At 41.7% G+C, this 117,405-nt stretch overlaps 2 protein-coding genes and 1 pseudogene across 14 annotated transcripts; 2 read left to right on the forward strand and 1 right to left on the reverse strand.

Annotated features, from left to right (window-relative positions):
* Positions 1-8,340: 8,340 nt before the first annotated feature.
* Positions 8,341-44,230, forward strand: ERICH2 (glutamate rich 2). 12 transcript variants are annotated; one of them, XM_074363861.1, is made up of 10 exons: positions 8,341-8,513; positions 8,638-8,683; positions 18,508-18,556; positions 18,786-18,822; positions 20,957-21,052; positions 23,738-23,886; positions 26,792-26,988; positions 37,282-37,339; positions 43,324-43,395; positions 44,031-44,230. In XM_074363861.1, exons 1-10 carry the CDS (start codon positions 8,494-8,496, stop codon positions 44,150-44,152), a joined length of 846 nt encoding a protein of 281 aa, XP_074219962.1. In that variant the 5' UTR covers positions 8,341-8,493; the 3' UTR covers positions 44,153-44,230. The 12 variants fall into 12 exon arrangements, with proteins under 12 accessions (XP_074219962.1, XP_074219964.1, XP_074219965.1 ...); XM_074363863.1 differs by having other exon boundaries at positions 26,828-26,988; XM_074363862.1 differs by having other exon boundaries at positions 8,357-8,513; positions 20,972-21,052.
* Positions 44,231-53,845: 9,615 nt separating this feature from the next.
* On the forward strand, positions 53,846-92,688 carry GAD1 (glutamate decarboxylase 1). Of its 2 annotated transcripts, XM_074363874.1 has the most exons (17): positions 53,846-54,194; positions 55,653-55,797; positions 59,081-59,143; positions 64,685-64,843; positions 66,567-66,809; positions 71,352-71,442; positions 78,100-78,212; positions 79,357-79,472; positions 79,556-79,635; positions 79,859-79,913; positions 81,181-81,297; positions 82,576-82,640; positions 85,490-85,568; positions 86,659-86,808; positions 88,861-88,968; positions 90,396-90,485; positions 91,316-92,688. In XM_074363874.1, the coding sequence occupies exons 2-17, from the start codon at positions 55,716-55,718 to the stop codon at positions 91,487-91,489; spliced, it is 1,785 nt and encodes a 594-aa protein (XP_074219975.1). In that variant the 5' UTR covers positions 53,846-54,194; positions 55,653-55,715; the 3' UTR covers positions 91,490-92,688. The 2 variants fall into 2 exon arrangements, with proteins under 2 accessions (XP_074219975.1, XP_074219976.1); XM_074363875.1 differs by lacking the exon at positions 90,396-90,485.
* A 2,712-nt stretch (positions 92,689-95,400) lies between these two features.
* Positions 95,401-108,290, reverse strand: LOC105065123 (MKI67 FHA domain-interacting nucleolar phosphoprotein pseudogene; annotated as a pseudogene).
* Positions 108,291-117,405: the final 9,115 nt, after the last annotated feature.

A 117,405-nucleotide genomic window follows, 5' to 3' on the forward strand; every position in this document is an offset into this window, starting at 1 on the left:
TTAGATCTTTCAACAAAAATTGTCATTCTTCTACCACTCCACTCTATGATGTATCACAACTGAAAATGTTTCAGTGTGGGTCAGAATACCCTATTTCTAATGCTGGTTTCACTCTAACTGAAATATACTTAGAGCAGAGGAAGATCGGCAATCCAGTATGTTTATGATGACTTGATCCATCACGAAAAGTCACTGCCCTTTGGCTTGGTCCAAGAGGTTTATACAGCACGGGGGCCACCTTTGAGATGGGAGATGTGTGAGAGGTATGCTTTTCGTTTGTAAAGCAAGGGGAGAAGCAGAAAAAATTTAGGAAAGGGTCCGTACAGATATAGAGGATCCAGGAGCCAACCGATTCCCTTAAACTATTTTCTTCTTAGAAAGTAACGACAGTTTGAAGACCACTGGTGCAGGAGAGAGGGAGAGCAGATGGACTGAGGACACGTGGTGTGATGGTAGGGCAGCATGGAGGACCCCCTTGAGGTTCACTGTAATGAACAGAAAATGAAACTAATCATGTGTTTTCCATTAGCCACAGTCTGCTGGGCTGATACAGGCATAAAGAAGGTAGAGAAATGGCTTTAACCAGGGTTGTGGATTTAACCAAGCAAGTGGTTTTGAGGATTTAAAGATGTGATACAGGCAAACAATGAACAACAGGGAAAAAAAAAAAAAAAAAAAGACTGTTCATAAAAGAAATATAATCACGGTACACTACTGAATTCTGCAGTAATATATTTTTATATAGATTTTGACTCATCATACTCTCTACGACCAGTCTATCTTATGGTTACTCCTCCACCCCCATTTTCTTTGTTGTGGATTTAACCATTTCTTATTCTAATATGATCTTAATACGAATATTGACAGGAAGAGGATATAAACATGTGCAGAGTTTGTCATCGTGAGCAAAAAGTTCTCAAACTACATTTTAAAAGATCACTCTGCCTCTGTTGAGAGTTATTCAGGATGTAAAATTGACATGACTGGGTTATGGAATGGAAATGGGGAATAAAACAGGGGTGTTTGTCCAGGCTTTCTGCTATGGTTATACTCACTAAGACAGGGAACACTGAAAGAGGACAACATTTCTGGAGGAAGATCATACTATATTTTGAGAGCTACTAAGCTTGAATTATCATTGAGCTACCCAAATGAAGAGGCAGGTCAAGGAGGCAGCTGCTGTATGAATTTGCAGTAAGGTCTGAGAAGGACACATATATTAGGGAATTGTTGATAGTATATTCATGAACAATGAGCCAAATGAATGGGTAGATTCTGTTAGGAAATGAACACAGAGTAAGATGGGAAGAGGGTTGTAGTATATTGTTAAAAAAAAAAAAAAAGGCCACATTTTCCTCTCATCCTGTTTTGCATGACCCTTTACAGTGTGATTTTGTCTCCCATTAAGAGGTGGAGTTTATTGCTCCAGATCTCTTAAGTCTGGACGAGCCTTGTGACTTGCTATGACCAACAGAGAGCAGGGAAATTATGTTGTGGGACTCTGAGCCTAGATGTCAAGAGGCCTGCAGCTCCCACTCTTGACCTTGGGACCGCCATGCTAAGAAGCCTAGATGAAGGACCTACTGTATAGCACAGGGAACTGTATTCAATATCTTGGAATAACCTATAATGGAAAAGAATCTGAGAAAAAGAAATATACATATATTCTGAATCACTTTGCTGTATACTCAAAACTAACACTATATTGTAAGTCTACTATACTTCAATTAAAAAAAATAAATAAAAGATACCTAGATGAGCCTCCTTGAGGATAAGTGACAATGAGAGGGGCTCAGCCAACAGCCATCACTAACACACACAGGTGCGTAAGTCATGTTCGATCATCCAGGCCTCAGTCTGCCATCAGATGGCTATAGTGAGTGACCATAGGCAAGAGCAGCAGAACCCTTCAGCCCAGCCAAACCCAATTTGCTGACCCACTGAATCATGAACAAATAAAATATTTGCTATGTTTAAGCCACTAAATTTTGAGGTGGTTTGTTATGAAGCAACAGACCACTCATTGATGCAGGAACCCAGGAAAGAGTCTTGGGAAACTCTAATATTTAAATATTGGGTAGAGAAGCAAAATCTGGCAAAAAGAAAAGAAAGCAGTAACTAGAGAGATGGGACGAAAATCAGGAAGGTGTGGTGTCAGCAACAAGAAATAGACCCACAGAAGCCAAGAGGTGTTTGGTGAATAAGGGAAAACCAATAGTGTCAAATATGGCTGAAAGGTCAAATAAGATGAAAAATTCCTATTGGGTTTAATGTCATGCAGGTTGTGATTACTCAGTGACATTTAGGACAGAGGGAAAATTGGTAAGTTCAGTTTTAGACAGAGTCTGAGATGCCTATTTTAGTACCTCTGTCCATCATGTAGTTAGACAGGATAAGCCTGAAGCTCAGTGGAAAGTTTAGGACTAGGCAGCATGGAGGTGATAAAGCCATTAGTGCAGACAAGCTCCCCAGGAAGATGATGTGGAGAGGGAGGGGATATGGGGCACACCAAGGTTTTTAGAAGGTCTACACTGGCAGAAAACACCACAAAGAAGCCCATGAATTAGAACCGGGAGAAAGCTGTGCACAAAAGCACAAAGATTAGTGTTTCAAAAGTGTGTCAGATGCAGCCTCTGCTCTAGTCAGGAGAGGACCAGAAGGTCCCCTGCTGAATCTGGCACTGTTTGCTAGAGCATTTCAGCAAAGCTGGGCAATGACTGAACATTAGGAGATGGATGTAGAGGGGTAAAGAGAATCTCACAGAGAGACAAGGGAAAGAGGGCACTTTCAAGGCCCAAGTGTTCTGTTTTTTTATTCATTTTGTTTTAAGGCCCTTTGACTTAAGCTTGTTTATTAATTGAGAAGAAAGAAGTAGTAGGGGAAAAAAATGGAGGGTTACGGTCTAACGGGATATGTTTTCCAACATTTGTTTTTCCAGCTTTCATGAAAAATCCTTATACTTGTATTTAGTCTTTACAATATCACCCTTCCTCTCAATATAGAGTTGGTTAAATTCCCAGATATACTTGCTGTTTCTATTAGAATTTTAGGTTAGCTGATTCCTGATTAAGTTGGGGAGGGACAGGGCATTTTTCTCACTTGGAGCTATTTTTGAATCACAGAGGAAGTATGTAGTATTTCAAGAGTTCCCAAATGACGCTACAAAAAGAAATGAAATTCCCTGGTCAAACTTGAGAAAGGCTATAGGTTGAATATCTCTCTTGGAAACTGACATAGTATATCAGCATATTAAAGCCTCTGAGACGTCCTACCTTAAGCAAAAAACAAAAACAAAAAACCAAACAACAACAAAAACCCCTGCTTAACAAACAAATTTTCCCAGTGTATTGACTTTGGTTTTTATCTCTTTTTCTCTGGATGTTATTAACATACCAAAAGAATTTCCCCTTAACACCAGTTTAGGAAACCCTGCCACAGCAAATTGCTTCTACCTAGGTTCTGTGACTTCCTCTAAGATTTTACAATAGAGATGGTCTTCATCTTATCTCTAGATTTAGGGACTCATGTTACCTTGGGGGCTTGGAGACCTCCCTAGACTACCTACAGTGACAAATAGTGGTGACACCCCTTTGTAACACCAGGGTAGGGGGTGGAATTAGCAAAAGACTGGACTGAGGATAAAGGTGGTCAATGAGAGGTCAGCAAGAGACAATGTCTTTAATTAAAGCAAAAGAAGTTTCCCTGCTCTGTGAAAGGACTGGTAATTTACTAGAAGCCTTCCCAGAAGGATGTGAGTTGAAGACAGGATCAAAGTGCCTCCTTACTCTGTGTCTGGAGGAAACAATCAACTAAACTACAATCACTTTAAATTAAGACACACAGTTGGTGATGGTTGTATTTTGGAAGTTCTGCTTGAATAAAGAAGAATCAGGATGTAATGCCCATGGAAATGAGGTGATCTACATTATGGCTGAAAGAAGGAAATCTGTGGAGCATAGATTTGTCAGCCTGGCAGTGGGCTGTCTCCAGCGTGACTCAGAGAAGTGCAGAGAACAATGGGATCCAGGTTGGTTCCACTGTGGACTCTGATGGGGTCTAACCTGAACTGACAGCCAGCCTTCCCGGTCCCATCTTATTAAAGTGATTAAGTACAACCAACTTTTATCAGGAAAGAGAAAAAGAAAAAAAAGGTTGCTATTTCACACATATTTAAATTCATCCACACACCCAGAATTGGAAGAAAATCATCATTTACGCAAGACCTAAAATAACAATGTTTTGGCTCCAGGCTCCCTCTACTGTCTCTGCAATAATAAACAAACATTTTACAGCGCTCTCCTGACTAGATTCCAACATTTATGACAGTCAAAGCAGACATAATCGTGTGCAATGATAAAGGATATCCTTAGTATGATAATCAGGAAGTTCACTATTCAGAGAAAGTTGAAAAATTATAAACTAGTTAATGAAATATTTATATAGGCAGAACCATATGAAGCTGTCATTAACTGACCACTTGTAATCCATAATTGGCAGTTTTATATGGTTCAACCTTGTATGTGAACATTTAATTGTCAAAGAATAGCAGGGTATATGTGTGTGTTTGGGGAGCTGATTATTACTTTTAATAATCTCTATTATGAAATTCCCTAAATACATTGGTTAACTTAAATGATGTTTCTTGGCCAAAATTAACTACAGAATATGTTAAATTCAGTGTCTTATAGAAATGTATACATTATAACTTGGGTTTAGAAGAAAAAAAAATCTGCCTTCAGGTTAAAAAGTGTGAAGACACAAAATGTTTCACACAGGAAGGCAAATGAAAGAACTGTAGAAAAGCCTTATGTTTACAAGAGGAAAGCTTGGAAATAAAATAGTTAACATTTTAACTGAGCAAAGAGGAAGTAGGGCAATTTGCATAGACTTCAAACAATCTCACACTATTGAGAAAATCTGCAAATCCTGGAAAGAATTAGAGGTAAAAACCAAAGTCAATACACTTCAAATACCCTTGATGTTTCACAGTCACTAACGAGAAAGCATCTTCTGGGTAAGTTCACACTTTGCACAAAATAAATATTAATTCTTTTGTTGGTAATTTTCCAGAAAGTTAATATTTCACAGTTTTATTCCTTAAGTTTGTCTTTGAAGCTGGAAAAAAATGCTTTTTGAAGCTCCGTTTTCATAATCCTAGGAATTCAGTCTAAGAATGAAAAATGCCATTCAAGACTTATTTACAAAGATGTTCATCAAAACCTTACTTTTATAGTGACTGTTCACTACTTAAATCTTATGCCTAGCATAGTGTCTAATATATAGTAAACACTCAATAAATACTCTTGAAAGAAGGAGAAGAGTTGGAAATTTCCAAATTGGAGACTGGTAGAATAAATTATGGACAAATTGTGGTTTATACATATTATATAACATATAGCCATTTAAAATGTTTTTGAAGATTTATCAAAGACACTGGGGAAACAGTAAGACATTGGAGAGAATGGTAAGTGAAGAGGGATGCTAACAATGTGTACACTATCTAATACAAGCTTTATAAATTAAATACATACATGCACACAAAAAAGCTAGTAGGAAAAATAAAATTATTGACTGAGGTGTTTTTTTTCTTTGTGCTTCTCTGTATGTTGCAAATTATCTTTCATGAGCATGTATTACTTTTATAATCAGAAAAACACTTTGTTAAACATTTTTCCACGATGCTCTGCTAACAATTAGATCTGTGATGAAAATTCAGCCATTAAAAACTGTGGAGTTTAATAAAAGATCGTTGTTGTGGGGCAATTAGATAGTTGTATAAGTGTGTTTGGCTTTTCCCTTTCACTTTGTTAGGATAAACTCACTAGATAGATACTTTTGGTAATTTATTCAGTGGCCTGAATGTACCAGCCAGAGCTAAACTGTGTTCTCCCTTCGAGAATTTCACCAAAAATAACTTCTATTCAAAAGTTATAGAGGTAGATGAACTAATGGACATTTTTTTTTTTTTTGGCTTACCATCCTTTTATTTACTATAAAATATACTGCTTATTTTGTACTTCATTGCTTGGTCCTTTGCTTGCAAGTGTGAAGTTCTACAAAGCATCAAAGGTCTAGGGCCCCAGAAATGGCTAGATTCACTCAGTGTTTGAGGAATGGTGACAGAGAACCCATAACTGGTAGAAATTTTACACCACTGGTGACATCTAATCACAGGACATTGAAGGGCAGGGCCTCTGTCTCTCTATCTGTCTCTCTCATAATTTCTTTTTTTTTTTCTTCCAGTTTTATTGAGATACAGTTGACGTACAGCACTGTGTAAGTTTAAGGTGTACAGCATAATGATTTGGCTTATCTACATCATGAAATGTCTACTACAATAAGTTTAGTGAACATCCATCATCTCATGTAGATATAAAATTTTTTATAAAGAAAAAAATATTTTAGATTAATTAATTTCTAAAGTTATACACACAAAGATGAAATGGAATGTTTTTTTATCAGAAATAAAATAACCAACATGGGTTCAGATAAGCCCTGCACCAGGCACTCTACCTAATGATCTTTAATCCTTACAACTACCCTGGAAGCAGGTGCTTTTATTCACATACATAATATTGTAGTAAGAGTAATAATAATAGCTAAGCATTATTGACCAGTTATCTTGTGCCAGGCTCTGTGCCAGGGGCTCGTTTTCTCTCCATTCATGTTCTGAACAAACAGCGTTATCATCCCAACTTTGCACTTGAAGACCCTGAGGCCCAAAGTGGAAGCCTTATCTGCTTAACTACCCCTCCATGTGGAGAAAATATTTTTATTCTCCAAGGTCACTAAACCATTTTTGTCCCTCTTTCAAGAAAAATAAATAAACGTGGAACACAATGCATTCTACAAATGGACTTGAGCTCTTCTGTTGCAGGGAAGAGAGGTAGGAAGAGGAAATTTAATCAGATCAGATTTGGGGCTTTCTTACGTTTCCTTGAAGTAGGACAACGGGAATGGCCAGTCAGACATTACCCCATTTATCAGTACAAAGCAAATCCATCAAAACTAATGTTTTAAAAGGTATTGATCAAGAAAATAATGAATTTCCCTTTGCCTTTATTGAACAAAATGTCTTCAGTCAAACTTAAGACATCAGGGTATGCGTGTCATAGAGGAGATAGTGGTTTGCTACGTCCTTATCAGGCTAGGGATGTGTTCTTCAATGACTTCATTGAGCTCTTTTAAAAACTTCCGTTCTGAAACTTCCATTCTGGCTTTTTTCCTTTGCCTCTTTCCTGCCATCCAGGGCTCCAAGGAGATTTAGAGTGAATGTGAAGAGATGATTAAGAGAATTTTAAAGTAACAGAATCTCTATATACTCTTGGTTCCTGAAATGGTCCACCTGGTTCCATTTTAATAATAATTATAAAATTTACCATTTTTAAGCATCTCTATATGTCAGAATTTTATATACTTTATGTCATTCGAAGCTCCCAACCATCTACAAAGGCACATATCCCCTTAGAGAGCGCCTAAGAGGTTAAATAGCAATTATATCTCATATCAGGTGAAATTTGAATCCAGATCTTGTTCCAATAAATGCGCCTCCCTCCTTCAAAACACGTTGCCTGGTGCCTGACCGCATCCCAAGTGGAGAAAAACAACCAATTCTTTCCTAGAAGCCAAGCTTGAGGGACCCTTAGAATTTTCTAATAGAAATGCTCCCTATGCTCTTCTGTGACCAAAGCAGTTTTTAAAGCAGTAAAACCTTCCACGGTCCAATGTCAATTTCACATCCCAGGACTTGGGCCCTGCTAGTGGGAGAAGAGGGTCCCTGGTTCTAATCATTCAAATCTGATCTCTGGAGAAACGAGTCCGAAGATCCCCCTCACCCCCGGAAACCCATAATCTTCTTGAGGTGACCTAAGGTTGGGGGACCAAGTCCTGCAGGGGACATTTGTTCATCCAAATCCAGGGACAATCCTCTCTCCCAATTCAAGACATCGTTTACTCCATAGGTTTAAAGCACTAATGAGGCCACCCGACTTTTTCCTCTCTTCCCGCCAAGAACAGAAGCAGCTCTGGACATCGAAATTCCATCTCCCCTCATTTTGCCCTTCTCAAAGTGACCAGTGCACGTGCAGACGAGGGTCCGAAGGTGTATGCACTCAATTCTCTGCCTGGTAGGATCCCTCTAACCTTCGGCCTCTGCAGGACCTGGGTCACTGGCTTCCGAGACTCGCGGAAAGTAATCAGCCCCTGGCCCCGCCCCCTCGCGGCTCCCGCCCCCTCGCGGCTCCCGCCCCCTCGCGGCCCCCGCCCCCTCGCGGCCCCCGCCCCCTCGCGGCCCCCGCCCCCTCGCGGCCCCCGCCCCCTCGCGGCCCCCGCCCCCTGCCCCGGGAGCGCCCCGCCCCTTCCTCTTCTCTTTTCCTCAGCGGCGGGGCTCCTGTTGTGCGCGGTCTGGCCTCCTTGGCAACGCGGCGTCTACCGCTCCACGTTCCCAACACGGAGCCGACCAGGAGCTGCTCTGACTTTCTGTCTACTCTTCCTATGGTCGGCGTGAGAGGCGGGTAAGAGGCGCCGCGTCGACCACGGTCGCACTCTCCCCTTCCCCGCGAGCAGCTTGACCCAGCCCTCTCCTCAGACTCCCCCAGGCCCGGCGCCTGAACCCGCAAACTTCTCTGCCCACTCCAGGTTCGGGCTCTGGCGCCCCACGGCAGCCGAGGCGGCGCGCGAGAAGGTAGGATCCGGTACACCTCGTACTTGGCGTCCTCCTCTGGCTGTAGTCGGGCACTGAGGAAGGGATACTTGAGTCTCTGTGGGTGTGCTAACTGGGCAGTTCTGACAGGCGTGTCTACACCATCATTCTCTGATCTGCCGATTCGCACGCGCCAATTCCTCCACCCCCACCCCCCCACACCCCCACCCCCCAAAAAACAATGAAAATGGCCAATTTCCATCCCAGGGCTTCCGGCAGCTTCCCTTGAGCCTCAGGTACCCCCTTCCCGTTTTTTTCTTAACTTTTTTTTTTTTTTTTTTGGAAACGGCTTAATGGCCAATAGGAGCGAGCCAATGGCTGTAGCTACTACGTCATTACTCGCTAGACGACTTGCTCGACCATAAAAAATTTCTGAGAAATTTGAACAAATCTTTAAACTTCCCGGGGCCTTCTTTTCATCTTATGTAAAATGAGGGGCTTGGACAACGGATCACTTCTGAGGTCAGTTTTCAGCCTTCTATGAGAGAACGAATTGACTTGAGATTTCCAAAATCAAGATACTGTGGTCTTTTGACTGAAACTACGCTACACTGTGCCTCTGTAGCATCTAAATTAACACGTGGCATAATTACAGATTTATCGTCTGGCTTCCCAGAGGGCACAGGTGAACTGGATGAATCTGTTCTTTACCCCAAGAGACCCCTGGAAGTTGCTTTTTTTTTTTTAAATAAATCTGAAAAAGACACTGAAAGTGTCTTTTGATTTGTTACAGTCCCCTAAAAACCGGATATAATGATTCCCCAAATCCACCTTGTTAATTTTTTTTTCCAGTTGAAGCTTTGGTTTTTTTAATCTCAGGAAAGCAACAGCACTGCTTTTTCAATGTTAAGAGTTTACCAGAGCTGAGTTCCAACACATTTGTAGGGATTCCACTACATCACTCTATAGAATTCCAGTGCTTCCTACCCCCACCCCTCACTACCACCATTTGAGCTCAGTCTCCAATGTTTTCTCACCCTTCATTGCCCCATCCAGACTCAATTGTGCACGTAGAACTGGCTTCCTTAGAATTCAATTTCAGCACTGTCCTTGCTAGGCTGTGAGGAAGAGGAGGAGTTGTAATTATAATTGTATTAGGAGATAGATACTATTATTTATTATCAGCTATTTATATTAACCCTCACAGTAACTCTCTGAGATAGTGTTTTTAACCTCATTTTACAGTTGAGGAGAGTGAATCATGGAGAGATTAATGCTAAAGATCACACAGTTTGCTGGGATTTGAACATAGGCAATCTGACTCCAGAGCTGGGCTGCTAGCACTACATTATGCTGTAAAGGAAATATATAAAACTTATAGGTAGTCATTTTTAAATATGAATGTAAGTGATAGTCTCTGAAACCATTTTTATACATGTTTCAGACTATGCAGTGAAATATTGCCCGCTGTCCTGTTTCCCCACTAAGCTTCTCTGAGATGGACAATGGTGCTTAATCAGCTCTGTCGCTCCTTCTCACAACAATTTCAGGCCCTGAGCATGTAACTATTTATAAAATCATTCTTTGCCTATTAGAATAAAAGGTAGCTTATAAAAACAGTACAACAGGATAAAATAATTGCACATATGGGATGAAGAAAAAATATATTTTTCAGTATTAGAAGAGAAACCTAAAATGAGAATTTTGTGAAATTTGAATTTTAAATATGGGTAACTCATTTTATAAAAGTTTTTTTTTTGAAGCTTTGTAGAATCCAGATAGAACCTATTTGGCACTATTGGCTGCTAGTTAGTGAGTACTTAATCCGAGAGGAGTGGGGTATGAGATGGTTTACATTCTTTTTTGGTACTAAGTCTTTATAATCTGGTGTGTATATCTCAAGTGAACGAACCACGTTTCAAGTGCTCAGTTGCCACATACGGCAAGTGGCTACCATACTGGACAGCAAAGCTCTAGTTTAGTATGTTCTTTTCCTTTGCTTTCTTGTTTTCTTCTTTCCTGTTCCATTTGTTTAACAAATATTTATTGAGCACCAATTTGTATGACATGGAGTGCACTAGGTACTAGAGATTTTTTTTTTTTTTTAAGTGGCTTGAATTTATCTGTTCTTTGAGGCCAAAAAACTAGCTGAACTAATTGGGCTGTTGACTGGGGTTTTGGTTGTTGAGAGAGAAAGTCAAGTTTCCCTTGAAGGCTAGAGCTGTATCACCTAAAACTTAAGAATTGCTGGGAGCCTCATGTTTTACACCATGTGTAGAAAATCTGTCTGCAGTGAAAAAGAAGAATGAGGCCCACCTGCAGGGAAAAGCTGAGGTGAACAAGGGAAAGCCCCCGTGCAAGCCCCACCCCACTCCCTGACCACACCTGTAGCCACTGTGTCCTGATTTCCACAGAGATAAGTATTCAACTCTTGGGTTCTATGAGCCAGCGCTTCCTTTTTTTGTGCTTACGCTACCTTGAGCATGGTTTCTGTAACTTGCAACCAAGAGTCCAGGCTCATACAGCCAAGAAGCCAAAACCTATGACCTTTCTTTTAGAAATGAGCCCATGATGTCCCCCACCCTGCTGTGCCCTGAACCCCAAAGTACGTGTTTATTACATAATACACAGAATATTTTCAAACATATGTAATCATATAATTATGCCTTTTCAGTCATTTTGTCATGAACATTTTATATACTTAACCTAAGTAGATACATTCATGTTCTGATTAATACTATCCCATCTTTCTATATAATTCTTTCAGTACTTTTTTCCTTAATAAAAATAAATTTATATCTGCTTTTCCCCCCTCTTAGAATCATCCCTCCCTATTCTATGGGCCTTTCTTTTTCACTATAAGAGCATTCTAAGCCAGTTAAATTGCTTTATATCATTCCAATGGTTTTATTCAATCAGTATCTGCATACCTTTAAAGTGGTGCAGCACCCACACTCATGAGTAAGAGCCAGTCTCTGCTCTCCAGAAACTTATATCCTGGTGGTACAGTCATTCTACCATAAGCTATATGTGCATTTTCTTGATGGATTCTTTTCCTGTACCTTCTTTTTTTTTTTTTTCATCCTGCTTCTTAATTCTTAAATGTTAGTATTTCCCAGGATTCCATCCTTGGCCTTTTCTTATTCTGCATGGCCCATGCCATCCATCTCCACTCTTTCACAGCTATCTCATACATCATCTTCTCTCTTGAGTTCTAACTCTCTTTTCAGTAGACTAGAACACTTGATTTCAGATGACTACAGGTATCTCCAACTCAGAGTTTCCAAAACCAAATTTATTATCCCCCAGAATGTACTCCTTTCTTGGTACTCATCCTGGCCATCCAATCTAGAACCATCAAAATCTTTTGTTCTCCCTCACTTCTATGCCCATGGACTCTCAGTTTCACCTCACTTTTTGTTCCGAGTGTACCTTCCTGGCTTTGGACATCATTTTTTCCTTGGAGTAGGGTTTGACAGACTTTTTCTGTAACAGGCCAGATAATAAGTATTTTAGGCTTTGTAGGCATTACAGTCTTTGTTGGAACTTTTCAACTCTGCCATTGTATCTTGAAAGCACCCACTGACAATGTACAAAGAAATGAACATGTCTGAGTTCACATAAAATTTTATTTATAAAGATAGGCAGTGAGTCATATTTGGTCCATGGATGGTAGTTTGCCAAGCCCTGCTTTGGGCTGTTGTTTGGACCAGCCTCTTAACTGGTCTCTCCACCTTCCATTCCCTCACAGGTGGAGGAAAATATCTGTTAAGGAAATGCACATAAGCAAAATGTAGACAGATAAGCACAGAGTGATGGAATGACTGTACCACCAGGATAGGCTTCATCTGTTGCCATTCTCTAACACTCTGCGGGACTACCTTCCTTCCTGTTGACTGACCACTTGACCCTGACTTGGTTAAGTAAATGCCACCTTCAAAGCCTGACTCAGTCTGGCTTCCCACTGCAGGTAGAGTTGGTCACTTCTTACTCTGTGCTGCCACGGCCTATGTTAACTCTAGTGTCCTGGCTCTTATTACGTGATAGCAGGTGTGTTAGCCTCTTGTGGTTTCAAAGAGTAGGAGCCACATTAGTCAAGGTCTCTTGGTTTCAAATGACAAAACAACTCCAGCTTGTTTTGGCAAAAAGGGAAATCAGTTGGCCCGTGGTAAAGGCAGAGGTTGAGCTGGAAACAGGGGCTCAGATATCAGGGATGTCTGTCTCTCCCTCCCACTCCACCCCCCGTCCCTGTCCCTCTCTCTCTTCTTCATCTCTCATCCCTGATTCTTTTGTATATTCTGCTACACTCTCAGGCTGCTTTTCCCCTGAAACCTAGAACCATGGCTGCTGGGAACTCTGCACTCATATTCTCTTCCCTTTGTGACAGTTCCACTTGGAAAAATCTCTGAGGAAGATTGTGATGAGCTTAGCTCAGATCACAGGCTCAGCCCTTGGTCCAGTCCCTGTGTTAGCTTCTGAATTACCATGATTGGTCTGTCTTAGGGTAGTACTGCTCTTGTGTTTGGGGAAGGCTGAATCTGTCAACCACATAAGGGGGAATGGGCTATAGGCAGACAAAATTTTATTCTAGGGATATTTGCAGAAATTAAAATACTTGGGGGAGGATGGCAAACCCAGAGAAAAGGCCTCAGAACTGGATTCTGGAACTGGAAGGATGTTCAGGGACAGCTCTTTTGACTGGACTGTCTCTCCATCTATCTTTCCAATTCTGCCTCCTCTGCCTTCTGACTCGCCTTGGATATCTCCAGTCCATGAGCTCCAAGAAGAAGGGATTTGACTGATCCTGTTTGGGCAGTATGGAAATTACATTGGAGCCCCTAGAAGGAAGCATTTAGTATAGTACTTTGAGGCTCGGTCTGTTCCACATACATAGGAAGTTAGTACGTGTGTCCCCAGAGCTTATTAAAGACATATCTGATACATAGTAGGTGCTCATCAAAGGTTTGTTTTAAATAGACATTGAATATTACATGAAACTTGGGAGTTAGCCTGTGTTCCTGTTACCACCAGGATTTTTGAAAGACATCAGGAGAGTCTGCCCATGTACCAAAAGCCAGAGGGCGCACTTGGTAGAGACTCAAAGTGCTGATGAAATGAATGTTGTGATGTTAACATTAACTGTAATCAGTGGTTATGAATCTACAGGGTGTGCACTTACATACTGTTCTTTCTGAATACCATGACCCCAATTTGAATAGGCACCACTGGGTAGAGAAGAGAATTGAAGTAGCACAAAGCCAACAGGAAAGCTCACATGTGTGTAAGAGGTGAATAAACAAAGAGGTGGGCACAAATAGTATTGCAAATTTTAAGTTGTGTTTTTTTTTAAATAGATGATACATTTATTTTATTCCAATTTCAAGAGGAACAACAGATGTAAAGTAAAAAGCTCCCTCCCACCTTAGTCCTGCAGCCATCCCTTTTTCCTCCCCAAGAGTCAACCAATACTATGTTTCTTTTCTGAAAGCATTTCTTTTCAGAAATATTTTTTGCATATTAATAGTCATTTGAAAAAATACATATTATCTGTGCAATGGCTGTACCTTATTCAGATCGATTATCAGTCTCTGCTTTAACTTTACCTGTGTTCTTGATTACTCTTTTTCCCTGGAGTCAGTGGTCGTTCTAAGCAAGTATCATTACTTTGATTTATGTGATTAATTAATTAATTAAAAGTCCTTAGAGCCAGTCTGCTTGTCTCAGTAACAATACAGCCCCCTTTTTGTTTCCCTAAGCAATCTTAGCCCCATAGGACATCTTTCCAGTTCTTTTTTAGATAAACCATCTAGTTGTTTCTACTGGGCCCCTCCTATATGCTAGGCACTATGCTAAACACTTTACTCAGATCATCCTATTTAATCCTTAAAATGAGCCAATGAAGTTGGCACCATTGTGATCCCTGTTTTACAAATGAAGGAACGGAGGCCCACAGAACTTGAATAACTTACCCAGGTTTGCAAGGGAAGTGGCAGAACTGAGATGTGAACCAATGTCTTTCACTCAAGAGCCTCAACTCTTTTTTTTTTATTATTAAAGTATAGTTGATTTACAATATTGTGTTAGTTTTAGGTGTACAGCAAAGTGATTCAGTTATATATATATATTTTTCAGATTATTTTCCATTGTAGTTTATTACAAGATATTGAGTATAATTTCCCGTGTTGTACAGTAAATCCTTGTTGCTTATCTTTTTTATGTATAGTAGTGTATATCTGTTAATCCCATCCTCCTAATTTATCCCTCCTGCACCCTGGTTGGTAACCATTGATTTATTTTCTCTGTCTGTGGGTCTGTTTCTAAGATATATAGATTCAATTCTATTATTTTTTAGATTCCACATGTAAGTGATACGGTATTTGTCTTTGACTTCACTTCGTATGATATTATCCAAGTCCCTCTGTGTTGCTGTAAATGGCAGTATTTCATTCTTTATTATGGCTGAGTAATATTACATTGTATATATTGTATTCCACTGTGTGTGTGTGTGTGTGTGTGTGTATACACACCCCATTTTAAACCATTTGTCTGTTGATGGGCACTTGGGTTGTTTCCATGTTTTGGCTATTGTAAATAGTACTGCTATGAACACTGGGGTGCATGTATCTTTTCAAATTAGAGTTTTCATCTTTTCTGGATATTTATCCAGGAGTGGAGTTGCTGGATCATATGGTAGCTCTGTTTTTAGTTTTTTCCATAGTGGCTGCACCAATTTACATTCCTACCAACAGAATACGAGGGTTCCTTTTTCTCCACATCCTCTCCGACATTTATTATTTGTAGACTTTTTAATGACAGCCATTCTGACTGGTGTGAGTTGATACTTCATTGTGGTTTTGATTTGCATCTCTCTAATAATTAGCAACGTTGAACATTTTTTATATGCATCCTGGCCATCTATATGTCTTTGGAGAAATGTCTGTTTAGGTCTTCTGCCCATTTTTGATTGAGATGTTTTTTTTTTTTTTTTTTTTTTTTTGATATTGAGTTATATAAGCTATTTGTGTTTTGGATATCAACCTCTTGTCATCACATCATTTGCAAACATTTTCTCTCATTCCCTAGGTTGTCTTTTCATTTTGTTGATGGTTTCCTTTGCTGTGCAAAAGCTTTTAAGTTTGATTAGGTCCCCTTTGTTTATTTTTGCTTCTATTTCTTTTGCCTTTAGGAAATTGATCTAAGAAAATATTGCTATGGTTTATGTTCGAGAATGTTTTGTCTTTTAGGAGTTTTATGGTGTTGTGTCTTACATTTAAGTCTTTAAATCATTTTAAGTTTATTTTTGTACATGGTGAAAGGGAGTGTTCCAGTTTCATTAATTTACATGTAGCTATCCAGCTTTCCTAACAGCACTTACTGAAAAGACTGTCTTTTCTCCATTGTATATTCTTTCCTCCTTTGTGGTAAATTAATTGACCGTAGGTGTGTGGGTTTATTTCTGAAGAGCTCCAACTCTTGAGTATTACTCTATACTGCAGGCCCCGCCCCACCAAGAATTCAATTTTATGAGAGGAGATTAAATGAACATTTTCCTAGGCCAGAGCTAGCAGAGACTGGGTTTCCACCAAGGATTGGGATCTGCACATCCTAGGTTTTTCTTTATCAGGTGAAAATGAGAGGAGAATTATATGCATTGACGTTTCATCCAGGTAAAGGGTAGAATGTAGCAATCCATAAAGATCCTAGGGCTGGAAAGAGAAGAAAGCTCTAAATATAAAGAGGATGTCTAACCAGACATATGGGTACCCACAGGATTGTGGAAATTTGTAGCATGAAAGTATCTCTCATGAGAGGCCACCTCAGATATCTTTTGTTAAGGCCTTCTTTGGTTCATTTATTGGATTGTTTCAGCTCCTGAGCTCTACTGCCCTAGAGAATCAGGAGTAAAATTTTTCATTTATCCTAGAGTTTGGTCTTCTACAACAGTTTTTCCCAGAAAGAGGCCTTGCTTTTCTGAAGGACTTTAGCTCTCTCTCTGAGCTTCTCATAGGGATAATCAAATTAATAACATATATAATATCTGGCTAGATCAGAAAACAAAGCTTGAGGCAAAAGTTTATGTATACTGCTTTACTCCAGAGTGCAAATTGTTACCAAAGGCAAGTTCATGTGCCCAACACACCTTGAGGCCAAACAAACTGGAACATGAGTTTGGAGCAAAGAAAGGTTTATTGAAGGGCCAAGCAAGGAGGATGGGGTGGCTCCCCGAAGGTTTTCAGCAAAGCATGTTTAAAGGCCAGGTAAGGGAGAGGGTCATAGGGTACGTGATCAGCTCATGCACAGTTCTCTGATTGGTTGATGTTGAGGTAACAGGGAGGTCAACACTATCAACCCCTAGGTGCCAGAGGTCTGGGGACCAAGTGCTTTCGATCATCAAGTAGTTAGTTTCTTCCCTTGGGTGGTGGTTTTTAGCATATATCTGAAATATACATAAGATACTATGCTCTGGGTACTTCAGAGAGGAGCTACAGCAGAGGGTATGGTTACAAAATCAGTGTGAGGGAGATTTAAAAAGAGAAAAACTTAATGCAAAATAGTGAAGCTTCTCCTTTATTGTCTATAGTTTTGGCCCTGAATTTTGTATTCCAGAAATCCCTAGGTGTGTACTACTAATAATTTTTAAAGCCTGGCTTGGGATCTGGGGACAAATGTTAGGGGAGGAGAGGGCAAGTGAATTATTACTTACGAAAACTTTAAGTGTGGCATCTCTCACACATTAAAAAAAAAAGCCCAACACCTTGAGAGTTTATTTTTGATCTTTACAATTAGAATGGAATTGATTCAGATATATAAAGAACTAAATTGTAGGCAATTCAGTCTATATAGGCCAACTTTAAAAAGGTAAACCTTCACAGAGAAAACATTGTAACTTGAAAATATTAATAAACCCATGACGGAATGTATAAGGTAAGAATTGTATTTTAAAATGTATCTTTGGATAAAATCAAAGGTTAATTTTTAAATGCGTTTGTTGAAATAATATTTTATTGAAAATACTGTTTCTTGAAATATCATGGAAAAATATCTTGTTCTGGCTAATACACACTCTTCAAAGGTGTTTTTCATAACATGGATGAACTGGGGTGTGGCAGGTGGTTTGGGTTACATGTTGTTTTGCTTTGTTAAAGTGGGAGGAGAAAAGCGGTGTTAGAAACATACACCACGCTCAATTTATGGTTTCTGGGGTCAGCTCTGTAGGAAAGGGGAGCCCTCAACCTGCCATTGGTTGTATTTGGATCTACATCTAGGGTCCAAGTTACGTAAAACCAAAAAGGTAATGGAGAATTAGAGGCTAATTTAATATATCACTTTCCTAACATATAAAATTATTCCTATACTCTTTTTACATAAACTCCAAGGTGAATGGGAAGAAGAGGAAGGGTTGATTCCTCTAGAATTTTTTTTAAACTAATTTCATTATCCAGACAAATGATGGTTTGTTTTTTTTTTTTTCACTTAGGATGAAAATAATGCTGCTAAATACAAAAGGAAAATATGTGTTTACTACCATGCCAACAGACTGAATACTGCATTTTTTTTACTAGTATTTATAATAATAAATTTATACTAGTGTTTAAAGACTTGTGAAGTAAATAGTTTGGTTTTTGTAGGAATTATCTAGACAAGACAGATGCTGTGAAGGTAAACATATAAACTATTTTTTAGGATGCTTCACTTCTAATTTACCATCAGTTTATATAGTTTTTGAATAATTGGCTTAAGTATAAAATTACATTTTAGCCTAGATAATAGAAATGTTTATATAAAGGCTATGAATGAATTATTTCAAATACTGCAAACTAAAATAATATTGATAATACTAGTTTTTATTTCTGCTTCTATTTTAGGCACCAAAATATCAACAGAATGGCAGATTGCCAGTGCTTGATCCAAAGGGTAAATGATTTATTACTGAAAAAGAATATATTTGACCACCCTTTTGTCCTGAATATTAAGAAGACAGTCTACTGGGATGGTTGAGTGTGGTTGAAAGACTTAGCAATTAAATCCTTTATTATATTGCCTGTCATTCAAACAGTGCCTAAATATTTGCCAGTCAGGAATTTCTATTAAGAATATCATTATTGGTAAAATACTGAGTTGATTTTTTTTTCTTCTCTTTCAGAAAAAGTGGTGATTGAACCAAATGAGGCAATATCAGAGTAAGATGTCTCTGGCTGTGCATCTGATCTATCACATGCCTTTCAAGCAATTAGAACTAGATAATGCAATCATTTGTCACCCAATTAAATTTGAAAGGCCAGAAATGCATGGATTAGCACTGAGCTTTTGCTTCAGTCAAAGCAATTGTTACTTAGATAAAAGGACATCTAAAATGAAAAAGGAATTTTTATAAAAGTGTAGAGGTGTGGATAATATTCAAATCTGCTTTTAAAATCCTTAAACATCAAGTATTCTGTATTTTACTTATATAATTTTCATTGCTTATTCCTTTTTCCCTTTGATACTTGCTCATTTCTTTGAGAATATAATTTTAAATGAATATTTACCTTAAAATCAAACAGATTCTTAATTTACTATGAGAAGAACCATTACTATCAAGTAAGGAAAATAATCACACCAACTAGTTGAACAGATTGGTGTTAAAAAGAATTATAGTCCATTTTTAATTTGATAGCTAAATATTAACTACCTGCTTTGTTCAAGGCACTGATTCTGATAATTTATGAAAGCCTTTCCTGATATGATCATCTCCAACCCCCTGAAAAAAAACTTCAATTATTTATTCCATGAAAAATTACACTTTGAAAAGTTGATCGTAAAAATATATTCATGGGGATCAACTATTGACAGATTGGTAGGTGCCATTCTGGTGGGATTCTATTCAAATTGATACTGTTTTGACTTATTCTGAATATTATTGGCTAGGGAACATTCTACCTTATGCAGCATATATTTTAATTTTCATATTGTCAAGGGTAAAAATTAAAGTTATGGCCCACCTTGGCTTTTGTTGTAAATTGTATATTAAATATATATTTTTATGTTAAAGAGAAAGTAATGTATTACAGATCAGTGATGGAGAATCTGTGTTTATTACAGATTAAATGATATAGACAACCAGAAAAAATTTAATGCCCCATTAAGTATATTAATCTAGATGTAATTATGTATTATATATCCTATTACATGGTTGAAAACATTTAAATTAAAAGTCTAAGAAAATTTTAGTAGTCTTTGAGGGAAATATGATATAACTTTCAATAATAATAATGGGAGTTAGTAGTCGTTAATGAAAATAAATTACTGTTGTGTCTGTGAACCCCAGTGTTCTAGACTGTGATGAGCACTGCTGGAATTGGAGCAAGGGGGAATCCACATCCTGAGGATAAACCAGATGCAGTCTGGGCCAGAATAGGAAAGCAGACTGGCTCCTTGTTCTCTTGACCTCATTAATAATTGTATCTGCTTATCAGACTACTTTTTGCAAGGGCAGCATGATCATGTTCCCGCCACGTTACTGGCAGAGAAGAGTTTGAGTTTGGTTGGGTTTGGTTGTTTGGAGTGGGGGAGCTGGAGGGGTGGGTAGGGAGCCAATAAACTTCATAGGTGTGTGACTTTGTCACCTCAGGTACCTCACCCAGACTTGAAGGTAAACAGAGCCAATCCTGGGGAAAAAAAAAAAGATTAAATAGGAAAACAGAAAATCACGGGGGGAACTTTACTTGGGGAACAGTGTGATTAACCTGCAAAGCTGATGTATTTTCTCTATGTAACTTACATTCCACTCTCCACCTGCCTTCTGGCTCCACAGTGTGACTGGCAAGTGAAATTTCCTACCAGGTCCTGGCCAGGTTAGGGTGGGGAAAACGAGAAGTTTTCTTTCCCCACAAGTTCTTTGCCTTAATCTTCTGATTGGTTCTTCATTCTAATCTGCGTCACAAGGACTATGTGGACTTTATAAACTAGGAGTTCAAACTTCCCTGCACACAAAGCCCAAATCTCTCATTTCCTTTTTTCCTCCTGGATCCCATCAAAGAGTTTATCTACCCAACAGATTGCACTTAATTAGCAAACTATTTTCAACAGTAAAAGTAGCATATGTCTTTAATGCTGGACAAAGTTTTCTAGGTCTTAGACCTTTGATCTGTTGGTTTTTTGGTCAAGCTTTCAAGTACACTTAAAGATGGGAGGGGAAAATTGCTAAAGCAAACCCACAGCACTCAACCCTTTGAGGTTGAAAACCTACATCTAAAGGTTATTCCATAATCATATGTTTTATGTCTTCTAAAATGTATGACATGTTATTTTTTATTCCCATTTTTATACTTTAAGTAAATGCCTCTTTAGACGCAGACCAAGATTGGCAAGCAAACTTTCTATGTCACCAACACAGGTCTCTCTAACTGTATCTAAGACAGCCTCAAAAAAGTAAGTTTTAATTAATTTTGTTTCAGGCTTATGTTTGATAAATATAAATCATTTGAAAACAAAGTTTAAAATATAAACTTCTTTTAAAAATTATTAACTCCAATAGAAGTTTGGGGACATTTCATAAACATGTCCAATGTGTTCAACATACTAAGAAATAATTTTTTAATATATATTTTATTTATTTGTTGTTGTATTATCTAATTATTCTATTTTGGTGGAGGTGAGGGGTAATTAGATTTATTTATTTTTAGAGGAGGTACTGGGGATTGAAGTCATGATCTCGGGCATGCTAAGCATGCGCTCTACCACTTGAGCTATCCCCTCCCCAACTAAGAAATAATTCCAAAGTCTAGGTTATCTGCTCTCTAGCATAAATATGTTCCAGTGGGATATCTAACTTGACTGACTCTCTAACCTTAGTAGATACTAAATTAAATGCCTTTCATCTTCAAAGTAAAAATTTGAATCTTTCCTCAATTAAAACTGTATTTAAAGAAAACAGATCTTTTAGAGTCTACTGGTTATCTGTTTTTCTTAAATGGTTAGAGGTACTGTTACCATAAATAATGTCACATTCTCAAGTGAAGTCATCAGTTGAAGAGGAGATTGGAGTTTGGGCCTCTACTACTTTGAAACTATATACAAGAAAAGACTGTCAGAAAGTGAGCAGAAAAGGAGTTCATATTTTACTGTTAAAATGATGATTTTGTCACTTCTCATATGTATTTTTATGGCATATTCACTGCTTCCAAATAGTAATATCCTATCTGTCTTCAGGCCGTTGAGTATGTTGTGTCATTAAGATTATTAAAGGTATTTTAAATTATTCACATACCAAGAACTAGACTAGCTAAATTTCCCTCCTTAGAGATATAACTTAGTGAATATATAATTACCATATTTCGTAGATTCTGAAGCACACACATTTTGTTTGTATTTTAACATCCCTTACAATTGATGGGATCTTAGAGCTTTTTCTTTCTTAAATATCTTGTAAGTATGTCTTGTAATAAGTCAGTATGTCTTGTAATGTGGTATCTTTGCATGGACTTAGAGATTATTATACTAAGTGAACTAAGTTAGGCAGAGAAAGACAAATATATGATATGATTTATATGTGGAGTCTAAAAAAATAATACAAAGGAACTTATTTATAAAACAGAAATAGACTCACAGACATAGAAAACAAACTTATGGTTACCAAAGGTGAAAGGGTTGGGGGAGGGAGAAATTAGGAGTTTGGGATTAACAGATACAGACTACCATGTATAAAATAGATAAATAACAAGGATTTGCTGTATAGCGCAGGGAACAATATTCAATATCTTATAATAACCTATAATGGAAAAGAATATGAAAAGTATATATGTGTGTGTGTGTGTGTGTGTGTATATGTATGTAGAACTGAATCACTTTGCTATTGCTATACACTAGAAACTAACACAATATTGTAAATTAACTATAGTTCAATTTTTTAAAAAGAGAGAAACAAATAGATGGTAACTTAGATTCAATGAAATACTGTAATTTGTGGCCGGGGTTGGGGGATGGTGGGAAAGGCAGTAAAGTCTCCTATATAGATTAGGTATTAGAGCATATGAATTCTAGTAATCACTGTGGTGACCTTTGGCTTAATAGGACTCCCACCATGCTAGAAATTGAGTACTAAAATGACTTCTCAACTTTTCATATGTGGGGTTTCTTCTCGGATTCTTTCTTTCACAATTAGAAAATCGGGGAGGGTAGAGGCAGAACAAATGCAAATCATCTTTGCTGTGCATTTTTCATTACCAGAGAGGGATTTTGCTTTAGCAGCACATACTGGGGAAGTGAAGATTCCATTCCCTCTCATAGTATTAAAAATATAACAAGCTGTTCAGCGTATTTGCTAACTCACTGTACAAAACCACTAATTTAACTACTAATGTTCTAGATTCACATTTCAATGGACATAAAACATAGTCATCATAACTTTGGGGGAAAATATACTTTACGTCTTTTTATATCTTTCCATGCAAACTAGAAATTGAATTTTTTAAACTCAGTAAAGGAGACACAGTAAAAGAATATTAAGATGAACTTGAGGTTCTTTTTCCACCAGGGTGGATGCCTGTCTTTGTAAAAAGAGTGGACCACACAAGAATCCTCTGTGTCAATGCATTATCTATTGATGTGAGAATTCAGGCTTAAAGGCTAAAAGGGAAAATTAACCCATTTAAATTTTAGCCATTCAACGAAAAAGCAGGCTGCTTTATAATACGTCCAGGGATTAATATTAGGGTTGGACTCTCCCAATAAACCTAGCATTTCGTAATGGTAAGAACTGACTTACAGACTTAAAGAAAAAAAACCCAGAAGGCATGTATTCCTTAAATAATTTTATTCCGTCATATCACAATGATGTGCCAGAGATATTCATATAATAGATCGCTTAAATGCTCTATGTTAACTCTGAAAAGATTCTAAAATCATTACGCAGTGACAAATGCCTAGTAGAAATAGAATTTTAATCATTAGTAAAAATTATTTTTAATGCTTCTCCACAAAGATAATTGCATTTTAGTTATTTATTGTTGGTGTATTATATTGTGTTTATATTAAATGTATGTGTGTGTATGAATCCATATAAAACCTTAAACATAATTGTGACTTAGAAAAGTATTTTTCCACTCTAACATTTAGGAAGGGCATCTCTTCAAGAAATATTGAAAATAAAGTCTCTTTAAAGAATGCTGAAAACAGAGTATCTTCAAAGAGGATTGAAAATAAAGCTATAGAAACAAATCTACAGTCTAAGCTATGGTCATCTTCCTTCGTAAAAGAAAACACAGGTAATAACATGCTGAAATAATTTGTTTTATTTAAGTAACTGTAGCTTCTAATTCAGCCCTCCTGCTCTAGGACCTTTGAGCTATTGACAGCTTATAGGTCTGGGATAAGTCATGGGAATGAGGAATTTTTCAACCTCGTATACCAGATGATTCCAATACTCAGGTGGGAATCCATGGGTATACATTACATAAAATGATAAGGATAGGTACTAGATTTTTAAAAAAATTCTCCCTTTTTTAATTCAAGTCTAAGTTTACAGTGTTGTGTTAATTGCTGGTGTACAGCATAATGTTTCAGTCATACATATACATACATTTCAGAATGAATTGAAATACCTGTGAAAGCATTAACGAATTCTATTTATTCAACATGGTTTACTGAGTGCCAGGCACTTGTTTAGAAGCTGTGGATACAATAGTTAGTAAATTGGCAGTGTTCTTCCCCTTATGAAGTTCAAAAGATAGCCAACTATTAAATAATAATGATAAACAATCACAAACAAGCAAGACAATGACAGGTTGGGATGGGTGCTGTAATGTAAATAAACAGCCCCTAGGAGAGGGAAGACACCTTAGATCTAGGAATCAGGAAAGCTATCTTATGATCCTGAGTGTTTGTTAATTGAATGAGTCCCTGTGACATCACATAAAGTTCTTAATCCCCTATTATGACCATCCCTGGTGATGTCATTGTGATAAGTCGGTGAACAGGCTGGGTGCACATTGGAAGAGTCGGGTGGTTGTGAGCCGATGGCAACTGTAAAGGAAACAGGTAGATGGCCTGACTAGCCCCACCATCCCCCTCATGGAAGGACTTTGTATCCCTTTTGAGGATAGCACTTTTGCTTAGAGTCAACAGTTTGCCCAACTTTTTTTGGTCTGCATTTTCTTAACATTGTCTTCTCTCACACTTTCCTACATTTCCTTATTTTCTTCTTTCTAACCCTAGTGTTTCTACATTATTTAGACTAGCTCATGGCCACACTCCCATCAAAGAAGGCATCTCACAAGACTTCCAGACACTCAGACTCTTACAAGAAGGCGATGATGATAACACAAGTGCAGGTTGCAACTGTGAAGTTCATCTGTAGAGCCAAAGGAGTTGGCAAGCTCAGTAGTGCTTCCCAAAGAGATAATTTTAGGAAACACAGGGTAAACTGTTTAAGCAATTGCTTTAAAAGTGGTATATTTTAATGTGTATTAGAAAAAAATAATACAAGTCTTGGTTAAGAGTATTGACTGTGAAACCAAACTGACTCCCAGATCTACCTTAACTAGTGGTGTGAAGATAGGTGAGTTGTTTAATCTCTCTGTCCCTCAGTTTCAACTATAAATGGGACAAAAATTGTACATACTTCATTGGGATATTGAATTAATGAGTTTATATATGTAGTATTCAGAAGAGTAATGACATAATATTTGCTATGATTATATGTTATTTTATTTAAAAAATACTTCCATCAGTTTCATGGATGATAATATGATCTGGCAAAATTTCTAAGTTAAAAAAGTAGATTCAAAGAAAAGTATTAAGTAAATAGTATAGGTGATACTCTCAGGTGGCAAAATGGATGAAGATAGTATAAGAATTACTGAAATTTGGAAAATGTTCCAGTCGCTTATGCCAGGGAGATTTTACCTCTTAAATATTTCTCTAATATATCTCTTCCTCTCCATCCTTATTTTAACAGTGCTCTATCAACCGTCTATCTCATCTGGATTTTTAAAGAGACTTCTAACCTCTCTCCTTGCTCTTTTTGTTTTTGGTTTCCCCTCAAAGACATTTTCCAGCCTGGTATCCATGGGTTCCTTCAGAAATGCAGAATTGACCATACTTGTTTCCCTACTTAAATCTTTCATGACTAGCCCCTTCATTCTTAGGATAAAGTTCTGACTCCAAGGCTGCTGGGCCACAAGACTCCATTATTAGCTTGCCCCTGCCTGCTCATCTGGTCACATTGGTCACCATTTCAGCCTCAAATTTGACCCGTAAGCAGTATCAAAGTGTTGCTCCACACACATTCTCTCTGCCCTGGTTCATGCTGTCCCCTCTCCTTGGGAAAACTGGTCCTCTCAGGCCAGGATGGGTCTCTCCTTTGATACAAGTCTGTATCACTTGTATGTACTCCCATACAGTGTTACCATTATCCATTGTTTCTGATTCCACAGTTAGAATGTGAGCGAGTGCCCTGAGGTCAGTGATGGTTTATTTTTGTGTTCCTGGGCACTGAATGAGTAATCAGTAGTGCTTATTTTTTATTTTTCAGTCATATATGTTTGGTCATAGGTACTGTGACTTGACATTAATAAAAATTATCAATAATGTTATGTAACATCTGGTTGTATCTAGAACATTTCACATGTATCTTTTCCTATTCTGTGTGTGTGTGTGTGTGTAGAGAAAGGGAGAAAACTTTATTTTCAAGGATCAAAGGAGTGACATACATGCCTAATAATTATTCACTTTTCAACCTCTCCAGTCTTACTTCTACTTTGTAAGCTCTTTATTTCTTTATTTACATTCTTATTAGGGCAATTTAAGAAATTAATTTCTGTGGATAGAATAGCATTGATTTCTTTTTTCTTGAAAGTATTATATTCTTTTCAAACAAAACTGTTCTCCATTAATTACCATTTCAAGCACCAAACAATTAACACTAACATCCACTCAGTGTTATTGTCTGGCTTTTTCCTCTTTGACTTAGCAGGTTTAATACCTTTTTTTGGAAATGGAAGTCAGGTATGTTTACTGCAGTGCTGTTTAGTCATGAAAAAAAAAACAAAACCCTCCAGATCAGGAAGACATATAGTAAACATGTACACTAGCTACATTATAATTTAGGAGTAACCATTTTTAATGTTTGAATATTTTTCAATATTTAGTGATTAAATTACATATATTCAGCTTTAGGTGAAATGAACAAAGATGTAATCATTGCAGAGCGGAAGGAAAAGAATGGATATTGCCCTCAGGAGATTGATGATATCCAGTTGTCTGAATCAACAGATGATGATGATGAAGATGATACCGTTGATGAAGATAATGAGGAAGACGGGAACACTAATAAGGATACTCATGCCCCGTTAGAGTTAATGACAGAAGTAAGTTTTACTTGTACGTTATAACTTAAGAAACTTAAAAATACTAAAATAGCTAAATAATGTATAGCCTTAAAGATTGAAAAATAGTAAAAAGACCCTTGCCCACATACAGATGCTTACATGGCTACTCATTTCTCTTACTTTAACCAGGGTAGAGGTGAGAGAAGTTTCTGGAACTGACTTACAGTATTCTGGTAAGGGCAAAAACAAGAACAAGGGAAGTCTGGTCATAAAATTCTTCAAAGACTGCTTTAAGAAAAACTTTCTACTTATTGGGCACATGCCAGTTACCGGGGATATTTAGAAATAAATAAGAAAAGTGTGCCCTTACCCTTGAGAACTAACAGGCACATATTTATATAATGCAATTTTTAATAGAATATGTGCTAGTAGAGGTGTTTGTAAAGTTCTCTGGGAACAGGGAGGATTTAGTGATTAATTGAGAAAAGAAGCAGGAGAAATGGGGTACAGGAAGGATTTTTAGAGGAAATGACATGAATGGAGCTTTAGAAACATAAAGGAAGAGGGACGTGTGGGAACAAATTGAGAAGGCATTCCTAGCATAGGAAACAGCATTGGCAAAAGCACTGAAGCCTGGAATGTCACTCCAAAATTGTACATAAACATTTACTGATAATTCTATGGAGAAAATAGTTTCACCTCGCTTGTTGTGATATCACAGTCTGCCTTTGATGTTACACAACTTCATGTGTATTATGATAAAGAACTTCATAATAGTACATTTACATTTCCCCCTTCTCATCCTTTGTATTATTGTTGTCATATATTTTACTTGTACATTTGCTATAAACCCCACAATACATTGTTCTTTTTGTTTTAAGATGGTCAATTATCTTTTAAAAAGTTTTTTTATTGGAAAATTTAAATTAAAATTTAAAAATTAATTTTTTGAAAGACATTTCTAGTTTTTATTCATAGCTTGTATAGATTCAAATTTCCACCTGGTACTGTTTTCCTTTTACCAGAAAAACTTTCTTTACTATTTCTCATAATGTAGTTCTGCTGGAAATGAATTCTCTCCACTTTTGTTTATCTGAAAAAAAGTCTTAATTTCATTTTCAGTTTTAAAGGACTCATTAGCTGGAGGTTATAGGGGGCCAGATTTTTTTTTTTCAGTACTTGGAAATGTTGCTCCGTTGTCTATTATTTTTGCTTAGTTTCAGACAAAATGTCTGCTGTTATTCTTATCTTTATTTACATGTATGTGTCTTTTTTTTACCATCTGTCACATTTTTTTCATCTGTATCATTATTTTTGGCAATTTGATTATGATGTACTTTGATGTGGCACATTTCTTCTATTCATTGAGATTCTCAGATCTATGAGTTTGTAGTTATCACCAGATTTGGAAAATGTTTGGTTATTAAGTCTTCAGATATTTTTTTTCGAACCTATACCCACCCTCTCTTCAGCTGGACTATAGTTATGCAATGTTAGACCACCCAGTATTGTCCCAAAGGTCACTGATGTTCCTCTTTTTTCCTGTTTTTTCTATGTATTTTATTTTAGAAATTTCTAATGCTATGTATTCAAGTTCATATTTTCTCTGCTGTTATAATCTGCTATTAAGTCTATCTCTGTTCTTCCCTCCCTCTGCCTCCCTACCCACCTGTCTCTCCCTCTCTTTCTTTCTCTCTCTCTCTCTATATATATATTCATTTAAGATATCCTGTTTATCATCTCTAGAAGTTTTCTTTAAATATTTTTGTAACTATCATTTCTCTTCTTACCATGTTTGTATTTTCTCTACATTTGAGCATATGGCATGGATTTTTTTTTAACATTTTTTTATTGATTTATAATCATTTTACAATGTTGTGTCAAATTCCAATGTTTAGCACAATTTTTCAGTTATTCATGGACATATACACACTCATTGTCACATTTTTTTCTCTGTGAGTTATCATAACATTTTGTGTTTATTTCCCTGTGCTATACAGTGTAGTCTATTCTACACTTTTGAAATCCCAGTCTATCCCTTCCCACCCTCCACCCCCCTGGTAACCACAAGTCTGTATTCTCTGTCTGTGAGTCTATTTCTGTCCTTTATTTACGCTTTGTTTTTGTTTGTTTGTTTTTGTTTTTGTTTTTTAGATTCCACATATGAGCCATCTCATATGGTATTTTTCTTTCTCTTTCTGGCTTACTTCACTTAGAATGACATTCTCCAGGAGCATCCATGTTGCTGCAAATGGCATTATGTTGTCGGTTTTTATGGCTGAGTAGTATTCCATTGTATAAATATACCACCTCTTCTTTATCCAGTCACCTGTTGATGGACATTTAGGCTGTTTCCATGTTTTGGCTATTGTAAATAGTGCTGCTATGAACATTGGGGTGCAGGTGTCATCCTGAAGTAGATTTCCTTCTGGATACAAGCCCAGGAGTGGGATTCCTGGGTCATATGGTAAGTCTATTCCTAGTCTTTTGAGGAATCTCCACACTGTTTTCCATAGTGGCTGCACCAAACTGCATTCCCACCAGCAGTGTAGGAAGGTTCCCCTTTCTCCACAGCCTCTCCAGCATTTGTCATTTGTGGACTTTTGAATGACGGCCATTCTGACTGGTGTGAAGTGATACCTCATTGTAGTTTTGATTTGCATTTCTCTGATAATTAGTGATACTGAGCATTTTTTCATGTGCCTATTGATCATTTGTATTTCTTCCTTGGAGAATTGCTTGTTTAGGTCTTCTGCCCATTTTTGGATTGGGTTGTTTGTTTCTTTCTTAGTAAGTCGTATGAGCTGCTTACATATTCTGGAGATCAAGCCTTTGTTGGTTTCATTTGCAAAAATTTTCTCCCATTCTGTAGGTTGTCTTTTTGTTTTGCTTCTGGTTTCCTTTGCTGTGCAGAAGCTTGTAAGTTTAATTAGGTCACATTTGTTTATTCTTGCTTTTATTTCTATTGCTTGGATAGACTGTCCTAGGAGAACATTTTTGGGATTTATGTCAGATAATGTTTTGCCTATATTTTCTTCTAGGAGGTTTATTGTATCTTGTCTTATGTTTAAGTCTTTGATCCATTTTGAGTTGATTTTTGTGTATGGTGTAAGGAGTGTTCTAGTTTCATTGATTTACATGCTGCTGTCCAGTTTTCCCAACATCATTTGCTGAAGAGACTGTCTTTATTCCATTGTATATTCTTGCCTCCTTTGTCAAAGATGAGTTGACCAAAAGTTTGTGGGTTCATTTCTGGGCTCTCTGTTCTGTTCCATTGGTCTATATGTCTGTTTTGGTACCAATACCATGCTGTCTTGATGACTGTAGCTCTATAGTATTGTCTGAAGTCTGCGAGAGTTATTCCTCCAGCCTTTTTCTTTCTCTTCAGTAATGCTTTGGCAATTCTAGGTCTTTGATGGTTCCATATGAATTTTATTATGATTTTTTCTAGTTCTGTGAAATATGTCCTGGGTAATTGGATAGGGATTGCATTAAATCTGTAGATTGCCTTGGGCAGTGTGACCATTTTAACAATATTGATTCTTCCAATCCAAGAGCATGGAATATCTTTCCATTTTTTAAAGTCTTCTTTAATTTCCTTCGTCAATGGTTTATAGTTTTCTGTGTATAATTCTTTCACCTCCTTGGTTAGATTTATTCCCAGATATTTTATTACTTTGGGTGCTATTTTAAAGGGGATTGTTTCTTTACTTTCTTCTTCTGTTGATTTATCGTTAGTGTAAAGAAATGCAATTGATTTTTGAACGTTAATTTTGTAACCTGCTACCTTGCTGAATTCTTCAATCAGCTCTAGTAGCTTTTGTGTGGACCTTTTAGGGTTTTCTATATATAGTAACATGTCATCAGCATATAATGACACTTTTACCTCTTCTTTTCCAATTTGGATCCCTTTTATTTCTTTCTCTTGCCTGACTGCTGTGGCTAGGACTTCCAGGACTATGTTGAATAGGAGTGGTGATAGTGGGCATCCTTGTGTTGTCCCACATTTTAGTGGGAAGCTTTTGAGTTTTTCACCGTTGAGTACTATGCTGGCTGTAGGTTTGTCATATATAGCTTTTATTATCTTGAGATATGTTCCCTCTATACCCACTTTGGCGAGAGTTTTTGTCATAAATGGGTGTTGAATTTTATCAAATGCTTTTTCTGCATCGATTGAGATGATCATGTGGTTTTTGTCCTTTCTCTTGTTGATGTGATGTATTACACTGATTGATTTGCGTATGTTGAACCAGCCTTGTGTCCCTGGGATGAACCCCACTTGGTCATGATGTATAATCTTTTTTATGTGTTGTTGGATTCTATTTGCTAAAATTTTGGTGAGGATTTTGGCGTCTATGTTCATCAGTGATATTGGCCTATAATTCTCTTTTTTTGTAGTGTCTTTGCCTGGTTTTGGTATCAGGGTGATGGTGGCTTCATAGAATGAGTTTGGGAGTATTCCCTCCTTTTCGATCGTCTGGAAGAGTTTGAGAAGGACTGGTATGAGTTCTTCTTTGTATGTTTGGTAGAATTCCCCGGTGAAGCCGTCCGGTCCTGGACTTTTATTTGTAGGGAGGTTTTTAATTGCTATTTCTATTTCCTTTCTAGTGATCGGATTGTTCAAGTGTTCAGATTCTTCTTGATTCAGTTTTGGTGGACAGTATGTTTCCAGAAACTTGTCCATCTCCTCTAGGTTATCCAGTTTGGTTCCATATAGTTTTTCATAATATACTCATATGATATTCTGTATTTCTATTTTGTTTGTTGTAATTTCTCCATTTTCCTTTCTTATTTTGCTAGTTTGTGCTCTCTTTTTTTTCTTCTTTGTGAGTTTGGCCAGAAGTTTGTCGATTTTATTTACTTTTTCAAAAAACCAGCTTTTGGTTTGGTTGATTTTTTCTATGGTCTTGTTAATCTCTATTGTTTTTAATTCCTCTCTGATCTTTATTATTTCCTTCCTTCTGCTGCTTTTTGGGGCTTTTTGTTCTTCTTTTTCTAATTCATTCAGGTGGTGGGTTAAATTGTTAATTTGAGATTGTTCTTCTTTTTTGAGGAAGGCCTGTATTGCTATAAACTTCTTTCTTAGCACTGCCTTTGCTGTGTCCCATAGGTTTTGAGTGGTTGTGCTTTCATTATCATTTGTCTCAAGGTATTTTTTAATTTCAGCTTTGATTTCCTCATTGATCCATTGTTTTTTCAATAACATATTGATTAATCTCCATGCTTTCCTTTTTTTCTCCTTTGTTTCTCTGTTGTTGATTTCCAGTTTCATGGCATTGTGGTCAGTAAAGATGCTTGAGATAATTTCTATCTTCTTAAAATTGTTGAGGTTTCTTTTGTGCCCAAGTACATGATCGATCCTGGAAAATGTTCCATGTGCACTTGAAAAGAATGTATATCCTATTTTTGGGGGGTGTAATGCTCTGAAAATATCCACCAAATCTAGTTTTTCTATTGTAGTATTTAATTTCTCTGTTGCCTTGTTTATTTTCTGTCTGGAAGATCTGTCTAGTGATGTTAATGCAGTGTTAAAATCTCCAACTATGATTGTATTCCCATCAATATCCCCCTTTATCTCTGTTAGTAATTCTTGTATGTACTTAGGTGCTCCTATATTGGGTGCATATATATTAACGAGTGTAATATCCTCATCTCGTATCACTCCTTTAATCATTATAAAATGTCCTTCTTTATCTTTCTTTATGGCCTTTGTTTTAAAGTCTATTTTGTCTGAAATCAGTACTGCAACACCTGCTTTTTTGGCTTTTCCATTTGCATGGAATATCCTTTTCCATCCTTTCACTCTCAATCTATATGTGTCCTTCTCCCTAAAGTGGGTCTCTTGTATGCAGCATATTGAAGGTTCTTGCTTTATTATCCAGTCTGCCACTCTGTGTCTTTTGACTGGAGCATTTAGTCCATTAACATTTACAGTAATTAATGATAGATGTGTGTTTATTGCCATTTTGAACTTATCTTTGCGGTTGAATTGGTATATCCTCTTTGTTCCTCTCTTCTTCCTTTTGTGATTTGATAATTTTCCTTTGTATTATCATGGATTTTATTTAATTTTTGTGACTCCTTTGTAAATTTTTGGCTTGTGGTTACCCTTTTTTGTAAATCTGTCAACCCATTACTATAACTGTTTCTATTAAACTGATAGTAACATGATCTCAAACCCATCCTACTGTTAAAAAAATTTTAAAAAGAAAGAAAAAAATATTCTATATTTCCCTGCCTCCCTCTCCCACTTTCAGTGATTTGTATGTCTTCTTTTATAATTTCATGTTTACTTTATTTGTAGTTCATGAGTTATCACCTTTCCAGTTGTGTGTTTCTCATTTCTGTAGCATCCTGCTGCTTTTCTATTTAGAATAGCCCTTTCAATATTTCTTTTAGCATGGGTTTAGTGTTGCTAAACTCCTGCAGCTTTTTTTTGTCTGTGAAACTCTTTATTTCTCCTTCTATCCTCAAGGATAGCCTTGCTGGATAAAGGATCCTAGGCTGCATCTTTTTTTCATTCAGGGCTTTGAATATATCTTGCCACTCCCTTCTGGTCTGTAGTGTTTGTGTAGAGAAATCAGCTGAGAGCCTTATGGGGGTTCCCTTGTAACTTACTCTTTGCTTTTCTCTTGCTGCCTTTAGAATCATTTTTTTATCCTTGACTCTGGCCATCTTGATTATGATATGTCTTGGTGTGGGTCTATTTGGGTTCTTCCTGTTTGGGACCCTCTGAGCTTCCTGTACTTGGATATCTGATTCCTTCTTTAAGTTTGGGAAGTTTTCAGTCATGATTTCTTCAAAAACCTTTTCGATCCCCTTTGATCTTTCTTCTCCTTCTGGGACCCCTATTATGCGAAGATTGGGACGCTTTATATTATCCCATAGGTCCCTCATGCTATTTTCATTATTTTTTATTTGCTTCTCTTGTAGTTCTTCTGAATGGGTGCTTTCTATTGCCCTGTCTTCTAGATCACTAATTCGTTCCTCTGCATTATCTAGTCAGCTTTGCACAGCTATTAGATCATTCCTCATCTCTGTCAATGAGTTTACCCATTCTACTTGGCTCTTCTTTATAGCTTCAATTTCATTTTTGACATATTTTATATCTCTAAACACTATCTCTTTTAATTCCTTCAGCAATTCGATCACTCCTTTTTTGAAATCTTGATCTAGTAGGCTATCGATGTCTATTTCGTTGATCTTTCTTTCAGGGGATTTCTCTTGTTCTTTTAATTGGGAAAGGTTTTTCTGCTTCTTCATCTTGCTCATAGCTCTTTGTCACGGTGGTTTATGGAGTATCAGTTGTTTATTTTGGTCCTTAAGGATTTTATCTATCTGATGCCTATTTAGGAATAGAACTTAGGAAAAAAAGAAAAAAAAAAATAAGAGAGAGAGAAAGAATTTTAAAAGAAGGGAGAAAGAGGGTTTGAAAACAGTGTATAATAAATAATAGAAGAGTGAGTTGAAGCAGAGTATTAATCGGGTTGAGACGTCCTTTTAAAACCTTTACAAAAAAGGGGGGGGGGGGATGAATAGATGTATTTGAAACCTGTGTCTAATCAATAGCAGGACATCAAAACCCAAGAGAAATAGAAATGAATTAAGAAGTAAAGATTAAGAGAGTGATAGAAAATAGAACAGGTAAAAACAGATTTAAATAAAAAAAGGGGGGGCGGTTTGTCGGTGTTCTCCTGGAGTCTGTGTGCTTTTAATGTGAAGTCTTTCTGTCTTCGTCCTGTTTTGGAAGCTCAGCTTGCTGTTTTCAGAGGCCCTCCGTTGGCACCCTCTTCTGTGCTGCTCCCAGCACCTGTGGGCAAACAGATCGCCCTCCTCCTAACACTGGGTCAGGTGCAGCTCTCTGCTGTGGGCGGGCGGGTCGCTGCCCCTCCAGATGCCGCAGTCAGATGTTGCAGACTGGCCAGGTAGGAGGGCGGGTCGTGCCCCCTCCCAGCGCCTCGGTCAGGGGCTGTGTTCCTGCCCGAAAGGCGGGGGCCGCTCTCCCTCTACCTGCACCGCAGGTAGTTCCGCTCTCTGTGCGGCTGCGCGCTCCGCCCTGGTCGGCGCTCCGCGGGTGGGCTCGGGGAAGACCGAGGGACAGCCCTGTCCCTGCTCCGAGCCAAAATCCAGCTCCTTGTTTGTCTTTGTGGAGCAAGTTCTCTGAGGGACCAGGATGGAAGGATCCTATCTGCCCCAGGCTGCAGGCCAGTCTCAGTCTGGCCTTTGAGGCTGCTAAGCCCTTCCGTGCGGATGCAGGTTTCGTGCCCGCCCCCGCCTGAGTGCTAAGCGCGGAGGATACGGCGGCTGTGCCTGAGCCCCGCCTCTCTTCCCCCGAAAACTTTCCGCGGGTTTTCAGAGATGGGGGTGTGCACCCTTCCCCCGAGAGCACATCAACCTTGCTGCTTTATGGAGGGCCCAGGTTGTTCTGCCCTGTGCACCCACAGCCAGGGCGCGCAGCCCCTTGCGTTCCCCCGGGGCTGCCTCCGTGCAGCCACTTCCGTCCTCCGCCCGGCTTGTGCAGCCTGGCCCTGCCCGCCGCTGCCGGCCCGCGTCTCAGGCTGGGTGTCGGGGGGACGCTCTGTGCCCGTTTAACTTAGTTCTGTTAGTCAAGGGCTGCTCTGTACAGATCCGAGCCTCGGAGGCTCCCCCTCCGTCCCGCTGGCCTCTCAGTTGGAGAGGGGAGACCCAGCGAGCGAGCACCAGTCCTCCTTTGCCGCTCCCTCCCCGCGGGACCCGTCCCGCGCTGCTTTGCCTTTTGTTCTTTCTTTTTTCCTTTTCTCCTACCAGATTTTTGGCGTCTTTATCTTTTGAAGAGGGCGATGTTCTGTCGGAGTTCCGCAGGTGCTCTGGTTGGCTGAGTGGGTCTGTAGTTGTGGGTCTTGGTGTATTTGTGGGAGAGGGTGACCTGCGAGCGTCCTTCTACTCCGCCATCTTCTCCGTCTCTCGGCATGGATTTATAATAGCTATTTTAACATGTTTGTCTGTTATGCTATCATCTTTCTCAATTCTAGATCAATTTCTACTGATTATGTTTTCTCCTGCATCTTTGCCTGCCTGGTAACTTTTTTTTTTTTTTTTTTTACCAAATCCTAGATATTATAAATTTTATATTCTTGGATACAAACTTTTGTTTTTCTTTTCATTTTGTTGAACTTTGGTCTGGGACAGTTGCATTACTTGGAAATAGGCTTTTCTATTTGAGTCTTGCTTTTAAACTTTGCTGGAAGGATCCAGGGCAACCTTTATAGTGTAGGGACACTAACTCATACCCTTATGAGAACTCTTCCCAGTGTTCTGTGTATTAAGAGGACCTTCCACTTTGGCTGGGGAGAACATGAGCTCTTCTCAGCCTTGTGTGAGGGCCAGTGAGTGTTCCATCTGCTCATTCTAGTGATTCTTTTTCCAACTTCAGTTTCTTAATACTCATATGTAGATCAATACCAAGACTCTCACATTATTACATGTCCCTATCTCTTACATAGTAAACCTAGTGTACTGTGCATGTGGTTCAGAATATGTCACACACAAGTAGGGACAATCATCCAAGTAAAGGGTTATTTTTTAATGGAAACAGTCTAAAATAGTTTAGTAAATTGTAGAGCCTAAGTAAGTAAAAATACATAAGAATATTAATTCCATGGGGAGAAAATGATTATGGTATGTGGTATATTTTTTAAAAGCTACTGAATAATCCTCGCTTTTGTAAATGTATGTGTTCATTTACAGAAAAAATATTAAGCAATATACATGGAGACGTTAAAAGTAAACATCTCTAGATGGTAGAAATATAGATGCTTTTTAATTGCGAGCAGTTTAGCATTTAAATTTCCTACATATGAAAGTATATATTACTTTGTAACAGAAAATGTAATAAAAATAGTAAAAAGCAAAACTATATAGTACAAGAGCAATACTGGAAAATACTGAATATATGTAATTGTCAATCTACATTTTTTCTTAAGTGTTGTTGTGTAATTATGGACTAAGTTTGCAAATAAAAGCTGTATCTGAACCAAAGGGATGTTAAAGTGTTTAATGTCTTCCCTGCCTCTGCCAGTGGAATCAACCTGTGTCTTCCCAAATTGTTCAGTAGCACATACACAGTGTGGCCACAGCAAAGCAGAGGAATCATACTTATTCTGGGTTGCCCTGCCTTTAGAAGTCCTTAATATTCTTCATTAACTAATTGATTACAGACTCACTCGTGGAAAAACATATGTAAATGTTAAAAGCAAAATAGTTAATCATTAATGGAATATTTTCTAGGGAGTTTATAATGGACGTTTATCTTTGTGAAACTACATACCTGAAGCATTTCTTCCTGTTTTCCAGTTCCTGAGAGCAGAAATGGGCCAAGACTACCATTTGGCAAAAAAATTATGTCAGATGAGTAAGTTCAAAATACTTTTCCATTTTCTGATCTTCTCTTTGTTTCAAAATACATTGCATCATCTGTAAAATAGTTTGATTATCATACATCTAGTGAATTCCCTGATAGTGTCTCAGTGATTCCTTGATAGTAAAAATTGGTATACAGATTAATGAGACTTCTAGAGTAACTTTGAGTGGAATAACCTAACAGCAACTAATTACACTATTAGAAAATAAGTCAAAATCTTTACCTTCATAATAATGGGTTAGTAACGTTATGCCTTTAGTTTCAGAGAGGTATCATATAGTGCAGTAAACCTTACATAACATACAGTTATTTCACAAGTATTTGAGTATCTACATGTGCAGGCACTGTTCTAACACTGAAGACACAGCAGTCAATAAGACAGATAACAATTCCACATTTATATTTAGCGTGAGACAGATAATAAACATATATAACTAGGGTATCATAAATGATGGGTGCTATGGAGGAAAATAAGCGAGGAAAAAGAAATAGAAAGTTCTAGGAGGAGGCAAAACAGTTTTAAATAGGATGGTCCAGGAAGGCCTCCCTGGAAGACCCGAGAAAATGCTTGGAGAAGCTGAGGGAATGAGTCATGTCATCTGGAGGAAGTGCATTCCAGGCAGGACTAATAGCAGACGTGCTGAGACACGAGTGTGCCTGGCCAGGAACAGCAAGGAAGCCAGAGTGCCCGGAGCAGACTAAGCCAGGGGAAGTGTGATAGGAGGTGAGGTCGGAGAGGTTAAGGTCAGGGGTTGTGCACGTTGCATGGCACTTTTTCACAGTTTGAGGGTGGTGGCCTTTTCTCTAAGGGAGGAGACAAACCACTGGACACTTGAGTAGAGGAATGAGATGAAGTATTTAACTTTTCTATCCTTGGGTTCTTGTAGTTTGATTTGGTGTTCAAAATAGTTGTGGTTTTCTTTGTATTTAAGCAAAGAGAGGTTTGGGCAATTTGCTAAGTTTCTTAACTCCGTGGGTTGATGTTTTCATCAACATTGAAGATTTCTTGGCCATTACCTTTTCAAAGATCACTTCTGCCCCATTCTCTGTCTCTCTTCTCTTCCTGGGTCTCCAATTACACAGAAATTAGACTTTTTTCATGGTGCCCCACATGTATCTTATACTCAGCTCTGTTTTTTCCATCTCTTTTTATTTCTGTGCTTCAGTTTGGGCATTTTCTACTGACCTATTTTTGAATTAGTTCATTCTGTCTTTCTCTGTGTCCAATCTACTGTTAAAACCACCCAGTGAAATCTTAATTTCAAGGATTGTATTTTCCAATTTTAGAAAGTCTATTTAATGATTTTGAAAGATTCCAGCTCTCTGTCAAAATCCATAATCCTTTCAACTATTTTACCATCTTTTTCTCTTAACTCATTAGTCTTCGTTATTTTAAAGGAGAAAATGGCAACTCTACAATTAAACTTTGTTGATAATAGAACTTAAAATACTAACTTTTGTAGAATTAAGTCTTATGGTTAAAATCCTTCAGTGAAATTGTGGCATAGGGACATGAAGGTCTAACCCTCACTTGCCTCACAAAGTCCCCACTGTGGATACAGGACCTCTTAAATCACTGGCTGATTTTTAAAATGGATTTCTTGAATGCTCTAACACTACCGATTTTATATCCAAAATAACTTGCCTTGTTTAATCCTTTCCAGCACTTCTGACCTTTAGAACCATTGAGTAAAATATTTTGATCAAAACTATTTTGGGTAGCCCAGAAACATAGAATTTCCAATCAGAGGGAACCCTTAGAGAATCATCTCCAATGCTCTCTTTTTATAAATAATGAAAAGGAAGCAGAGAGGGGTTGAGCGGCTTGCTCAGCCCCACTAAGGGAGCAAGACACAACCAGAACTGGAAACCAAGCCTCCTTTCTCACAACAGCTTTTTTTTCTCTGTAGTGGCTGGTGGAGAAGTGAGTGATTCTGTAGCTCTGGCTCCCAAATCTCTTGAGTTTCTGGTCAAGCCTAATTATGGGGAAATTAATATATTATATTCCCATATTCATCTGTCATTTTAGAAAGCCTCTGGCTCAAGCTTACAAAATACAGACATTGATAGCACCACCTCTGTCTGCCAGTTTTGGCCATTAGCCCTCCATAAACACCAGGTGCTCAATAAAATGCTTATTGACCTGACTTGAACCAGTGCATGTGAATTAAGTGTCAGGCCAGTAGGATGAAAAAGTTCAAACTGATCTATCTTAACAGGGTTCTGTTCCTTTAAAAACTTCCTTCCTTTCTTCCTTTCAGGAAATCCATGTTGAGCACTAACTCTATAACAGACATTATGCCAGGGGCTGGAGAGAAGGCAGAAATCAGAGCACACATGCTCTAAACCCTTTTGCGGTTGACATCAGACATGGTTTGGCGTGGTTTGCACTCTTACTGATCATTCTTTTCTGTCCGGTAAATAGTGGTGTCTCTAAAACTAAGGATTAGACTCTTGGAAAGGAAGCTAAGACAGGCACCATGATCCAGGGAGCCAGGCGGGAAAGAGCTGCTCCCAAGAGGAAGAAGAGGCTGATGGGAAGAGTGAACAAAAAGGCTCAGAGATGGGGGTAGTGAGCAGGGGTGTGCATAGTATGATTGGCTACCCCTGATGCAGATTGCCAGCCAAGGATGTGAAATTAGGGAGGCCCAGGTCTGGCAATGCCAGGCATGTTCAAGGAAGACAGAGAGTTGGAGACAGACTCTGTCTCAGGGAAAAGGAATTGCTAGTTCTTTGATGCCAGTAGGAACTCTTGGCTGAGGGCTGGCCAAAGTTCCTTTTTCAGTTCAGAGCAATGGACAAAATGAATTTTTTGCATCTAGTATGGAGCCCAAAATATTATATGTAAATTCTTACAGCATAGATACTCTTTTGTCTCTTTTTTCCATCTTCTAGCGCTTCTACAGAACACTCCTCCTTCCTCTACATGTATATTTTTATGTATTTATAAATTTATGCATGTAAACATAGATTATGTATTTACATATTTATAACTATGTTTTGAGCACCTACTATGGGAACTTTCGGGAATACATTGTTTAATTCTTACATCAATTCCTTGAGGCAGATTTGATTAACCCTATTTTATAGATGAGGAAACTGAGGCTAACAAGGAGAGCTAATTCACCCAAAGTCACACAGCTACCCAGTTGTAAAGCTAACATTAGATCCCAGGACTGGTTTAAAAGCCTTTGACTTCTTACTGTATTTCCATTTCTTCATTCAATTAATAAGCTTATGTTTCTGGTCAAGCAGGCATAGATTTGGAAAAGAGATGTGTTTGTGGATCAATCAGGTTGAAAGTGCTCCTGTAAGTTGACTAATGTATTTTTATTTGTATCTAAGGCAATTAATTTATATGAAATAATGCATCCTTGTCCCTTCAGAAATGTTTTACCAATTGATCTTCTTGAATAAAGCCTCTGATTCCTAGTATGTTTTCTTTTTATCCTGCCTTCTAAAAAAATTTTTTTAGTGAAGGCTTGGAAAAGTGATTTTTTAAATGGGACTGAAAGTCAAGAGTCTCAAGTACTTTTCTTAGTTTATCTCATAATCCACTGTGAGATTTCATACCAGTCTTCCCATTTCTTAGTCTCTTCACATGCGGCTCAGTCATCGCAGGGTGCCAACACTTCTGCTCACAGGCAGCCTGAGATTCTACAAAAATAACATTTAGGCCTAGAAGACCTACTTCATCAATTATAATAATTGTAAATGTTTAAGAATAATGGCCTGAAAACCACAATGGTTCTCATCATTATGGGCCTAACACAAATACAGATGTATCTTCAGAAAAGATAGTTCCTAGAAAGTTTTCTATTTCTTTTTGAGTAAAATAAGTCACCCTTTCTTAATAACCTAGAGGCTAATTTCGTCTAGGCATAGAAGGACTGCTTCCCATTTAGTTGTCTATATTCACTTATTCCATTTTTTTGATGTTTTGAGGGCTCCAGCTCTGTGTCAGTTACTCTCTAAGGGCTGCAACAGTGAACAAGACCAGTGTTCTGCCCACCCTGGAGTAGCCTCCAGTCTGAGGCCCTTAAAGGCCCCATGGGCAGCAGAACACCACCCCCGCCCCATGCTCCCAGGTCCCTGTCCCAGCCATTCGGCTGGAAGAAAGCATCCACTCATCCACTGCATGCTTAGGAATGAACCAAGCCTTTCTCTGCGCCCAGAGCCATTCTGGGAAAACTAATCATCAGCATTTCTTCAGCATTCACCATGCACCAAGGACTGAACTAAGTACTTTATCTACATTATCTCATTGATTCAGATCGGCCTGATGTGGCCAATGGTATTATTACAGGTAAGGGAAGTAAGGTGCAGAGATATCCCTTTCCCCATGGTGACCCAGCTAGACAGTGGCAGGACCATGATTTGCATCTGACAGTCTTTCTTCAGGGTCCATGCCAGCCTCTGTTTATGGGCCCAGGTTGGGAAACAACTCCCAGAATGTTACCTGCACATACTAAGGGCTTCTCTGTAGGGTTTGTAAAAAGGTAAGAGAATAAGAACTTTTTATTTATCGCCTAGGATGGATGTTGCTGGGCTAAGTTTCAAAGCAGATACCTTTCCCTCACTCTGAAAATTGACATTGGCCAGCAAATAAACCATGAGAATAAATCATGAGAGAGCTGAGCCCATACTCCAGTCTCATGGAATCATCCCAGTTCCAATGTAAAATTGTATAAGCTATGTTCCAAAGAATGTTGGTCCAAGATTTCTTAGTAAGAGTCCTGCCAGAAAGGATTCCATGGGAATAACAAATTGGGGAAACCACATTCTCCTCTCTGTAAGATTCATAATAGTTATGAGCATATTATATAAAATCCTGCAGTTGCCCCTTACTGTCAGCTCTACCCGAATAACTTCATTTAATCTAGTTTCCCAAATACGTGTTATCATCTTAAGAAACCGGTATCTCCAGCAGCAAGTTGGAGAAACTCTGCTCTAGAAAGAGGCTTAGCTTCAGAGGAAGATTTAGACTGCTAATGATAAGCATATTTTAGTCCAAGTTAAAATGTATAAAAAGTCACTTTTATTAGAAGCCTTAAAAGATGTGTAAATACCTATAGGACCCTTGAAAGTAGCTTCTAAGCAGGCACACATGCTAACCCAGTTTGATGGTAAATTGTTATCTTAGTGGGATTAGGAAATAAAGGCATTGGTTTGGGGTGTCAGGATGAAAGCCATATGGAGTGAGATCCTCTGAGCCAATGGGGCCTAGTTGAACCATCCATAGTTCTCTCTTAGCCAGGCGAATAGCACACTTGATGTTTCAGTGCCCCCTGGGGGCCATCAAGATATCATGCAGGAGTCACAACATTAAATGGATGGTGCAGGATTATGAATACTGAAGGCAAATAGGAAGAAGGCAGCGAGAGATCTATAGAGTGAGATCTAAAAAAACTAAATAAAATAGTCTAGAAAACTCTGAAACAAAAAGTGTATATCTTTCTGGCCTCATATTACATTGGTAATATGCCAAGAAGCCTAAAAAAATCTATCAATATGGTCCAAAAGAAAGATGACACATTCACTTAAAGGATCACACATAGAAATAAATAGTGCTAAAAACAATGGGTCTGATGAAGCAGTGAGAGGGCTGTTAAGTAGTTGATGACTGGGGTATCATTAGCAAAGTCTCCATGTTTTTTGGGATTTGTACTTTGGGGAATGATTATAGTCAAGAAACGCTTTGGCTCCAGGCCTGTGAGGGATGCCTCATAGTGATGGAGGCTGCATTCTTTGGACAGGAGGTAGAAAAATATAATGAGGATTATTTCCCTTACAAAGCGCCTAAGATAAGCAGAGCATTTTCTCTATTCATGTTAAGATATACCCGTGGTATAATTGTTGGTGTTTTCACTCTGTGTTTTCACTTACTCTGATTGACAGTTTCAATCTCATTCTGAGGAGCTGTTTGCTGAAACACTTTGAACATTAATAACACACATTCTGTTGTCCATTTTCAGTCCTAATCTATGAACCAGAAAATCCTGAGGCCAAGGAGTTTTTGTCACTTATTGAAGAATTGTTGCGGATGGGTAAATTTAAAGATTGGTATTTCTTATTTTTTATAGAACTATGAGTAGTTACTATTTAAAAATCCATTATCCCAAGAGATTGGTAAAGTACATCCTCAGGAAGTGGTTAAGAAAAGGCTAAATGGCTGTCTGGATGGTTTAGTGAAACCATCTCATCCTCCTGTGGATGGTCAAGATGACTCCCTTTTCTCTGTGGAGTGGAACTGCCCAAGCAAAGCAGGTTCCCCGGGCACAAGGTGTGGGGCACCAACAGAGTCTTCAGAGGGGACAAAATGTGCTTCTTGTCCCAGATACTAAAGGGATTATCCCACAGTCCCAAGCAAAGCCAGTAACCTCTAAATTACCCTAAATCTCACTTACTCTAACTCTGTTTAAGTAAGAATTAAGTTGACAATAGTAAAAAGTATTTTTATAGGCCTATGTTTTAAATTTACTTTAAACATCTTTGTGCCAGTAAGAATATGTTCTTCTTTGCACTACAGCTTTGACCCTACGTATAGTTAGCAAAATTCAGCTCAGTTCTCACATTCCAAAAATATATATTTCATAGTGGAGAGGGAAACAAGAGAATTGTGATTTTTCAGGGTGGAAATATTAAGCAACATTTTAAGCAATTCTCTTCCTTTCTGTGACAGAGAAAGCTCAGAATCTTGAGGAAGATGATGAAGAGAGCGAAGAAAACAGTAGTGCTGCGAGTGAAGGAGAGAGCAGTGAGGAGCCAAGTGAAGAAAGCTCTGATGAATGTGAAGATGGGTGATGATAGTTGCTTACTAGAGTTTAACCTTCATGTATGTTCATTACCGTATACTTTGGAAATATAAAGAGAAGAGCTGCATTGCAGTCTAATTGTTCTTTATTTGGTACAGAGTTCTTTTAATTTATCCATATTGGCTTGAGCTCCTTCTTAATATTTAGATTTTAGCTCAGTGTGAGCTACTCAGAGAGGGAAATAGTCATTGGAAACACTTACACAGCACTGTGTGCCAGGTGCTGTTCTCTACACATAAATTTATTGAATCCAACAAACACATGAGGTAAGCACTATTATTTTCATTAGACAGATGAGAAAACTGAGGCACAGAGAGTGTAAACATTTTAACCAGTATCATATACCTCTTGCTTGGTAGAGCCTGGATTTATATACACATTATGTTTCCCAAATCCATCCTCTCAGCCCCTCCCACATGCACCATGTTAGGCACTTTTGTATCATTTGTTTCATGTTCTCTATAGTATGTATCAGTACCAGAAGTTCTTATTTAACTATCTGTTCTTTTTTTTTTTTTTTTTCATCTTTACAGCCTAGACTTTATTTGTCAACATTTAAAACTTTTTTAATTTTTATTTTATTTTTATTTATTATTTTTAAACTTAACACGTTTATTATTAAATATCTGTTCTTTTTATCTTCCCCCTTCTTATCAGAAAATGTAACCTCCATGAAGCAGGGCTTTGTCATTTTCACAGTTGTGTCCCTAGCAACTGGACAAGGGCCTGGCACATGATGGGCTGTGTAGACCAAGTGAATGAATGAAGGGAAAGTCCATGACAATGTTTATGACTTTTCATAAAACATTTATAGGACTTTATCACACTTTTACGTATTATTCTACATTATCTTGCTGATTCTGTATCTATGATGAATTTCTGCCACCTTCAAATCAGATTGTAAGCCAACTGAGGTAAAAATGAGAAAACTATTCCTAAGGAATTTGTTTGATTGCACCCATCTGGTTTGGGGGTAGGCATTTTGAATTTTAATTCGTCTGTCAGCACAGTGTCATGTCACATCCAGAACGCTTGCCAGCGCAGTTTATTCTTTGGGTATTTTGTAGCCTGCTCACATTCAGAGGAAGAAATTCTGCTGCACCGTATTACAGGAGTGTCTGAAAGAAATGGAGACAAGTATGTATAATCATCTCGCTTACATAAACAGTCAGATAGCACTGAGGGCTGGGCTGGCAGAGACCACAGGAACTGCTTGTTCTTTTCATTTGTGGGATGTTTGGTACGCCTCCCCATCAAAGGAAAACCACCATGTGTCAATCTGATGACACTGACCTGATTTTGGAGCCTGTCCCCCTCCCATAAGAAATTCATTAAATACCTTGAAACTGATACTGCAAACTAAATTAGTTACACTCATGAGATTTTAGTTTTCTTTTAAAGGAACAGGAAAGTTCTGAGGAAGAAACTCTCTGAGTAAAAAGCCACGAGATCACAGGCCATGTTACAGCTAAATCTAAGAATTTTCAAGGTTTGATCATACAGGATAATCCATGTCTATGGATAAGTACCCCTTTGTTCATATTGTTCGTCCTACTTGCACTCCTTAATGTAATTTAGGATGTTGGCATAACCTGACATAGCATGTGTATCTGTATAGAGTAGCTAAATATAATAATCTAATAACTAAACATAATCTGCAAAGTATTTTTATATTATTTAACTCACTAGCTTCTCACAGTAGTCCTAAGAGCATGCTATTATATTATCCCCATCAGTTACACAAATTAAATTTGGGATGCTCGGCATATCCAAAGGTAAATTTTAATTGGGGTGAATTCAGATGAGGAAATTAAGACTATGAGATGCAAGTTATGTCCCTGTATGAGAGATCTAGTGAATCTTGAACCCAGTGTTCCATGCTGTTTCACACATAGCTAAACTCTAGAAACTATTTAATAAATCAGCAAATAAGTTGTATCTATGTGGACAGTTCAGTTCCAGACCTGTGTCTTCTTCAGAGCTTTATAGCACGTTACAGTGAAAGAATCCAAATATTTAACAACATGTGAATCTGTGAGAATGTCCACTTAGTGGACTTAAGATGGGAACCCAATGAAATACTTTCACTTACTTATTCAATCAATATTTACTGAAGTCCTTCTTTGTATACTGTGGGGAACAAATCCCAGTCAGCACTGGCATAGTTGAAACTCAGGCTGATAAACTCTGCCATTGTGGAAGTCCAGGGTGCTGGAGGGACACCTAACTTGAGCCAGGCATCCAGGGAAAGCATTCAGAGGGAAGTGAAGTCTCAGCTGGGAAGGCAGAATGAGTGGGAATTAGCTACAAGGAGAAACAGTGAGGGTGAGCGTTCTATCAGTAGATACATTCTGAGTCCAGAAAGTAAGTAAAAGTGGATTGAAAAATGAAAATGAACCAGTTGGAGCAGAGACAGATGAAGCTGTGGTGATCAAGGGGCTGGGGAATGGAGGGCCTTACAAGCCACACGAAAGCCTGAACTTTATCCTTAAAAGTAATAGGAGACCACTGAGGGATTTTAAGAAAAATGATGGTATTTTAGAAAGAGCATTCTAACAGCCAGGTAGAAAAATGTGTTCTCAAACTACAGGTCATGATCCATTGGTCAGTTATGAGATCACTGTAGTGAGTCACAGATAGCTAGAGTTTTTCTTTTATTATTATTAAATGCATAGAATAGAAAATAGCATGCATTGCGGAAGAGTATATGGGAATTACGGTTTTGTGAAACTTTTGGTTCAAGAGTGTACGTGTGTCCTAGATATTGATGTGAAATGTATCTGTCCCAATGGATCTCCATTTAAAAATATGTAAATGAAAGTGTAGTGGACAGACTGTAGTGGAATACAAAACTCCACTGTTACATTATTCTAGCAGTTCACAGCTGTAGCCTAAAAGAGGGGTGAGGAGAGAGATGCAGTGGGATGGAGGAGTTATTTTAGAGGTAGGAAGAACTGACAGGAATTGGTGATGCATTAAATGTCAGGGAGAGATAGAGGTCAAGGATGACTTCCAGTTGGGTGTATGATGGTAGTGCTATCCCCTGAAAGAAAAGGAACATAGAAAAGCAGATTTGCTGGAGAAGCTGGCTGTTCACTTACACAGGTTGAACATAGGAAGTATATTATTTTCTACACTGTAACAAATTACAGCAAACTTAGTGACTTAAAACAGTACAAATTATCTTACAATTCTAGAAGTCCAAAATCCAAAATGGGTCTCGCTTGGGAAAGATCAAGGTATCAGCAAGGCTACATTCTTTCTGGAGGCCCTGGGTGAGAATCCGTTTCTTTGCCTTTTCCAAATTCTAGAACCCGCTCGCATTCCTTGGCTCAGGAACTCATTTCTCCATCTTCAAAACCAACAGTGTCTGAGACCTTCTCACATCACCATCTCTCTAGTTCTCTGTCCCTTGTGATTTTTGTTAAATTAGCATTTGTTAAGTAGACCACAAGGGAAATTGAAATAGAAAAGTTTATTACTTCACAGGTCCTGGAGGAGGTACATGGTGCACCTTTGAGGGGCCATATGCAGTTGGCGGCAGGGGAAGGTCAAGATGCAGGCAGAGACCTTGGGTGCAAGTCTTTATTAGGGCCTGCAAGTGGAGTGCTTTTGGAGTTCCTAGGCTAAGACCAGATTGGTCAATTCAAATCAAAAAGCAGAGTTTTGGTAACCTCCATGGGGGTCTTATCTAAGGGGTGCACAGTGGAAGGAGTTGGGAAGGAGGAGAGACTGTTTATCACTGGGGCAATGGGAAAGTCATATCAGAAATTCACAGTTGTGAATCTGTGCGGGCTGCTGTCTAGTACATGGGTTGTTAATCTAGGCATGTACTTGAGGGAGAGGCTAGTGGCAGTTCGATGCTCAACTGCTTTTGTGCTAAACAGCGCCCAACCTCTCCTTCACAGTCTCTACTCCCTATACATTCTTTACTCAGAATAGCTTGTCCTTTAACCAGAAGCTGTATTCTAGGGAGGTGGTCATTGGCTGATAGCCTCAGGAGAATGAACAGACCCTCTGGAGTTTCTGTGTGATGTTAGGTGGATTCATCAAGATTCAGAAGAATACAGCACCTCAGAAAACACCCTGATTGTTGTCCCCTTTTCTGTTCCATTGGTTATTCTATAAAACCTCAGGACACCAATCCCAAGATGGATTCACAATCTCTAAGGCATTAGCCTGCTGTGACCCCCCACCCCTTGCCTGGCAAAGCTTTATGCTGTCCTTTTCTAATTCTCCCAAAACTCTATCCCCAAGATTCAATTTGGCTATTGGGGTTCAGAGGCCAGTTTTTTGGCAACAATCCTGGGCAGCGAATGCCAAGAGCTTCTGGGTCCCTTCTTGGTTCTTCCCAACCGCCTTGGTGTGAGAGGGTGTATTTGTCAGCCACTACCACAAAAAAGATGCATCACACGTTACCTCAAAATTCATGGGTTTGCAGTTTAGTTCCCTTCCTGTGTCCAAAAGCACATCACTTGCCCGAGCCAAGTATCAAGGTTAGTGTGTGGGGTGGGGGCTTGGGGAGGGGGAGTATAGAGTATACATTTCTGATCTAGAGAAGAAAAAGAATAAAGATTTACCAATTCATCTCTCCATGCTCTGATGCTTGTTCGTGGCTTATCCCTGGCTATGTAGTTGAGACAATGTGCTGGTAGCCCCAGTGAAAAGATATCAATAATCATTTAATATTTAGGGACTTCTTGAGATTACAGGTTGTTGCAGATCTAAAGGATCCCTGACTCACCCAAAGGCAGAGAAAACAGGACCGCAGCCTCACAAGTGAGAGTAAGATAGAACGAGCTCCAGATAACTAGTTGCTTTGAGAAAACACAGCACTGATTAGCCGCTGACACAGGTGAGAAACTTGGGTATGAATACGTTCCAGTGAGCTCTTCTACATTTTAGATAAGAAGGAAACTGAGCTAGAGCAGCAATGATGAATCCCTTCTGTTAAGGTTCTGCTTTCTCCCCTGAGTAACTGGCCAGGATTAGGGAAGGAATCTGATCTGAAATAGAAGTTTAAGTTATCAGATTCTCCACAACTAAGTCAGAACCTTCCAGAATATCTCACAAACAGCAGTCCCAGTCACCTACATCTGAAAGCAAGGACTAAATACCTTTCATTCTAAATAGTTCAAGAGATTTTACACTGAAAGAAATAGATAAAATACATTTGAGCCTTGTACAACACAGGTTTGATCTGTGAGGGTGCACTTAGACCCAGACTTTTTTCAACAGTAAATACTACAGTACTACACGATTCCAGGTGGATTGAAACTGTGAATGCAGAACCTAGGATGCAAAGGAACCGTGGATGTTGAGGGACCCTGTATATGGAAGGTGGACTAGGTTATACGGGGATTTTTTTACTCTGGGGAGGGCTGCTTCCCCTAACCCCTGCCAGTTGTCCAAGGCTCAACTGTATCACTATTCCATATTCTATTTCACTAAAAAGCATCTCATATAGGAAATCATCTTTCTTGCATCCCACTCTTTTGGGAAAGCACTGATTTTGTCTTAGTTTTTGTTGAGAGAAGAATTGAAAACATAGAAGCTCTCTGTCAGAATTGCAAGCCAGATCTGTTATTTTCTCGGTGTCCAGCTTTGCAGTTAAACACCTTGCCTAATGCTGGAGTTCCTGTCCTGAGGCTAGCATTAAAAAGCAGCTCTGTGGGAAAGAAATGGATATTCTGCATCCCCCTGCCTTTTTTTTTTTTTTTTTTTTTTTTTTTTTTTTACCAGAGGGACAGAAATCCTGAGCTGCCACTTCTGGCAGCATCTGTCAGCATTAAAAAAGAAGCAGAAGCAGCAGCAGCAGCCCTGCATTGTGAAATATGGCAGAGTGTGAACTGGAAAGGGCCTGCCTGCAGTTTGCCTTCAAGAACTGCTTCTTTGTGGGGTCCGTTGTTTCCTCTCAGAAATTGTAATCTATCGCCACCTGGTGGCCCCTCCGTCGTCTTGTTTGAAATAGCGAGAATTGGGCGTCTTAACGTGTGCACCAAGATTTGCCCAAATACAAATTACTCTATCCCTTTTGATTAATTTCTTTAATATCAGAATTTTTTCATCTGCTGAATAGCAAGGGGGAAGGGACCATTTGACGATTATCTGAGGAACTCAGCTCTCTTTTTTTAGGAGAAAAGGAAATTTCCGGAGTTCTCTCCAGCATCATTCTGGCTGGAATTCTCCCTCCCTCGCCACACTTTTAACTCTTTCCTGTCTTCCAGGAGTGAGTGTGATATCTGTTAGGGGATAAGAGTGTCGATTTAGCTACGGTTCCCAAAGAAAGTCCAGAATGACTGGGGAACTATCTTTAAAGTATAGAAACACACCGAATAGACCTTCGCTCCTACTTAAGAAAGGCCGAGTGTAAGGTTAACAACGCTTCCACAGTCCTCATCTCGGGAGACAGACTTAAACGGTGAGCACTGCCATTTTTTTCCTCTTTTTTGGTCATAAATTATATACTTAAAATAGATTTCAACGAGCAGTCTGGAATGAACCAACACTGGTTCTAAATTACCTTTCTTTCCTGGAGGCTAAAAACGCTAAATGCGACACACACACACACACACACACACACAGATTGACGTTTCTGATTTATTCACCTTGACGTAGATCGTATTTTATGCATGAAAATCTCCCCGGCAGCCCATGTGAGCGCCCCTTCCACTCCTTACTCCACCCACTCCCTTTTTCCCTTTGCTGAAAGGCTCGGCTCCAAATCCGGTTGGAGTAATCTTTAAACCTCCTGGGGTAAGGGCACTGTGGGCGGAGGGTCGTGTTCCCAAGTTCCAGTCATCCTTGACCTAAAGGAAGGTTGTCCTCAGAGGACATAATCGAGTAGGCCAGGCTGCAGGCTCACAAAACCTCCACGCCCAGAAGAGACCGGAGGGGTCGCACTCGCCTCCCTCCTCCTCCTGCCTCTGGGTCGTCTTGTTCCCATTTCTTCAAAGCGCTAAATCTTAGATCAAATGCAAACGAAACAGCTGGGCGGATGCCACTCCCTTCCGGGCCACCCCTCACCACCGGTTCGAGTCCCCAGAGAGGATATCTTTTTTTCCACCCCATTATCCAAAGCATTTTCCCCTCCGGGAGTAATAAAAGATAAAAAGAAGAGTGAAAAACGCAAACAAAAATATAGATCCCAAGTGTTCTGAAAAGCCGAAAGACAACCACAACCACCTCCGTGCAAATTCTTGCCTGAGAGGAGAGAAAGGGGGGTGAAATACTCCATTACTACCACCCCCTCGCAAGGGAAGACAAGAATAGCGGTTACTGCCGGGTGGTGGATGGGGCGAGCGGGGCTGGTTGGCTAAATGCTGGAAACTCAAGCGGACAAAAGAGAGGCTTAAGCAACCAAACCGTGGGCTCTGTCCTTGGTACTGACAGAGCCGTGCCCTGTGTCCTAAGTCCTTGTGCTGAAACTGGAATTCCAGGCCCTCAGTTCCTTACCATCTCCACTGAGCCCTGAAGTCTGGGTTGGAATGGGATATAATTGGAAATTAAATCAAAACCATGAAGTCCCCAAGTCTGTTACTCTCCCCGCCTAACTGGATCATCTGTGAGTGCAAGGATAAGTTGCCAGGACAGTGTGAACTCCATGAGAGCAGCACCTGGCACAGAGTAGGTGATTAATAAATAGCCGTTTAATTACTAATATTTAAACATTTTAAGTTAAGAGTGCGCAGGATCCTTCATTCCTGCCCCCCCCCCCCATAGAGGAGAAAGTGAGGGAAGTCCTCGCAGGTGGACGAACTCAGCTTTAGTTTGCGATACACAGTCTTGTAGGTGATTTCATTCTCCAGCGGGATTATATTATTTACTGGCTAAAACGTTAGGGGTGAGCGTTTTGGACACCGGGGTCAGAAGAGGGAGTGGTTGGAAATTTCTCAGTCTTATGCCACAGGTGAAGGTAAACGAATCTTCCTTTCCAGGGAATCTCGGGTCTTGGGAAAAGGTGGAGGAGACAGGTTGAGCAGGCGTCTTCCTGTCACAGCAGACCCTGAGGGGCTCCGAGATTTGTTGCCTCCTCCAGCTAGCCTCCTTGCCCGCGCGTGTCTCGAATGATTTAGCACTAGCACCGGGCTCCCTGATTGGTGCAAACATTTCTTTCAGGGAAGTTCGAGGAGGGGGTGTGGGTGGAATTCCGAGCCTCATTTCCGAATAAAACGAGCATTTCAATCTTTGCAGAGAAGCTGCGTGGTTCAGGGATGTTGCCTGCGCGGAGTGGGCACGCCCACCCTGCCCAGTCCTGAGCTCTGGCACCCAGAGCTGCGGTTACCACACGCCTACTGTTCGGGATGCTCTTCCATCCTTAAAAAGTGTCCGAGCTTTCATTGTAAGGTGGAGAGAAGGCAGGAGTATTGTATCAAGGGCAACGCGGTTATTTCAAACCTCACAGCGAGATCCCTCTTACTGATTGGGCTGGATCTTCCCGGGGTGGAATCTTCGCTCTCCCTTATGAAATTTGCAGTGATTTGTAAGATTTTCGGCATTCTCATTGTGTCGTGGTGAAAGGCAATAAGACATTCAGAGAGAAGGAACGGGCCTCTGGTGGACCCGCAAGGCCGCATACGTGTCCATAAATAACTCCTGCCTGCTGCACCAAAACGGTGGGGAAAATCACTGTGAAAACGAGTAAAGGAATCACTAGTCACATGGTATCACCCAAACACAAAGTTCAACTTTGTTTTGCCCTAAAGAAAAAGAGCTGAGGTAGAGGAAAGAGGAGAACATAAATTAGAAACGAGGGTGCCTGAGGGATGGCTTGAAAACCCGGCCAGCCCTCCAGGTGTTGGCTCTGGAGCGCGAGGAAGGACCCGGCTAGCACTGGGCCTCTCCCGTCTCTGGGCGCCTGGCGCCATCTGGTGGAAAATTTTCCGTGAACGCCTTTTCCCAGTGAGGGGCTTTCTGAACCTGGCAGTTTGTTAAATACGCTTAAATATTGCAAAAGGAGAAAACTTAAAAAGCGTGAAATCGAAGGGGGAAGGGAGGGGAGTGGGCCTGGGCAGAGAGGGCGGGTCCTCTCTCTTTACCCCACCCCCACCCAGGCCACCTCTGTGCACGAGTTCCCCTTGTGTGTGCAGCGGCGCTCGTGCGTGTTATTAACCTTCAGATGTGATCAATCAGGAGGATTCCTCTCCCTATTGCCAAGGGGACCAAAACTAGGAGGGAGCGCACAGTGGGTTGGAAACCGGACCCTTTTGCAGGTGGCACTGGGTAGCTGCGCTCAGGTGAAATAATTGGGGAGGCTCCAAGCTGGATGAGGAAACTAAAGTGAAAAGGAGATGGAGAGACCTCTTAGAGTCTGAGTTTTCGCCCCTTATCTCTGCCTTCTTTGCTTTTACAACAATCCTGGCTCAGTAGAGAGCCAGCAAGGACACGACTCGGAGCGCGCTTTACCTCAAGGAAGCGTTATGGGGTCTCAGAGCTGGGCGAACTGCGGGGAGAGAGACTGAGGCTAAGCTACTGCTCTTGATATCCCGAAGACACGGGAATGGGAGAAGGGAAAGGCGGGGGAGATGCACTTAGCGAGGCAGAATTCTTCGTAGGAATTATCTGTTCCCTCGCCTTACCCGACACTGCCTATTTAAAAAAGCGGAGCGTGTTGAGTACGTTCTGGATTACTCATAGTCTTTTTCTTTCCTTTTTTTCCCGGGCGCAGACCCGTGATCTGGATTTATAATCGTCCTATAAAGCTCCAGAGGCGGTAAGGCACCTGCAAGGAGCCCCGCCGCTCTGCCGACGAGCTGCCCCCGCGAGCAAAGGCCTCGTGATTCCCCCGCCGAGCCGGTCCCCGCCTCCCCACTCCGCCCCCGCCTCCCCCAAAGCCAAGCAGCCGCCTCTCTGGATCGCTCTCTTCTCTTCCTGGCGCTCGCGTGCGGGACGGTGCTAGCGGGAGCGAGGCGGCTGCTGGAGGTGACTCCGGGGAGATTACGCCTGTGGCAGGGCCGGGCCGAGCGGGTCAGATCGCAGGACGCTACGCAGAAGAGCGACCGGAGCGCGGGTCTTGCGGTCACCCAGCCTAGGTGGGTAAGTGCGCGGCCGCCCGGACCTTCCCAGAGCCCAGCCGCGACTGTTCAGCAGGGTCCTCTTCTCCCGCGGTTTCTTGACCACCCCACCCCCTGCCCCCCGGTGTCTGCCTACGGAACGAGTGCGTCCCGCTGGCCCAAGTCCTGGCTCTCTGTTCTTGCGCGGCGCAAAGACCCCAGCCCTCTCAATCATCCTATCCGCACCAGTGAGATTCATGCCCCGGGGATGCACAGAGGCTAAGTCTCCTGCAGAAGTGCAGCAAGAGCGATCCCCCCCACCCGACCCCGCTTCCCGGCTGCGAGCACCGGTCCCATCAATGGGCCTTTGGCCAGCAGCCGCCGAAGGCGTGACTCGGAACGGTAACCTGTTACTTCCCCAGAAGCCACCGTCTACCCGCTGCCTGCGTTGACGTGCAAGTGCGCGCTCCGGGCTAGGTATGGGGTCCTATGGAGGGTGTGGAGGCGGTGGCCAGCGGGCGCTACTCTGCAGGCGCTTAGATGTACCCAGATTTGCCCGCACTCCTTCTGTCCTCCGGCCTTCGGAAGCCATCGCACCAGCGCCAAGCGCGGAGCAGGGGCGCTGCGCACGTATCCTTGTCTGCCGCCTCCCGCGCGCTGGGTGCAAGTTCCTTTCCCCGGTGACGTTCACCTTTCTTGCCTCCCTCACCCTCTCTGGGTCTGTGCATCGAGAAACCCAGGGACCTCAGAGAGTTGGATGGAGGAGAAATACAGGAACGCAGACCCAGCCCCGTCCTTGGCTTTGAGGTGGCTCAAAATGGGGTGGGGCAAGAGGGAGACAAGCGAGGTTCCGACTCGCTGCTTTCTGGCTGTCTGGAGTACAACGTGACGGTATTTCTTCCCCGGCCAACTCCGAGGGAGAACATAAAGATATGGGCCTTTTTTCCTCTCACCTTGTCTCACCAAAGTCCCGGGTCCCCGGAGCAGTTAGCCTTCTTTCCAAGGAATTAGCCAGACACAACAGCGGGAACCAGACACCGAACCAGACGTGCCCGCCCAGTGCCCCCCCCTTTCCTCCCGCCTGCCCTCCCGCCGGCTGCCGAGAGCCTAATAGGGCTTGTCGCGGCTAGACTGGAAAATCGTGCACTGAGCCACCCTAGCCCTCGCGTAGCCCAGTCCCCTGCACCCCCAAGACCTGCACTGGCCTTGGGCTCCCCTGGTCTCAGCGCTGCGCTCCCTCTCGCCCCCACCGTGTTGCCAGAGAGTCGCCCGGGCTACGTTGCCGGCGCCCAAGTCCCAGAGCTCGCGAGCACGTTTCCTCCTCTCCCAGTCCTCCGCCCCGCACACCCGGACCCAACCCGCTAGCTGCCCTTCCTCTCGCCTTTCTCTCCGGAGCCCAGACTTCAGCGCGATCGTTCGCGCTCGCGTCCACTCAGTCTCCTCCCGCGTGCCGGACCCCGGAAGCCCTCCCCGCACAGCTCTCGTTTCTCTTTGCAGCCTATTCCTGCGCCCAACCGGCCGAGGACCCCGGACATCAAAGGCCCCGGGACAACTGAGCTGATGGCGTCTTCGACCCCTTCCTCGTCCGCAACCTCCTCGAACGCGGGGGCGGACCCCAATACTACCAACCTGCGCCCCACAAGTAGGTCCTGCCCCAGTTTCCTATCAAATGGACTGCGGGGAAGATGGGGGCGCTGGGACGTGAGGCGGCAGCACTGGCGGAAAGGGAAGGGGGAGAGCCGCCCAGATGATGGAGGTTGGAAAGAAATGGGGCCCTGACCCAGGTTCCGACCAGAGGTCGTTCAACTGCCAGGGATGCTAGGCGATTCCAGGGCACTAAGAAAAAGGGAATCACGCAGGATCAGAGCGGCGGCGATCCTCCGAGGCTTAGCTGCAGGCGAAGGACGCTTGGCGAGAGTGTTGTTTTTGTTGTGTATGGTTTCTTTGCTTGGAGGGACGACAGGGGTCAGGGCACCGGGCGGTGTGAGGAGCCGGGAGTCTCAGCTGGAATAGAGAATTTTCTGTCTTCAGCTTTCGTTGAGCCGAGATCTGACTGCCCCCTCCTTTCTTCCTGCCTTGTGCTCGAAGTCTATAATCAGCGAAAATTTCGACGTTAATTGCAGCTTTTAGAAAACTCGGGTTCCCTAATTGCTTCAAATTTGCGTTGAGCTATTGATGAGTGAGGGAGAAGCCAGGGGTAAGAAAGGTGCATAAAACGGTTTGAAATCAAGCCTCGACATTTTAGACAATTACATTTCAGAGACAAAAAAAAAAAAAAAAAAAAAAAAGCGGGCAGCATCCTGAGTGGCAAGAAGTAGGGAACCAGGAGGAGGCCAGAGCTTTGCCAGGGCTAGAGAGCAGCCCTCTCTTTCCTCCAGCGCCCAAGACCTGTCAGCAATTGACAAGTCCGGAAGAGAGAGGAAGAAAAGGGAAACCAGATGAAAGGTGGAGAGGTTAATGTTTCCCCACCTCTAGCTCCACGCGGCTCCGCAACCCATTTCCAGAATCTGTCTTTAATTCAGATTGATTTCCTACCTCTTTGTAGACGCGTGGTGATGAAGGAATTGTTTTCCTTTTTTCCGATTTGGTTTGAAATGTGCTCCCTCAAAATCTGTCAGCTCCAGATAGTAACAGCCCCAGAATTTCTGTGTAAAAGGGGCTTAGGGATGGTAGTGTGGTTAGAAAAATGGCTTATTGCTTTGCTTTTATGGCTCTTTATATAAGCTTGAGAAAACGTCAATTGTTCTCACCAGCGAAGACGGGGCGGGGGAGGGATGTTATCGGGTAAGCCCTCTATCCAACTCCTAGGTGTTGCCCTTGGCTTCCGGGCCAGAGGCCTTCTCTTAAATTCTTAGGCTACGTTCCAGTTCCCTTTGCAGCTCCCTCTCCCCGCTCCCCATGCAAGCTACAATTACCCACACAACAAAGAGGGGCTCGGGAGAGCCTCCAGCCTTGGTGGCACGTGAGCTGGGCACTGGCCACCAGAGCTGGCCAGAACAGACCAAGAGAAACAGGAGGCCTGCGCGCCTTTGTCTGATGCTCTGGCCTTGATAGATTTCTTTTCCAGTCCTCTGCATGTTTCCCATCCCCTTTTTGATATCTGGCAGGGCTGGGCAGCCGTTTTGTTCACCCACCCTTGAGACCCACACCCCACAGCCACCCGCGCACCTACTTTCCAGAGGCAGCAAGCCCTTTGGAGCGCATGCGCCGAACCCTGGGTCTGAGACCCAGCAGAGGTGCTGACCTGAGTTCGCACACGACCTGCCGCACCTGGAAGCCGCCAAGGGGGAGGGAAGATAGCCAAGGACTCGGCCAGGGAAGAGCATGAAGCACCTGTACTGAGAACACCATCGCCTGCCCTCCAGCCCAGCCGGGGTGTGAGCATCTCCTAGGCTGCACACGCATGTCTGGCTGTCTACCCATTCTCGCCCTTCCTTGCAGACACATCCTCACCCGCCCAGCTGGCTCTGCTTCTCTGCCGCTCTAGGTCTCCTTGCTCAGTCCTCACAACCTTACTCCACCTTTTGCTCCAGCAATCCCCTCCTTCTTGCCCTTGGCCGCTCAATCTTTCCTACTCTCACTACCTCAAAGGGGGTCTCTCACTTCCTCTCCCTACCTCTCCCTTTCTTTCACTATAATCCTCAACTCTAAAAGGCAGTGCAGTGGATCTGAACTCTAATGCCATGGCTGAGTGACCTTGGAAGACTCCCAGCATCTCTGAGCCTCAATGTTTTTATTTGTAAAATGAGTCTCAGATGATGACTCCTCTTGTTTCATAGGGTTGTTATGAGGATTAGGTGAGACATTGTTTAAAATAAAAGCACTCTATGGGGTGGAAATAACTATTTAACTGCCAGGTATCATTATTAGGGTTTAGCTTTCACACCAATTTACTGTCTGTTGCAGGAACTCCATATGTGGCATGCTGTCTCACTGATGTCGGGCTATTTCTTCTCCCCGCTGTGGCTCTGTTGTGCCTCGGGTTTAATGGATGTCACTGTCCTTATCGCAGCCAACATCCGCGCCCTGCTGAAGGCACGGGCCAGGATGGGGTGGGGGATGGGAGTGATTGGAGGAGCCTTGTCTAAGGAATCCTAGGGTAATTTCACACTAGATCCACCACGCTGGAAGTTGAACCCCGGAGGCAGGATAGATGCCGAGGAGTCTGAGAATATGGCAGCGCCTGGGTCCGCGATTCAGACGCAGAGGATAAGTGTCCGGTTCCCTTCGCCTTCGCCAGCTCCAGATCCGAGATGTCTGAGGGAAGGGTTAATGAGGGGCAGGTTGGGAAGAGAGGGCAGGCGATGAGGACTGGAGGCATACTGTTGTCTTACCGACTCCCCAGTCCCACTGAAGAGCAGCCATGCGAGCCCGATCATCTAGTCAAATACTATTTTTCACCCAATTAATTTCTGAACTCTTCCGCGACCCCATTTCATGCCAGTTTATTTTAAGCTGCCACTCGGCTGGAGACCCGCCAAGAAATTATGAGATGTGTTGATCCCAGATGTCTCTGTGTTCCCTTTCCGGGCCGCTGTGGTCGCCCTTCGAGTCTTCGGGGTGGAAACCAAGGGACAGAGCCCGAGGGTCGGCGCTGAGTAACTCGAGGGTCCCGGCCTGGCCCTTTGCATGTGGGGTTAGCCCTTGGCTGCTACTCCACAGGGGCCGCTCAGAGGCAAGTCCGGGTCTCTGGGTTCGCGGCTCTCAGAGACATTGTTCTGTACCCAAGGTGGGAGCAGGAAGGGCGTGTGGTAGGGCCTTGGAGGGCACAAGTCTGTCCATCGGCCCGAAGATCTGGGTCTTCGTTCCTTTTGGGAAAGAGCTTCTCAATGAGGCGCACTGGCGAAGACCTGCCCTCATCCTCCCCAGAAAACCTTTGCCCCGACGGTCCGACCCTCACTGATGGCACCTCTCTTGCCTTCTAGCGTATGACACCTGGTGCGGCGTGGCCCACGGATGCACCAGAAAACTGGGGCTGAAGATTTGTGGTAAGTGAAAGGGCCCGCTGGGGCCCCGCAGCGAGGCGAGGCGAGCGGGCTTTGTTGGTGAAGAAGAGTGGGACTTAAGCGGAAGGGGATCCTGGCTTTTGGGTCTGGTTTCCTATAAGGTGTCTACAGCCCGGAAGCCCGGCAGAGACGCTCGTCTACTGGCCTTGACCCTCCTCTGCCCTCTCCTGAAGCGCCCGCGAGGGACCTTTCCCGCTGGAGTCCTGCGCTTCCGTGGGGCTTCCTGGCTGGGCGCGAGCACAGCGCTCCCGCGTGACAACCCCGCTCTGGGGCCGTACCGACCCATGCGTTCCGCCTGCGCTTCCCGAAGGTGGTGTAAAACGGCCTGGCTTTCCTGGAGAGCAGGCCCAAGGCAAGATATCCGCCTAAGACCGTGGCTGACACGTTGTCCCCCTTCCCTCTCCACCATCGCGCGTTGCAAGTGGCCTTCTCGGCTGGAGGTTTTTGACGTCCGTCGAAATGCGTTCAAATTTCGTTCTTTGGGGCCTTGGCGGCTAAGAGAAACGATTGCCTGCAGCCCTCGTGGCCTGCCTGGAGGAAGTGCGGGCGGCACAAGCTCGAAGGTTTGCCGAGCTTGCCTTTGAAGGAGAGGAAGGAAGGGAAAGAGGGCAGGCGAGGGTGTGAGGCCGCAAGAGGGAAAGGGGGTATCAGGCACGACTTACCAGAGAGGAAGGAAAATAGATCTGGGAGCTGGAGAAGAAAAAGAACTGCTTTCTGGAGACGTGAGGGTCAAAATGAAAACGCCCAAGGGGTGCATTTTTTTTAAAGGAAAAAAAGGAGATTTGTTCGAAGGGATACAGCTGAGTGGCTCCGGCTGAACAATGAGGACCCGATTTCCTTGCTACATTTCACCGTCTAAAATCTCTAGCCTTATCGGGCCAGAAAATACGGACGTCCCTGGGCAGGGGGTGGAGAGGCGGAGGAAGATTAACGAGGGGCTTATTAAAAGGCCATCCGTCAGCTGCTGCGCGCCGGAGATAGCGGCGGAGCAGGCGCTGGGCACGCCTGCCCAGCCCGGGAGCGTCCGAGAGGGCGGGCGAGCCGGTGGTCTCTGGGCCAGATCGTCCCAGCTGCCCCGCTTCCCGGGGCCCCAGGGCGGAGGCAGTTTGTGGCTGGAGCGAGAGGGGTTCTTTAGCAGCTTTCGGGGGTCATCCTTCCTCCTCCGCTTTGTCACGCGACGCCCTCCCCGCGTTTCTGGGGCTCGGTCCCCTCGATCCCGGAAGCAGCATTTACGGTGAGAAAGGGCTGCTCAACTCCTAGTCCGAGCTGTTTTACAGGGAAAGCCCAGCCCCGCGGCGGGGTGGCCCCGAGCTTCGACCCTCTCCCCAGCACGCGAGGTTCGTGGGGCCAGGCTGGGGCCGCGTCCCCGCGCGGGGGCAGCTGGCTGCAGCCGAGCTTTGTTCTATAAATAGCCCCCTCCCCCAGCCGCCATTCCCAGCTTAATGGACCGTTTAGCGCCAGGTCCCTTTGGCGGCCGCGGCGCTCGGCTTCAGCAGCCGTCATTGTCTTGCAGCCGGGCAAGCAGAACTGAGCGAGCCCCGGGCGCCCGACGCGGTCGAGGACAGGGTGGAGGAGGCTCGGGGTGAGGGCTGCTTTCCCCGCGGTCCTAGCCCTGCCTGGCAGGCAGCCTTCATCCATCCGCATCCCCGCCTCCTGACCTCGGCCCAGGGAGGTGCCTCCTGCCTCCCCTACTGCAGGTCCTGGAGTCCCAGAGAAGAAAAGGTCTAAACGTCCCAAAGAGAGACACACCCAAAGTATCCCTAAAGGGTAAAGGGGCAGGAGCTTCCCCTGGGCCCCGGAATAGGGGAACAGAAGTTTGCATCAGCTTCCCCTGAGGGTGAGTTCTTGGGCATTTGGGGGCTACCACCCTGGGGGAGTTTCTTCTGCTTCTACCCTACTCCCCGACACTACTTTCAGGAAAGTTGCGACACCTGTGACAGGTAGTGTGTTAAGGGGAAGTTGTCTTCTGCTAAAGGCAGGTTAGGAGGCTCCACATTAGCGTTTATTTTCCATACTTTGGGCCAACTCAGGCTTTCTCCGTTAATTTAGTTCCCAAGACAAAGTGCAGTCTTTGGTTTTGACCTGAATCCACAGGCCCCTCCCCTCGTCCACACAGATACCTTCATCCCTTAATCCCAGACCTTCATGACCCTCTTGACCTGACACTATCCAGATTGGTTTGACCTTTCACCTTAAGGTAGCTGAGGGACTAATGGTCATCTCACTTCCAAATTCATTGCCCCGAGTGACCCCCACTAAGCATCTTCAGTGCCTTGAATTTTGATTCAACCGCTACCCACTCTCCTATCCCCTCTCCTGGATTGCCCCCTCCCCTAGGAGAATAAAGCTGCAAGGAAGGCCCCAGGTCTCACCAGTGGAACTCTTTGCTCTGGGAGCAGAATCCCCTGGGAGAGCAGTCGGCCAGAAGAAACCCAGGGTCTTGCCAAGAGGTAGAATGGGATGGCTACAGGCATGATGGCATGACCTAAATAGAAGAGATGTAGGGAGCCCTCAGTTCTGTCTCTGGGCTCTGCTAACTTCCCAGTGTGTCCTTTGGCCTCAGTCACTTTTTTATGCAGAGGTCCCAAACTGGCTGCCAGTTACAGCCCTTGAGCAGTTTTATTTAGCCTAGGCAGTGTGTGTATGTGTTTGTATGTGTGTGTTTAATTTTGTATCAGTTGCCAACTTTTTAACAGAGAAAGACTTCAAATACTCTATATCTATGGCTTCTTGTGAAGTTTAAAAAAAAAAAAAAGGTTTGGGGAGAGGAGATCTGGCAGGGTACTTTTAGCCCAGAAAAATCAGGCAAATAGCCCCTTCCTCTAGGGAGATGCAACTCCATCCTACAGCTTGGTGAGCCAGAGCAGGGGGGTTGCACTTCGGTCCTCACTTGCCCCCTTGGGCATGTGCCCTTACACCAGGCACAGCTCCAAGCCTCACTTGGAAACAACTGGCTTGAGCTGGTGCTCTCCAGTTCTTCACACTTACGGCCACTCACTGGTCTGATTAGGCCTTTAAGTTGGGGGCAGCAGTGAGGAACCAGCAGCAGGATCCTCCCTTGGCCCAGAGGTTAAGTCATGACGGCCTTGCCTCCTATTCATCCCTGGAAGCTAGTCAGGGCTACAACTTGACCAAAGCCAACTGAGGCTTCAGCTCTCCTCTGCTTGCCTCTTTGCCTCCTAAGAATGTTGAGCTAAGTTCCCAGTTAATCACAGGCTTAAACCAGGTCCTCATAGCTGAGATGAAGAGCCAGAAGGGAGTACAATCAGCTTCAGTCTCAGGGACCTCTGTTTCCAGGACCCCTTGTTTGCCAGGGAAGTTGTCAAAGTACAGACCTCAGTATCATCCACTATCCCATCATCCTTGGGTGAAGCATCCAATTCCTTCCAGAGCCTCTCAGAGCCCAGAGAGGACTGGGTCATTTCCCTTTTATTGAGGCTCCCAATATTTTGGAAAACAGATACCTTCTGAAAAAGTTATTCCAATAATAATATCCATTTAGTGTTTATATTAGCTAATTAATGGTTTTTAACACAAATTATAATTTAATGTAAGTATGTTATTCATAAGACAATTACAAGATGTAAAAACACTGATTCCTAGAGCATTTCAGGAAGTGTGTCCAGGAATGGGATTCAGGTTTAAAGTTGTGTCATAATTGTCATTTCCGTTCCTATCAGGACACCTCTGGGAACGCCTGTGTCAAAACCTCCTTTGGAGATTAATATCCAAAGCCCAAATGGAAGTCCTTTCTCAGAGGAAAGGAGTTGCTAAGGGCTTTCAAGGCAGAGAGACTTAAAACTTTGCCAGAAGTGAGTCCAAGCCTACCAGAGATCAGAGATCGAAAGAGCAGGCATTCAGCTAGGCAGGACCTCACCTCCATCAGAGCACATGGATTTGATCTTTTTAGTGTGGCAGCATTCCACAGCTCCCTGTTCTGGGCACAGGGGAGCAATCTCACTCAGGAGCCAGGGAATCCTGCATCCATCCCTCTGGTTAATGAGTGCAGACTCCTGGTTTTGGACTCTGGGGATTTGGAGGAGGAATTCAGAATGTAGGAGAAGAGGCGAGGGAGAGGATAGACCACCCCAATCTTTATATCCAAGTATGGAGCTCTATTATGTCCCCCTCCTGATATCCTTTAGGGCTTTTGTGGTAAGTTTAAAAGGTGCTGGGAACAATGAAAGGCCTGATGTCTCTGCCTTCCTATTCTTCCCTCCAAAAATAGACCCTGCTCCTGTGTGTGTGGGAGGATTCTAATCGCCGCAGTCTTCCCCTGCAGCCCTCCTTCCTCCACCCCTCACCACTGAACTGCAATCCTGGGGAAGTAAAGCCAAATTCCCCAGATTAACTTGTCTCTCCTCCAACCTCTGGGACTTTCCTCCAAGCCTGCCTTGTGATGTGCATGACTCCCCAAGGACCTTGGCATCTACAAAGACAGCTTTAGGGTCACTGAGGAGTTTAGAACTTTCTTTTTTTTCAGGGTGTTGCATTTCAGGCTAAGATCAAGGCTGAATTGGAGAAGATGCTGAGGGAAGGAGTGGGTCCAGAGGGGACGGGTGGGTGGAGGAACTGAGGCAGGGAATGTACTCCTAGTTGGCAGTCTCCAGCCCTTTTGGGTTTGCTGCTGGTGGTGTTTGCAGCTCGTCTCAAGCTGGAGAGATTTCCACTCCTTCTGAGGGCCAGAGTGGAGGTGCTTTAAAGCCTACTCTGGGCTCAGAGGTCAACTCCGTGGAGTTCTTGGATGGCTTTCTAGCTTCACTATGTTGTTGGTCACCATCTACCAAGCTATAAGCTCCCAGAGAAGAGGGGATCAGTCTCATTTATCTTCATCTGCCCCATCCTAAATGCTTAGCAAAGTCCTTTTCCACAGTAGGTGCTCAATCAGTATTTCTAGAATTAAATGTCACCACACATAAAATTTTAGGCTTTCTTGTCTCTTTCCCCAATACCTTTATTCAAGGAGAAAGGGTGGTATAGGGAAAACCGCACTTTAGGTTTGGGTCCGAAAAATTAAACTTACATTCAACCCTGGTAGCATTTATGTGGTGCCCAAGGAAAGAAACTTCCCCAGTCCTCAGTGCTGGTCCTCACTCCCTCCCTCCCTCTGCTGGTCCTCACCCCCTCCTCCCTCTGGTTGCACAGCCCATAAACCCAGTGCTGGCAGCATCCTCTCCGTTTTGCGTCCCTTCCCTTAAAACCCCATCCTGGGGCTGGTTACTGGAGTGGAAGCTGTCCAATTGACTTAATTCTGCATTCACTGTCATGTTCAGAGAGGAGAATGGGCTTCGCTTACTGTTTTTCTCTCTTGCATGACTGGGTCTGTGCCACTGATGACACTTGGCACTGCCCCCTCCCCGCCTGAAGGCGAGCAGTGCCAGAGCCCTTGTATATAAAACAGACACTCAGTGGCTTCTCAGGAGATGCGAGAACCCTGTTTGGAGAGCTGACCTGGGCCAGCAGCTGACCCTCCAAGGATGGGAGTTTGGTGCACTCCCTCTGACCCAGCTTCTTGTGCTACAGGCTTCTTACAGAGGACCAACAGCCTGGAAGAGAAGAGTAGGCTTGTGAGTGCCTTCAAGGAGAGGCAGTCCTCCAAGAACCTGCTTTCCTGTGAAAACAGCGACAGGGATGGCCGCTTCCGGCGCACAGAGACCGACTTCTCCAACCTGTTTGCTCGAGGTAGTCCCCAGCCCCAGCCCCATCCCTATCCAGTAGGTTCCTTATTTGAATTTCTTGACTTTTTCCTGAAATTTTGCTTCTTTGACCAAAAATATCATTACTCTCTTTGAACCATCACAAAACTGCTTTTCCCATATTTGAATAGAATATACTCCCTCCTTCCTTACTTCCCATGTCTCCAACATTTGAGAGCTGAATGAGGGCAATCAGAACAGTCAACTCTAAAGACACTTGCAAAGACAAACATAGATTCATAGCATCTCAGAATCCAAAGAACTTTCATAGAAAAAAATCCAATGATCCGTTAACATTTATCCTCCAAGGTGGTGGCAACAACCACCACAGAATCACCCTGTGGGAAGCTGTGTAACTGGGCTTCATAACAAAGCACTATCCTAAAACTCGATTTCTTTTTGGAAATCTTTCACTCATTACTGCTGCCCCTGCAACGTGGTCTCAGGCAGTGCTTTCCCGGGCTTTCCCAACCAGCTCAAAGGTAAACCCACCCCCACTCCTTCCCATGAACTCCCCATAAGTCATGGAGGCCAGACCAGAACAGTCAACAAGACTCACTAAACCTTGGAGAGATAATCCAAGAAATAGACACAGAGCCTCCTATACAGACAGTCTGTTTTTGAGTAATGGCTTACAACTTCATTTTGGGGCCCCCTACAGCTTTCCTCCCCAAGCCTGATTCTGCCTAACAGAGGCTGGAACCCAAAGTCCCCTCCAGGCATCCCAAAGTCCAAGCCCAAAAGGATAAGGTCAAGAGAGAGGCAGGAGCTCCCTCTCCCACCTTCCTGAGCCCCATCTTCTGGTTCTAGTTTTCTGTCTAAAGACACCATAAAGAACCATCCTCTTTAGGGGGACCTCAGCCTCTACTCACAGAGGCCTTACCCTCCACCAGCAGCAGATCAAGCACATCATAACATCAAACCAAAAGCCCAGTACCTGAACCAGATGTAGAGGCACTCACCTGGAATTGGGGGAGGCAAGACAGAAGCCCTGTCCATCACATGCCTCACAGGTACCCTGTCAGCCTGCAAATGGACAACAGCATTGACAGGCTACTCATGGATTCTTGAAGCACTTTTTTTTTTATTGAAGTATAGTCAGCTTACAATGCTGTGTCAAATTCTGGTGTACAGCATAATACTTCAGTCATACATATGCATATGTATATTCATTTTCATATTAGGTTACTACAAGATATTGAACATAGTTCCCTGTGCTACACAGTATGAACTTGTTTATCTATTTTATATATAGTAGTTAGTACCTACAAATCTCAAATTCCTAATTTATCCCTTCCCACCCACTTCCTGCCCTGGTAACCATAAGTTTGTTTTCTGTATCTATGAGAGTCTGCTTCTGTTTTGTAAATAAGTTCTTTTGTGTCTTTTAGATTCCACATATAAGTGGTATCATATGGTATTTTTCTTTCTCCTTCTGGCTCACTTCATCAAAGCACTTTTTTAATGATCATTTCTGAGCAGCCTAACTATTAGAAACAACTTTCTATGTATGCAATATATGCAAAGCTGCCATGCATATGCATACGTGCATTTTTCTGGGGAGATGGTACATCAGATTCTCAACGTGCATACGTTTCCTGAAAGAAAATTAGGCCTATAAAGATATTATGGCTATTGGGGATTTCTAAGCCGAAGAAATCCAGGTAGGAGTCATGTTATAACCACTCATTGGCTATTCCCCCCTTCAGATCTGCTTCCAGCTAAGAATGGGGAGGAGCAAACTGTGCAATTCTTACTGGAGGTGGTGGACATACTCCTCAACTATGTCCGCAAGACGTTTGATCGCTCCACCAAGGTGCTGGACTTTCATCACCCCCACCAGCTGCTGGAAGGCATGGAGGGCTTCAACCTGGAACTCTCTGACCACCCCGAGTCCCTGGAGCAGATCCTGGTTGACTGCAGAGACACTTTGAAATATGGGGTCCGCACAGGTAAGGGTGAGAGCCAAGTGGACATGCAGTGGCAACCTTGCCCCATGTCGGACCTTTGCCAGTTGTGAGGATGGCAAAGTCATGTTGAAGGAGAAACACAAGCCCTGTTAAGGGAAGGCAGCAGAGCGCTCCTTGACCACAGGCCAAGCAGAGGCAGTGGCATCTGGGGGAAGGCCCAACCCAGGCAAAAACCCGTCATCATTTATTGTTGTAAAAATAGATTTTAAAGATACAGCTCCATGGTGCCATGTCAAGTCTGTATAAAGAGTTTTCATTCTTGGTTTTAGGTTGTTCACAACCTAAAGAGAGCAGAATGACCCATCACTACTTCTTTTCTCTCTTCCATTTTCATATCTCCTTCATTCGGATAAATCCTACCCTTGCCTGTCCCTGAAACTGGGGAGAATTGGGCCCATTTCCTTCCCTTTCTATATTAGCTTCCTAGGGCTGCTATACAAATTACCACAAACTGGGTGACTGAAAACAACAGAAATGTATTCTCTCACAGTCCTGGAGGCTAGAAGTTCAAAATCAAGGTGTCTGCAGGGCCACGCTTTCTCTGAAGCCTCCTGGGAAGGGTCCATCCTTGCCTCTCACAGCTTCTGGTGGTGGCAGGAATTCCTTGGCTTTCCTTGGCTTGTAGATGCATCACTCCAATCTTTGTCTTCACTTTCATATGACATTTTCCACATGTGTGCCCAAATCCGTCTCTTCTTTGGATTAGGGCCAGTCCTTATCCAGTATGGCCTCATCTTAGCTTGAATACGTCTGCAAAGACCCTGTTTCCAAATAAAGTTACTCAGATGAACACTTGAACCTATCTTTTACAGGACACAATTCAACCCACAAAACCTGCTATTGGTGAGGCCCAAAAGTTACACACGTCCACACCCTTTTCATTCTATTCCGTCCTCTGGAGTTTAGACACACTGAGGTACCAAATCATATCTCCAATGGGGGGGATTGCTCTGGAGAATGCCCTCTTGCCTCCCTGTCATGTTATAGGAACCCTCTCTACTCAGCAATCCTGGCCAAAGAGGTTACTTTCCAATTGCCTCAAGTTCAAGGACTTTGGGGATCTCTGTCTGGCTCTTTCTAAGCCTAGGGATAAGAGGTGGGTTGTTTTTGTTGTTGTTTTTTTTTTCGATCTCCCTGCTGTCTTTCCCCACTGCAACCTGGCTTTCCTGAGCTCTAGGGTAGACTGATCTGCAGAAATTGGCAGGCCATGGCATAGTTGTCACCACAGGGGAGGCCCTGAGGCCATGACCAGGAGCCCCTTGTGCTTTTTGCTTTCTCCCTCCTTTATTATCCCACTCACTCTTCCTAGTCATTTGGTAATATGACAGGGGAGATTGTGGTAATAGAGCTGAGCAAGGCTATTGGATGTCAAAAACAAGTGTTATAATGAAATAATGAGGCTAGCCAAAAAGACATTTTTAAATAAGGAATCCCAAACAGCTTTTGAGGTCTGCCAACACCACTGAAATAAGTGTGGCTTCCTTGAATAACTGCAGGATGGACAAGGCACAATTATCTTACAAAGCCTGTGTTGGATTTTGAAAGAAAAGCATTCTCATCAATTTAGTTACATCTCATCTTGTAACTCACCTACATCTGATGGCTAACCTGTTCTGATGGAGATCAAGTAGTGTTATTTACTGGGGGGAAAAAAGAGAATTCTCCATGTGTGCTTTAGCTTAACTAGCTTTGGTCCAGTATTTTTTATTTTGTCAGTTCTCAGAGAGATGAGACCATGTAGTTTTATCATTAAAGCTCAGAATACTGTTGCCCTACAAAAAAAAACAAACATGGATTTGTCATAAAAGCAACCCATATTGCCTACAAAGCTGAAGTATCACATGGTGAGAGAAGCATGGACTCTTAGAGCACAGTGTGTAAATGCACTTAGATATTTAGCCTGCAGACATTCATCCCTGTTCTTCAAAGCAGCTTCTGGAAGCAAATAATTGCATTTACAGAGTTCGTAATCTTCAGGCATTGTGAAACCTGCATCTTTGCATGTTGACCCTGGCAAAGTGTACTGTTGCTGCCCACGTGAAAACACAGTTCCTGGTTACTGGTCTGTAGTTTAGATGTAGTTACTGGAGGAACAGAGTAAACCCACATGTATTCCACATGGTGGAAAAAAACCTTTTAATGGTATTAATGCTCAGCAAAAATAATGAATCGGGTTTTAGTATGAAAACCTACTGATCTGGGTACAGTCTGTGGAGGGATGATGATAGCATTTGGAAATTTCCTTAAAAACTAACAAAGACTTCTGACAAAGGAACCAGTGTATATAGATTCTCCATGAACTTAGACAGCAGTCAGCCCTCAGTCACAGTAGATATGCCAGCTTCCTTATTTTCCTTTTTATCATCAAAATTTTAAGCTTGTACAGGAGTAAAATAGTAGAATGAATCCCATACACTCAACGCCGAGCTTCAACTGTTATCAGCTCTTGCCAATTTTGCTGCACCTGTCCCCCCACCTGCTTCCCTCTCTTCTACATTATATGGAAGCAGATCTCCAATATAATATTATTTCAATCATAAATATTCTTCACCCTCAAGGACTCTTTAAAAAATACACTATCATTGGTACATCTGAAAAAAACACAAAATTTATAGTTCCTTAATATCAAATTGTCAGTGTTCAAATTTCCAGTTGTCTCAGAAATGTCATAAATGTTTTATTTTGTTATGGCTTGAGTCACAATCCAAATGAGTCCCCCACATTGCGGTTGCTTAATAGTCTCTTAATCAAGAGTTTTCCTTCTCCATGTCTCTCGCTCTTTTTTTTTTTTTTTTGAAGTTTATTCAAAAACTTAAAAAAAATTTCTTTCTCCCTCTACCTGACTCTAAGCCATGTGCTGCTCAGTACCACATGTGTCATCTGTTACTATTTTCATTGACTATAGAGAGTTGAAATTGAAACTAGGTCATTTTGTTACTTGGTAGAAATTCTGGTATAAGATTTGGGGTATTAGGCTGAAGCCATAAGAAAAAAATAAGAAAAGTAAGGGGGGACTTTGTCCTTTATATTTTAATAGACAATGAGATCTGTTTGACTTTTGTTTGAGGGTATCTATGTCAGTCTATCTTTGTCCATCTTTTGCCTCTGCCATGCAGCCTGGTTTTGATACATTGTCAAATAGTGATTGCATTTATTTATGATTTTCTTAAAACAATGTTATTGAAAGTTTTCAAATGGGTATTGCATATATAATAGTAAACAGATTTCAAGAAAATTAGTCATGTTGTAGGAGATCTCATAGATTTTATTGGCAATGAGCAGAGTAGAGTGAACAAACTAAGCTATTTGAGTCATCTATATGAATGTCTGGAATCTGGCCTTGTGCTTACACTAAGCTACTGTTTATGCTTCTTTTATTTTTTCTAAAGATCAGTATTATTTCTGGGCAACTCTTGAGGTGCAGGGATTGGTATATTCTGATAGAAGAAATCATCAGCCAGGTGTTCTGAATGAGTTCCCATCATATGTAGAGAAAGACAGACTTCCTCAGAGAGGAGACTGAGATCAGGAACATTCAAACATCAGCTCTCTGACAGTTTTTTTCAGAGGCAAAAGCAATTTCCACTGGAAACACAGCAGTCAGCATATCTTTCTAACACCAGTTCTCTGTCACACACCCCTAGATAATCTATTGCGTTGACTCCTTCATGACAGTCAAGCCAAGGCGGCTAATGTGAGGTTGAGTCTTCTGTGAACGCCAAGTTGGCCAAAACTTGGCAATAACCCTGAATTTGCTGAGAACAAAGACTGATAAAGCATAGAGTAGATTGAAAGGGCTTAGAGTTACATAATAATAACAATTATTCTACCAACAACTCAGCGAGTGAATGAGGCTGTGTCTGCCCCTGTTTCACAGAGCAGATGCCAGGTCATCTCAGCAATAAATTTAGCTTGTCAGCCACCTTATCATACATGGGCAGGGCACACCAATGCTTGATGTTGCATTTGACTGACACGGAGACCCAGAGAGTGATGGCAGGCCCTCCGCATCAGCCTCAGGGCTGGCACTTTCCCTGGGCTTGGTTTGGTCCACAGAGCCACCAACCCACTCTGAGGCCTGCAGCCTCTCCTCCTCCATCAATAAACCTTGACTTGGGGATTAACTCCTTGAGATGTTAAATTAAAACTGGAAACATTATGGAGAAAATCAGGATCACCATATCCTGATCTATAATTTAAAAAATAAATACAACAGAGGAGTTCATATGGAAATCAATAAAAAAAGATACCAGATTATTTGTTTTATAACATTGGATTTTGTTTTTAATTTCAAAGTATTATGCTGTAGAAACATACAAGTGGGGAGGGGGACACCCTCAATGCTAAAGGTTGGTGTAGGGTGGGTCAACCTGCCCTTCCTTCTCCAATATTCTTGGGCAGTCCTATTAGACCATTGGGATGGAGGTCCCATCATTGTGGCCTAATGGAGTGGACATTCTGCTTTGAAGATAGCTTCAAAAATCTGGGTTTGCCTTGATGCTTGCCTGTTACTCACCTCTCTAGGTCATCCTCGATTTTTCAACCAGCTCTCCACTGGACTGGATATCATTGGTTTAGCTGGTGAATGGCTGACATCAACTGCCAATACCAATATGTAAGTCCCCCATATTATTTTCACATAAGCAACCATGGTGTATGAGTATGGCTTATTGCACTAGAAGTCCAATTCCAATGGTTCTATAATAATTTTATTACAGGTTCCCTAGTCATCTTTTCCTATAAAATATTTTAGGTTTATCATAGTTCTGAGTTAATCATAGATACTTGATAAAATATTTTTTAATTGAATAATACAATTTTATAAGAGCATCATCATGAGAAGTAATAACTCTAGCTTTCAAAATTTAGTGTGCAGCTTCATGTTAAAAGACTCCATATTTCTTAATGATATAGTTAAAGAGGTCATCTTTCAGGGTATGATCTTGGTCCATTTTCCCATCCAAGCATATCGGTCCTTATCATTTAGGTCCTATTTTCTTCATGATTAAAGCTGCCAGAAAGCCACAAATCAGTGTGATCAACCTATTGCTTAACTAAAAATTCCAAAACAAAATTCATGTTTTGACACATTATATATTCCTTTCAAAATACGTGATTTTTTTTTCTGAATTTGACATTTTTCCCCATACTTATTTGAGTAGGCAAAGCCTTTGTTTCTATGTTCTTGTAAATTTACATGAAACTGACTCTAAGGTCCTGGGAATGGGAGGGGTGGGTGTACAGGTACTACCTGGGTAGTCTTCCGGCAGTCATCCCAGTTTCTTCTACATACACGTGCCATCTTTGGAGATAGGACAGGTTACAGGCTGATGGAGGGTCATCATAGCCTACTGAGTACTGTCTTTTTTTCAACAGTATGATAATGTCTTATCACTATACAGCCAGAGATGGTACCACATTCTATGAAAGTTCCAGGGGGAAATAATAAATTAAGTTATTTTGCAATAATTTAAAAACAACTACATAAGAATTATATGAGTTTTAGTCACTGTGGAAATATTTAGAAAATAACCATCCACATTTTAAGTTTATGGTAAAGCAGATTTGAAAAATGAATTTAGGTGAAAGGGTGGTATTGTTTGAAATGAGAAATTCCGTTTGACTGCAAGATAGAATGTAAGTTATTAAAGTAGAAGTATTCTGTTTTTCTTAAAGAATCTACTACCGGTCACAAAACCTGAAAGGGCATTTAAAAATTATATATTGATTTGTGTGTGTCCCAAAGCTGTTTAATGCTGTGACTCAAATACTTAACTACATTCAGAGGAGTTTCTATTAATTAAGGAGTCCTGCTTTGCTAATTTAAAACAACAATGGCAAAATTTAAAAAGCAAATGTGACAAGTGAAGCCATTAGTGCTAAAGGCATAAAAAATTAAACTGGTTGAAAAACAAAATGATTTTCCTGCTCCCTGCTTGCAAGTCAAGATTAACTTCACAGTGTGTCCAGGTTGGGTCACCAAGGCTCTGAAGGGCCAGGAGGAATTGGGTCAAAGGTACAATTGCCTGTATGATCTCCTTGGATAAAAAACTCTTCTTTGCAAATCTTTACTGTATTACAGTTTGTGAAATAAAAATATATCAGTAAGCACAGACATTGTAATATACTAATTATAACTTGAAAAAAGACACTAATGTTTAATTGGAACATCTCACACTAAGAAACCATTTTAATTAAATAAAATAAAGCTTTATTAAAAAAAAAACTTAACTATTTAGAAAATAAATGAGAAAAATAGAGTAGGACGTATATGCCCATTAATGCCCAAGTACCATTATTAATACAGGAACCGAACTCACCCAGTATCCTTAAGTGTGTATTCTGTAGGCCTCTTAGCTGATTTCCTAATACATAGAGCTCAATCTCAAGGTTAATAGAAGGAACTCACCCTGTTGAACCATTTATGACCACATATTTCCCTAAAAGGCTGTTCTTTAACCAGCAAGATCTCACAAATTGTCCTTTATCTGGTATGTGTTCATAAAATCAAGGTCCCTCACTCTTCACTTACCTCAGCTCAGCCATGAAACGCTAAAATATATTCCAGCCATCCGAGGTCAAGGCCGGCCCAACTAAATGGCACATCGTAATTGCAGCTGTCCCGACCAGTAGATATTTATGAAATACGATCCGATTCCAACAGATCGATCGTGAAGGTTATTTAAAATAGTGAAATAGTTTCTGTCAGTTCTAGAGACAAGGCATTGTCTGAAGAAGTAATAACTATTATGCAGAAATTGTTCTAAGCCACTTCCCCTGGAAGATCATGAAATGTGGCAGCACTGTCAAGTGCTTATGCAGAAATTTGCTCTCTTGTGACAGTTCCTCCTCCAACTGGGAACAGTGTTCAAAACAAGCCTGGGAAAGAATGGCGAAAGGATCTTTTCTGGCAGAGGATTTAATTAGTGATACATTCATTTTTTTTGACCTGCACAAATAATTGAGTTTGGGTGGTACTAGTAGTAGGGAATAACAACTATATGCCTCAGAACAGTCTTTTAAAAGAGCTGTCCAGTATCTTAATCTGAGTGGCAAAGTGGGAAGTGTCTGACTGTTACAATAGAAAGAACATTCATGTTCATGCTCTCACTCCTGCCTGGGCATGTAGCTTTGAGATAAACTCTTCCAAGCAAGGACTTAGTGATGATCCAAAGAAAACATCACCAATATATAGTTAGCCGTGGCATGTGCAGCTCTTTTCTTCCAAAATGGGGCCACCAAGCACAACTGTGCAGGTTGAGCAGTCCCCAGGTGTGAGCAACAGCCTACCCTCAAGCACCTGACGACAACACATAATCTTAGTGGCAAGGTCTATTACAGCTATTTGTTATCAGGTTATGATTTCAAGTATCTAGCCTTTTTTTTCATAGAATTACCCAAGAGAGATTTTCTATGGGTTATCTGTCATTTTATACTACTAGGTAGGTTGTTAAGAGGAGAACCTGCAGGAAATAGTTCTCCTTTGTCATAGAAAAGCAGCTGTGATGTAAAGGACTTAGAATTTTGGCTCTCAAAACATCCTAAATGTGAGATCTTCAAACAATTCAGTGAATTTCTCTGAACCTCAATCTATTCTTCAGAAAAATGGGTAATTATATCTACCTTACAGGGTGGTTCTGAAGACTAAAAAGGCACCCATCTTAAGTACCTAGTGTATTTGAGGTGTAGTGCACGCACCTAGGAAAGGCAGTCACCCCACAGGTCACTGTTGCCATTTGCTATCCCTCTCTTCAACTTCCCAACCCTTTTGTTTCCATCTCTCATCATCTCTGGACACCAGAGGGGCTCACTGAGCTCCCCCCTCAGGTGTGTTATCTTTTAAGGTAAAGATGGGCTACCCACCACATCTATAAGGAGGGAAAATCTAAGAGGAGCATCGAATTTGAGAGTCAACATAGAAAATTATTTCTTTTTCTCATTAAAGATGTTCCCGGTTTCGCAAGATCCTTGTGCTGTTTGGATCCATATTATGGCATGCGGCTCTTGTCTTCAAAGTGACCTCATGGTGCAGGCTGGCTGCTGGAGTTCTAGCCATCATTTATGAGTTCCAGAACTCAGGAAGGAGGGAGGGAGGAGGTAGGAAGGAAAAAGGAAGGAAAGAAAGAAAAGGAGGAAGGCAGAAGAACAAAAGGGGAATACACTCTTTCCTTCTAAGAAACTGCCTCAGAAGCTCCACACAGCATTTCTCATAGCACCTCTTTAGCCAGAACTTAATCCCATGGCCATACCTAGGAAGACGAGAAAATACAGTTTTGATCTGGATGAATTGCAACCCCAAATAAAGCTGAATGAAGGAAGGGAAAAATCATTGTTAGCAATCAGCAGATTCTGCCACAAAAAAAATTATAGCTTAACAACCAATTTGCCTTGATTTGGAGTGAATCCCTCTGGGAAGGTGAGTTGAACTACTAAAACAGGGCTGACTCACTGCCCTACTCAGAACATAGAAACTCTCCTTCAGTGTCACTCCATGAACATCCCTAACCTACTGTTTTTAAACCCTTATTTTCAATTCCATGTTCTTATGCTTCAACCTAGAGCTTTTGGCAGGTTTAGTTTCTTATCCTCTGACTCTGAAATGTCATCTTGTATGTACCATGACGTTGGCATCTGATCAGCTTCTTCTGAATCCATATTTGACCTTTGATCTCTTGACTTTATCCACTGTCATCTGTCACTTAGGGAAGGGGTACCTAACCTGGAGTCCCAGTTGCAAGAGGAGAATCTCCTGCAAGTATATACAAAATGAGATGCATATATCCTCATATTCTTCCTTGAGAGAGGGACCGTAGCTTTCTTTGGAGTTCCAAAGTTATCAGCGACCTCAATTAATTTAAGAACCACTGCTCTAGAGTGAACTGCAAGGCCTTCCCTAAGGCTTTGGGTGCAGGCAGACTCCCAGGATGAGAAGGCTAGGTCAGAGGAAGTATCGGGAACAGGGAACACCAGGTTAGCCCGTTTGTCAGGCCCGGCTGAGGATCAGCAGCCATGGAGCCACCTACCATCTTCCAAGAGAGGTTGCCAGGACTAAAGTTACGAATCGGGATAAGCTTGTTGTTTGCTATGGGATAACTGGTCCTTCAGACCCAGGCATGGACTGTCAGATAGGATGCAGCTAAGGCCAAGAACCAGATGCTGGATTCATTCTAGTAAGCTTCCTCCTCAAGGTTGGAAACGGTGTCTTATAACATCCAGAAGCCACCTGGCAGAGAATAGTCATTCATTAAGTTTTGTTGAACAGAATTGAAAGAAAGGTTTAGGACTCAGGAATCTGACATAAATAAGGAACCTGAAATCGATGAGATCAGAGAGTCTTATGACAGAGCTCTCTAGACTCTTCCTCCTGATCCTGAGAGTAATGGCCACGTTCCTGGTCCTTAGGTAGGAGACTAATTCATGCAAACCTGGGACTGATGGATTCAAATCATGAAGTGGCCCAGCCCCCTGGCTTTCAACCCCATCCTTTCTCCCTTCCCCATGTGGTTCCTGCACTGACTTGACTCCAGTCCAGCTTCCATCCTGTCCTTGATAAGGTTCTGATATTATGGTATGTGATTCTGTTTGTTCCTTGCCTTACCCTAGAGACCCTTCTCACCTTGTACTGTGAGCCTCCAGCACACACACTGCCACCAGTACCTCTTCACCACGCAAACACTTTTGCCATTCCAACATTTCCAACAATCAGGGGCACTGTTGATAACACATTTGTTCAAGAGTGGTTAGAACCACATCGTGAGTTTGCCCCCTTGGTACCCTCAGCAGCACAGGCTAAACCAGGAATCCTTCTCTTCTTCTTCCTTTATCAGGCCATCAGACATGAGGGAATGTTGGTTGCTACGGTGATGGGGCTCAGAGCAGAACCAAAGCATGATTGTGACCTCCAGAGGTGATGGTAACTGAACATATGATTTCCAAGGGTCTTCCTCCTAAATTTCAAGGGTCCTCCCAAGGAAAATGGATATATTCTTTTTTGGAAAACAGAACTCTTCTGCCAAAAGATACACCCCGAGGATCCGTCAGAATCTTTTTGTCCTCTTTTACCACCATGTGATTAATTTGAATGCTATATTTTTCTCCATGGTTAAAACTTAGGACCTTCACCTGTGTCTTAGGTACAAGTATTATCTCATCTTGCAAATAACTTTTCTAAGTCATTAAGCCAGCAAAAATTCCTGTGAGTCCTCAGCATTGGCATTCAGCCCAAACACCCTGACCAGTGATAAAGTCTCTCCATACCACTAGGCTGAGTCAATCCAGGAATCTCTCTTTAGCAAGCATGGTCTGAGGCGAGCCCACGGACTCTAATACTTAAGAAGGTCAAGCAAAAAGAAGAAAGACAAACAGCCTCATAGTCAGTAAATATCTTTTTGTTTTCTGGCTTAATTTTCTGAAGATAGACTTTCTTTGATTTCTCTGAAGCCCTATGCTTGGTACCATGGTCTTGTTTCAATGACTAGTCACCAGACTGTGCTTCTGTTTTGAATTGTTTTGAGAAGAGGATGGCTTGCTACTTTTGAATCAGAAGACAAAGCTAACCTACCAGTGTATCTGATGCCCACAGTTAACTGTGTATGCCAGTTGACATTCTTCTTGAGTTTTTTTAATTGGTAATTAGAAAATCATCACTTATAATTATTCTTGACAGATATTGACTTCAGCGAATTATAGAAACATAGCTGTCCTGGGGGATTATCAGTAGAAAAACCATGTAGATAATTATATTGAGATCTTTAAAACCTGGGTCAATATTTCCAATTATCTTCACAGTTTACATTGTTTTTAAAAGATAGACTTTGGCTCTGGGTTTTATAGATTCTACACGTGTGAAATTGGTAGTCAGTTTTTTTTTTTTTATTTTGCAAACCAATTTTATACAGAGCTTAGAATACATTTTTTTGATTAGCATTTGCATCATCCTATAATCTTAGAGGTGAAAGGGACCCAGAAGGGCATTTTCTTTCCTTCTATTTCTCTGGGTGGACCACATCTAAGACGTTCCATTCAGATAAGAGTTTATTTTGTTGGTGAAGGATCACAGAGCCAGGTACTTCCACCACCTCTCTCGGTAACCCAGGCTGGTTTCTGATATTTTATGGATGGTGACTTAATGCATTTCCAGGAAATGAATTGCTTCAGTGGTTTTGAGCATCTCTTTTTAGAACCCAAGTACAAATACTAAACCAGTTATCTGTGTTCCTCCATAAGCGATTCGAGTGCTTTATTTTCATTCTTTTTCTTACCACCTTTCCAGGTTTACATATGAAATTGCACCAGTGTTTGTCCTCATGGAGCAAATAACACTTAAGAAGATGAGAGAGATAGTTGGATGGTCAAGTAAAGATGGTGATGGGATATTTTCTCCTGGTAGGTTTCTGTTCTCTTTCCCTGACTCTCCTCAAGGTTTGCAGCATGGATCTTTAAGAACACTAAACACAAAACGAGTTTGTGGAAGAATGATGACCTTAAAAATATGTGTTTTCAATAGCCCTGCCTTCCCATCTTTGTCAGAATGAAGGCTAGGAAGACCGCTATGTTCTGTGTGGACTAACCAACAAAGGCTGTGCCCAAACCCACACAAACTGACAAAGGCTGTGTCTAAATCATGCTCAACAGCTCTGGTCTGTCAACAGCATTTGATGAACCTGGGGATCAGGGAATCAAGATCATCAATTGACTAATCCATGTCAGCCAAAATGGTGTATCTACCTTAAGTCTCTAGTTCAATATGGATACAATAAGAATCTCTAAAACAAGGGCAGATAATCTTTGAGGTAGGAAGGAGTTTGGGGTGGTGTCAGAGACAACGTGGTTGTGTACAAGGGGAAGAGAAAAAATAGGAATTGCAAGTAGGCAATTTAAGCTGTCCATGAATTTGCCTGCTTTAATGTCAGGTAATTGACACAAACATGGCTCGTTTGTGTTGGCCAGACATACCTGCTCACCTCAGTTCTCCTTGCATCTTTATTTAAGTAAACATGCATTTGGTTTTAATTTAATATACTTAGAGCTCTCCCAAATGACTCAATAACTCAGTTGGGCTGTTCTTTGACGAGAGTATCCAAGCAATGTCACTGTTTCCTTCCACAGGCTCTATTACTCTCTGTTTCTCTGTCTTTCTGACTCAGAGAAAAGATTCATCTTTGTTCAGTAAATAGATTGTGCAGAAAGTGGAAGCAGGAAGGTTGTAACTCACCTGTGTCTTTGCAGCCACTGCTGCTGCCATCTCTTATATTTCTGCCTAGACTTCAGGTGGAACAGGCACTGACGTATGTGAATCACCTCTACCTAAATTGCCTAGATGGCTTGGTAATGAGTGTGATTATTTGTATTTCCAAGGCAAAGGGGCCAGAGGGAAGCCCTGGCAACAGGGAGGCCAGCAAAACCTATCAGGATATTTTCCTTCCCTTTTCTGACCTCCCTTGTCTCTTGAGACACCACCTAAGCCTTTGTTGTTAGAAACAACAAGGAGGGAGTCCCAACACCTCCCCGTGTGTCTGCTTGCTGATAGGGGGAGCCATATCCAACATGTACAGCATCATGGCTGCTCGCTACAAGTACTTCCCAGAAGTCAAGACCAAGGGCATGGCAGCTGTGCCCAAGCTGGTCCTCTTCACCTCAGAACACGTGAGTTGGTGCTCTTGCTCATGGATTGCGGTGTTTTCCAAGGGACTCTCTCACATCTAACCTCAAGCCTATGTTTGTTGCAGAGTCACTATTCCATAAAGAAGGCTGGAGCTGCACTTGGCTTTGGAACCGACAATGTGATTTTGATAAAGTGCAATGAAAGGTAGGCAGGAGAGTGAATATTAGGTTCTTGATGTATTAAATGTGCTCATCTGTTAAATTTGTTTTATTGTGCTTAAGGACTGACTCAGTACAGTGTGCCAAGCTGCTAATGGTCTGTTGAAAATATCCGATTAAATTACTTTTTTGCTGCTGCTGAAGTTTTTTTCCATGTGCAATCTCATTGATTCTTCACTTTAATTTCTCTCCTTTTATAATAATTACAGGGGGAAGATAATTCCAGCTGATTTAGAGGCAAAAATTCTTGAAGCCAAGCAAAAGGTATGTCCCCTAGGGTGCATCTAAACTCTGGTGAATACAAATTTTAAAAAATTCCTTTTTTTCTGCCCTAGACAATAAGTCTTTAATAATACAAGAGATAATTTTATTGCATTACTAAAATTCTTTTCTTCTGTGTTTGCTTATTTCCAGCTTGTGTGATGACTTGGCTTTAAAGCTCTGTTTATACAATATCATTTTTTTAATCAAAAATTCAGTCATTAAACCCCTTCTGTCTTCATCGTGCCAAGTGATTAATTTGATGTAGGTCAATAAATCCAGTCTCTAAGCATCATGAAGACACAGCCTAATTGAGGTTTTCACTTGCTACTTGTTAAGTGAAATTTCATTGTAACAAATATCATTCTAGGTTAGGATTCTATTTAGCAAAGTGCTTCCATGCCCTGGCAGGTCGCCCATGATACTTGGTGAATCCAGCCTCAATAAATTCTATTAAACAGAAAAATCACATACAACAGATGTATCCACAGGGCACTGCCAGGTAACTGTCAGGCCATTTACCAACTCATCATTGTTTTGGTTACATTCTTGTACCTCCTTCTCTAACTGTGGTTATTTGCCTGGGTCTCAGCAGAGGAGATGGATAGAAATGTCACTGGGACTGAGCAAAGGGTTGAAGGGGCAGCTTCTAGGAGTCAGAGATTTCCCCAAGCCTGTCTGAGCTCTGTTACTCCACCTTATCATGTATTTCTTGTTCACATTGAAATTTTATCGTATCCACTATTAGGGAAATGGTGTATAGACTTGTTTTCAGTAACCAAACCGTGCTTCAGTATTACTATGGCATTAATACACTTAGAACGGCACAGCTTCTAAAACATATGTCCAGATAACATCCAGAGCTACTTTCCCATCGTTCCAAACACTTATTATCACTCTTTACTGCTTTACTGTTTGCTATGTAACTTGCCGCTACTAAACATACTATTTATTTGGCTTATTTAATTTTGTTGATTGTCAATCACCCCCCACTAGAATGCAAACTCCCTGAGAACAGAAATCTTCTTTTGTGCTCGCTGCTGGATTCCCTGCATCCACAACAGAGCCTGGCACGTAAACGTCATTCAAAAAGTATTTGTTGAATACATGAAGGAATGAAGGAATGAACCAACAGAGGATCTTCCAGGAGTGTCTGATAGAACACCAGCTTAGCTGATCGCTGTTAGAAGTCAGTGCTACTGCAGATCTTCTTCATGTGGAAAGGAGGGAGGTTGGAAAGACTAATCAGCCTGTCTGTCTTACCTTATAGGGATATGTTCCTCTGTATGTCAATGCAACTGCCGGCACGACTGTTTATGGCGCTTTTGATCCGATACAGGAGATTGCAGATATATGTGAGAAATATAACCTTTGGCTGCATGTCGATGTAAGTGCTATAATTCAGAGTGGCCTGGTCCATTCAGGATGGGTGAGGTGGGGTAGGGGGGAGCAGCTCTGCTTTATGATTTGCCTCAAGCTCCTCCTGTCGCCTCTCTCCACACCACGTTTCTCTGCCCCCTGCCCCTCGGTGGGCCATTCACAGCAGGTGCATACCCCAGGCCTGTCTGTCCTCTGGGATTCATCCAGTCCTTACTGGCCAACTGCTGTCTTCTGTGGTTCATCCTAGAATTCCATCTCTGTCACTTTCCCAGAAAGCTTTTGTCTGAACAAATGGCTACAGAGTGAAATACAGAGGGGAAAAATATAAGGTATAACGTATAGAAAGTGGCCGTGAATCTGAATCTGGACACTCAGCAGTATTCCTTTAGTCCAGCCATCTATGAGACTTTCTTTATAAAAGAAAGGAAGAGAAGGTGGAAAGGAAGAAAGAAACAAAGGGAGGGAGGGAGGAAGGAAAGAAGGAAGAAAAGGAGGAAGGGAGGAAGAAATGAATGAAACACATTTTCTGGTACATATAGGAAAAAGAAGGCAATATCTGGAAGGTGTTATCAATTAAGAGATTTATTTCCAGATTTTCCCAGGAACACAAGAAGTACATTTTCACATATGTGACTCGGTGGGGTTTTTTTTTTTTTTTTTTTCCTTTTTCTCTCTCCATTCTCTTATGGGTTTAACTTCTCACAACTAGACAAGGGGGTGATCCACCCTTCTAGTGAACAGATGATGACATAGGCTTTTCCTGTGTCACATGGGGTCCCAAGCCATTCGGTAGACATGCATCAGGGGACCCACAAAAATGTCTTGCTGTTGCAGGAGCTGTTGTGGGACCTCCAGGTCTACCAGGGCTGCTACTTTCTGAGTTTTTCAGGAGCCCTTAGAGCTCTACTGTAGGCAGAATCAGACAGCAGCCTCCAGTCCTTTGTGTTGCTTCTGGAGCTCCCCAGGGGGCCCACCGAGTGTCTCTGGCTTTCCAGAGCACTTTGGGACTTGGGTCTTAGCACCACAGGCTCAGCCCCAGTTGACCTGAATCACTTGTGCAGATGCCCGACGTTAAGCTGGAGGAGCACTTGAAGGAGAAGTGATCAAAGATGAATAACTACAAATGCCCTCAGCTGAACAATCAGTGAGGGTTCCTCTTGTTAGAGAAGCTTCTGTTTCTCACTGTTTACATTCTCTCTCATGCTTTGCTGGGGGTGTTGAGGGGGCCAGGTTTGGGTTTCTCAGTGTCACAGCCCCTTTCCCTCTCTTTTCTCTGTCCTCACAGGCCGCCTGGGGCGGTGGGCTGCTCATGTCCAGGAAGCACCGTCATAAACTCAGCGGCATCGAAAGGTAAGGGCTGAGCCAGGGTCCCCTTCCGCTCAGGCCATCAAACCTGCTGTGCCACTGAGTCCGCCGATGTCCCTGCCCTGACTCCCAGAATCATATTCAATCTAAGCTCATTTTCATTCAGTGGGAACTTACTGAGCACCTGTTATACGCTAGGTACTGGGAAATCAGTCATCTTTGAGCTTTCCCCACAATGAATTCATGGTTTAGAAAGAGAGAAAAACAAGTAAACAAAGAGTGACCACACCTCGTGATAAGCTCACTGGCAGATGTGATTGCAAGGTGCCCAGGCAGGAGAGAAGGGAGACTTACTGTGTGGGAATTTGGAGGCTAAATGGGAGTTTGTCAAGGGCACGGGAAGGGGCACTGATTCATTTCATTCTTCTTTCTCCCTAAGCTTACACCTGGGGGAGGGGTAGGACACTCAGCTTACCTAACTTACTTATTTTCTTGTTCACTATTCAAGTTCAGAGGGTGCTCTAAGCCAAATATGATTTTGACCTGACTTCTAAGTATTGATCCAAAATGAATTCATATTGAGTCATGGATTCACTCAGCAGGTATTTACTGAGTGCCTGTCACAGGACAGGCAGGCATGGACGTGAATGCTCAGGTACCCGTATTATGTCCAGCCACCTCTGACACTTTTCTAAAAAGGTGTACCTGGTACATATAGGAAAAATAAGGCAACATGTAGAAGGTGGTATCAACTGAAAGATTTACTCTCCTGAAGCTTACTGTCTATGAATTAGATGTTCATAAACAAAGAGATATTTAATCTGCCAAGACATGCTATTTTAGACAGGGTCATCAGAGGCCTTTCTGAAGAGGTGACATTTCAGCAGACACTAGGATAAAGGGAGACAGGAAGCACAGATACAAGGAAGAGTATTCTAAGAGGGGGGAGGGCAAGTGCAAAGGCCCTGTGGTAGGACTATTCTTGGTATGTTGGAGGAAAGCCCATCAAAGAGGCCAGTGTGGCTGGAGCAAAGTGAGAGAGTTCAGAGCGGACTGAGGTTGGAGAGGTGGAAGGGAGCAGGCATCAGGGACGGCACTCAAGTTGTTTGAGTCTTTGTTGCCTCTCCTATACTTCTTCCCCTGCATTTCCATTTTGAAAGGCCAGTATTAAAGTGAGTGGGACTCACGGAAGCCTAGTTATGTGACCCTTAACTTGGAGGACAATATCTTAAATGTAGATGGGCCAGTCTAGCTGTGCTTTAGCTCTCTTAAAATGTTTTGCCCTAGACTTTCTCTTTTCTACCATTTTAAAGCATATATATCTTCTGAAGGAAATTGAATCCATATCATGTCTTATTACTTTCCGTTTGTAGCACTGAAGAATCATTGACCTTTAGGACATTAAAAAAAAAAAACGTTTAATTTAAGACATTTTGTGTGATCTATATATAGTTTTTTTTAATTGAAGTATAGTCAATTACTATCTATAGTTTTTAAATGGTTCACTAAATGATGGCTATGAGAAAATTGGGTAAATTCACTGCCTTGTAAGTATGGCTTGACACTGATGCTTTCTGATGAGATACATATTATAGTGAACTTTTCCCAAGTCTCTTTCATAAAGGCTTTCTTTATTATGCACGTGGCAGAAGGTACTTCAGGCCTCTCTCTCTTCTCCTTGAAATACAGTGTACACCTTATAGTCACATATACACTAAATTATTTTCCCTGTAAAGGACCGAAGCAAGAGGAAGAGGTTAAAAATTCACAGCAGGAATTTAGCTCCAGGGAGAGCAGAGGCAGTATAATTCCAAGCCAATTGATACGTCTGGGGAAAACATCCTTCACAGGTATTAAAGCACAGAGCCCAGCTGTGGGCTAGGCCATTGGGAAGGAGTTATCCAAGTTTTAATCATCATACATTACACTTAGTTGTTTCCGTAATGTCCTAGCTAGTGTGCTCCTTAACCATTTAATTGTGTCTGACAGAGTGATGCGGTTGCTAGGAGACCATGCTTGTTAAAGCTATCACTGCAGCCTAAACTGGCAAGATCATGTTTATTTAGCATTTAAACAATGCTGCTAAGTAGTCAAAGTCTAGAATTGTCTCACTGATCCTTGCTTTAAAATGCCAGCCTTCATAGTACCTTACAAGCAGCATCCCCAGCCTATAAGTAAGAACAGGAAGGCAGAAAAGCCAGTCTGTTGCCTAGAGGGAGGTAGTCTAACGGAACCGTTATGAGCACTGGCTCTGCGGTTAGACTCCCTGAACTTGAATCTTGGCTCCAACACTTCCCAGTTATGTGACTCTGGGTGATGTATTGAACCCTTTTGTGCCTCAGTCTCTCCATCTAAAGTAAAGGTGATACTCATCCTTATGTCATAAGGTTGTTGTGAGAATTAAGTATTCCAAGCATAGTTATTAGTATTATATATTTAGTGATTCATTTTATCCTTTATTCAGTTCCTTGAGGTAGACACTATTCTCCACATTTTAAAGACAGGAAAACTGAGCCACAAAGGAGTTATGTCATTTGCCCAAACTAGCAAATGTCAGAGCCGGGATTCAGACTTGGGTAATCTGGCTCCAAGCTTGAGTTCCTAACCATGACACCATACTGATAAAATGCTTGTGATACTCTTAGGACAACAGGACACATAATAAATGTTCTTCATAAAAGTTAGCTATTATTAATAAAAGAGACAGTCTGCTGCTTAGTATTCTGAGACTGCCAGCAGAGTATTTGCTTACTACCTGATTAGTCAACTTAGGGGACTGGACACTGAAAACTTGTATTGACTGGAGTTGCAGTGGGCAGTGCTTTTCTCAAGAGGACAGTTGCCTCTTGCCGCCTCCTGCGCCTTCTCCTCTGAGCATCGTGTGTTTCTTTCAGGGCCAGCTCAGTCACCTGGAACCCTCACAAGATGATGGGTGTGCTGTTGCAGTGCTCCGCCATTCTTGTCAAGGAAAAGGTCTGTACTCCCCTCAAAGATGAACTGGTGGTCTGCACCCCGTTTAGAAGGACCGAGAAGAGAAGAGCATGGGGTCTTTTTACAGTACTTGTAGAGGAACTCACAAGACTGATAGCTCTGTCCGGACTGCCCGTGTCTGTGAGGCTCCAGCTAACCTCGCACCCGCTCTGGGCTCCTGCTCTGTCTGCCCTCCTTCCTGGTTCAGGGCTCAGGGCCCCATCAGTGATAGAAATGACAAGGGCGTTATTCCATTTCACGTTCCTTCATGTTTGTTCAAATGAAAGTGAGAATTATAGGGTGAGCCGCTAACCCTCACCTCACCGACGACAAAAAGGGGTCGCTGGAACATACTTCAAGTCCTTAGCATGAATTTGTGGTCCCAAGAGCTGAAACAAATTAGGCAGAACCAGAACTACAAATGTCAGCTTAGGGCAAACAGGGAGGTTGAGGAAGAAGCTTCTGCAAATGAGTTAGTAGTGTATTGTCTCCTTTAAGCACCTGATAATAGGACCCTGCCCTCGAGAGCACTGTTCCTCCAACAAAACTTTTGCACACTGAGGCACTCGCAAAAGTCTGTCACCAACTTGTAGGATCCGGAACCTGCACAAGCTCCTTAGTCCACTCCTAAGTAGAGTGCCTGTTAACTCCACAGGAGATCCTGGGAAAGATTGGAACACTTTTTAGGGGATGCTTTGGGGGAAGAAATTTCTTCCATGCTTGAGACTGTCCCACCTTCTACAGGAAGTTTATATCCCTAACCACTGCCAACTGAATGCTACAGCTCTCCCCAGCTGTCGAAGTAACCCAAAACACCCGCACAAATTTCCAGATGCCCCTCAGGGGGACAGTAGGGGGACACTTGCTGGCATCTGAGATAAAAGATCATTTTCAAATCAGAGTGATAGAGGAAAAGGGGCAAAGGTTTTTCTAAGGATGGTTTAAGAGAAGGACATCAGAATAAGGGCAAGGCCTCATGAGACATGAGAAGGTTGTATGTACATGAACCCCAGTCCAGCCTGCCCTGTTTCAAAGCCATCCATGCCTCTGACCTGTGACTGCAGTTACACACCTGCCTTGATTCCCCTGACAGGGTATCCTCCAAGGATGCAACCAGATGTGTGCAGGGTACCTCTTCCAGCCAGATAAGCAGTATGATGTCTCCTACGACACTGGGGACAAGGCCATTCAGTGTGGCCGCCATGTGGACATCTTCAAGTTCTGGCTGATGTGGAAAGCAAAGGTACGGAGGAGGGCGTCTGGGAAACAGAGCAGAAATGTAATTTTCACAGGCTGGCTGGTGAAAGCGAGGCAAAGATATATTACAGACAATTCATTATGTGCATAATCAGTATCTAGATAATTGAGTTAAAGGTATTTTCTTTGTTTGCGAATGAATCGTTTTATCCTTTATGTCAAAGTCTCTCTCCTTCCGTTCAATCTCCTCAGTGTGAATTAGCATGATGTTTTCTTATAACTTTCTCTGATGAGCACTAAAAATTTTGCCAAGATAAGGACGTCCCCAGCAATCCTTAGGGATGCTGAAATTATTTAGTACAGATGTAGAGAAAGAGATAAAGAGAAAATTACTGCATTATTCTGTGCAGATCCCTGAGTTCCTTTATGAGGCCTCGAGTCATGGGCTGTATCTGACAGTTTTAAGTTCTTTTTAAATAATGGCTTTCCCATTATTTGTACTTTTATACTCTCTTCTAGAAAATGCATACTTTATCCTGAGAAATCCTAGACTGAGAATCTTTCAGGTTCTATTTCTGGGTCTAGGAAAAAAAAAGCAACCTGTTTGAATTTCCCCCAAAATAAGGGTAAGGGAAAGGAATACCATGTGACTGTTTCGAAAGTATTTTTATGCAATCAAGTAAAGGCAATGTGAGTTCACAGCTTTCAGTTGCAACCATTGTTTTTATTTATCTACTGTAAATTAATTTTAATACATTTCCAAGTTTAAGATTGGGGCTACTGATACCCAAACAACAAGGTTTTCCAGCCAAACATCTAGTCAAATGTTTCTTCTGTAGGAAGAATTTGACAGATTATTTTTTTTCATCATTACATCATTTTGTCTTAATATAGAAATAGTCTGAATTTGATTTTTACCACAAAGCAATCATAGGTATTTGAAGCCTATATAGACCGAGAAATGGCAACAAGAGAAAGAGCCCTATCATACATAAACCTAATAACCACATGGCCTGTCTCAGGAATCTGCCTTCGCTTTACCTAATAATTACCGCTGGAACCTGGGCTCCCAGTGAATTGATTCCTGAGGTGGGACTCTGGGGTGGGCTTCATTCCCAAGTGGAAAATGGACTGGCTGGGCTGTCCACTCAGCAGTGACTGCTGCTTGGCCAGGACTGGACTTCACCCAGACACGTTAGCAATCCACCAGCCTCGTGCATCTGCTCTCCCTGTGAACATCGACCCACTCCACAACCCCCGTGCTGCTGTGACTAATCAGCCATGCTGGCTTTTGAAACTCATGCTCAACCAGTTTGTCAATAGTTGGAGCGATGGCAATCTCAGGGTACACATGCCGAGACCAGTGGCTTCCCCATCTGTCTGCCTGCCTGTCACCAAAAAGGGATAATAGCATGTTGTGTGGAAGTAAACCTGCCTGGGTATAAGGGGAATGGCTTTGGCCAGGATTTCCGGTTGGGGCAGGTGGATTCTGAAGTAGTATTTCTCCACCTGTCTATGGTGCAGAACCAATTGTTTTGTTGTTGGTTTTTTTTTTAACCTATCATCGACCAATACAATAAAGATAACTTGCTGGAAAAGTGAAATAAAAAACCATACAAAATACATACAAAGATCAATTTTAAAATTGAGATTCAGTAGACATAAAGTTACTGTCAGATAGATATACAGATTTCTTATTGCTTAATCTAAATTTCTCTGCTCATCTTATCATGGACTGGTTACAGTTTGTGGACTGGCCTCAGTCCATAGAGGAGGATTTGGGTGACACTATCCTAAAGCAAACCAGAAATGGGTTTCAGGTTCAGGCTATGAATTACTAGCAAGAAGCAAAAAGCCCTTTTGAGAATAACTGCCCAGAGACCAGCGTGTCTTCAAGAGAGATTAGGCACACTTCATTTTATTGCATGCAGGGCTGTGAGAAAGCTGTACACATTTAATGAGATGCTTCCTGCTAACCATCTCCAAGAATACTCCTATGTATACTTCCAAGAGACACAAACAGAACAGCCCTTGCAAATGCCATCGCAGGGAAATGCAACCTCTCACCAATAAACATGACTTTTCTTGTTTAAAACAGGGCACAGTGGGCTTTGAAAATCAGATCAACAAATGCTTGGAGCTGGCTGAATACCTCTACGCCAAGATTAAAAACAGAGAAGAATTTGAGATGGTTTTCGATGGTGAGGTACGTTGACATCCTGGACTTCTGGAAAATCTATGAGTGATGCTCCTGAAGCCATATTGTCCCCCATTGCCTATTTTCTGCTGAATTTTCTGAATTTTCGTTCTATGCATCCTTCATTTAATTCCCTCTGTGCCCACAAATGTTTATTCCAGTAGCATTGGGATGACTTTTCCCCTTTGCCTCTTCTAAAATGGTATACTCTCAGCCAGCCATTTGCAAACAAGAGGTCTTTCCTCAGCGGATCTGAATCCTTTATCATTCTCAGGTCTGATTATTGTGTTGTACCTCCATGATAAAGTATTCCTCAGTCTCAAGAAGCTTATAGGATGGGTATATCCTTGTCTCCCAAGACTGGTTCTAAAGTGAAGTTCTCCTTTATGTAGATTCATTGTGAAGAGAGCAAGATAAAATTGCCTCTGCCCTGAGTTCAGATCCACACTGCACACAATAAGGTACTTGTCATTCCAGTGTTGACTGAGGGCCTGCTGGGTGCCCTCCTCTAGGCCAGGCGCTGGGACATACACTAGTGACCAAAGCAATTGCTGTCTCTGCCTTCCTGGAGCCCACAGCTGGATAAAGAAAGTTGGAATAGGAGCCAGTGTTGAACAAAAGGAAATCTACTCATAACCCAGTGTCATGGACCACCACCCACATTCAACTTAGTCTACTTAGCAGGCTCCTAGCCTGCCAGGAACACCCTGGAGAGTCACCAGATGAGCAAGGAGCCCTGAGCAGTTCAGACCGGTCATATGGTGCTTGTGCATTTCACCTCTGTGGCCTGCTCTCATCATTTGCACTGTTTTAAACATTCTACTAGCAGGTTAAAACAAATGTGATGTCTCAAGCCTGTGAAAGTGATGGCAAACAGTAACTAGGAAGAAAATTGAAAAACAATAGTGAGAATACAGAAGGACTCAAAAAGCATGAGAGTCTTTGGGATGGGAACACCAAACTGTTCTAGACACTCAACAAGCCTGGTCTTAGCGTTGAGAACCGGTATTAATGTTCATTATGATAATCCTGAATCGTTAAGAGAAGGTTCAATAGCAATAAAATTAACTATGTTTCAAGCATCCTCTGTATATGAGGCACTGCAAAATGGCAAGGTAGATAATACTTTTCTTTTAAAACTCCCCATATGTAATTTTTTTAACATTTCAATGTTTAAAGTTGGGTAACTTTAGTCATCTAGAATCGGTTATGGGAAATAGCTCTCTTGCCAGATATGATGGGATAAACCAAGCTTTGTTCTCCCAAGTGTAGAATTAACATGAAGCCTTTTTTTTTTTTTTTCTTTCTTTTCTTTTCTTTTCTGATCTGAGGGACTTCCACTAGGGGTACTTAGGGGTTTTGGAACAGCTTTCTCTCAAGTTCTCATAATTTTCTGTTTTGTTCGTATGTGTGCTTGTTTGTGAAAATCTCTGCAGCCTGAGCATACGAATGTCTGTTTCTGGTATATTCCACAAAGCCTCAGGGGCGTTCCAGACAGCCCTGAGCGACGGGAAAAACTGCACAGGGTATGGAATCTCTCCTTGTCTCATCTAACTCGCTGTGATTTCTCTGGCTGGTCAGAACATCCTCGCTCTAATGTGTCTTTCTAATAGGGGAGAAAAAAAGCTAAAGGCTTGGAGTGGTAGGGAATATCTCGTTACAGTCTTCTTCTTGGGTCTGGATGTCCCCTTGCTGTGGTTCAGATGCAGCGGGAACTCTGGGGGAATGCATCCCTGTCTTGGGGTGTTGTTTGTCATCATAGGGGCCATATGCAGGACAATTGAATAATATACATATCCCTAGGACCTTTCATATTAAACTATGTCTGTTAAGATAGCTTCTAAGTTGTAGTCTTCTCTAATCCTGACTCATTCTAGTTGTTGATTTCTGTGTCTAGTTTATATATTGTGTATAGTTGTTTGTATTATATTTAATTTATGTAATATTTCCTTGATCTAACTATTCAACACATATTTGTTGAGCGCAGTCTATGTGCCAGACAGTATCCTAGGTGCTGAACAAGCAGAAGCCCTAATTTGTGTTGCTGGCCATGTGAACTTCTCAGTTTTGTTTTTGATTTTAATTTTATTATCATCGTTCTAAGTCTGACTGTCAAAATTCAGTTGCACAGTGCTTTCTGTGGGAATTTATGATTGGGTAGACTTAATCAGTCATTAGCTATTAGCCACTGAAGAAACCTGGATATAAAATATTTCTTTGCCTTTATGTCAGTATAAACACAAATCACAAAAGTCAAATAGCTCTTTTTTTTCCAACTAAGAAATGAATTGCATTGTTAAGAAGAGCATGGTGTTAATATCAGTCTTGAGTTTTGTTTTGTATTTTCCCTCACAAGGTGGCCCCCAAAATCAAAGCCCTGATGATGGAGTCTGGCACGACCATGGTGGGCTACCAGCCTCAGGGGGACAAGGCCAACTTCTTCCGGATGGTCATCTCGAACCCAGCCGCGACCCAGTCTGATATCGACTTCCTCATTGAGGAGATAGAAAGACTGGGCCAGGACCTGTGATTGCGTCCGTAGACCATGAGTTTCTGGGAATTCCCTTTCCCCTGGCACTCTAGAACAACCTCTCTATGTTGCTGAAACACATAGGCCATCTCATTGGGTGAAAACTTCATCTCTTGAGGAATATTGTTCAAACCTTACTTAAGCTTGTTAGAGTTAGCAGGAAATAATGTTCTTTTTAAAAAGTTGTACCTTAGGAACCCAGTATATATGTACAGTTATATATACCTCTCTCTATAAATATATGTGTGTTTAGTGAGCGTGGCTTAGTAATAGATCGCAGCATGTCTCCCACTCCAAGAGAATGAACTTCACCATCAGCAGTTACTGAGGGGCCAAACGTGCTGCAAACCAGCTTGCCCAACCACCTCAGGAAAGATGTTTTTCAAAATGTCATGTGTTTGAGACCAAGGGAAACACTGTTGGTGGGAGTTGACCTCATTGTCAGGGTTTCTCCCACCTGAAGTGATGATGGATGAGAAAAAGTGCCACAGGATGACAAGAGTCCCACCCTCCCCTTTAGTACCCTGTTAGGGGGAAATAGTAGCAGCGTCATTGTTACAGGTGTACTATTGCTGTATTTTTAGAGATTAATTTGTGTAGATTGTGTATATTTCTGTTGTCTGACCTTGGGGAGGGGGGACGGAGGAACACATATAATGATTTTAATGACTGTTTAATTGTAGGTAAATGAAATACTTGCTTATTTATATTCAGAGATTTACCATGTTAAAGAGTTGTCTTGTATTTTCTTCCCAATTGTAATGTATGATGTTTATATATTGATGCAGTAAGTTCTGAAAACTGTTTATGGTCTTTCTGTGCATTTGTGAGCCAAAGAGAAAAGATGAAAATTAGTGAGACTTGTGTTTATATTAGAGTGCCCTTAAAATAGTGATTTAAGCATAAGTTTACCATCTGCAAGAGAATCTGATACTGTATGTAACGTGGTATCCATGGCAATCCCATCACTCACGTGGCATCTGCTCTGCTCTTACCCTCTCTGTCTGGCTGTATGTTTGGTGTTCTCTACGCCTTTCTAGTAACTGTTGGATAATAACGAGACCTCCTGTAATGTTGTAGTAGTTCATGACCAATCTCTGTGACTCGCTTAGCTCAAACCTAAGGCAATGTTTCCCAAGACCTTCCGAAGAGCTCAGATAAATTGACCAGGCTCACAACTGTTTTTGAAGAAAAGGGAAATTCACACTGTGCGTTTTAGAGTATGCAAGAAGAATCTAAGTAAATAAAAATATTCTCCATGGAGAATTTGAACTAAAGTTTCTTCCAGTTTCTGTTTTGTGTAGGAAGAGAGGTTTCCAGTGACAGGTATTGGGATCACCACCAGCCATTCACTCTCCACTGACTTCAGGTGATGCTCAGTACCTTTATTCAACTAAGAATCAACCCATGGTCTTAGGTTCCCAAGCCCTTTATCTAAAAATCAGTGGGATTCTAATTAAATAGAATTTGCTGTTCACACCTAGAAAAAAAAAAAGCTCTTTCTCTTTTTCATTTTCTTATCTTCATCTTGGAGTTCTGTTCATTCAGTCATTCAACAAACATTTGCTTCCACTAGAGCAGGCACTGCTCTAGCACTGGGGTTACAGAGGTGTTCATGGCAGACAAACTTTCCATCTAGTGGGGAATCTTTCATCATTTGGCATCTGTGGTTCTGAAAGCCTCTAAGATTACAGAATTGTTCCTTCCTGCTGCTTAACCCTTGTGCAGTGGGCCCAATTCACTTCCTTGGGAAGTACATTTTGATGCTGGATCATTAACGAACAGGATCCATTTTCTATGATATCCTATTAAGCTCTGATAATTAATTATCCTATTAAGCACTATAAACTTTAGTGTGCAAATTTTCGTGTGAACATAGGTTTTCATTTAACTTGGGTAAGTAACTAGTTGTAGGATTCCTTGATTGTACGGTAAGAGTACATTTAACTTTATAAGAAACTTGCTAAAACTCAAAAAAAATTTTGTTTTCCAGAAATATACCATCTATGGGTGACAGCTGTGTTTATTCCTTTCTGATCCTTATACATTTTCCACCCTTTTCCTTGATATACTGTGCAGGCCAAGATACCCAGTGCGATGAGGAAACGAAGTGTTAGTAGCAGGCATCTTGCTTTATTCCTGATATTAGAGGAAATGTTTTCACCAGATACCATTTAGTTTTATGTTTCCTTTAGGTTTTTCTGTAGATATCCTTTATTGAGTTAAAGAAGTTTCTTTTTATTTCTAGTTTGCTAAGAATTTCAATAATAAATGAGTATTTAATATTTAGTTAAACATAAAGTATTTAAGTTTTCCAAGTTTTCTTGAGTCAGTTTTTGTAAGTTGCATTTTTTTCCAGAAATTTAATACATATTTTTGAGTTTGCAGATAATTATGAAGTTGTCCATAATATTTTTTTCAATCTGTTGCATCTGTATCTATATTCTCCATTTTTTCCCCTAATACAGTAATTTGTTTCTTTGTTCCTTTTTTGTTCATTAATCTTAAACAGAAATTTTTCAGTTTCATTAAGCTGTTCAGAAAATATTTGTCTTGGTCAATACTCTCAATTGTATGATGGCTTTTTACCACATTAATTTCTGCTTCTGTGTTTATTATTTCCTTCCTTCAACTTTTTTTAGGCTTAATTGCTGTTCTTTTTTCTAACTTCTCAAGTTCTATGCTTAGGTCATTAATTTTGAGCTTTTCTTCTTTTCTAATAGAATCACCTAAAGACATATACTTCTCTGCAAACATCCCTTTAGCTATATACTACAAGTTTGGACACATGATAATTTAGTATCATTCAATTCTAAGTAAGATGTATTTGTCTATTTTTCCTTGTAGTTTAATTTTTGCTGTTATTACATATAAACAAGTTTTGTCATATTTTTTCTGGCAATCTAAAACTTTTATCATTATGTAGTGACCCAATTATTTTTGCCTTCTTGTCAATTTCATCTGATATTAATATAGTTATATAACATTCTTTAGTCTTTGCCTAATACATATGTTCTCATTTGAACTATAATATTTCTGTATCTTTATGTTTTAGTTGAGTATCATATAACTAGCTGGATTTTATCATCTTTTCCGTCTGACCATCTATGTCTTTTAGCTGAAGGATTTCATTTACTGTGATTACTGATATATTTGGACTTAATTCTATCATCTTATTGAGTGCTATCCATTTGTTCCACCTTTTATGCTCTTCTTTTCTCCTTTCTTGTAAAAGATTCAGATTAATTGAGGGTTTTTTTATGTTTGTTTGTTTTTTTACAAAAAAATATAAAGTTTATTTGGTGGTCACCACCTGAATCTGGAAATACAGCTCCAGGTTGATGATACTGACACAAAACAGTCGTTATTAATAATCCATGCCAGCCCACCCCAAACTAACTGAACATCAATAAAAGTGGTCATATATACATAAATGATCTCTGTTAACATCTGCACTGCCTTCTCACTTTCCATATCACTTAATTTCCAGTTCCAGCCATCTGATGGGTTAAATGTTCTTGGCCTAACAGAGAACCAGGTAGATGGTCAAGCAAGATTTCATTTTCTTTATTTGGTGGTAACAAAGGCTACAGTTTAGTTCTTAAACCTACAGCTACTAGTGACCTTCTATCCAGGCAGAGTAACCAAAGATAGCTATGAAAGATGCAGAGAAGACTAGAGGAGACCAGGACAAAGCAGCACAGGCCTGGCTCTAAGCTGGCAGGCACCCTGTCCTTCAGCAAGGGCAGGTAAATTAGCCAAAATTAGATAGTCTTTTCTTGTCGACTTGAACCGACAGTTTTTTTCCTCCAAAAATCTTGTTACTGACTGCATTCCATTTATCTAGTTAAATACAAATATAATCACATGTTTCAGAAGAACTACATTCAGAATCACCGATTGTCTTTTCTTCATCTTTTTTTCCTTGAACTTGTAGATGTTTGAGTTGCCTGGGTTTCTTCTTTTACACTAGATATGGGTTGTTTGAAAACAATTTCGTTATCCTTATCATCATCATTCATTGCAGCCACTTCGGATTTTCATTTCTCCAAAAATGTTAGTGTACAAACTGGTGTGGGGCCCTGGCTATCCAGAGACTTCCCAAGAGGGTTAGGAGTGACTGAAGCCTCTTTCTTCTTCTTCCCACGTAAAGCCTGGCACTTTCTGGAATTTCAAAGACTCGTGTTTGAAGCACTTTCCTCATTTTTATGTAAAATTAATGAAGGGAAATCATAATTAATTCCCTTTTTAGCTGATTTCCTCCTGAGTAATTTTTCCTTCCTTTTAAATCACTCCTCCATCCACAGCTTTTAAAGAAGTGTCCGTATCTATCCATTTCACCGCTGGATACGTCGGCCTTTTAAATGGCATATGCCACTCTCTAAAAAGTTCTTCGTGTACTTTTTCAGGTGGTATAACATGACACTTCAAGAGTCTTTCACCAAAAAGTTAGTTGTTCATTGTTTCAGCAACTATTTTGGCAACATCTTCAGACTCAAACTCCAAGAAGCCATAGCCTTTGCTGTTTCGTCTTTTTACTCCTAGATAGCCTGAGTCCCGTAACAGTGCCAAACTGAGAGAAATACGCTCGGATCTGGGATTCCTAAAGCCATGGAGGTAAGTGGCCCACATACATTACTCCAGGAGTAGGTTTTTCTTTCTCCTGTTGCTTGGTTGCATGCTGGCAAACCTGCGCCAGCTTCTTCTGGAATTTGTCGTCCTCCTGAGGGTTCAGGGACAGGAGCAGCTTGGCCGGGCCAGAGGAGACCCCCAGGCTGCAAGCTCCCAGGATGGAAGTGCCCTCCCTGAGGTTTGTTTTTTGTTTCTGTTGTTTTTCAGTTTCAACTTAGGAAAGTATAACTGCTCATAAATTATACTTTCTATGTCTACCCTAAAGATATTTTTCCATTTCAAACGTTAATAATTTTACCCTCCTCCTGAACCACAAAAGAACCCTAGGATACTCTTATTCTGGTCATCTTCCTCCCATTGTGTATGCCATTGTTATCCAGCATTTTAGGTCTGTCTTTTTTAACCCTACAATGTGTACATTATTAATAGTTTTATTCAATTGATTTTTGCTTAGCTATACCCACATAGTTACAACTCCTTTGTGCATGAGTCCTTCTTACATCTCAGACCTTCCATTTGGGCCATTTTCTTTTTCCTTGATCTGCGTGTGTTTGAACTTTTCTTTATGAAAGCCTATTAATAGTCCCTCTCTGAGAAGGACTCTTTAACTTTGCTTCTCAGGCATAATTTGTGAGGCTGGATTGAAAGCACAGTGATTCAGGCGATTTGCTGCCTTGAAGCTGGAAAAGGTAACTATTAGATAAGTCAGACTTTTTAAAGAAGGAAATGTTCCAGCCATATCCAGGGCCTTGCTTCTGAGCATTATGGGGATTCTGTTATCTCTTACATATAAAAGAAACCAGATACATGCATCAAATTTACTTGCAAGAATCTTAAAATCCTTTAATCTGACCAAATGATGTAAAGCAATTTAATAAAGGGAATCTCGCTTTATTTAAGGTTGAAGAGTGGAATTTTTTAATGATACAAGGTTGCTTTAATATTCCAGTAAAACTACTTCAGAACTCCTGATTCCCTCAGCCTCCATAATGGACAACTGTGGGGGTTTTTTCCCCCTGTCTGGCATCTATACTCTCTTCTTCTGATCATACCACTCTACTTTGCCTTTGAGAGAATATCCTTTCTTCATTCTTGCCCCGTGTAATGGAAGGGATCAGAGCCTACGCTCAGATTCCAGAGATGGTCATCTGACTCAAGAAGGGGTGCCTATGGGTAGGATCCACTAAATTAAATGTGAAGTGGGGCCAAGGTACTTCCTGACAAAAACCTTATCTGAGGAAAAGAGACAGTTGATGGTCCAAAGACAATGAATTGGTATAAAGAGGAATCTGTTATGTTCATCAGGGGATGACTTATTGAGATTAGGTTTTTGAAGAGGGAGACCTTGGGTTATTCCTAAGAACTAACACCAGAAATCTGTGAAGAAGAGGTGATAAGAAAAGAAGTCATTTCACCACAAACTGTGAGAAATTTAGTGCACAAGCTGACATGGCTTTGTAGCCACATAACAGAGTGGAATCCACATGGGGGAGCTTAGGGACTAGAGTCCAGTGGCTCTGTGGAAAGGGTCATGCCTTCTGCCTGGACCTCAAGCTATTGGATTAAGTTTGGCTAGAACGAAGAGTCCAATGACATGGCTTCAGAGTAGCTAACTTTTGGGAGTATTTTTCCCCACTCATAAAAATATTTCAAGTCCTCAAGGGAAGAGAAAAAGGTGAAAAGGAAACAGGTATCCTGTTGCCAGGGCTGCAGGTGTTTCTGCTTAAACGCCAGGACCACTTGGCCATTATAGCGCCCTTCAGCTCACTCCAGCAGGTATGAGCAGAGAAACAACAGGCAGACCAAGTGGCAAGAGGAGGTGTGCTGTTTCAGAGTCTGCCTGTGCTCCTGGTCCTCAAAGCATGTGGAGGAGGAAGGGAAGAAGGTGTGCGGGAGGGTTTTGTACTCTGTAGCAGGTTACTGGGTGGGGTTTGCCCCCAAACTGGTACTTAGGATCCCAATGTACAGACAAAAAGCGTGAAGTACTTCACATTCTAAACAGCAGCCGTAGCCTCAGACCAGCCCTTCAACCCCACCACCTTCCCAGAGAGGAGAGAGGGGATCTTTCGGGGTTGCCAGTGGGGACCCAACACCCCAGAGCAGTTGGAGCCTGGAGATTAAAGGGGAGGAGTCCTCCCAGAGGGGATGCAAACCTCTCCCTACCCTCAGGTGAGTGCTGAAGGAAGAGGAACCAGCGGTCCCTGGCCCTGCCTCTCCCGCTCAGATCCGTGAGCTGTAAGCTCGTCAAGATGGGGGAGTGGACAGCTTTGAAAAGCTGGAGCGTCTTTTAATAATCTAGAATGAAGTAGAAGTTACAGAATCTAAGCTATTGACAATGAATCTCCCTATAGAGTGAGAAAGAAAGGTTTACCAGTTGGGGCCAGAGATTGAAGACACATAAAACAGGTTCATGTTTTACCCCACTGAGTTAGGATTGTTCATAAATGTTTACAACAAATTTACAGTAATGGTAGAAAAAGCACCAAGAATCTCATTTTCTTCTGACAATGGGCAAGCTGTCCTATCCTTTCCTAGAAGGGAAAAAATGCCTGGAGAGAAGGGAAAAGAAAGAGGAGGGGAGAAGACTAACACCTGTGGCTGAACTCAATTGTAGGCCTTGGAGAAAATCAGCTGAAAGGAAGGAATGGAATGAAATGAGGTTGCTCAGTGGGCTCCAATTACAGCCTAACAGCAAATGAAACTGGTTGGGCAGTGGTTTCAGACTTAAGATAAAAGTACAGCCTTCTTGCCTTACTCTAGTCAGGGGAGTCGGAGTTGCTGGAATCCTCCCCGGAGGGAGAAGTAGAAAGGTGCCTTGTTTTAATGTTATTTTTAGGGTTGGAGGTGGTGGGGGTGATGATGGTGGTGGGTGGAATAAGTAGAAAGGAAAAAGAAAAGCAAAGCAAAAGAACACTTCCTTTGTGCTGTTTTAACAAGAAAGTTTTCATTCTCTCCTTAGGCTCAATAGACGCCACCTAGTGGGCCAACAGCGGACTCACACTCAGCCAGCAGCTGTGGCCGGCCCAGGTTTGACATTTCATACTTACTTGCTTTGCCTGCCAAAGGCAAGGGTGTAAATGGTGTTTTAGCTCCTCGAAGGCTGCCCGTCACATTGGGGTAGAGGCAGCAGCTGATTCAAGCTGGTGGAAAGGGGCCCAGGAGCGCCAGGGAACCCCAAGAGCTGGGGTAAACAAAGGGGACTCAGCAGCTGCCAGACTCCAGGTGAGAGTTGAGAACCAGAGAGGCTGAAGGCTGGCTGGGGCTCACAGCTGGCTGTGCTCAGCAGCAAGCCAAGGCTCTGGAACCTGGGCACCTGATGAGGCCGGCTGGAACTCACTGGTCCTCAAGACAGAAATCTGACATTTAGAAGGTCATTTTTATTCAAGACAGTGGCACCACCAGCAGAAATACAGCAGAGAGATTCACTCGAGGCAGGGACCATCTGTCCTCTGACCCAATCGTATTTTATACCATTTCGTGTGCATTCTGGGCCTGGAGAAGACTCCTGGGGCTGGTGGGAGCCAGAACGTAAGGAATATTTCAACCAATGTAAAATGAGGTGGTTTTTTTTCTCCTGAGATATAGTTGACATGAAATATTACATTGATTTCAAGTGTACAACATAATGATTCCGTATTTGGGTATATTCTGAAACGATCACCACAGTAAGTCTAGTTAACATGCATCACCATACATAGTTACAAAAAATGTTTTTTCTTGTGATGAGGACTTTTAGGATCTACTCACTTAGCAACTTTCCAATATACAATACAGTATTATTAACTACAGTGCTGTACATTACATTCCCATGGCTTACTTATTTTAGAACTGCAAGTTTGTACATTTGACCCTCTTTACCCATTTTTCCCACTTCCCAACCCCCAACTCTGATTCCCACTTCCCACACCCTAACTCTGGCAACCACCAATCTGTTCTCTGCATCTCTAAGCTTAGAGATTTCTTTAATGTCGTTTAGATTCCACATACAAGTCAGATAATATGGTATTTGTCTTTCTCTGACTTATTTCACTTAGCATAATGCCCTCAAGATCCATCCATGCTGTGGCAAATGGCAAGATTTCTTTCTTTTTTGAAATTGCTGAATAGTAGTCCATTATATATAATATATCACATTTTCTTTATCCATTCATCCATCAGTGGACATGTAAGTTGCTTCCATGTCTTGGCTATTGTAATGCTGCAGTGAACATGCGGGGGGGGGTGCATTTATCTTTTTGAATTAGTTTTTTCTTTTCTTCAGATTAAATACCCAGTAATGGAATTGCTGGATCATATGATAGTTGTATTTTTAAATTTTTAAGGAACCTCCATACTGTGTTCCATAGTGGCTGCACCAATTTATACTCCCACCAACAGCGCACAAAGTTCTCTTTTTGACATATCCTCACCAACACTTGTTACTTCTCGTCTTTTTGATGAAAGCCATTCTAACGGGTATGAAGTGATATCTCATTGTGGTTTTGATTTGCATTTTCCTGATGATGCATGGTGTTAAACATCTTTTCATATGTCTTTTGGTCATCTGTATATCTTTTTTGGAAAAATGTCATTCAGATTTGCCCATTTTTTAATTGAATTGCTTGGGTTTTTTGCTGTTGAGTTATAACTTATTTATGTATTTTTGGATATTAATTCCTTATCAGATATATGATTTGCAAATATTTTCTCCCATTCAGTAGGTTGCTTTTTCACTTTGTTGATGGTTTCCTTTGCAGTGCAGAAGCTTTCTAGTTTGATATAGTCCCTCTTGTTTATTTTTGCTTTTGTTGCCTTTGTTTTTGGTGTCAGATCCAAAAGAATTCTCATTGAGACCAATGTCAAGGAGCTTACTACCTATATTTTCATTTAGGAGTTTTATGGTTTGGGGGCTTATATTCAAGTATTTAATCCATTTTGAGTTAACTTTTGTGTATGATATAAGATAGAGGTCTAGTTTCATTTGAATTGATTTTACGATACTCACAATCAAAAGAATCCTAAATAATACAGCTGCTCAGTCCTACTGCAAAGCACTTTGGAGAGTGCCTGTGGTCAGATATAAAGTGGCAGTAAGGCAACAAATATGATCACAGTACCTACCTGCCAATATCCTCTTCTAAGAGACTGTCCTGCCTAGAATATCTTTATGAAGGTGCGGGTCTAAGCATGTTATTCCAACCCAGCACTTGCTCAGGAGCAGGTACTCAACCCTGGGACAGTCAGGATAAACCTTAAGGTTATGCTATCTTAAGAAATAGCACCCATGTTATTAGTGGCTTAAAAGATCATGGGCAAATAACGTTATTAATCAACAATAGTTCAATTTTTAAAAAAAAGAACATTGGAGGAGGGAAGAACATGGGTTTATTTCCTGATCTCACTCTCTGTCCGTAACATGTCAGGTAGCGGTCCCTCTCCTAATTGTCCTCAATCCAGGAGATGTTGAAGGGGCAACCACCTTCTGGAGCATTGCTGTCACTACAAAACAAAACAAAACAAGAAAATGGCTGAGATAATACAAAAGGTTGAATTGTCAAACTCACAGGGATCATAGAGCCTACCTGACACTAAAATGTATTAATAATTCAAAGGATATAGGCAACTCCAAGATACCAGTGAACGGGGAGAAATTTGGGACTGTCAGTGCTGTTTGTTTGTTTTCTTTCTTTTTTTCTATCTTTCTTTCGTCCTTTCTTTCAGATATTCTTGTTTAGATTTAAAATCTAAATCTAGGTTCTGAGGAGGGTTTCACTTGGAAAAAGGGGGCCTTTCAGTTACCAAACATCTCCAGTTTATGCTCTAGTCATGACGTAGCTGATTGACAGTTTCCCAGCGGGTCATGCCCCATGAATGCAAAAATTGCAGATTTGTTGACCATAGCAACCTAGACAGACCAAGCACCTCCTGCTAATAACATTCCATAGGCAAAGACTCTCCATTATCTGCCATCAGGAGATGTGCTTAGCACATTTACAGGAATAATTTTTCTTTGAATCCCCCCTACTACCTGTCTATATTCCCAGGAGCAGAAGGAGAATGAGTTGCAGGCCAGCTGCTAACCTCTTCCTTTCTGATGATGAATCATGCTTTGGCTCTTAAAGGTTTCCTTCTGGAAATTAAGCATATCACTTCTATTCACGTTTCACTGGCCAAAGCAGGTCACATGGCCAAGCCTGGAATCAAGAAGGTGGGAAGTAGAATCCTTCCTTGGGGAAGGAAACCAGATATTGTTGGGCTGTTATACAATTTATCACAGGCAGCCAATTCATAGTCAGGAAGGGGGACCCTGATATACAGATTTGCATAGTGCTAGGGTAATGCTAACTGCTATAACAGATAAGCCTCTCAATTTATGTTGCTTAATGCAAAGAATGCTTAGTTTTCTTTCATATTACAATTCAATGTAATATTTATTTTTGGTTTTGTTTATTTTTTATTGAAGTATAGTTGATTTTCAATATTGTGTTGGTTTCTGGTGTATAGCATAGTGATTTAGTGACACATATATCTGTGATGTTCCCTGTGCTATACAGTAGGGCCTTATTGTTTATTTAATATATAGTAGTTTCTATCTGCTAATCCCAAACTCCCAATTTATTCCTCCCCATCCTCTTTCCCCTTTGATAACTGTAAGTTTGTTTTCTATGTCTGTGATAAATAAGTTCATTTGTGTAATTTTTTTTAGATTCTACATATAAGTGATATCATATGATGTTTGTCTTTCTCTGACTTACTTCACTTAGTATGATAATCTCCAGGTCCATCCATGTTGCTGCAAATGGCATTATTTTATTCTTTTTTATAGCTGAGTAGTATTCCATTGTATATACATGCCACAACTTCTTTATCCAGTCATCTGCCAATGGACATTTAGGTTGCTTCCATGTCTTAGCTACTGTAAATAGTGCTACTATGAACATTGGGGTAATAGCAGCTTAAAAAATTTTTTCATTTCTTATATGTAGAAGTCCCAAAATGAGCAGCCCAGGGATAGTATTTGGTTCTGCTCCTTCAAGTCTTCAGGGATCCAGGTTCCTTCTATTTTGTTTTAAAAGGCACGGTCTCCATTCCCAAGGAACAGTTTCCTCCTGGTCCCCAGTGATGATTCCATGTCCATCCATCTGTCTATAGTCTAACCAATAAGAAGGAAGACAGGACAAAGAAGGGTAGAGGGCTCATACTTCCTGTTATTTTCCATGAAAAGTTCCTGGAAGCTATCACAGGACACTTCTGTTTATATTCCACTGCCCAGGACATATGGCCAAATCTAGGTACAAGAGAGGTCTTTATTCTTGTAGGAAGAAAACTGCTCTTTTGTTTTAGAAAAACAGCCTGATGATTGGAGTTGGTTTTGAATAACTAGGATCCTTGCAGATTAACCTAGACGGGAAAGCTTTAGTTAAAGAGAATTCAATTGCTTTTCACAATAAAAATCACAGAAAATTAGATTCTTTCTCAGTTGTGCAAAAGAGCAAGATTGCAGGAATATAGGAGAGAAAGAGAACGGTGTTGGTGGAGGGGGGATCTCGGTACAATGGTGTATTGGTTTCCTAGGGCTGCCTTCACAAAGTACTACAAACTGAGTAGTTTAAACAACAGAAATTGATTGTCTAACAGTTCCAGAAGCTAGAAGTCCAAGATCAAGGCATTGGTAGAGTTGGTTCCTGCCAGATTCAGGGAAGGATCTGTTCCAAGCTTATCTCCTTAACTTGTAGATGGTCACCTTCTGCCTGTATCTCTTCTTATCTTCTCTCTATGTGCTTCTGTCTCTGTGGCCAAATGTCCTCTTCTTATAATGACCTGGTCATTTTGGATTAGGACCCACCCTGGTGACCTCATTTTAACTTGAATTCTTCTGTAAAATCATTATCTCCAAATAAAGTTACATTCTGAGGTACTGGGGATTAGAACTCTGACATATCTTTTGAGGGGACACAATTCAACCTACAACAAACTGTAAAGAAAAGGATGGTTGGTGAGAATTCTCTGGGAAGGAGAGGCAAGGGCCTTTAAGAATAGCAATGTTTAGTATTCAGTTTAAATGTTCTGCTTATTCAGAATAAGTATATTCAAATTTAGATGTAAATCCTCTCTGTTACCCCAAAACGTCAGTACAAAGTCTGCTGCATATGAATGACATTCAGCTTAGGGGTGCTGTGGAGAATGGGATTCTCTGTCTGAGGAAGCAGTCTCTCCTGCTTGTCCTGCTCTGCCCTGCCTCAAAGCAAGCCTGGAAGGTTAGTGCCCGGGAAGCATCCCCCAGCCGCTTCCAGATGAGGAGTTAGTGAGTAAATACCCCAACTTCCTCACCCCTGTTGGGGACAACTCTGAGGTTCCTTCCTCATCATCTCCAGATGCCCCAGGGGCACTGACACCCAACTGCCCACAGGGGTAGTGCACACTTTATTCACTTCCTTCTGCTCCTGACCACACACCCTACTCCCTTACTGGCATTTCCTGGGATCACCTCACAAATAAACTAACCCCAATCCCGGCCTTGCTACCAGATGATCCTAAACTTAAACAATGACCAAAAATCTGAAAACTTAAACTGGAATTCAAGAACTTTTTTATCTTAGTAAGCTTAGGAAAAAGTCCTACTATTCTTAATAAATGTCTACTGATGTCTTTGCTAATCCCCTGCCATGGAAAACAACACTGGATCAATATCCCTTGTTTCATCCATGAGATTTCAGCATTAGATTTGAAAAGGCTGGAAACACAAATAATTGTATTTTCAAAGTTTATTTTGACTTTGCTCCCTGCTCGCACCTTGAAACAGATGGTATCCATTCAAATGAAAATGAGGTATAAAAGTGATTTTTATTAAAATTAACATACAATTTAAGTTTTGTTTTATTCATACTACAAATAGTGATGTGAGTTCCCAGTAAATAGGTTGTATATATGACATAATTCTTAGTTATTTGTGCTCTACCAATTATATTAAAGTTATGACTGACGTTACCACAGAACCTCAATAATCATTAGTATATAATTTGCAGTTTTCCAGATTTGGGAGCTCTCTGGAAGCTGCAAGTAACTAGCCAACTGTTTTTAGAGAGTACAGTAATGACTGTTATTACTGAGGAGTTAAGTGAAGCTCCTTTTTATGCTCTGAAGATTACTTGATATTATACTTGATGCTATCATTAAAAAAAAAAAGGAACCAACAGACAGACAGACAGCAAACTAACTATAACAGTCCAATAACCTGGGCCAATATTGTTGGCTGTGAAAATTAACAGTCTCCCATTGTTCCTGATTTCTCTAATGAGAACACCTGCCTATACAAGTATGCTTAATTAGATGGATTGCCCTGACTCGTGAGTGGCATTAGATGAACAATAAGTGAAATTAAAGGGAAGGGAACATTTCTGAGATTTTGTTTATTGTGTGAAAGCATAATCGGCCACAGAGATGACTCAGGCTCAGTCAGCTCCCCTCACCTCACCCAAAACAAACCTTGCTCTATCCTCCCTTCAGGGCTCCTAGAATGTGGCGTCTAGACCCACTACCGCCATCTCCTTTCAGCCATCTGGCCCTAGCTTCTTTCCCTTTTAAACTAGATCATGGTAGACTTTCTCCAGACATTTTTTTTTTTAATGTAGGGAAACATGCTTCTCATTTAGAACTGACCCTAGGTTAAAATGTTAGAAATTCAAGTTTGCTTTCAGTCCCATTAACCTCCTTTTCTGCCTTCCTCCTCTTCTCACCTTTATACGTTCAGGGCACATCTGAGCAAACTTGCTTTTGTAATGGTAACTCCTGCCATCCCCTGAGCTATCTTTACTGGTGATGATTACTCTGTAAAATTTACCTCCAGGGAGTGAATAAAAGATTTTCTCCCCATCCTAAAGTACCTCAACCAGGGGGAGGTCAAGTGGCTTCTGAAATCTGATGTTAAGTTCCCTTCCTGCAAACTGTGTACAACCAGTGAAACTGCCTGCCGTCCTAACTTCCCTGCTGGAAGAATGGAAGTCCCTGCCTGAAAACAGCCACAAGGACCGCATAGAGACTGAGTCTTTGGTGTCCTCATTTCCTGCAGCAGCTATTCCAAAATAAAAGCTCCTGCCTTTCACTAGTACTAGTACTCACTAGTACTCCTGCCCTGGGAACCACTTTTAGAAGTCTATTAAGATGTTTGTTCATGCACCATCTCGCTACTACTATTGGCTTCCAGTTCTAATTTTAATAAGACTTACACTGGCTAGCTCCCTGAAATAGCCCTCTTATATTTTTATTCAACTGACTAATTCCAACTGTTTTATGACTAAACCATTTTATTTAACGGTCTCCAAAAGCACCCCATAAAATGCTTTGTGAGTCCTTTCTTGGGGCCATTGTATCGAGGAAGACCTACTACACTTTCACAATTCTTGTGATCAAGTCTCAATCACTTCTGAAAGACTCCAATTGATGGAAATACCACCTGCAGAAGATCTACTGGCTGTGTGGAATATAAACACAGCCTGTCCAGACAGATAGGAAGGCTGGAGTGAGACACTGCTGGGGCGCTGCCCAGCAATCCCGCTCTCAGGAAACCTCGTCCCCTCCTCCCAGAGTTGGGCACTGGCAGCCATGTTTACACTACAAGTGCCCGCTGTCTGGTCACAGCTGATTGGACCTGAGGGGAACATCTAACAGTCAGGCCATCCAGGTCTCCGGCCCCAGGATTTGGAAGTCAGACTGAGAACTTAGTTGGTCTGTGTATGTTTTGCATTCTCAGACGCAGGGGTTGGAGGTGGGAGGGGCTTGTGACAGCCCACCATGTAGACAGGGGAAGCAAGAAAGAGAAAGGAGAGTGAGGTGAGGGGAGGAGAGGACTAGGATGGAGGCGCAGTGTTCTGACAGCATTCCAGTGCTGGCTGGTGCTCAGCTTCATTTCCGCCTTCCCTAGGGCTTCATGAGCCCCACAGCCTTTTAACAAAGCCCCAAGTTCTGCTTCAGCTGGCCTCTTTCTCGTGGCCTAGGTGGTGGTTTTAAGATACATCCACAGATTCTTTGACATTCCTCCCTTCACAAGGTGAAGGCTAAATTCCCTCCCCAGAAATGTGGGCTGGACCTAGTGACTCACTTTTAAGAAAGAGAATGGGGTGGATTAGACAGTGTGGGACTTCCAAAACCAAGTCATAAAAGGCATTGACACCCACCTTGCTCTCTGGCGTCTCGCCCACTCTGGAGGACTCCAGCAGCCTCCAGAGATGCTCATTGAGAGGCACTGAGGCCTCCCACAGTCCACCAACTCTTCTTGCCCACCATGTAAGGGAGCCACTTTAGAAGCAGATCGATCTTCAAGCCAGTTTTCAACTAAAATCTCATAAGATTCTTAGCCAGAACCATCCAGCTAAGCTTCTCCCAAATCCTTGACCCATGGAAACTGTGAGGGTAATAAGTGTTGATTGTTTTAAGCCACTAAGTTTGGGGTAACATGTATGCAACAGCCTTCAAGGCTCTACCCTATCTGGGCTCCCTTTCAAACCTCATTTCTGGCCCCTCTTTGCTCTTTATGCTCTAACTACGTATTTTCCTCCTTACAGCCTTCACCCACAGTATTTCCGTTACCTGAAGTCCTCTTCCCACAAATAGCGTTTTCTTATCTTTTAGGTCTTAGCTTAAATGACAGTGCTTCCAAGAGACCTTATCAAGACCTTGCCCAAACTATCCTTCCACCCTATTCTCTCACAGTATTCTGTTCTTTGTCTTTGTAGATTTTACTACAACCTGTATAATTATTTGATTTGGGGTTTTCTTGTTGATATTTGCCTTTCCACAGTAAGTCCAAGGCTAAGCACCCAGTAGACTCTCAATGGTATTTGTGCAATAAATAAGTGAAGGGGGTTCCATTAGCTATGAATAAGGAGTTCTAACTAATGGTTCAACAAGTAAATACTGGGCCAGGGGTCCCAAATTCCATTTCCTTGTTTTCAATAAGCCAAAACCCCTTTCAGGGGGTTTTTAGCTCTTCCAAGATATGTTTAGGACAGGTGGATACCTAATGAGGAGGGCCCCCAAGCCCAGGTGGTTACTGTCAGAGGCCAACGAGGTAAAAGCCCTTGGATGAGCTGGCTGGCCAGTGAATGAGGACCACAAGCACCAGCTTCAACAGGACGCTCTGCCAGCTTTCTCTGTACTCCCGTGGATTCAGCATACCTTGCTTTCCAGCCATTTTCGGAACAGCAGGACTGACCTGAATCCCAGAGTGTTAGAAAGATCTCATTATCAGGGCAGCCGGTGTGAACTTCTCAATGTCCTTTCTCCCTATACTAGAAACTCTCTGCTCTCCTGCTCTCCTCCCTGGGACCACAGGGGGGCGTCCTTCCCTCATCCCTCTCATTCCAACCCCACCCTGCCTGACTCACACAGCTCCTCCCCGAGGGCCATGTTCTCCACTGTGTTCTCAGACTCAGTGGTGCCAACAGCACTGCCCCACTAACTCCCATCTTAAGTCTCTAGTTTACCTTTTAAGATATTTGAAGCTTCTGTGACCCCTATTCCTAGGGTCACCCACAGGTAAGGTGACTTGCTCACAGCTAGCCAGGATACCAAGCAGGGCCTAAGCCTGAGGAGTACATGGATGACCTCCAGAAGAGTAGCCATTTCATGGGCAGAGCCCATGGCTTAGGGGAATGAATAGACAGCCACGGCTACCCGTCATCCTCCCCTCCAACCTCCCTCACTCCTTCCCTCTCTCTCCGTCTCCCTACCCCTCCTTCCATCCCCTCCCCTTTCCCATGATCTCTGGTCTCATCCTCTCTACATTTACGTTTCTCTCCCTGCATCTACTCCATTCCTTTTTTTCAGTCTCAACCAAATTCCTCTGTTTACTTACCTTATACAAGGCCCATCCCTTCATTTCTACAGGACCCAGTAGCCCAGCACCCATAGGTCACTGGGATTTCCCTCGGTGTCTGTTAGCTTGACTTTTTGAGACAGCTTGTGAGAATTCAGATCATCTTTTCAGGCCAAGCTATGGCAATCAGGGCAGTGGCTCACCTCTGCATGGAGGCATCTGGGGCCACCAGGGGCTGGGAGCAGGGTCCATAGCCTACTGTGGGCAGGCAGTCTTCCAGAAGGGTGCAGAATGGGCAGGCTTCCTCAAGTGCCACTCCTCCACCAAGACCTGCCTCTTAGGAGGGTATTTGAGGGTTACCCCACAGCCTAAAAATATACTCCATCAACCTTTGGAATTCAAGGAATTTTCTCCAGGGGAAAAAAAAATCCTGATACTGGATAGTGTTATACAAGCACAGCTTAGAGTCTTACAAAATGGGACTTCAGAGACCATCTGCTCCAGGAATGGCCAACCTAACTCATCTCAGGCCAACTCTGCAGCCATTGTATTATAAAGAATTGTGCCCTCATCACTCTGTGATGTTTTGGTGTGAGGATTTGCTGGATACTTGCCTGGATGTCTTGAGTCATTCAGCATCATTTCTTCGAGGAAACCACTCCTTTCCCAGTCAATGTGGTGGAATGGAGTGTCCCTTATGGTGTCCTGTCCCTTCCATCCTTAGTGGTGAGCACATGATCCTGATTGAATCAGTTCTAGCCTGGCCTCTGATTGGTGCAGAGGTGGGACCCCTGTAGGACCACTTCGAGTCTTTTCTGTGATAGCTATGTCTTGTCAAACTAACACACCCTGAGGCTGCCAGGTGCCCTCTTTCCCATGACATGACAAAGCCTGCAGGCAGCCTGAAGACAGAGGACGTCCCACAGAACATAGAGATGGAGAGAGGGAGGGAGAACCTTAATAATACAGTTCCAAAGAAACCAGTTCCTTCCTTTTTTTCTTAAACTACAGTAGCCCCTCCCCCTGCTTAATCGCAGTTTTGCTTTTCATGGTTTCAGTTACCCGTGGCCAAATTTGGTCTGAAAATATTAAATGGAAAATTCCAGAAGTAAACAATCCATAACTTCTAAATCGCGGGCCTCTCTGAGTAGTGTAATGAAATCTTGCACGTTCTGCCCTGTCCTGCTTAGGATGTGAATCATCCCTTTGTCCAGCATATCCTGCCCCTTAGTCACATAGTCCACTCAGTTATCAGAGCCACGGTTGCAGTATCAATGTGCTTGTATTCAGGTAACCCTTATTTTACTTACCAGTGGCCCTGAGTGCAAAAGAAGTGATGCTGGCAATTCAGATCTGCCAAAGCAGCCGTAAAGGGAAAAGGTGAAATTTCTCTACTTCACAAGGGAAAAAGAAAACTTGTATGCTGAGGTTGCTAAAACCTGAGGTAAAAACTAATCTTTTCTCTGAGAAATTGTGAAGAAGGAAAAAGAAATTCATGGAGTTTTGCTGTCAAACCTCAAATTGCAAAAGTTATGGCCCCTGTGTACGGTAATATGTGCTTACTTAAGATGGAAAAGGCATTAAATTCATGCAAGATTATTTTGAGGGAGAGACCACATTCACATAACTTTTAATACATTAGTATATTGTTATGCATTCTATTTTATTGATTATTGTTCATCTCTGTGCCTAATTTGTAGACAAAACTTTGTCATAGTTATGCGTACATAGAAAAAAGCACAGCATATATAGGATCCAGTACTCTCCGTGGTTTCAGGCATCCATTGGGGTTCTTGGAATGTATTCCCTGCAGATAAGGGGGAGACGACTATAGTTTGAGTTGAGTTTTCTGTCACATGCAACTAACAGAATTCAAACTAATAATCCCATCTGCTTTATAGATGAGCCTAGGAGTCCAAGAGGGTAACTAATTTGTCTAAGACCACTCATCTACTTAGTTATGTGGCCATTCAGGAAGCAGGTTCTAAAAGACTGACATGAGCCATCTCTCCTTGCTGGGTCAGAGAAGACCCTGCTGAAAGCTGTTTGGATACTGATTCTGTCATTAGCTTTCTCTTCCATTCCATGTCATTGGAAAATTTGATAAGCATCCCATAAATGTCTAAACCACTATTAATATTCTGAAAACAACACTAGATCCTAACCACAGAACCCTCCCCCCATGATGACACTGACCCATTGACCCTTCTCTTGATACAGCTGTTGAATTGCTCACTAACCCACGAACTGTACTATTGTGCAGTCTGTACCCTTGCCACTCAAAGTGTGGAGTCTGGACTTGTACAACACCTTGGAGCCTGTTACAGTGCAGATTCTCAGGCCCCACTCCAGCCCTTCAGAATCTGCATTTTAACAGGATCCTCAGGGGAGTCACTGTACAATAAAGCTTGAGAAGCAGGGATCTTTCTTACCTACCTTCCTTATGTAAGGATCCTTACCTTAATACACACACATACATTTTTGCCATATGCCTTCTGAAATTTAATAAACTTAAACTGTGCTCTTCATCTAAAAGTTAGGCAACCCTGTTGCAATTAGGAACATAGTTAATTTAGTGCATGTTTTTCTTGTTGAACCTAGGCAGGCTCCCATCGGTCCCTGATGATAAACCATAATTGTAATAAAAAGAGATATTGCCCAGGCTTAATGCCAAAATGCCAGAACTACAGATTAGAGCACCTTTTTTTGGTTAACTTTTTGAAAATTGGGATCATATTTGTCCATCTCAAGTCTTTGCAAAACCACCCCTAATATTCTTCCAACACATTCTTCACAGTTCTTTAAAGATGATCAAAGGGGTTCAGCGATTTCATTTGCAAGTGTTTTCAATACTCTGGAACTCCTCCAGGTCAGGTCATTTAAGCTAATTTAGAGTATCTAGGTCAGTAGATTGCAACCCTGGCTGCACATAAGAGTTGCCTGAGATAGCTTTAAAACTACCCTTGCTTGGGCCCCTTGACAGAGCAATTGAATCATCATCTCCGGGTGGAGCCCAGCAGGGCATTGCTTTTTTAAGCACCCCCAGGTAATTCTAATGTGCCAACAGGGTTAAAAGCCATTGAACAGAGGGTGGTTTTTTTCAATCTAACACTGAGGGCCCATGAAATTAGAATCTCTGTGGCTGAGGCTCAGGCATCAGTAGTTTTAAGCCCCCCCAGATGATACTCAGGGACAGCCAGGATGGAGAACCACTGATAAGAAACTGTTCTCAATTTAAGGCAGGTATTATGCTGTATGTGCAGCCTCACCTAATCCAAACTGATGCAAGTAGGGTTCACCATCTGGGGAAGTTCCCCAGACATCCTTGAGTCCTCTAACCCAAGGTCTCCTGGAAAGCAAAGAGAAAAGATCAATTCAAGGAAAAATTCCAAAGACCAGTTTAGGAAAAATATATAGCTGCCAGATCAACTCAGTAACTGAAGGTTTTATTGTTATTGAACTGAAAACATTCCTCTAAACCAGCGCAAAAATGTTAAGATGGCCCTTTGCCTGACCAGAAGAAAATGATTTAAAATCTTATTGGATTTTGCCCCAAGTCCGTGAAGGAAGCCTAAAGGAGGCTGGGAGCAATAGGAAGGAGGACGCTGGGTGGAGGGACGAGGGGAGGGAGGGTGCACTGTCTAACAGTGCCACCACGTGTAGGCTAATTTCCCCCTATATAGATGTAAAGATGCAGGAATCAATTCGAAGTGTCACTCAGGTCCTGAAGCTGACTTAGTGAGGCCTTTCAGTGTCACCTTGAGAACTAACCTCATGGCAAGGGCAGCATACATCAGTAAGAAGCTCTAATTACTTTTTTCTTTTATTGATCTTGGCCGATCTATTCATTGGGTCCAACCTGCACTGAATGGAGGCTGGTCCTTTTAGCCTCCTCCTGGCTGAGGGGCTTGCTTAATTATTTTTGCCATCTAGTCATCACCTTCGAGCCTTCCTTGTGAAAGATGTCATTGACACCTCAGAAAGGAGTTCTTTATAAAGCAGCATTTTTCTCTGGAGAGGGTTTCGTCTGCCAAAATGGGAAAACACAGCTTGTCAGGTAGACAGGTGGAGCAGTTTTCATGCTCTGAGGGTTTTCTTTCAGCTGTTCAGCAGGCTGTGGTCTGGGTCATTTTCAAGCTGTACTGAGAGTCAGTGAATGGCTGTGCCCACCGACCAGGCTGCACAAGCCACACAGCCCTCCTGTCCTTGGGCCCTCTTCATCACTACCATATGACTTTAGAAAGAGCAACAAGCCCCTGCTCTGGGTTCAGATTCTGACTCTGCCCCTGTGATAGGGGAATGTCTAGTAAGAAATATTTATATTGGTCTCTGCCCCCTGGTTCCTGACACAGGACTCCTGAAACCCTTGTAATTTCTTGGATGATAGGAATGTCTTTTATTCCAGTGAAGCAACTCTGGTGGGCTCCTGGAGGATTCCTGGCTGAGGGCTGGTTTGGAAAGACCAAGCCATGATTAGAAGCTTGGAAGTTTTAGCCCCACCTCCCCTCGTTATCTTGAGAAAAGGGCTGAAAACAGATCGATGACTGATCATGCCTATGTGATGATGCCGCCATAAAATCCCCAAAGTGTGCAGTTCAAAAGCTTCCAGGATGGCGAATATGTCCATACTAGGAGGGGGACGCACTCCAGCTCCATGAAGAAGCTCCTATGTTTGGGCCTTCCCAGACGTCACCCATATGTGTCTCCATCTGGCTGCTCATCTGTCTCCTTTATCATGTCCTTTAATGAACTGGTAGATGTAAACTGGTGTTTCCCTGAGTTTTGCGAGCATCTCTAGAAAATTAATCAAACCCGAGGAGAGGGAACACTTTGATGGGAACCTCCAATTTGTAGTCAAATTGGACAGAAGTTGTGGATAACCTGGAGATGTACTTTTTGCAGTTGACATCTGCGCCCTTAACTTGTGGGATCTGACACTATTTCCAGTGGATCCTGTGTCAGAATTTAAATTGTAGGACACCCAGCTGGTGTCACAGAGAACCACTTGATGTGGAGAAAAATTTCCATGCATTTGGTGACCAGAAGTAAAGTGTTCTGTGTGAGAGCAAAGACACGAAAGTAGGGAGAACTGGGTTTTTCTCAGTCCCTGAGAGGAGAAAATTGGATAGGTTTTTCCTTTTCAGCCCCTCCCTCTGACTTGGTCCAGGTGACATTTTGGGGCAAATCAGTTAACTTCCCAGGGCCTCTGTCCACTTATTTGTAAAATAAGGGATTAAAGTATCCTTTAAGAAAGTTTTCAGCTTTAAAATACTGTAATTCCGTGGGGTTTCTTATTAGAAATAGAAAAATGAAAACGTTTGTATTATTTTCACTGCACATGAGCAATTATTCTTTATTACTCAAATAGCACATGTACTTTGCCAGGAAAACAAATACATATTAGCAGAAAGATTAAAATGTAAATCTTCTATATTCTCACTACCTTTAAAATTTTCTATATATTCTTCAAACTTTTATCTAAACATAAAAATGCTAGAAATCTTTTTGCAAAAATATGATTATACCCAACCAGCTGTTCTGTGGTCTGCTTTTTTCACTGAACACAATATTCAAATTATCTTTCTATGCCATATATATATACATTATTATGTTTGTCTCAAAGTACTTTTTAATTTCCTCTTTGATTCCATCATTGACCCATTGGTTATTTAGTAGCGTGTTGTCTAGTCTCCATGCAGTTGTTTTTTTATACATCATCATGTTAATGATCACATAATATTCTAAGAATGTAGCAAAATTTATTTAACTAAATTCCCATTTTTTTTGTTATTATAAATATTGTCGTGTTGAACATTCATGTAAATATATCTTTGTCTAATTTCTTTTTCCTTAGGAAACATTCCTAGAAGTGAAATTCCTCAATTTAACAGTAAACTCCTTTTAGGGATTTTATGCATATTCCAACTTGTCCTCCAGAAAGTTGTATGAGTCTGCATTCTCCAAACAGTAAGAATGCATTTTCCCCATTCTCTCCCTCATTCCTTTTACTTTTTGTCTTTCATAGATATATCCCATTACTTATAGTTTTACATTCTTTGATCACCAGTGGGATCTGTTCTTTTTATTTCTTTTTCTTGGAGATTTGTGTATTTTCTCTAGAAAACTGTGTCCTGTGTCCATTTTTCTGTTGGAACTGTCTCTGGGCTCTCATATAAGCATAGCTGCTGCCACCTTGAATGTGACAGATGAGACATGACAGGTGAAGAGGTGAAGAGGGAGGGAGTCCCCAAGGAAGGTTTCTAAGGTACCTGGAGTTAACAGATAAGTCTATGCACTCCTCACATCCCCATCCTGCACCCCTAGCCCCTGGGTAGTCCGCACCAGAACACAGAGAGAAAAGGGAAGCAGAATGTATGCCCCTAAGGATGTGGAGGGAACTGAAGTAGCTCTCCAGGTGACTGACAGAACCTTGGCTATCATAGCAGGGTCAGGGCACAGGAAGAGCCAGAGGAGCCCAGAAGCCATCATTCAGAAAAAGTGACCAGAAGGCAAGGGGTTGGGGTGTCTCTTACTGCTATCCACCACACCTTTATGCTTTAGTTATTTGGGAAATATTTATTAAGTACTTACTATCAGCCAGGGGCTGCCCTTACCAAAATAAATAAATCTATAACAGAAATATTGTTACTTGTGTAACTATTTGGATTTTTTTCTTCGAAAGGATTCCAATTTCAGCATCAGCAGACTAGGAGTATTTCATTTAAAAGAGTTAGAACACACAGTCAGAATTCTAAATGGGTTAGGGTATGAATGGATGGAGATGGAATACTTCTCCAAATGATATGTTGTTTTTATAGAACGATGTGATTAGACAGGACCTGGAGATGGCCTGAGGATTTGCAACAATGCCTCACATAGTTTCCTTGGAGTGGAGGAAGTGATATTATCCTATTCCCAGCCAACTCACCACAGGGGAATATGTTTTCACAAAAGGCAGACTTATCAAGGGTTTGTATTGGATAGCGATAGGAATAGTACTAGCGGTGGTGGTGGAACAGCTCTCAGTTTTTACAGTGATATGTGTGATAATGCTTGAATGTAAAAATCTCCAGACTACTGACATGAGAGAGATGGAAACTTCTGGATATTCCCTGTGGCAGCTATTCAGTCAATCCCTACAGCTGCCTTAGGTTTCAAAATAAGTAGAGTTCAGCTCCTCTTCCTTGCCTGTCCTCAAATATCTGGCCCAATCAAAAATCGATAATTCAGTCATGTGGATTGTCTCAAAGGTGTGAGGTACTGCAATAAATGAGTCCCTCATTTTGTGTGTCTCTGTAAGACTGGTTTTGCGGTTCATCCTGGACATACCACTTGCCCCTAGTTTTTCTTTTCTGTGAGTTTTGTTCCGTAGGACCAGAGGCTGCATACCACAGCGTGTAACTTCCTGGCCAGGCACTGGGGGTGTGGAGTGGATTTTGCAGTATCTCTAGCAATCTTCCAAGTAAGTAACAGCCATTCAGGAACGTAGACCTTTGTTTTAGCAGTTCAGGAGAATTCATTCTCAGTAAAGAAAACTCATTTGCTGGTGACAGTGATTCAAGCCGCTGACTTCACAGAGAATATCTCAGGAGCCAAATTCTTTCACAGTTATAGAGGTCAGAGGTGAGGCAACTGTGCTTACAGGGCAAAGCTCTTTTACAGATTCTCTTGGCCTTCTGCTTGCTTCTTTACAGCTGACTAAAACCCAATGGCCATTTCTTTAAAAAAGAAAAATTCAACCCCTCAGTTTAATTAACTTCCGTAACGTAGTGTTTGCCACGGCCTGCCGGAATCCAGAGGATAACTTGAGACTTTATAATTCTTGATTTCAGTTCAAGGTGATAGATGACTGCAGTTCATGGAATTCCAAATATTGTCTCAGGGCCGTGTGGTCAAAATAAGGCCTGGACTTACCCCTTGGCTGGTGCAGGTGAGGACTCCTGAGCAGTGCAGCCATTGTAGGTGATTTTTGGAGAGCCTCAAACTTTTTATCTTGGTTTAACATTTTGCCTCGAGTTCATGGTCAAAGCCATAAGGTCAGTCTTCCATCCTCCTTCGGTGCTTTTGCTGCCCACCTGGGTTTTGTTATTGTTCATTTTAACACACTGTGGGGCACTTCTTTCTGCCTTATTCTTTAAATTATCAATAAACAAATGTTTATTGAGAACCCAGAAAGCATGGTTTACTCTGTGCATTTCCTGAGTAGCTGTGGATTTAGACAATCACATGCATTTTTATTCTTTTATTATAGCTCTTCAGTACTGTATGGTAGAGGCCATAAAGTATAATGGCTGAGTGCATGAATGTAAGTCAGTTTGCCTGGGTTCAAATCTAGCTCTGACATGTCACGGGTACGTGATTCTGGGCAAGTTAACTGACCATTCTGTGCCTCAGTTTCCTCACATGTAAAATAGGGATAATAACAGGCTCCACCTTGGAGGGGTAAAGCAGTAAATTAGTTAACAAATGTAAAGCAGTTAGAACAGCGATC

The sequence above is a fragment of the Camelus bactrianus genome, chromosome 5 (genome assembly GCF_048773025.1).
Source record: "Camelus bactrianus isolate YW-2024 breed Bactrian camel chromosome 5, ASM4877302v1, whole genome shotgun sequence".
Taxonomy (NCBI): Eukaryota; Metazoa; Chordata; class Mammalia; order Artiodactyla; family Camelidae; genus Camelus; species Camelus bactrianus.

Excerpts from the sequence above, each read along its gene's own strand:
- ERICH2 (XM_074363861.1), top strand. The coding sequence starts at position 8,494 with ATGGTCGGCGTGAGAGGCGG. Across the intron at positions 18,823-20,956 it reads CCAAATGAGGCAATATCAGA|TAAATGCCTCTTTAGACGCA; the intron begins GTAAGATGTCTC and ends TTATACTTTAAG. Across the intron at positions 21,053-23,737 it reads TCTAAGACAGCCTCAAAAAA|GAAGGGCATCTCTTCAAGAA; the intron begins GTAAGTTTTAAT and ends TCTAACATTTAG.
- GAD1 (XM_074363874.1), top strand. The coding sequence starts at position 55,716 with ATGGCGTCTTCGACCCCTTCCTCGTCCGCAACCTCCTCGAACGCGGGG. Across the intron at positions 66,810-71,351 it reads GAAATATGGGGTCCGCACAG|GTCATCCTCGATTTTTCAAC; the intron begins GTAAGGGTGAGA and ends TCACCTCTCTAG. Across the intron at positions 88,969-90,395 it reads AGATGGTTTTCGATGGTGAG|CCTGAGCATACGAATGTCTG; the intron begins GTACGTTGACAT and ends AAATCTCTGCAG.